Raw genomic sequence first — 126,028 nt, 5'->3', positions numbered from 1 at the left:
GAAACCCTGACAGAAAACACGGTCATGGAGAGCACGTGTTCTGTATGCGACGTGACAGGAACACGATTTTGCCTGTCAGTGTTTTTTAAAACCTAACAGAAAAGATATTGTGGATACTCTAAATCACTTAGACCATGGTAAATTCCGCTGTAGATGGTATTGATAAATTATTAATCAGGCAAATTTAAGATTAACATCTGTTAAAAATATTTGTAAAATCCTTGTACAAATATCAATTCTAAAAATAATTGATCATTGTTATAAACACATTAATCTGACAATTATTTTCATCAATATTACAACTTTTAGTACACACGAGCGTTCACTGAACTGTACCTTTTGACCGGATTGGAGACGTACCCTTTGATTGTGTGCGATGTCAACAATTTGCATTTAGCTCATCGATCGGTTATATTCCCTGTAACGTTGACATTTATTTATTCCCCGTACCTTGACGTCTAGTTATATCCTAGGGAGAGGGCTAAAATAGGTTATGCCTGCTGCCCGATCCCATTCACTTTGTGAATAAAATATAGTTTAAATTCAAATTAGTTATATCCTTGTGACCTTGACGTTTAGCTATATTCCTCGTGACCTTGAAGTTTAGTTACATTCCCCGTAACCTTGAGGTTTAGTTATATTCCCCGTGACCTTGACATTTACATTCCCCATGCCCTTAACGTTTAGTTATATTCCCTGTGACCTTGAAGTTTAGTCATATTCCCCGTGACCTTGACATTTAGGTACATTCCTCGTGACTTTGACGTTTAGTTATATTCCCCGTGGCCTTGACATTTAGTTACATTTCCCGTGACCTTGGCTTTTAATTTTATTCCCCATAACCTTGATGATCAGTTATATTCCACGATTAGTTAAATTCCCCGTGACCTTGATGATTAGTGATATTCCACGTGACCTTGATGTTTAGTTATATTCCTCGTGACCTTTTCGTTAGCTCTACTCCCCATGACCTTCACATTAATATTCCCTGTGATCTTGACATTTAGTTACATTTCCTAAGATCTTGACTTTTAGATATATTCCCCATGACTTTGGCATTAAGTTAAATTCCCGTGACCTTGGTGATCAGTTACATTCCCTGTGACCTTGGCGTTTAATTATATTCCCTATGAACTTGTCATTTAGTTATATTCCCCATGACAATGATAATCAGTTCCATGACCTTGATGATCCGTTATATTCCCCTTGACCATTAGTTATATTCCACATCACCTTGATGTTTACTTATATTTCCTGTGACCTTGAGATTTAGTTATATTCCCCATGACCTTGATGTTTAGTTCTATTCCTAGTGACCTTGATGTTTAGTTATATTTCCAGGGATGTAGCTATGACTATTTGAATGTGTAGGCGAAGGTTTTACCGAAGGGCCGGAAGGGGGGGGGGGGGATTCCTGAGAAATTTTTGAAATATCATATCAACTCATTTGTGCTATTCTGGGCATCACAGTACTGTAATTGCAATAGACATAAGATATCGTGCATCTTTACAAAGATATTTAAAACGTTCAGTCGAATGTATATATCAATCAGTTAATATAAACACGAGCGAAGTTTGGAGCAGTCGAAGGCAAGGCTCTAAAGGTAACATATCATATGTTTTAGCATCCCCTCAAACTCATTGGACCCTTTTCCAGTTTCTTATGAAAACCAACACAAAAATCTTTCATTTTTAGATGTTACCGAGTGTTTCATAATATATAAAAGTGAGCAGATATTTCTATTTCTAATTTGTCGTATTTTACTAAACATGATTATCACTTGCCAATGACCATTATGCTGCACATGTGTCGTGAAACGAAATAATGATTTTATTCAATTTTTAAAAAAAACTAGAAATATGTATGAACATATCATTTTGTGCAAAAATGTATGAAAAAAGGTGTAAAGAAAATTATGTGTAGGCACGTGCCTACTTGAGCATAACAAAGCTACGCCCCTGATTTTCCGTTACCTTGAGGTTTAGTTATATTCCTCATGACCTTGACTTTTAGTTATATTCCCCATGACCTTGACATTTAGTTATATTCTCCGTCACTTTGACAATCAGTTATATTCCCCATGACCTTGATGATCAGTTGTTTACAGTGACCTTGATGTTTAGTTATATTTCCCGTGACCTTGACATTTAGTTCTGTGACCTTTAATTATATTCGCCATGACCTTGATGTTTAGTTATGTTCCCTGTGACTTTGAAATTTAGTTATATTCCCCTTGACCTCGACATCTATAGTTAGATTCCCCTTGACATTGACCTATGGAAGTGTGTTTTATGTGTAGTTTGCCACCCATTTCCTAATTCTCCAACTCATAGATACTACAGACAGACCTCACCACCATTCAGTGAATGTGGCCAATTCCTGTAATCTGAATTGTTCAAAGTTCACTTTGACTTCTAATTCTGAGATATTGTTTGTATATTTGGCACGTACAGTTCTCAAACTTCTCCATGTAAAAGACAATATCAAGTTCTATATCATTTATTATTTACATACTACCGTTTCATCAAATTTTGATCATATAAAATTTCGTGGATTAGTGATATTTTCCAAAAATGATTTTGTTGATATGGAATTTCATGGAAAGTCACTCTAATTCTTCCTTCACAAGCAAAATTTTACTTTATTGATTACCTCGAAAATTGGTGCCCGATGAAATAAGATGAAACCACAGTATATTTAAAAGTAAATATGACACACCATGATAGTGATAATACAGATGAGCTATTGACTTAAAACAATCAATATGTAGAGGAGAATGACTGTTTAATGGCATCTACAGTTGAACTTCAGTATCTCGAACACCGATATCTCAAATACCATGATATGTCGAAGTGATTTACAATTCTAAACCACTTATTCTTTCAGCATTTACCCTTGATATCTTGAATCGTTGGGTATCTCGAAGTATTTTCTTGGATCCATCAAGTTTGAGGTAATGAGGTTTGACTGTATCTATAAACAAGTAAAACTATAGTGGGATATAACTTTCCTCTTCATATCCCACTCTGATTTCAGCAACCCCCCCCCCTTTTGTTTTTCTTAGTTGATCTGGAGTGATTAAATATACAATGCAGATGAACATTTTTGCATTATGGTCGACCTACTTTTACAAGAGTTATGCCCTTTTGTATAGAATTGGGTTTTCAGCATTACAGTTGACCTACTTTTACAAGAGTTATGACCCTTTGTATAGCATTGGGTTTCCAGCATTACAGTCGACCTACTTTTACAAGAGTTATGACCCTTTGTATAGAATTGGGTTTCCAGCACTGGGGGCCTTGCTTGGATTTCTCAAAAAAACTGAAGTTTGAGTTTTCTTTTATTTGAGCAGTCAAAATTTGAGCAAAATCTCAGACTTAAGTCCAAGTTTCAACTTAAGTTTCATCTGAGAAATCCAGGCTTGGTTGCTTTAACAATACTCTTAGACTGTTATAATAAATCAATAAATATAACAAATAATGTTCATTTATCTATTATAAAATTTACACACAAAACAAATCCAGAAACTCCATCCTTCTCTCCTTCCATGAAAACTTGGAAATATCTACCTACAATGTTGTATGTAAAAGTATTAGTATATTTATCATTGGCTTTGTTATAATATACAAATTAAATCAAATACTAGGTTCTTACAATATACAACACAAAAACACACACTGGATTTCACAATCTCCATGCTAAAATATTAACATTTCCAATTTTTTTGCATTTCATATTTTCACAAATTGTAATGATGGCCATATTCCTCATGAATGCATTGCAATTGTAAACAATGCATGTATGAATCTTGATAAATATAGTATGTCTATTTTAATGGCTGGGAATATTCTGATAGAAATGAAAGTAATGTGTAAATATAAAAAATACATTTAATGTTTGAAAATGCATGGGGGTATGAACAGCAACATTTCACACCAGCATACTTTTCATGAAACGCTAACTCGCTTCCTGAAGTATGCCAGCATTAAACATTCATGCCTTCAGGTATTTTCCAAAATAAAAATTTATTTCTTAAATAACAGTTCTTACAATATAGCATATTTGATCAAATGATCCACGAATTCTGAAATTGCGGGAAAAAACAAACCTGTACTTTGTGTTCTCGGACCAGTTTTGGATGACGACAAAATCTTTTCAATGTCTTCAGTAGTTGTTTTTCTGTGTTGTATAAATACTGCTCTGAAAAACGTAAGAATCACTTAAAATATGTAAAATTTTCATAATCTTGAATTGGGAGATTTTTCATACAAATAAATGATTTTTAACAAATTTAATGTATCATAATAACATGATAAAATAAAATAAATGTATCACAATATTAAATGAAATAAATCATGATATCAAATAAATGTATCATATTATCAAAGGTGTTACAAAGTGCATCATCTGTTTGATAAAGTTGTAGACATTGCATGAAGTGCAAATAAATCTCCTCTCTCTCTCTCTCTCTCTCTCTCCCCCCCCCCCAATGCTAAAAAGGACAACCAGCGGTGTGTGGAGTTTCATTTCATCCCAGTCATTGCCCCCTCCCCCCCCTGTTCTAATTATAGAATGATGCGACATGAGAATCTTGGTTACCTCAGCACAGTGAGGAGCAGTTCACATACAGGAGAGCTGCAGCCAGAATCACAGAGTATTGGGTTTAAAATTACTGTACTTACTTGGGTATATTTCAGGATAGACCAGGCGATTTGGACACAATGGGTAGCACTGCATTTGCACAGCTTCCAGCCTGGTCAGAACATCAAAGTATGGTTAAAATATAGGAATGAATCAAAGGCTTCCTCCATTAACATTTAGATACAGAAAGGTATGAAAATACATGTAATCTATATTCTTAAGAAATTAATATTGTATGTAGCAAAAATACTTTCACTTCTCTGTATCAAAATTTCATTTCTACTATATAATATCCAAACTCAATGAATATACAGTTAAAGCTTACATGGAGACTCCGAAGAATTCATGTAAGGCTGTAGATACTGCAACATCAGCACTTTCTAGGACGCGAAGAAACTTCGACTTACTAGGTAGATACCCCCAATTTACGATGTGATTCTCCAGGAATGGCCGTGATGTCTCAAAGACTTCTGCACAACAAAATACCTCACTGTAATACCTACACTCTGGTGTCTCTAAATCTAATATTCATTTACTCTAAGCTTTTAGTATCTTGATATATTTGTAGCTGCAGAACTGTAGCTCTCTAAACAAATATTGGGACAGATCAGATCTACGGAGAGCTACAGTTCTACAGCTGAATATATTGTATGCACTCTAAACATGCTTCATTCTTGCCAATCTCATCACTGTGAACTTTTTAATAGTTATGTGGAATTGCATTTGGCCTAAGGAATTGAGTATTACTCATCTGAAAATCATAGGTCAATTGTAACATTTGATGCAAGCCTGATTGTTATATGTTGTTTCATCACCACACAATATATAATGTAAAACATGTTTACAGTGAACACACACATAATGAATTCTAGCTTACAGGGACTTTCATTCTCTGTAGTTTTAAGAAATAGTCTGAACTTACTGGGTACTATGACTTATGTTTATAAGGAATCAAAATTAATCATTCCCAGCAGTTTGCTGTATGCGGTTTTTACTGTAGCTACTAGAAATTAAACCTGCCTCCTTAAATTCAACTTGGTCTCTCATCTGAAGTGAGTCTATTAGTAATAGTACTACCATACCTAGATTGTCAGTAAATTGTACTATCGTACCTAGATTGACAGTAAATTGTACTGTCATACCTAGATAGTCAGTAAATTGTACTATCATACCAAGATTGTCTGTAAATTGTACTATCATACCTAGATTGTCTGTAAATTGTAATGTCATACCTAGATTGTCTGTAAATTGTACTAACATACCTAGATTGACAGTAAATTGTACTAACATACCTAGATTGTCTATAAATTGTACTAACATACCTAGATTGTCTGTAAATTGTACTATCATACCTAGATTGACAGTAAATTGTACTATCATACCTAGATTGACAGTAAATTGTACTATCATACCTAGATTGTCTGTAAATTGTAATGTCATACCTAGATTGTCTGTAAATTTTAATGTCATACCTAGATTGACAGTAAATTGTACTGTCATACCTAGATTGTCTGTAAATTGTACTATCATACCTAGATTGTCTGTAAATTGCTCTCCTAGGACAGATAGCTTGAATTGACATCCCTCTTTGTGCAAACTTTTTATGGTGTCAAAAAATAACTCGGGTCCTTTGTCATGTTCCCTGAAGTAAAGAGTTTGTTATTTTCACCTGTTTTATCTCAAAAAAATTTGAATAATTCTATTTATTCTTGCTTCATCAATATTTTTTTATAAACAGAAATTTTCCAAAACAGCAAATAAACACTTGACTTTCTTTGGAATAACACATCCTAGAGATTTAAAGGCAAAAATGCCAAGGACACATTATGCTGTCTTAACTCCTCCAGTAGCCTGACTTGCTTGTTCACACTAAATATATACAGTATTAAATATCATACTTTCTATCTGCTACTAATTGATCAAATACTTGTTTTGTTAAGCATACAAGTTTGATAAATTGAAAGGTAAAATGTTTGGAAACAAAGTACAAAATTGGTGCCTGACTTTACCATCTGTGAGCCCATACAATATGCAGTGGTGACTCTAACTGGTCAGGCAATTTGTGTCTTGGAACACTTCCTTGTCCCTCAGGGATGCTACGCTTTTGGTGTGGCACAGCAAATGGGTTTACCAAGTCTTGAATCTGATTTTCATTTTGCTTTGCTGCTAATTTTTCATTTTCTAAGGAACGAATCTGACTGGCTGGTACTCTCTCAGAATCTGTGCTGTGATTGGCTGTTAATCTCTGTCTTTCTGAGTGACTGTTCTGATTGGATAGCATTGATTGCGAGTCTGTGCTGTGATTGGCTGTTAATTTCTGTGTTTCTGAGTGACTGTTCTGGTTGGATAGTGTTGATTGTGAGTCTGTGCTGTGATTGGCTGTTAATTTCTGTGTTTCTGAGTGACTGTTCTGATTGGATAGTGTTGATTGTGAGTCTGTGCTGTGATTGGCTGTTAATTTCTGTGTTTCTGAGTGACTGTTCTGATTGGATAGTGTTGATTGTGAGTCTGTGCTGTGATTGGCTGTTAATCTCTGTGTTTCTGAGTTACTCTTTGGATTGGATAGTGTTGGTTGTGAGTCTTGATTAACCGGCAACACACCTGTTTCTGAAACATGAATTTATCATATTCAGTGAAGCAATGATATCTCAATTAAATTACATTCACTGACAAATAATGTCGAAGAATAAATTTTTAACACTAAGTACTTTATCTTTCCCCCAATTTTTTTTCTTTGTGAAATGCTGTTTCCCTGTCATACATTTCATTCCTATGTTCCTCTTAGAAGACTTAGATTCATTACATAATATACTTAGATCCCTATCACCCCTGATATTTGTCTTTATATATAAAGTAAGGGGGATTTTATCCCCAAAGTGCTGAAGGTTGAATATCCCACACACATAAACAAGACATTGCAATCTACAACCACCCTGGACCTTCAGTAAAAAATTTCACTAAGTCTGAGATATTAATCAAATTGACTGCTCATATAAAAGAAAATGCAAATTTAATTTGATCCCCCCCCCCCCTCCGGAGACATCCAAGCCAGGGCATTAGATACGACACATGTACATAGTAACTTCATTCTCCTCAGTTTTACTATGACAGTAGTACATGTATATATAAGAGGCCCATGGGCCACATCATTCAACTGAGTCACCTTGGCTCATATTTAAAGATTTTTCCTACATATTCGCATGTAAAACTTTGATCCCTATTGTGGCCCCAACCTACTCCCGGGGGCCATGATTTTTACAAAATTGAATCTGCACTATGTCATGCAGCTTTCATGTAAATTTTTCTGGCCAGTGATTTTTCAGAAGAAGATTATTAATGATTTTCCCTACATATTTGTATGTAAAATTTTGACCCCCTACTGTGGCCCCATCTTACCCCCAGGGGTCATGGTTTTTACTAACTTCAATCTGCACTATGTCAGGAAGCTTTTGTGCAAATGTAAACTTCTTTAGCCCAATGGTTCTTAAGGAGAAAATTTTTAAAGATTTTCTTCTATCTATTAGTTATGTAAAACTTTGATCCCATATTGTGGCCCCATCCTAACCCCAGGGGTCATGAGTTTAACAAACTTAAATTTGCACTATGTCAGCAAGCTTTCATGGAAATCTCAGCTTTTCTGGCTCAGTGGTTTTTGAGAAGTAGATTTTTCAAGATTTTCCCTATATATTTGTATGTAAAACTTTAATCCCCTATTGTCGCCTCATCTTACCCCCAGGGGCCATGATTTGAGCAAACTTGAATCTGCACTATGTCAGGAAGCTTTCATGTAAATGTCCACTTTCCTGGCCCAGTAGTTTTTGAGAAGAAGATTTTTAAAGATTTTCCCTATATATTTGTATGTAAAACTTTAATCCCCTATTGTGGTCCCATCCTACCCCCGGGGGCCATAATTTGAACAAACTTGAATCTGCACTATGTCAGGAAGCTTTCATGTGAATTTCAGCTCTTCTGGCTCAGTGGTTCTTGAGAAGAAGATTTTTAAATGACCCAACCCTATTTTTGCATTTTTGTGATCATCTCCCCTTTGAAGGGGGCATGGTCCTTCATTAACTTGAAAGCCCTTCATCCAAGGATGATTTTGGCCAAGTTTGCTTATAATTGGCCCAGTGGTTCTGGTGAAGAAGTCGAAAATGTAAAAAAGTTTACAGATGGACAACAGGCAATCAGAAAAACTCACTTGAGCTTTTAGCTCAGGTGAGCTAAAAATACTATATAGTATAAAATTTATCTACAAAAACTGCTGAAGTCATACTCATTTACAAAACATCAATCTGACGAATAGACAGAAGGGTCATTTCATAGTGTATGAGGTCAGTTAACACATGGCATAAAAAGTCAGATGACTTGACAGACTTCTGCATGGGTCAGGTAAACAATAAACAATATGACAAGTACATGTATCTAAAATTGTGTCATTCTAAATTTATTTTTGCTTATTTTTAACTAATTACATTTCAAATCCCAACATTATAGATACCCTCACTTGCAATCGGGCCATTTGCACTGCAGTGGTGAACTTTAAATATTTAATGATCAACTTAGCTCTCATAGTGCCAACAAAAAAAATACATGAAAAGCCACAAAAATACATATTTTAAAAAGTTGTGCAATATACGCAAAAATACAAAAAATACATGTAAAGTCACATGCTGTTTTTGTCCTCTTCATCGACGCCTACAAAACTGGCTAACCAATGTGCCATTCTCCTCAATGCCCCCGAGATTAGAACATAACGAAGTGTGTGGGTTGTCCTCCTTGACAATTCGTGTAGATGTACCTGTATTACCTCTGCAATTTTTTAATCACTCCAAACAAAACATCAGGTTTTAAAAAAAATTACAAGTGCTCAATCATTTATTCGACTATGATGTCATCATGTTATAGAAGTTTTCCATGGATACTCTCTAATAAAAATTTTATGGTCACTTACTAAAAGTCTGCTGTAAAAGATGTTAAAGTACTAAAACCACATAAAAACTACATAAAACTACTTAGACGCATTTAGAATTACCATGATTTCAAAATGGCTTAAACAACAAGTCCTTTCTGCCTTTGATTTCATGGACTGCTCAGACAAGCCACATAGCATGAACTGGCTTCAGGACGAAGAGTTATAGAGATACGGAAGACACATTGTTGTCAGTTTTGTCAGTGTCATCTTCTCCTGACCACTTCCAAGAAAGAAATCAGCGTACCAAACTTGGAATTCCTTTTTCAATAAACCCTTACTTTCTTTGTTCACAAGTTTATGTGAATACTATAGAAGCATGTTGTAATTGATTATATATTAGAAATATTTGTTCAAATATACATGTTTCAATTTTTAGATCCATCCCATAAACTCATTGGTCATGTGGTCAGGTTTAAAGGCCTTGTATTTAATATTCATTGGTTCTTGTGACAGTTCTATTCAGGTGATTTTACCTGACATCTTGAGAGAATAAGTTGTCAAAGACCTAGCACAGATATCTTAGACCCGAGTACAGGCTGAACCGTTCTGGAACATCCAGTTGATATACAATTCACTGGGCTTTGTCCCATAGAGAGGGTTCATTGAGTGCATATATAGCACATTTTATACTAGTTAATAAATGGATGAACCCTTGTGCCAAATTTAACAGAGACAAGTATATTCCTATGCCTCTGCTGAGGATTGAACCTGGGACCTCAGGCACAACAATCCAGTACTCTACCAATTGAGCTAAAGGGTTAACCCACTCGTCAGAGTTAGTAGGAAGGCCATGTATCTAACACTACAGTATTGTTCCCCTCCAGAGAGAGGCTACGTGACTCTCCTGGAGTGCCAGCACCTGTGGGGCAAAGTTCTGGGGGCAATCACTCTCATCCATCAGAGAGTACCTGGGTCCCACAGTCAGCGCCAAATGTAACAGAGTAACATATATGTCTCAGCTGTCAAAGAACCTGGGACCTCTGGCACGACAGTCCAGCGCTCTATACCAATCAGAACCTGGGACCTCTGGCACGACAGTCCAGCGCTCTATACCAATCAGAACCCGGGACCTCTGGCACGACAGTCCAGCGCTCTATACCAATCAGAACCCGGGACCTCTGGCACGACAGTCCAGCGCTCTATACCAATCAGAACCCGGGACCTCTGGCACGACAGTCCAGCGCTCTATACCAATCAGAACCCGGGACCTCTGGCACGACAGTCCAGCGCTCTATACCAATCAGAACCCGGGACCTCTGGCACGACAGTCCAGCGCTCTATACCAATCAGAACCCGGGACCTCTGGCACGACAGTCCAGTGCTCTACCAATCAAGCAAAAGGGTTAAACCACTGACCAGAGCTAGTAGGAAGGCTATGTATTTTAACACTACTACATTACTAGTACCCGATCTAGAAATCAATCAGAAGCTATCAAGCATAGGCATGAATGACCATGAAGAAAAAAACCTGTGGATTGAACCACAAAATCTGTGCCAAATGTATCTCTGGTGCGCTGAAATTAATTTGCACAATGTCTTGGTACTTGCGTTTGCGCTAAAATACCTAAGTTCCATACACATATGAACAGTATGTAAAGGGCAAAAAATAGCCAAAAAATTCATGTATGGCATGAAAATAAAATTGGTTCCTGTCCACAACTACAATTAACTAGGACATCATTTTCTAATTGATAAGAACTTTATAGATATAGATGATAGAACACATAGTTTAGATTTTGTAGTCGCTTAGTTATCGTGACGAGTCCTAGTGGCGTGTTTTAATTTGATTTGACCAGTCCTCGTGGCGTGTTTTAATTTGATGTGACCAGTCCTCGTGGCGTGTTTTAATTTGATGTGACCAGTCCTCGTGGCGTGTTTTAATTTGATGTGACCAGTCCTCGTGGCGTGTTTTAATTTGATGTGACCAGTCCTCGTGGCGTGTTTTAATTTGATGTGACCAGTCCTCGTGGCGTGTTTTAATTTGATGTGACCAGTCCTCGTGGCGTGTTTTAATTTGATGTGACCAGTCCTCGTGACGTGTTTTAATTTGATGTGACCAGTCCTCGTGGCGTGTTTTAATTTGATGTGACCAGTCCTCGTGGTGTGTTTTAATTTGATGTGACCAGTCCTCGTGGTGTGTTTTAATTTGATATGACCAGTCCTCGTGGTGTGTTTTAATTTGATGAGATGATTCCTCGTGACGTGTTTTAATTTGATGTGACCAGTCCTCGTGGTGTGTTTTAATTTGATGTGACCAGTCCTCGTGGTGTGTTTTAATTTGATGTGACCAGTCCTCGTGGTGTGTTTTAATTTGATGTGACCAGTCCTCGTGGTGTGTTTTAATTTGATGTGACCAGTCCTCGTGGTGTGTTTTAATTTGATGTGACCAGTCTTTGTGGCGTGTTTTAATTTGATATGACCAGTCCTCGTGGTGTGTTTTAATTTGATGTGACCAGTCCTCGTGGCGTGTTTTAATTTGATGTGACCAGTCCTCGTGGCGTGTTTTAATATGATGTGACCAGTCCTCGTGACGTGTTTTAATTTGATGAGATGATTCCTAGTGGCGTGTTTTAATTTGATGAATCACAGGCATTTTACGAGGTTTAACCTTCATTGCATGATCGGAAAGTCCCTTTCTGTGTTGGATATTTCACAACAGATTGAGTCAAAAATATAATTTATTGATGTGTTTTGACCAAATTTTCTGATGAAATATCTTATAAATGCAAATTGCCATTCTCCTCTCATAAAATTTCTATATTTGTTCTTATGAAGAAAGGTTTTAAAATCTGGTTCAACATTATTTTTTGGTTGTATAGTTTAAAAGTACAATCAACAGAGGTAATAAATATCAGTAAAACTACAGGAAGAGGATTTTGGCTTCAAGAGATGTTTAAATTATGTAGTCAATAAGCTTAATAAATCATCCACGTGATTTATAAGGTTATAAATTTCCACAGTAAGCATGGCCTTGATTTTGAGTACACATCCAAAGAATAATAAAAAAAATAATAAGTATAGATTATTACTATACAATAGGTGCATTCAGAGTAAACCCAATGGTACCATCACTAATTTATCAATGGTAAAATTTGAGTTGTTGGTACCATTGGATCCTTGTGTACTCTGAACAAGTTTGGGTTACAAATTGTGAGATTCAACAATGGTACCATTCGTATACCACTAGCTGATCAGTTACAAGGAAATGTCAAACAAAGATATATTCATATATGTATAATTTTGCAGCAGGAAGATGCATTTAGAAATATGTTTTTCAGTACTGTTAATTCCTTTCTCCTGCAGAATATTTTTTCCATTTCACTAGCAAAGAGTTTTTGGTCCATAAATGGGGTGTGAAGTGGACCGAAAACCACTGGCTAGCAAAGATGTATTTTCTCTTGTAAAACATGAGTAGATCATCGGACGAAATGGTTAGAGTGAGTGATTACTATACCATCATATACACTTGATGTTTCTAAAACCCATTTTTGTCTGTCCAGGGACATGTTTGAAGCAACATGTCTGAAATTGTCTTCAATTGATATCTATGAAGATTTAAGTGGGAAAGCTGTGATACAAACTCTGTTGCTTTCAGTATGTACACGATGCCCGCCATTTTTGATTACCGGTATGTCATAAATAAAATTTCCAACGCTAACAGAGTTCTGGGTTGTCTGCAGAAATGTTAAACATCTGTAAATTTTATTGGCAAACATTGGTACCACTGTCGTACCAATGGACTGGTAAAAAAATCTGCTGATGGTAACTTTTGTCAACCAACATTAGACATTAGTACTCTGAACGCACCCAATGAAAAATTGTTTTGCAGTGTATACATGTACAATATGTTAATCACATACAATATCATTATATGTTCTCATAATACACAATGTGTTTTTATGGTACACAATGTGATTTCATGACACACAATGTGCTTTTATGGTATACAATGTATTTTATGGGACAGGTATACAATGTGTTTTATGGTATGCAAATATGTTTTCAAGGTTCTCAAGATATACAAAGTGTTTTTATGGTAATGCATTTAAAATGTTTTCATGGTATACAATATTTTTTCATGGTACACTATGCATTTATTTGATACACAATGTGTTTCTATGGTCTCCAAAGTTTTTATTTTTTCTCTGGGTTCAGTGAATATTGTTCTTCTAAGGTTGCTAAAGCATTGTATTGCCCTAAAAAATGGTCAATAATTGTATATTATCCTAGTAGATATAAATATATATTCTGGTCAACAACTGTATATTATCCTGGGATATAAATATGTATTCTGAGTATAGATCAGTAGGTTGTAATAGGGTCCAGTATGGGTTACATCAATCAAAATCACAGAAAGCAATGACGGAGGATAAAGTCCGAGGTCAATGTTACTTCTTTCTGGGGTCCCATTACATAATTACACTTTTCCAATGAGTGGAGGAAGAAGCTAAGCAGACTGAAAAGGTGTGACACACAAAAAGGCAACATTTCCAGCCAAACTCACCTGACATATGGTGCCAACAAATTCACCTGACATATAACTTACAACATGAAATGGACTCGGTAACTAGCTCTGGCAGGGTTTACAAGTCTCTATATTTTAGAACAATTAAACTATCACTTAGACCAGTTATCAAACATGTTTGAAAACAAATAAACATAGAGACTTGAGCAAGTTTATAATTCTACATCTATAACTCTTGACACATGAAGGATATGTAAAATCATGGTCAGAACAAAAAGGATTTGATGAAAACTTGCATCTTACGAAATCTCATCAAAATGTTTATCTCTAACCATTATTTCCCTGCATACCCTGACACATGTAAGTTATCAATTATCAAAAAATTCTTGTCACCTTGTTCATATGTAGCTCTGAACAAGTGCTAGATTTAAAAGCTGCATATTACACCGAGATAACTTATTTCATATTGTAAGTAGTCAAAGGGAGACTAATCTTATATTTCATAATGGATTAAACTGGGTCCCCAAGTCTAAGCATTTTGGCATTGCTTAACCTCCAGAACCTCAAAATGTTGTGACTGGGTAAAACATGGCCTCACCTTCTACAGGGAAGTAGATAACCTGACACTTTGGTCGGATCTGATTGGCCAGATTTTTTGGTCGATAGTCTGGAAGGATGTGCAGGAATTGGTCTATTGAAGACAGAAATGATTCCATGTTGTAATGTGAGTTGAAAATAACTCTGTCTGCGACTAAACTGAAAAAAAAATTCCAAACACCAATCAGAGATATAATCCCAATACATGATTGTATCTCACAGAAAAATTATACAGTAATGAACGTCTGCACAGTCCTGCAAAAGAAGTAAAAAACATTAGGGGGGAGAAAACCTTTAGTCTGTATATTTACTGAAGTAAAGAAAGGATGGAAACTTTCTACAACTTTCACAGTAATCTAGTTGTCTTTTATTTTGCTTTTATAATTTCATCACATGCAAAGTGTTTTTAATTTCACGGACAAGGTTTCATGGTATATTCAGGCTTTCAAGTGACATTTTGCAAAAAATAAGGGCCATTTTTTGGACAAAATTATGAAAATATAAGGGCCTTTTTTAGGATTTTTAAGGGCTTTTTTGACAAAAATAAGGGTTAAATTTACAAATCAATAGTCTAAGAAAAAATGTTTTACTCACCATTTGCAAGAGCAATAATACAAAAACTAATTACCCACTCAGAAGATCATACCAGTAGTCATCAACAGCCATATTCAGCATTCAGCACAAATCATGATATACTACAGTAATTCAGGTGGACTCCCATGGCTCACAATCAATGCTGAATATAGCTGATAACCATCAAGATGTCTTCTGAGATGTACATTTAATCAACATATTAATTTTCTGAAAGTTTACTAAGACTAAATTTAATAAATTCCAACACTTACTTTATGTCAAATTTATTTAAACTTTCAAAATTTGAAAATGTAGAAATTTCAACAAAAAATTAGGGCTTTTTTAGGATTCTAAAGCTCAAATAAGGAAAATAAGGGCTGTTGTAGAAAATAAGGGCCCGCTTGAAAGCCTGCATATTGAAACAAATAATCACATGTGTACTTGTGAACAACAAGACCAATTCTCGTAAATGGATTCTCATCTTTGAAAATCTTCTGTTTTGTTTAAGATTCTACAACTAAAAGTCACTACTGGGAGTCTTGACATGCTCAGTGTCCCATTACATACAGACTTAATCTGCATGAACGGAGTCATCAAAACATTCTAAACAAAATATCTCACCTGGACAGTATTTGGTTATATCCATGCTGAACATCTCTTTCTTTCTTATCTCTCACTGGGTAGATAAGTTGATTTTCATGAAAATAAATAATTTTCTTAAGTGGAGCCAAGTCCTGACGAAGAGCTATTAGCTCAGCTAAATTTAGAACACTGCTGCAGAAAAGAACCCTGTAAATTTCAACAATGAAGGTACCTTATTACTACATTATTCTTAAAAGTCTAGGCATGAAAATGTAAGGAAATCTGTAGATCTTCACCAAGATCTATCTATGATTAAGTAACCTAACTTAGATTTGGAAATTAAGAATCTCATCTCATCTTAAGATGAAATACATTTTTTGATAACATGTGAAAAATATGACAATGAAAGAAAATAAACATTTAAATTTATTGGCAAAAAATATCCAAAATTTTCTGTTTTAGATAATGAACAAAAACTATTTTGGCTACTCAACTCAGAAGATAAAGAAATTCTTGATCTTGAAGGCAGATTATTAATAACAGATCTGTGCTCAGTATTTGTGATTGGATTTGTAAGTAAGATTTTGCATTTGCCAGGAAGATTTTCTTTTACACTATTTTTACATTAAAAAATGAGGAACATGTAACTACATGTAACCTTATCAAAAACATATGAATATATCACTGAGATTGTATCTTTCTGCATTAAAAATTTTAAATGAATATGAATAACAAAATAAATAATTGTCAATAGAATATGCAAAAATTCCACATGAAGAAATTTCTTATCTCATAAATTAGTCTTTCCATTACTAATTTTTAATCATGTGGGCGATAATTTCACATACATGTACTTTCTTGTTATTTCCATCTAAAAGGAATCCTCACATCATTCAAGAAATTTGACATGTTCAAACTTCCATTCTATTTGTGAAGCGATTCCCAATCTTTGTGTACTTTTGTTTCAATCTACATATATATGACATTTGTGTTCAGTCATTTCAGCCAACATGAGAGCAAGAGAAACACATTATAAAGATTACAACGGACACACATGTACGTAGATGTACTTCCTTTCATAGATGATTGATTGTACATTCTTTAATGTCCCGCTCCAGAAATTTTCCCTCATATGGAGATGTCACCATTGCCGGTGAAGGGCTGCAAACTTTAGGCTTACGGCCTCTGAGCAGGGAAGGATCTTTATATGCCACACCTGCTGTGACACAGAGCCTCTGTCAGTTTTTGTGGTTTCATCTGAAGGACCGCCCCATTTAGTCACCTCTTATGACAAGCAAGGGGTACTGAGGATCTATTCTAACACAGATCCCCACAGGACTGCTTTTGTAGATGGACCGAAGGAATTTCCAAACACCTGCAAGCAAGTGGTCTTAGATCACCCTCTTTTGCGGGGTTTTGCTATTTTTAAACCACTTCACCTTGGTTACGATCACAGAAATGTTTTACACCTCGCTTTTTTCAGTGATTGCATGGTCACAAGGAAACGGATAGTAACACGAAACTGTAATTGCTATAATGCAAACAGACAGATTTCTGTATTTTCTGTGTATGAAAACGTGAGATGTATTTTGGACTTGAAATCCATACAAAATACGGCAAAATTATGAAAGTTGTAATGTCTGTAATAATAACATGATATGGTAATATGTATGACATATTGTAATAGAATTATGTGTGCTTGAATATACCTTGTCACTATAATTATTGATTAATAGAGGGCGAAGCCCTCTCACGGCCCAAAGGGCCGTGAGAGTGGAGCTCTCCCTATAGGTAACACGTATATACATGTTTAAAAGGAAAATATAGGAAAATAATGAAAAATTAAACCATACCTATGGAACTTGAAAAGTTTGGTACCAATGGCGTTGATTCGAATATTAGCGCGTGGACATGTATTCCTCCATTTTGAATCTCGTCTACCCTAGTTCACATCGTTCTGAGATGTTACACATAAAATCCGTAAAAGCATGTAAATCTTATTTTCTTAATCATATATAATCACTCCACGATTAACGCCATGTTTTTTGTTGTGGTTCAAACGCTTTGTTTGTAAATTTGCTAAATAACGACGCTGAATATGACGTCACAATATACTGTTTACATCAATTGCGTTATATTTCCCGCGTTCAATATATAGGTGGATCAAATGTCCAAAAATTAGGATGCTTTGATACAGCTCCGTCCGCGTGCTAACTTCGGGTTGTTTTTGTCCTGTTTTGGATATAGATACTAATGTCAAAACTTTTTTGCTTCGCCCTCAAACACGGTCACGCCGTAAAACATATTATGTATATTCTATTGATTGGCATCTCTTCTCTTCATTGTTGTAATTATCTCATGTTTGTCCATTTTGCACTATAAATTAGAAATAAATTTTTCTGTAACGCATGTAATGAGTCCCTTGTACTTTAACTAGATTTCCCAATAACAAGAAAAATCCCAATAGGTGGGTTGTTTACCAGTTTGGGTTGGAGGCAAACTATATCGGGGTAGGTACCTGTAGTTTTTGGAGACGGGAATGCTTTGGGCCAAGTGAAGGGCAGCGACTCGGGATCGCCAATGCCATTTTTTGGCTGACATGGTTACTAAGTGACAGTCTGGGACTGTCCTGTAAATCAAGTCTATAAGCTGTTTGTGTGAACCACCATAGAATGGTTCTATCAAGAGGTTCATTGGACTGCTGCTGCTCATACTTCTTCCTCCAAATCATGCAGGAAAAGTAATATATGAAATAAACACAAAACCGGTTGAGTAACTAATATTTTCCCGGAAATCTACAGTTATTGCCCCTCTAAGGTCGGCTTCCCATTGTTTCACATGTTGTGATTATGTGAGTCGACTGAAATTTGGAGAATTCTTCTGTTCTTGACATAATCACACGGTGCAAAATTTATTGTCACCGAAAATTCAAATATAAGTTCAGTTCACAATTCCAATATATACAATAAATACAGAAAATGCCCTTCTTACACAAATTTAGAAAAACCAAAGGTTTTGTAACAATTTGAAAGAAGTTCTAAAGATAAAAAAACAAAAAACTAAACCAAACAAAAAGCTCTCTATTCTAAAGACCACATGATTAAGAATCTGTAAAGTATAGTGACCTATATTTCTAATTTAGATCCAATAAAACATCAGATACATCGGTTACATTTAATCATTACACAAAGACATCTTCATTTATCCGATTGTGCGCGTTAGTCACAATACGCCGTCACGCCAACAAGGAACGCGCCAAATAAAAAATCACGGGCACCTGAAGTATAGATCTTACCTGATCAAGAAATAACTCACGGCGGGTGTGACTGGTCAGCTGGAGATGCTTACTCCTTCTCGGCACCTGATCCTACCTCTGGTATATCCAAGGGTCCCGGGTCGGTTTTATACTAACCCTTATCTTAAAGGACCTTAAGGAGTTATGAGATTGATCACTGTTCGTTAAAGCAATACTAGCAGTCATTTTGGTGTCGAAAATGTTTGTTTCCAAATTGTGATTTACTATTTCAATGACGAAAAAAAATAAGGTTCATAAACTTTTGTTATTATTTTTGTGTTAGCAAACCTATCCTAAGAAGCAAAATTACATTATTGTCTTCCCGTACCAATGCTACATATTCAATAGAACCGAAATCTTTATTTTGAGAACATCTTAATCTTAGCTTTAATTTCATCAATGACTGTGGTTAAAGTTACATACAAAACCATCATAATAGCACATTTTAAAAAGCAAAGTAATTTTTTTTTTCAGATTTAGAGCTAAAATTACCTTAACTTAATTCACCTTTCATAATGTACATACCCCCCCCCCCCCCTTAATTCATCTTCTCTAGCCAAGGGTGATGCTCCACGGTGTTTCTCACAATACCGTGGAACGTCATCCTTGGCTATACATGTACATCGAAGATGCCCCCCCCCTTTTTTTTTTTTTTTTTTTTTTTTTTTTTTTTACAGGGGTAGCACAAAACGGTAGCACAAAAGCCCGGGCCTACACATAATTTTCACACACAAAATTAAATCGTCTATGTCTAAAAAGCATAATTAAGTCGTCTATGCTTATCTCCACACTTTCTGGTTAGGGTCACCTTTGTATACTATTACCATTCACCATTACAGTCAAGGGATTGATTAGTTTTCCACAGCAGCGAAGAGAAGATTAGTAGCTTAAATTTTCAATGAATAACTTTGTTAATTAATAGGCTAAAGATTGCCCCCCCCCCCTCCCCGCTGTCCCCCAAAAAATCTTTATATTTGTTTAAAACTTGTGAGAAAGAGTTTAACAAATTGTCAGAAAGTAATATATCTGTCCTTGAAAGGGGCATGGACACGATTTGAGCTAAAAATTGTTAAATATTTTTCCATTTTTAATGTTAACAATGCTCTACTGAGGTATTTCTATTTGTCAACAAAAATTTGAATGTCATTTGTCGAGGTACATATAGGAGATACGGAGCTTTCTTTGCTATGTCCAATTATTGTTCGTGCACGCAGCAGGGTTAAGGTGTCCCGAGTAAAGTTAAAATAATCATCATAAAATGTACCTCGGTGCACTTCATACTATATGACGTCACAATATAAAAGTACGTCACGACGTACAGGTCTTTATATACCCATCAACGTATCGTTCGTTGATACTGTGTATTTCACAGCGTGTGATCCGGTTTTCCGGATCACCACACTGTGGTTTTCTGATTCCGTATCAGTATCCTCTGAAACTGATGCCGTCACAATGACGTCACAATGCATCAACGCAACGTTTTTTTCTTAAAATATTGGCCGCATCACAAACAAAATTGCACACAAAACATAATTTCACTGTATGTCTGTATTTTTGATAATTTGGATTACATTTAGTATCATATAAATGTGGATTTAAAATGCATAGGGGGTATATAATAAATTTATCATTACTACAGTAACTTGATCCGAAGAGTTGGATCACGTCTCGTTGACAGGCGCGGATCATCAGATCACACGAGACGCGAAGCGTCGAGTTTGATCTGATGATCCGCGCCTGTCAACGAGACGTGATCCAACTCTTCGGATCAAGTTACTGTAGTAATGATAAATTTATTATATATACCCCCTTCTGCATTTTAAATCCATATTTATAAGATGATAAATGTAATCCAAATGATCAAAAACACAGACATACCATGAAATTATGTTTTGTGTACGTAGTTTTGTTTTGTGACGCGGTCAATATTTTCCACAAATAACGTTGCGTTGATGCATTGTGACGTCATTGTGACGGCATCAGTTTCAGAGGATACTGATACGGAATCAGAAAACCACAGTGTGGTGATCCGGAAAACCGGATCACACGCTGTGAAATCCACAGTATCAACGAACGATACATTGATGGGTATATAATAAATAGTTGTATCGCGGGGAAAATGTCATAATATTTTCTCGCTATTTATTGCCGTTATCTAGTGTTCAAACTGTATGTGTTTTAATCTGTTTGTCAGTTGATCCCCCCCCCCCCCTAAATTTCTTCAATAATATATAAGTCTCATATATTTATATATAATATGTGAACGAAAGACTGTAAAGTAATCTTTACACCACTTTGTGACCTTGATATCACCCCCGATGTGTATTGTCATTTAGAATAAAGAAAACCAACGCATGTACATATCGACTCGTTACAGGTGAAAGATGACGATATTTTATTTCGACCTAGGCATATTCAGAAAGGTAACTAGTTGCAGATTTAGGATTTTGATACGGAAGGTACAATATTTTGCCTCGTTTAGATACGATTTGGATGTGAATGTGGAAAATGCCCAACATTTGAGTTGAGATTATGGAAATTGCTATATTTGAGAGGATATTGTACCGATCCGTATCACTCTTTAAATTTACCATATTAATGTCGACATATCAAGCCCAAGCTGCAAATGATTTGAGTGCATCTTTCACCAGGAACGAGGTGATAAACAACTAAAAGTCTAGCGGATAAAAATAGCTCTACGTCACTTGTGTGACGACGTAATAGGTAAGCAAAGGATTTCCCCACGTGATACGATGTTTGTTAATGTATTGACAAACGATTTTTACTAAAAATATGCGACGCTTGAAAGAATTTTACTTTTATTTGAATATGCTGTTATTACTTGTTATTTTACCCGGGACACCTTAACCCCGCTGTGCATATTCAAAATTTTCTGTATCCTAGCTTGTATTGCTTTTGTAACAGGAAGGGAGAAAATGCAACGGACCACACCGGGATTCGTACCCCGTGGCCGGGCCCCGTGAATCTCTAGTAAGGTGCTCTACCAACTGAGCTAACTCAGTAACTGGCCACTGGCGATCGAACCCGGCAGACATTTCCACCTGTTAGTTCCAGGGGCTGGTCTACGTACGGCACCAAATGTAACAAGAAGGAAGAAAATGCAACTGAGCTATATCTGGCCACCGGCAATCGAATCCGCTTCAAGACCGCTACACTTAAATATTCATTGACTAGGCTAAACTTTGAATCAGGGGATTAAAATGTTCCCTCAAGTCTTTTTTTATGGCATTTAAAAATGCTTAAATCCGTTATCAGTGGAATGGGACCTTGCCTCTTGCCACTTTCATTTATCCATCTTCGGAGATCGTCCCTAGCCAAGGGTGACCGCCGTAACGGTGTTTCTCTTTCCATCTTCGTGTCTACCCAATGAAAAAATTGAAATATAGAAGCAAAAATTCATCCAAAATTTGTAATTGATTTATATTGTCAAAGTTACCAGAAAATACGTCCAAATATTCATTGTGCATTCCTACCCCCCCCCCCCCTCCCATTCGGGATGCATTTCCTGCACGACATCTACACCCATACCATTACGAGTAACCTATATCTACTCCCGAAAACTTTGGTCCGAGAAAATGACCGCTTCTCAATTTCTTGTTTGTCGATTGTTAACATGTCTAAGCATAATGTGGTTTTCACGAATCAAGAAGGGGGGGTGGGGGGGGGGGGGGGTTGTGTCTTAATCACGTGACTTTTGACAAGTGAAGCCAACAATGCATTCTGGGTAAGACGCCGTCAACTTCCTTTTTTTACGCCGGGATATTATCGCCACATCGACTGCACGTCAAGCTGCTGGAAAGATGGGAATGCGAAGACAGAGAAGCACCAAGAACCCACCGGTTTTCAGCCATGAATTCTTTATTCAAAATCATGCAGACATTGTGTCATGCGTGGCAATGGTTTTCGTCATTGGACTGATGTTCCAGGTATCAATGTCTGTGACAGTGTCAGTGTGTCTGCGTTATACTTGTACCATATGTTGGCAATAGCCGAGTTCCGCTAAGGTGCATGTGGATAAAGTAGCATTAAAATGTCCAGATATGGAAAAATATCAACACTGCAGCAGACGTCCTATTTGTGATTATATGTAATTAAATGAGAAAGTAGATAATTTATCATAAATATATGACGTGGCACAGATTTTAAACGAGAATGTGTACATCTAGACTACCAGAATTCTCGAAGTCATCTCGGAACAATTTAGCTAATTAACATACTTCAGACTTAATGATAAGTCTCTTTAAAAGGCTTTCCACAAATCTTATAAATTGCAAATATAATGTATGTTTTCAGTTGTGAAAATGAATTGATTCCACTGACCCAAAATTAAATGCCATCTTGGTGTTGCATAATTGTTTGTCAGTTTGATAATATCCGACAGCCGGTTTGGTGGTGAAATATTTGTATACATAGGTCTCTGGCTTAACATTGCCTAAAAAGAATATGATTTTTAAAAATATATATATATGAATAATTAAACTGCCAACATTATTGTGTCTTCGTTTCCTCTCAATATAGTTGAAAAATGAAGATATTAAAATATCTTAAATGTGTCTTTGTTTGATTGCAATCAATACCAGATTTAAGCTGAACTTATTAAACAAGAATTGACCACTTGTAATGATGAGGATGTGGGCCCGAGTTTCTATTGATTTTTCACAGTTAATCAAATGTAAAAGTAAATTCATTTTGTACAGGAATGTGTATCTGATTTTAATGGCACTTGTGTGAATGCTACATCACTCAAAACACCTAGTTCTTATTGATATACAAGGTGGAGGCCTCTTGTAGGGAAATTCTAAATTTAGAGGATGCCCCACTTTGTTGACCACTTGTATAATGAGGACCTTGGCCTGAGCTTCTATTGATTTTTCATGGTTATATTTAAAAGGTCAAGTTACTAAAGAGGAATAAGGAGGACCGCTGTTGAACCTTTCTATTAGTTGGATTACATCGTAATTACAGAGCTAAATTTAGATGTTTAAATCGTGAAATAATTGACTTTTATTACTGTTATCAGTTTTTGCTCCAAGTTTATACATTGGTAATGTTATACAAGAATGAAATTTATTTTTCAGGCAACAGCTCCAGTGGCATCTCTCTTTGTAACGCTACAGCACAATGTCACTAAAGTCAACAATGGTAAGTAACTCTAATTCTTATCCATCTATCGCTGTGTGTATCGTAGATTGTGGCTAATGTGATCAAGGAAGAGGTAATTAACTACTGCAGTTGTACATGTATCACAGCAATAACTGGAAAGAAAAATGTTTGAAGTGAATTTATGTTGCTTGATACTTGCTCCAATTTCTTTCCAATAATATAACAATATGAATTTGAGATGCTGGTCTAATTTTCCTTGAATTCCCATGACTTGTTTTTATGATGCATTGGTTGATATATTTTTATTGTTGACCAGACACGGGGGATGAAGTGACAAACTACATGGTGGGGTTGACAGACCTCTTCTGTGTCTTCTTCTATCTCCTCATCTGCATCGTCGTCCATGCGGTCATCCAGGAGTACATTCTGGACGTAAGTTACTGGTCAAGAACAAAATCAACTAGATCCACATTGACATGTTAAGACACTGGTCAAGAACAAAATCACTTAGGTCCACATTGACATGTTAGTCACTGGTCAAGAACGAAATGGCTTAGATTCACATTGAACATTTTGAGACACTGATCAAGAACGAAATCTCCAAGATCCACCTATTACATGTTAAGGAACTGGTGATGAACGAAATTTCTTAGATCCAAGTTGACATGTTAAGTCACTGGTCAAGAACGAAATCGTTTTGATCTGCATTGAACACATTAAGACACTGGTCAAGAACGAAATCATTTTGATCCGCATTGAACACATTAAGACACTGGTCAAGAACAAAATCATTTTGATCCGCATTGAACACATTAAGACACTGGTCAAGAACAAAATCATTTTGATCCGCATTGAACACATTAAGACACTGGTCAAGAACAAAATCATTTTGATCCGCATTGAACACATTAAGACACTGGTCAAGAACAAAATCGCTTAGATACACGTTGACATGTGAAGTCACTGGTCAAGAACAAATCGCTTTAATAGATCCACATTGACATGTTAAGTCACTGGTCAAGAACAAATCGCTTTAATAGATCCACATTGACATGTTAAGACACTGGTCAAGAACAAAATCGCTTAGATACACATTGACATGTTAAGTCACTGGTCAAGAATAAAATCACTTAGATCCAAATTTAACATGTTAAAAGACGGGTACCTCCATTAATAGCTTATTATCATCTCACTGAGATGATCATTTGACAATGAATTTATACCATGAACGTATTCATTTAAAAATATTTTGATATCAACTTTAAAATATGCAGACTTCATACACTGTAATAATGCATTTTGTATTGTGAAATTATTTAGTAGAAATTTTGTATGTTTCACATACACAGAAATAGAGTTGATCAAATTAATGCTATTATCTTTTTCTTTTTTTTCCCCAGAAACTTAACAGGAAGATGCATTTATCTAAAGTTAAGCACAGCAAGTTTAACGAGTCTGGACAGTTATTAGCATTCTACGGTATTTCTGCAGTGTGGGGAGCAGACATTATTATCAAGGTAAGATTTCAGCATGTGGAGGAGAATGTCCAGAATTGGTGATATAAGTACTAGTCATTTTTTAGGTAATGTCCCTCAGTTTTATAGGACACTATTATCAGAAAAGACTTATTATGTACTGTGTTGGTTTCATAATAAAAAGATATTGTTAAAAGGACTGGTTCACGATTTTTGATAAAACTATATTTGATGGTAAACATTAAAAATATAACTCATTTAATATTGACAGCCAAAATTTTGACCTTCTGAATGCAAGAATTAAAGCAATATTTTAGCCTTAAATCTGTGTTATGTAAACAAAGACTCGAGTCTTTTTATGTATACAAACAAACATGTGAAATATTGATTTTGTAATATAAAGCATCTTTATTTTGCATAGTCACAAATTTTAACTTTTAGATGACACATTTACCCCAAAACTGCTACGAAATTTGAAAGATATAATAAACTTAGATCGATATCCATTTCTTTTGACAATTTCATAAACAATAACATACCGCAATCTTTGTTTACAAAACAAATAATAAACTCTCTAAAATGAGCTTCTTTGATAATGTATAACCTTAATTTTTATGTGAACTCTTTTAAACACATTAGACAGTAGATTTTTATCATTAAAAGTGAAAAAGAAAATTTTGGGGGAAATCGTGAATCAGTCCCTTTAAATGAAAAAAAGGCAGATGAAGTGAAAAATATTTTATATTTAAGAGGGTAAACAAACTCTTCTCACTCATCCAATTAATACTTGTTGATCTCTTACAGGAAAGTTTTGTGAATATCAACCAGCTTTGGGAAGACTATCCTCACAGTGAGCTCTCGTAAGTCTCGTAAACATTTGTATAGTCAGCTCTCGTAAATCTCTGATACGTTTGTATAGTCAGCTCTCATAAGTCTCTGATATGTTTGTATAGTCAGCTCTTGTTAGTCTCGGATGCGTTTGTTTAGTCAGCTCTTGTCAGTCTCGGATACGTATGTATAGTCAGCTTTTGTAACTCTCGGATACGATGTACAGTCAGCTCTCGTAAGTCTCGGACACATTTGTATAGTCAGCCCTCGTAAGTCTTTGATACGCTTGTATAGTCAGATTTCGTAAGTCTCAGATTCATTTGTTTAGTCTGCTCTCGTAAGTCTCTGATATGTTTGTATAGTCAGATCTCGTAAGTCTCAGACACATTTGTATAGTCAGCCCTCGTAAGTCTTTGATACGCTTGTATAGTCAGATTTCGTAAGTCTCAGATTCATTTGTTTAGTCTGCTCTCGTAAGTCTCTGATATGTTTGTATAGTCAGATCTCGTAAGTTTCGGATTCATTTGTTTAGTCTGCTCTCGTTAGTTTCTGAGATGTTTGTACAGTCAGCTCTCGTAAGTCTCAGATACGTTTGTACAGTCAGCTCTCGTAAGTCTCTTGATACGTTTGTACAGTCAGCTCTCGTAAGTCTCTTGATACGTTTGTACAGTCAGCTCTCGTAAATCTCGGATACATTTGTACAGTCAGCTCTCATAAGTTTCTGAGACGTTTGTACAATCAGCTCTCGTAAGTCTCGGATACGTTTGTACAGTCAGCTCTCGTAAGTCTCAGATACGTTTGTACAGTCAGCTCTCGTAAGTCTCGGATACATTTGTACAGTCAGCTCTCGTAAGTTTCTGAGATGTTTGTACAGTCAGCTCTCGTAAGTCTCGGATACATTTGTACAGTCAGCTCTTGTAAGTTTCTGAGACGTTTGTACAGTCAGCTCTCGTAAGTCCCGGATACGTTTCTATAGTCGGCTGTCATACATGTACGTTTGTACATGGATATTTTTCTGTTTTCAACACTGAATTTGAAATGTCTCAAATCGAACATAAGAACAAGAAACATTGTGCTGAAACAGATTTATACTTGTGATCATGTGATGAATTTAAAACTTTGAATGAATTAAAACTGAAAGATGTCAATGTTTTCTTGTCTTAACAGGTTTATTTTGAAGTTTTTCTTCATGCAAATTTTAATTTTTTCTTGTCGAACAGGTTTATTGTGAAGTTTTTCTTCATCATGCAAATTTCCTACTGGATTCACTGTTTTCCGGAACTTTATTTTCAAAAAGTCAAGAAGGTAAGTTTAGTTGGTTTGGTTTTTTGTTGGTTTTTTAAGTGCTTGTAAATGGAAATAGATATAACATTTTAATGAAAGCTGGAACAAAATATTGGCATTAACAGATTTATTGTCTAGATATAACATTGGGGATAATATACACTGCAATTGAAGAACTTCACTCAGAATGGTGAAATCTTTGGAATGATATGCAGGAAATGCTTAAATAGTCTAATTTCGGATAACATATTTCTTATTTATCATACAGATCTGTTTTTAAATTTCTTGTCAGGAGATAGTAATTTTTATTTTTACAGGATGAAATGTCATCGAGAATTCAGTATGCAGTTTTGTACCTTGTGTTCATTTCAGGAGCTTTCTTTTTAAAGTAAGTAGCAGTGTTAAACACTCTGCCAGCACCAGGTCTGTAAGTAGCAGTGTTAAACACTCTGCCAGCACCAGGTCTGTAAGTAGCAGTGTTAAACACTCTGCCAGCAGCAGGTCTGTAAGTAGCAGTGTTAAACACTCTGCCAGCACCAGGTCTGTAAGTAGCAGTGTTAAACATTCTGCCAGCACCGGGTCTGGCATGATACAGCAGGTTTAGTCTAGGAATGCAGGTCTTCATGCAGATGCCTCCATATAATGTGAATCATGATATTTGATTTTTGAAAAAATCCCATTCATTTTTACAACAACATTAAGTGTACTTTAGAAATAGAAAAACATGTGATATAGCAAAAGATAAAGGTTGATAAAGACACTGAGCCTAAGAAACATGTAAACATATTATGTGCTTGTTCCCCTTTGTTCACATGGTTCTTTTCATATGATTTCCCTCACTAGTAAATTGTTACTTGATTATTTTATAACTGTACTATACAAATGAGATGTTTCTCAAGGTTTCAATAGATTAAACTAAACTAATCTTGTTCAGTTTATTACACGACGCTACAGACTTGGTTTGTGCTTGTCATCATTGCACATTACAGCGAATTACAAAAGACCGGTTGAGTTTTCAATTGCCTGCTGGATTGATCAATAGACTTTACAATTTGGTCAGCCAAGAATCACATTTGGTCTGAATTTAGGTCACAAAGTTACTCAAGCGTAGATTGCTTTTACAGGTAAATCTGAGTTGATTTCAGTGTCTTTTGCAGCTATTTCCCTAGGAATTTTTTTCCAAAGTGAACATCAATTAAATCAAATTGAATATATTTCTCTCTCAGATACACATTTGAATACTTTAACATGTTTAATTAAAGGTGCACTCTCTCTCTCTCTCTCTCTCTCTCTCTCTCTCTCTCTCTCTCTCTCTCTCATTTGAAACATTATTTCAAGTGTTTTTAAATCAATAAATTTGGAACAAAATCAAATTTGATTATATTTTTCTTTCAAAAATACTTTTGATTACTTTAAGTAAAGAAAAGGGTGTATTCTCTCTCTCTATCTCTCTCTCTCTCTCTCAAATACAATTTTTTATTGATTAAATTGAACTTTAATAAACTCTTATCAATTTCACTTTTTAAAAAAATTCATTAGACATCTCACAAAGTGTCCACATGTACATGAACCATTTATCTGTTTGTCAATCTATATTTGAGGTCATTCCATTCATATCACACAAAGAAAACTTCCAGAAAACTCTTCTATTGTTACTGTTTCTGACCAATAGAATTATTGTTATTATACCTACCTACCTACCTATCCTCTTCGTGCCCGGTGGCACATAAGGCTGATACCAGATCCCTCCATTTGTTTCTATCCATAGCCATCTTTTCTACTTCCTTCCAGGTTTTTCCCATCTTCTTTATATCACTTTCTATAGTCCTTCTCCATGTCTCTCTAGGTCTTCCTCTGCTTCTCTTTCCTTCTGCTGGAGTCCATTTAAGTGCTGTAATGCATCCCTGACGTACTCCACTTGTTATGTTAAACCAGTTTGTCAGTGTGTTGTTATGTATGACACTGCATGAAAAGTTGTTGTAAAAACTTTTGATGATGTTAATGAATTTTTCTGGGCATCCATATGTTTTGAGTATCTTCCAAAGGCCAAAAGCCTTTTCAAAGTCAATGAAATTTTGTTATTATAGCTAACCATTTAAGTTCAGAGTTCTATTCTATTTATAGTTTTTAGGGTTGGTTAGTGCACATCTACCTTTGGGAATTTTACAACACCTATTCAGCTTATAACCATGAAAAAAATAAGATGGAGAGATATTTTAACAAAGAAATTATTAACTTATACAATTAGAGAAATTCTTTTTCCTGAAATAATCAGTAAAACTGAAGTGTTAAATTATCTTATTTATGGGGTTGTCACTCACACTGAGAAAAAAAAGTTGTCAATTCTTTGTCATACCTGAGTAACTTTGTGACCTAAATTCAGACCAAATGTGATACTTTGCTGACCAAATTGTAAAGTCTGTTGATCAATCCAGCAGGCAATTGAAAACTCAACCGGTCTTTTGTAATTCGCTGTAAATAACTGAAAGAAATACAATTGGCTTTTTGTAGATTTTTTTCACATGTAAATCTGATTTTAGTTGATAGATATTTGATTCACACATCCTTTGATAGTACTTATATTATCCCAGTCCTGGCCAGCAGGAATTTTGTCTATTTTATGAATTGATTATCTCAGTACTGTGCCTTATTGACACTATTCTTTTCTTTCAACACACAGTTTCAACAGAGTAGCCTTGTGCATGATTGTCCTTCACTACACAGTAGAATTCGTCTTCCATCTCGCTCGACTTTTGTACTTTGCTGAAAAGACCGACTTAGCTAACCACGGGTATGTATTCCATTGAAGAAAACAAGTGAAGACTTACATGAATATTAAAGCCATACTTTTGTTGCAATTTAGATTTTGGTTTTATTTTTCTCCATTGACCGTAACTGTGAAATTTAAACTGCAGAGAAAGAACATTTAGCCTTGACATGCGATTATATAGAATGGGGGGGGGGGGGGGGGGGGGGGGGTTGCATTCAAGTCCAGTGAAAATTGTTTGAACTTGGAAATAACCAGGGGTTTTATAAAATCAGTACTTTTCTAACAGTATTTCCAAGCATTATAGCAAACTTGTATGCCACTAATTGAAGTTGCCATTTGTTTACAGATTCCTGGTGTTCAATGCTCTCTTTGTTCTTGTCAGACTAGGAACTATAACTCTGTCTGTCTTAACTTTCTGGTAAGTACAAAATGTTATTCAAAATACTTCATATTGAACTTGAGTATTAAGCAGGAAATATGATGCTATATTATAATTAGATTATGTCTAATGTTTATTCTGTTTATTATACAGAGAAACAATTGTGATAGCTATTTTTGTGTGCTAACAAGGGTTGCAAGTTTTGTATCCATACTGGTTATTAAAGATGTTTGTTGCTATAGGTATGGTTTAGAACAGACCAATCAACCCAGCATTGATGTATCTACAGGAAATTACAACACACAGATGATCAGGTAATAGACAAAGTACTGAAGTCATGAAATTATACAACACACATGATAGGTAATATACAAAGTACTGAAGACATGAAAATATACAACACACAGCTGATCAGGTAATAGACAAAGTACTGAAGTCATGAAATTATACAACACACATGATAGGTAATATACAAAGTACTGAAGACATGAAAATATACAACACACAGATGATCAGGTAATAGACAAAGTACTGAAGACATGCAATTATACAACACACAGATGATCAGATATTAATATCGATATACAAAATACTTCATCCAATAACACATTGAATGAGCATTCCCAACATAGGTTGTATTTAGTGTCACTGTGGAAATTTAATGTCACAATTAGACAATCTGTTCCTTATTTAATTTATATAAAGTTTGATGACTTGATTCTTGATATGAATAACCTTAATTTTATTTGAAAATCATTTATAGAAAATACATGCAACCTGAAAATGACATTTCAGAAGGTTGGTAGTCAGTGATGGAATATTTATTTTTTGTAGGATAAATTGTCTGGCTGCTGTCTGTCTACTGCAGGCCTGGATGATGTGGAATTTTATCAACTTTCATCTCCGTCGGATGAGAGAACGTGGAGCAGCTTCCAGAAAGCTCAGGTCTCCAAAGAAAACCCGATCTAAAGGTAAGTTACTGAGTGTGCTCAAATTGTCCACACTGTACAGAGTGTGCTCAAATTGTCCACACTGCACAGTGTGCTCAAATTGTCCACACTGTACAGAGTGTGCTCAAATTGTCCATACTGTTCAAGTTTACAGGGTGTGCTCAAATTGTCCATAGGTTTATAACCGGGTTTGCTCACTGTGAAAGATTTTAAAATTAGAAATAGAAGTTTTGTTTTTGTTTTGGTCATGAAAGCGGTCTCATAATGTACAATGTTCAAGAGAGCAGAAGGTTTAATTTTAAGTACTTTCATGTATTTTCCAATCAACATTTAACAAGAAAAGAGGGGGGGGGGGGATCTAGTTTTGAATTTGAAGGTGGCTCACTACATCTTTAAGGTAGTACTCTACATTGTCATAATGGCTGACTTCCTATAAAAACATGGATGAAAAAATCGATATCAGCAATATTTGACTTTCTCTTTTCCATTTAAATGCCTAGCCGAGTAGCTCAGTAGGTTAGAATACCGACTGCTGAACTGTAGGTCGCAGGTTCGAGTCCAGCAGGGGTTTTAAATTTTTTTCAGGTTACCTTCTATTAAAACTGTATTTTTTGACAAAATTAAGTAAATTTGAAAATTTTCAACTTCAAAATATTGTTGTACATATCCTCCACTTTTCATGTACATCAAATTTCTCTGGTGTAGCATACCTCCTTAAAGAGTTTCTAAAATCAGCACGAAATAATTTGATAATGAAAGATACATGTATGATGATATATGATAAGTACATTAGTCAGAAAGGCATGAAATATGCAATTTTGAATAAAACACAATTTTCAAAACTTTGTTTCAATACATATTTAGGAGAAAAAAAGACTCTGGCAGATTTGAATTCAGGATCTGCAGGTCACTAACCCAATACCCACTGAGCTTGATGGACATAAAATTTGATGGATACAAATAATTTCGCAAAACATTTAAATCACCATCTTGTGACATAGCATCATTACGTATAAATCTTGGTGTAATGAGCTACCTTGATGAAGGAATTTTAACTATCTCTCCTCTTTCTCTCCTTCCTATTAAACTGTTGATGTTCTGTAGCTTCAGATGAGGATATTAGTTCCCTTCCAGAGGCCGACCAGAATACTGCCACGGAGAACGGAATCCGGGCCAGGAAGGGCAAGAAGAACTAACATCACAGTCTCCATACGGACAAGTACTAAGCAAACTACAGACTGCATCTTTGCATTATCAAAATGGATAATCATCATCGACATTATCAATATGGAATTTTAAGAAAAAGGATCTGAATTTATTATTTTGATTTCAAATTTGTTAGATTTTTGCACAGCAGAGAAAAGCAAGTTGTTTTGTAGTGTTAAGGATTTTATGTAATAAAGTTATCATTGCTTGCACAGCTCATGACTTACCTGTCAGACTTGGCTGTTTGGCTGGTTATTATTTACAATATATACAGCTTCCTTTGCCAAACATGATAATTGATTTTTATATTTTTTTTGTTAGAACTTTATGTATTAAATAGTGGTTGTTTTTATGGTTCAAGTTTGGGAAATATCTAATTCGTAATTGTATAATTTTCATATTATTACATGGTATTGAGAATGTTTCACAATTTTTGATATTTCATGTTATTCTGTACCACCAATGTTGATTTCATATAGTGTTACTTACTGCAAGATTAATTCATTATCTCGGCCCAAATGCACACGAATAAAATTTATTTTGGGTGCAATTTAACAAATAAAAGAGTTGATGGTGAAATAAGTTAAGTCTTTGTGCAGCTTGATCCAGCTGAGATTTAAATCATGTTCTGTAAACAGAACAAGACAATGTAGAATATTCAGGTATATTTTAGCTCACATACAGTTGTATTGTAAAGAACTGATGGTCAGTATTGAGGTGTTGCCACACTGCTATAGTCTACCCTCTGAGAGGGAGAGTGTCTGGAAGTTCTGGTTTTATTCTGACTGCTGTACGGGTAGACGTGGGTAATTCTTTTTTAATACATGTTAAATACATGTTCCATGATACTTGGTTTGGAGCAGTTACTGTAAATGCTCAAGAGGTCAGGGTTTGCATGTATAATTAAAGTTCTTAATATCCAGGTATTTGGACTGACATTTCTCTTTTGAAAGTGTTTTATGTAGCAAACACCTTACAGCAGGTTAAAATTTGTATGAACATGAAACTATTAGATATGTATTTCTTTTTGTGTACATTGGTTACAGAAGAGATGTTTTCTGTTCTTTACTAATTCATTGGACTGTTTCATGGGTTTTTCATGCTGGCCTATGATAAATGAGTTAGCAAAATATTTTCAAGTGTTGTTGGTAAGCTCAGAAAGTATGCGATCACATGAGGATCTGTGAACGTTTCAAAATCATTAAAGTTTACCATGGGCCTAATATGACATTAGGATTAACATCTCGATAGGCTTCTCATTAGGCTTAACATCTCAATAGAGTTTTACCACAGGCTTAACATCTCGATAGAGGTTTGCCATAGGCTTAACATCTCGATAGAATTTACCATAGGCCCAATAGAGTTCATCATAGGCTTAACATTTCAATAGTCTAAATGTGATGGGTAAACATCTCATTAGAGTTTACCATAGGTCTAACATCTCAATAGAGTTTACCATATGCCTATTGTCTCAATAGAGTTCATCATAGGCTAAGCATCTCAATAGAGTCTAAATGTGATATGTAAACATCTCATTAGAGTTTACCATAGGCTTAACATCTCAATAGAGATTACCATAGGCCTAACATCTTATTAGATTTACCATAGGCTTAACATCTCAATAGAGATTACCATAGGCCTAACATCTTATTAGATTTACCATAGGCTTAACATCTCAATAGAGATTACCATAGGCCTAACATCTTATTAGATTTACCATAGGCTCAATAGAGTTTACCATAGGCTTAACATCTTATTAGATTTACCATAGGCTCAACATCTTATTAGATTTACCATAGGCTCAACATCTTATTAGATTTACCATAGGCTCAACATCTCAATAGAGTTTACCATAGGCTTAACATCTCAATAGAGTTTATCACAGGCTGAATGTCTGAATAGTTTATTTTACATTGGCTTAACATCAATAGTTTGTCATGCTTACAGTGTAATGTCAACAAATATATGTGTAAATATAGTAAAGTCATTTTGATCTTCATGAATATTCCAATTGTGTATAACAGCATTCATTCTGTGTGTCACAGTTCATTTGTAAAGTACTGCATCAGTACAGTCAGAGTTTAGATACTTTATGTAAAACAAAAAAGTCGGGACTGACAGCAGTTACCCGTGTACACAGTGTTTTAGTAGAATTTTATGTATACTCTTTGTACATTTGTAAGTGTTGTGGATCTGTTCTGTGTAATCAAGGAGGAGGGTGTGTGAATGTGTGTCCATGGAGAAAGTGAAAGTACAAATGTTAATTACCTAGTCATGTCACGTCAGATTATATTGCAATTGTATTTATCATATTGTCAAGCCATTTTTTGTGTGTTTATTCATAATTTTATGACATTTTGGAAATCATTATTTGATAATTTGGGAAGAAATAATTACATAGATATGCAGAACCATTGAATAACATTGCCATGCATTAAATGATAACAATCTTTTCTTCCCTCGTATCGGGAGTTTTTGCTTAAAAAAGATAACAACTCACGTTTAACATGTCAACCATGTGCTTTAATATAAAAAAGTATTGCATTTTGTATATTTATGACAATTTATTAGAAATGTGAGTGTCACATAATTCTTCTTACAAGTGTACTAGAATGGTCTGGGTTAAGTGTGCTGTCAAAATTGTATTATCTAGAAAGAATACTGCAATATGAATAAATTTTCAAAAGTTAAATGTGCAGGATGAGTGTTTTTTCTACAGGCAAAGTATGATATCAAAAGCAGGGTTTTTAGGTCACAGTTGGTTAATAATTGCTCTAGATTGACCTGCCATTGGATAATATCATATTCATGCATGTGATGATTCCACGCAGAAGTACTCTGAAGTTGAAATAAAAAATATGCTGGAGTTCCTCATTGACATTATCTTCATAGTCTTTGGTGATCAAGTCTTTTCACAGTCTAGTGGAATCCCAATGGGCATGAATTGTGCTCCTTTGTTACTTATGCCTGAATTTTGCTCCTTTGTTACTTATGCCTGCGACCCCTCCTGGGGCATAGGCCGCTGACGAGAGATCTCCAGGTGTCTCTATCCTGGGCCTTCTGTTCAATCTGTCTCCACGTGTATCCCGTTTTCTTGGTGTCGGAATCGAGATCTTTGCGCCACGCGTTTCTCGGCCTGCCTCTGTTTCTCTTTCCTTTGGGATTCCAGGTCGGCGCTTGTCTTGTGATGTTTGACGCTGGCTTACAGAGTGTGACCAATCCACCTCGAACAAGTTTGTTAGATGAGTTTCAACAGTCTCGTTTAAAGTCAGTATTTCGTAAATTCTATGGTAATTGTGATATAGTTTGCCAATACAACCTATCACTGGGTCAAAGTTGTCTAACGTGTCTCATACCGATTGTTAGGCCGTTCTTGACACACTAATTTTTACTATGGATTACTCCGTTTACCTGATCAAGACGGGGCTCACGGTGGGTGTGACCGGTGAACAAGGGGAGTTTACTCATCCTAGGTACCTGATCTCACCTCTAGCAATCCATGTTTGCCCAACTCTTTATTTTGTATTCCTTATATAGGAGTTATGAGATTGATCACTGTTTCACGTATCTTCATGATTAACATTTAGTGTACAGACATGGAGAAACTTAAATCTAGAGAGGAAGAAAACATCTTGATATATCCCGACTTCTTGTCAAAATATGTATATACAAGGAAAATAAATATCCATAATTTATTGCCTTTTCTTTATACCTACACTGTCTAAAGAAAGTATGGGTATGTTGTTGTTACTCTGGTAAGTCCGCATTGACAAATCACCCGGTTCCCAGAAATCATACGCGATACGTTTTACACATTTTTCAAATCATCTTTTTGGGAAGATGATTGGTGGTGTTCTGTATAGATGTGCAATTTAAGGTTTCATTAGGGAAACGCAAACAAAAAATTAAATGGGGAAACAGTAATAAACAATATTCAAATAGGAAAACAGAAACAGTTTAATGGGGGCTATATACGTACTGCACATCCGTATGTTGTGTTTAAAAAATGTATACCCCCACGCAGACAGAACACTGCTCAGTGCAGACAAGTGAAAGTAAGTAAGTAAATTTTATTTAAAGTCGGCACTGTATACAATAGTAACAAATAACATGAGTTCTACAGAGCTCTTAACCGACTATCACAGACAAAATAAAATATCACAAGGTAAGCATACAAAAACAAAAACACCTATATTATTCTCTTTAGAGAAGTCGAGAGGCATATCCTTCATGAAGGCTATGCCTCTCGACTTCCCTAAAAAGATTCATTTTTATTTCATCGTCTTTTAACCTTTTTTGTTTGTATACTTTGTAACTTATTTACTGTAAACTGCTATATATTATTTATTTTATTATCATATTTTTCCTTATTTTACATTTAACAGTGATAGTGCTTCTTAACAATTCTTAAAACTTTTGTTTGATTTGTATTTAATTCTTAACTCCTGAAACTGCATGTCTAGCTATACAGTATGCGTGTAAATATGTAAAAACAAATGATATATTCCAATAAAGCTTGAACAATGATAGAACAAAGATATGACAATAAACTATACATCTTAAAAATTGTGTGTTTCTTTGTGAGGAGATGGGCTAGAACTGCCAGGGGTAGCTCGTACTAAGCAAGGTTCCACTAAGCAATCGCCCCTCGAAAACAAAACTCGTCACCACGTGACTCATAACTCCAAAACTACTGGACAATTTATTTCCGAATCTATATAAGACAATTATTTTCCGCTAATCTCCGTATCGCGGAAAATGTAAATTGTGTATGATTCCATGTCACGGATCGCTAATTAGAAGATTTGCTGAGAGTTCCCAGAATATTCTTGAGATATATATCACTCTGAAGTTCTAGTTTAATTGAAATTTTTAAAACCTCTTAGACAGTGAGTCTGATTTCTGAACCACACGTATATGAAATATGCACAGGCACTCGACGTTTTAAATATCTATAATAATAAAATTGTCTTCCTGTAAACATCACGAATATTATGTTTACAGGAAGACAATTTTATTATTATAGATATGATGATAGCAGGGCCGTAAATTAACCTTCAATTTGGAGGAGGCAGGAAATTAGGCGGGGGTCTGGGGGCCGCCCAGGCCCCCAGACGCTGAGCACATTTTGTGCACACTGAACACGTTTCGTGCAAAATCCTTGATTCTAGGGCCTTCTAAGATGTTACTTGACTAACTCATTCTAAAAGAAAGATTTGGAATGCTTTTTAAGGGAGGTATCATGTTCTTAGTTATTGGAAACACCATAAATTCTAATGAACTTTAAATTTTAATTTTTTTTTTGGCTCAAAAGTTGGAGGAGGCAGCTGCCTCCTCCGCCTCCATGTAATTTACGGCCCTGGATAGATTGGATCATAAATTTTTATATAACTTGGATATTGTCAAGCAAATCCCACAGTCAATGCAGTCTGCATGTCACTTATATCATTTTTATGATAACATTAATCAATCGAATGTGTCATTCTCGTGGGACTTCACTAATGTATATTGCTATACAGAGCGCCAAATCAACATAAACTCAAATAATTGAAGATATTTTAAATCATTTGAAGACATCAACAATTTATTTGATGCGTGCAACAATTCAATTCAATATATTTTCAAATAATTAATGTAACAGGGTTTCTCCCAACAAGAATGACTGACGAAACGCCTGTAGGGTTCAGGTCTCAATATATTTATTCGGACACAGTGATTGGAATTGACAATATATCTCTAAAGATAGCCCCTTCTATGGGAAGAAGCTTCCCTCAGAAAATTTACAGCTCGAACAATATATCAGGATTCAAGGATTGACTCAGAAATCAAGGATTTTGCAGTCTGCTGTCAGTATTAAACTCTTTCTAAAAATCGCGTCTATTCAAATGTCTACCTAGTTTCTGAATAATATTAATACTGCTCAAAACTGGCGGTAAAATTATAGAACCGAGAAAACCTACCAAATGCATCTTGACAATCACTGACCAATAAAAACCCTTCATATAAAATGACCACACCCAGATCCATGACCAAGGCCCCCAGGGTATATAAATTGTAAGTGTATATACCTTTGTGTAGTGATGTAAATAAAAGGGTGGATCTAAGATTTAAAAAAACCCATTTATTTGTCAGTAATGGATTGTCAAAACTTGGTACTATTACATTAATGATGTATTCAAATCTAAATTACTGCGCGCATTAATTGAATTATTTATAGCATCAATTGTTCTGATGAATTGATGTGCGCAACAACTGCGACTGTTCACGCAATCTGATTAAAACCAGATCATGAGATCCGCTCACTTAGATCGCTACACTAGGTAGCGATCTAAGTGAGCGGATCTCAGGATCTGGGTTTAATCAGATTGACTGTTCACGTGACCGATCATAAGACTATATGCCTAGAAGTATTCTGGAGTCCAGTTGAGCACATATAGATCTATAGCTGAATATACTAATTTAGTTTAATTATGTGCTGACTCAAATGCGGTTTCAATAATTATTAATAGAGGGGTGTAATGAATACCGAAGGTATAAATATTCCAGAGGGTGAGGGTCCGGAATCCTTCCCCCTTCCCCAAAGAATGAAGCAAAATCATGCGTTTTGACACGACTCTCACAAAATAATCCTCTTTTATTCTCATGATATCAGAATGAAAAAGTCCGGAAGAACATACCAATATTCACGTCCAAGGACAGTACAAAAAAATCTGTCTAACAGGCCATTGTTGGTTACGACGGCGTATTCGTGCCAACTTAACCTACCAGAAAAAATAAAAATAAATTGTCCCAAAGATGCTCAAGAAGTTAAAAATGTTCAATTGTTAACGCACGATGACGGACGACAACCAATTGCAATATGTCACCCGAGACCTAAAAATCGTAGAAACGACTTTCTAAATCGTACAAACGACTTTTAAAATCGTTTCTACGATTTTCTAAATCGAAGAAACGACTTTCTAAATCTTTAAATCGATTTATTTTTTCTGCTAGGTTAAATTGGCACGAATACGCCGTCGTAGTTTGTCATATCGTTGTGAATTCTGGAGAATTTCTGATTAAAGGACCAAAGCGTGTTCTGATGAAGATTGACTGTACTATATATATAGTGCTCTACCGATCCAGATAAAACGTTAACCCATTATTCAGAGCAGGAAGGCCATATGTCTAACATTACCACAGTACGATAATATAAAAGCATATTAAACTATATAATATGACAACTAAAAGGTACCCCCTCCCCCCCCCCCCCCCCCCCCATTTTATATTTGTGTAGCTCGAATTATTCAAAGCATTCCGTTTTTTACTATGTTTACCGTATTAGGTTTTAACATTTAGTAACTTTTAACTGGTTCCCAGAGCCACTGCAACCAACCAACCAGTTTAGAAGTTAAAAAAAAAGGAACGAAGACAACATAGAAACATGGCCTTGCGCCTTTATGGACTTCAGTCGTTTACTCGTAATTTTCGTTTAATTGGGTAAGGTTATAATATTGTTTGACATAAAACAGACGTTTTACTGGAATAAACCAAATTGTTAGACCTCCGAAAAGGTGTCGCAACCTTAATTCAAAACCTAATAGTTCAAGGTGATTGCAATGCCCCGACAAAAAGTCCTGCGAAAAACTGCCAGGGAACCATAGTCATAATGCAACAAAATGTTCACTGCTTATGGGAAATATTACGCCAAATGCTTAACTTCTGGAGAAAGTGGGACCATTGAAAGAGATGCGCATGAAAAGTAGCCCGCATTTCCTCGCAATTTTTTTGCACCTTATTTCTGTCCATGAAATTAATGGAAGCACCGAGAACACACCATAAATACCAAAAACACCCCCAAAGCGCTGAAAACACCAATATATCATTGAAAAACATCTACAAGGTGTTTGATAATACTTATATACACATTCCCAAAGTTTTCTTCATATTGAATTCAAAATTGAATGATTTATGGCTTATTTTTATTAGCACTGATCTAGACTCTTCACAATAATATTGCAAGTTCATCGGACGTATCATATTTAATCTTATTGGTCATATTGTAGTATATTTTACTCAACTTCGAGAAGTTCTGGTTGCAATGTGAGTAAATTTTATGAAGTGATACATGGCATAATTGCCCACTTGGCCAAGGATGCCATCGAGAAATTCCTTCTGAAAAACTAGACATAAAACTTAGGCATGAATCATTCAATTTTCTATCAATATGAATGGAACTTTGGTAAGATGTGTAAATGAGTATGATCTAACACCCTGTAGATGTATTTTAATGATACATTCATTTGGTGTTTTTGGTACTTACCTGGTGTTTTTTAAAGTTCTATGGAACCCATCATTTTCACGTTTGTGTGATTCTACGATTTTGTTTTATTTTTTTCCAGATGTCGTATGATGAGTGACGAGCTCGGGGGTGGAGCAGGTAAAGGAGGTGGAGGAGGGGGTTCAATCAGGTACTAAGCATTATAACAGGAGCATTTAAAGCTATTTGATCTGATGTTAATGTATTAATTTTGTACATAATTACTTTAAAGCATATTAATTAGTTTATTAAATTATTAACTTTCCCTTAAATACATGCTTGAAAATATTTGCATATAATAGAAGGAAGTGAGAAGATTATTTAAAAAGTAACTATAGTGGGGAAGCATAAATTTTATTATACAGTGTCTGTAAGGCATCTGTATGTAGCCCCACGCATGTCAGGGGAATCCCAACATAATGTACAAATAACTCAAACGCAACTCACTAACTTTATTGAAGACTGAAAGAGCCTAAAACAAATTACAAAAAGGTATTTCATATTTTTGTGTACTTAAAACTTATGGCAAGGTACTGTTGTAACAAAGTACACAGCTTTACACAGATAAGACCACTGATGATCTGAAAGCAAGAACTGAACATGTGACAGTCACTTGAAATGGCCGAGTGACGGTTGTTTGTAAACACAGATTTAAAATCAAATAATTCTGGTTAAAACGGGTGAAATAATGTACAAGATGTTGTACAGCCCCATAAATTATAAAATATGTACATGCGATGATTTAACAGGGTTTTTACAAGGTGGGGAAAAAATGTCAAAATTCATATCATACACTGTACGTCTTTAATCTGTACCAAATTTTAAACAAATAAAGTCAACAAAGAAAAAAGTTTTTAAACTTACAAGTACATTCGAAAGTGAATCCTGATTTATATGATAAAGAATTTTTTTCTGAATTTTGAATTGCTAAGATTTTTTTAGTTGAAATTATGAACTCCGTACTAGGCAGATTCATTCATGATAGTTCACTTAACTCCTCATTTTTTCTTAGGTACAGTACTTAAAACTCCCCAAAATGCCCTGTTTACAATATTTTGTTTATACCGTAGAACTAAAATAAGGAAAAAAATAAAGCATTTTTTTTGACAATTTGATACAGTACAAATATATAATTATTAAGTACTGATTATCAGTAATCTTTCTTGAATGCAGAGAAGCTGGAGGAACATTTGGTAAAATCGAGGCTGCCAGAGAAGAGGAATTTATCAGGAGACTGGTAAGACCTGCACTTATTTACGTAGACATTATTCTTAATTTCAGAAAGAGGTTGTGGAATAAATCGTGTACTCTTCAGTGAGAAAATTCTCCTAAGTGATATTTAACCCATTGGAAACAAAAAAGCAGTAGATCGCTCAATTTTGTTCGAATGGATTTTAAACTGTATGGATACAGGGTTTGACTTTTACTTTTTTGAGCACTAGACCAGTTGAGTTACTTCAAATGATTTTTACTAGACTTGACCTTATATCCACTAACCCTGACCAATTTTCCAGAAAAAACTGATAGTGCTGTTAGTTTACATAACTCAAATGACAAACGTTATCGTAAGTTTGAACTAAAATGTATTCGATTGTCTCATTGATGCTTTTATTTTAAAACACATTTCCTGTTTCTTTAAATTCTACCTGGCACGGAAATTCTTCAGTCCATTTAGAATAAAACAACCTCGACAGTTTATTTTTATTTTTATTTCTTAAGGCTGCTTTGTTTCTTCCTTACGTTTTCTTGTTTCTCTTGGGACATCTTTCTGTGAGGACGAGAACTTCAAGTTATATTTGAAAAGACATTCCCACACATATGTGAAGACAGAAAAATGGCTGTTTACGACATAATTTAATAAAATTTGATAAAAAATTTCTTACATTTAATTCAAATAAACTGTTTTTTAAATAAAATGAGTTCACTTTATATCTATTTATCCGAAACAAAACTTTACACACAATCACATTTTTATTTAGCAACGAATAAATGTCATAAAACATCACTTTTGACTGTGACTTATTTATTACAACTAACAACAATATATTATATCATCACACGGTTTAAAATTGTTCGCTAAGTTTTTACAGTTATTTTCATATCTTAGGGTTTAAGATAAAGTTTCTTGTTTATTTATTCAACATGATCAGTTGGACTTGTGAGTTGACATTTTACCCGACCAGACCTATCATTTAGTAGACTCGGTCGGTCAGACGCACCTTGGTGTCAAACTCTGAAGTACTTCTATTTAGCAAATAGTGCTTTTGGAGTTAATGTACGACTTGATGTATTCATGGATTAACACTACTATTTGACACAATTATAATAGACAGATAAAGCATTTCATGCACAAAGTGTAGATTGTTAAAGCTCTCTTGTATCATTCAATGTCAAAGATGCTCAAATATGAATTTCACTTATACAGTATAACCAGAAAAAGTATTTTTTCTAATCATTTTGGAGGAGTGAAAATGTTTTGCTCTATGATCATTAGATACAATTATTTTTCCTGTAATATCCTGATATATGTTTGGTTGTAAATTAGCAAAAGCAGCAGCTCCAAGAGTTGAAACGCCATGTTAATGTGGAGATTGATATCCTTGAAAAGGAAGTCCGAAGTCATCAGGTCAGAGGTCATCGTGCCATGTAACCGTGGTGACATGTTTATCACTGACTTAGCACACTGTTGTTATGTGCCTATCTGCATGAAGCATCCCTCATTGATTTTAAGCTTGATGTTGTAAACTTTTGAGTTTCATTTTAAATTCATCAAATTTACTTACAGCTACAGGTGAAACTCTTAAAAAGTGGGGCTCGCTCGGAAGGTATGGGGGTGGGTGGTGGGGGTCTACTTTGGATAGGCACAAACAACAAATTAGTACCTACTGCATTGAAGGTCCACCATTGTTTGCTTGGTGGGTCTGTATGTGTAATCTCTTGCCTTCCTGCTTTCTAAAGTACTACAGGCATATAACAGAAAGCAATTTATATTATTATAGGCCATTTGCAGAAGACAGTGACATCATAGTATACATTTGATATAAACATCTTGCATTTGACAAGCCATATCTGTAGCTGGTGCTTTTTCAGCTATACAAACCCAAGATTGCAGTTTGGTATTATGGTTGGCAGGCAGCTATAAGTTTGAGTATGAAAGCTGTATACTTCAGCAGTATCTATACTGCTTGCTGTTGCCATTTTTCATGTAGAAAGGCTGGTTCTGCACTTGCCAGATTTTGGATGTTCAGCAGACTTTGGGTGTAATCCCTTAATGTCTGTCTGAGTCTTGCAGTATTTATGGCTCCTTTCCTTTCTTCCCACTAGAATTCTCAACAGCTGAAGGCTTTGAAAGATCACCTCGATGTGGAAGTGGATCATCATGAAAAGATAATTAAGGAACACCAGGTTAGTCTGTTGCTGAGGAGGGGGCAAGGTGGTAGGTAGGGAGCAGGTGGAAGTAAGTTCCTAGTGAATCTTTTACCGAAGGGGAGGGGGTAGGGGTTAGCTCTAACGGTAAAATCTTATGTTACAGACATTCAAACAATTTCACTCAGTAGGCAAATTACATCAGGTAAGGAAGAGGTGAATTCCATCAAAGCAGTGATCACCATTATCAAGTTTACGTTGTAGCGGAGGGTGTTGCACCAGTATTTATAGTTCTAGAGGATAAGAACATCGGAAGATATTGGGTAACACTGTTTGTTTACACAGGGGAAGATATTGTGTAACACTGTGTACACAGGGGAAGATATTGGGTGATACTGTTTGTTTACATGGGGGAAGATATTGTGTAACACTGTGTACACAGGGAAAGATATTGGGTGATACTGTTTGTTTAAACAGGGGGAAGATATTGTGTAACACTGTTTACACAGGGGAAGATATTGGGTGACACTGTTTGTTTACACAGGGGAAGGGTGGCATTGTTTTGTTTACATGGGAAGATAATGGGTGGTACTGTTTGTTTACATGGAAAGATATTGGGTGTTGCTGTTTGTTTATATTCCAGTTAATAAACCCATCAAACTTTGACAATCCTTTGATCATAGTCATCTCTGTATGGTACAGAATTTGTTTTAAGATGAAATGGTAGGAAGATGCAGTGTACAAGCATATATGTATGGCTTCGCTCCTCAGATAGTGATTTATTTTGAAGTTGTGAGCAATTAGGAAAATTGGTGTAGATCAGAAATCCCTTTAGACTAACAGCACATCTTGATTTCCCCTTCATCCTTACAATTTTGCTTGTATATTTGTGTGTAACTGATTTCACGTTTGGATTCAGTATAGTGGTACATTGTCCTGTTTTGTGTAAGCCTCTGTCACTCTATAAAATGACTCATGTTATGTAATTCTTTGTGTTTCGGAAGTCTCCACTTTGATCCAGATTTAAGACGACTAGAACATACATCAGATTTGTGACTAGAAGAACATACATGTGATTCCTAACACTGTCTGCTTTGCTGTAGTATTGAACAATAATCTGTTTTAATCTTTATGTGTGCATGTTCTTAATGTTGTGGATGTAGATATGTCTGCATGTAATTAGCTTAGTCACCTAACACATTGTAAATATACAGATCATGAAAAATTATTGGAAGGGATATGTTTCGTAGGAAATGATTTTTTTTCTTCTTCGAATTATTCCTTTTGAAGCTTTTTAAAATACAATGTATACCAGGTGTGTTCCAGGTTCTACCATATGTAACCAGAGTAACTTTATATGTCACTAATGGTTAAAAATGGCGACAGTGTGTTCATTGGTATTAGTTAGCCACAAATGTTTTTTTGTTCCACTTTTCTGCAATTTTACACTGCTTTATAGCGAGAAAAACTCTGCTTTTCTCTGACCAAAAAAACCCCCTCTGCTTTTCCACAATTAATTTTTTTTTCGTAATTGATTTTAATGTACCTCTTCTGTTAGCCAGTTAAAACCTGTTGCCCTGTGATATAGATGTAAATGCCCTAATTAAATGTGCAAATGCACCTAAAAACAAGCAGAGATAAACCGTTCATCATGACAAATGACAGAGAAACGGCTACAAACCTTGAATGTTTATGTAATGAAATAAAAGAAATATTCATTGATGGTACATTCAGATGTTGTATAAAACATAGGTTTCTGTGTGTCTAGATAATGTCATTCTCTTTTTACATTTTCTACTACACTGTACTAACAGTTTTATTGTTAACTATCACATTTATACCATTTCTGTCATTATTAATTATATATTTACCATGGGAAGGTAAGAGACAAAAATTGTCTCCCTTTTAATTGGAATAATTGCTTTGACTAAAATAATGTTTATTTTTAATTCAGAGCTCCAAAAGAACAAATTATGATAAATTATAAACAAATGAGAAAAAGAAATGTCAAAAGGATAGATGTGAATATCATCAATAAAATAAAAAAAATGTATGTTCATACAAATCTAGAGGGAAAGGGTCTACAAGCTAAAATGTTTTAATATAAGTTAGAATGGTTGAGGCATCTATAAAACATGATCAATTGTAAAATATATTTATACAGTAAATCTAATGAAATCAATAAAACAGGTATAATTTCAGGAATAAGCATACAAATAACATAAAAATAAAAGTTAAAATTTTAAAGTTAGGATGATATTGGTTGAAATAAAACAAGATTCTCTTTCTTTTTTGAATTTGTCACATTTGATGAGAAAGTGTTCCTCATTTTTTCCTAATCATTTGCAGGTTCTTTCATATATTGGAATGTTATGATAATGATATATGAAGTGTTGCGCTGCAGATTCCATTCAATTGATATTTATAAAATGATTTAAACACGAGTTCAGGGCTCCCAACATCTGCGGTAATACCGATATCATTAGCATATATCTGTCATTGTTCATTAGTACAAATGAACAGACAAACAAACATGTTTTAAACAAATTTGGTAGAGGTAGTAATTACACTTAAGATAGACAAATATAAGGATGGAACTGGGGAGGGGGGATGTAGTGTCATTCATGACATGACCTTGTCAGATAGTCTGATGAATTATGGGTTGTTAGTGTTTGAATCCTACAGTCTTGTGCAAACACAATAAATGACAAATATTAGTAACTTAGCAACTCTTTTTTTTGTGTGTTTATAGGCTGCCATTCAGAGACACAAGAAGAAAATAGCTGAGCTGGAAGGAAAGTCAGACTCGGACTGATGGCCACAAAGAACTGATTGTTAAATATCTGTAAAAATAGAAACAGGAGAAGGAAAATAGTACAGTGATGTATAGTGCTAAATGATGTGTAAATGGTTTTGAGAAAACACTGGTGTTATCATTAAAATTGTGATAATTAGGTACAATGTTCGCTTATCATTTCTTGTTTCCATGGAGTATTCTGTCAGTATAGGAGTAAAAGTTAGACAAACTGGATGTGCTATGAAGCAACTTTTTGCAACACGACACATGTTGTGTAGGCCAAATAAGTTTGTTGCAAGGGATTTCAATCAATTCACTCTCAACTGTTATTATTAGGAAGTAAATTGTATTTACACAGATGCTTGAATCGACTCCAGTCTACAACATCACATTGTACAGTGACGTTACATTGAGTGCAGATATTGAATTTACACAACTTGATCTAGCACAAGGGCATACATAATGGAATTTTTTTGTTGATTCTTGCATTATTCAAGGTGGAATGATGTATGTAGATTTCAATGTCCATTCACAGTCCTGTTCAATCCTTATTTTGAATAAATGACACTGCATGGCCTGTGCATTTTGTTAAGCACATGAAATTTCCCGATTGATTATATTCACCCGATGGTGTTAGACATGAAATCTACGATTATTCACTTACCCGATGAACTGATGGTTTGCGCAGCAATTACAATATGTGCAGGTAGAAAATTATGTTTATGTCTCAATTTTGCAGTAAATTATTGATACACATCATGTACAAGCCCTTATGTTGAAACTGTTTTGTTGATGTCGTTGGTTTTCCTCCTTTGCATTAGCATTGAATGATGTCGAGACTTGTTACAACGAGAACCACATATCACATACAAGCTTTATGTAAGTGAATATGCTCAAACCATACTAAAGGATAGCTTTGCAGTCAATTGTTTTAATTATCTGGAAAATCTAGTCCCATGCTGTTAGGATATTGATTTGAATTTCAATGTTATTCTACTTAACAACTATAGACCAAGATTGACTTTCTATTTGATTGACCCACTTTATTCAGTTACTGTCCTTTGGTTAAAATTGATCATTCTCAGATGCGACAAGGCATTAGGTTAGGAATGTGATTTTTTTTAATACTTTCAGATTCGTACATTGATTTCAAATAGAAGAAATAATTAGATCAACACTTCATGAGATTGCATGGGTGAATTTATATGGAGCCAAATAAATTTAATTGTGCATTTTCATGATGTGTTGGTGGTGTGTTTATTTCTTCTAGTTTATAAGATTAGATTCAGACCCTATTGAATACCATTAGGTATCCTGTACTCGTGAGAATTTTTTTCAATTTTGACCTTGAGGTGTTGGCCTCCAGTTTCATGGTCAAATCATTTAATAACTTTTAAAGTGATGACTTATCAACGATGCTGATTGGTTGAAAAATTCGTTTGATTTCTCTGTCAAAATTTCGTTCGGAGTTCATCTGCACTAAGCACGCGGGACTACTTTTCTCTGCAATGCGTCTTCCCCGTTCTAATTCTAGCGCTATTTACAGAACGGGATTTCCACACAAGCATTTATAGAAAGACATGCATTCGTTTGATTTTTGTTTTTCATTGCTATCAAAAATAAGCACAACTAAAGATATGAATAAAATACAAATTAATTTAAAGAAAGAACATACATAATTAGCGATGATGTGACAGAATAGTCAACTTGATGACGTAGACCACTTACTGGTAGAAGTAGACAGATTACACGAGTTCCCGGTATGAATCGTCTGCTTTACGAGATCGATAACATGACGGAGCAAGTGGCGACTTCTGATCTGGTAAATATTAATGAAATTGAATTGCGTTATATGGGGCTCAGTCAACGAGTGCGTTTTAGATGAAGAGGTGTTGAACTTTTTACTCGATATTGAAATGAAGCCGAGTTGCATTCCACCGTTCCAACGACACAATCAGTGTCCAACGTCTCCTCCAACACAATGCAGCATATATTTATTCCTACGCGCCATTTCTAAAACGTTAATTCAAGCTTTTTGATGGGAGAAACTTTGTTTTTCTATCTTAAAAACATAATTAAATGATAAGAAATAAAACTTATAATTCTTTGTTTGATGCATGTATCAAATGAAACCTTGGACAGAAAACTTTTTCATCAATGCGCTACGCGCATTGATGAAGTTTTCCGTCCAAGGTTTTGTTTGATACATGCATGATCAAACAAAGAATTATAAGTTTCATTTCTTAAGTCTCGCAGATATTCTAAATTCATTATGGATGATCTTGCACTAACATTGCAATTTCTCACTACCTTGGGCAAAGTCTTACATTTCTAATACCACAACACTATTACATATGTTGGTGATTAAGTCTTCCAACAGTGTTGGAATTCCCATGGTCACAAATTGTGCTCCTTCATTAGCCAAACTGTTCCTCTACAGGAAAAATCTCCTATAATAAAAAAAACTTCTAAATCTGTGTGATATTACAGTTTCTGGTTCATCTAATTTATCTTCTATTTTTATACTCCTATATGTGTATTTCAGTTTTATAATTTATGATACAAGTAGTTGAGTCTTGAAACTAGATCAAATGTTGTGATTTATCAATTTCGTTGTTAAAGTATCAAGCAATAAAGGAATAGGCGAATCCTGTAATTATCCTCATAATCTCCTAACTCCTATAAAAAATAAAAAATAGAGAGTTGGGCAAACACACACCCCTGGACATACCAGAGGTGGGATCAGATGCCTTTGATTGGGAACACCCACTGCGAGCCCTATCTTAGTTAGGAGATTGATCTCTGTTCGTTATCTTCACTTTTCATCCTGTTGAGGTGGCTCATTACACACACAAAAAAAAACTCTTGCTGTGGCCATCAACTCAACATTTAGATCATATAAACAATGTTTTACTATTAACAATGTTTATTTTCATTCATAAGTTGATTTGATACCCAGTGACCTCGAAATAAAAAACACCACAGAGACTCCCATATCTATTTCATATTTGAATATTTTGTTGAACATGGATGTTGATGGCAAATTGAAAACTTTACTATGATAAACGGGATGACTTTGAAGAGCATCTCCATTGTCAAGTTCCCACATATATGTAGCAATATTTCATTGTCGCGTGCATATGGTGTATCTCAACTGATTTAATATGTAAGAGCATGTTTTGCATATGATCAATTTTCAAATCAAGGCAAGCTACTGACAAATAAGTTCAACTTGATATTACAGAGGTCTCAACAGTTTCATTTGAAGTCAGTGTTTCGCAAATTGTACGGTTGCTATAACAGTCTAATTTACCAGAACAAACTAGCTGTCATGGAGTCAAATGTTGTCTGACTTGTTTCATACCAATTGTTAGGCTGTTCTGTACATGCTTATTTTCACTATGGATTGCTCCATTTATCTGATCAAGATAGGGCTCACAGTGAGTGTTCCCAATCAACAGGCACCTGATCCCACCTCTGGTATGTCCAGGGGTATGTGTTTGCCCAACTCTCTATTTTGTATTTTTTATAGGAGTTAGGAGATTGATCTCTGTTCGTTATCTTCACCTTTTCGTCAATCATGTTCGTTATCTTCACTTTTCATCCTGTTGAGGTGGCTCATTACACAAAAATATTTAGATGTTAATGGGCGTTTTGCACAAGGGGAAGTTCATAAATAATATATATTTTAAATGCATTATAATTTACCGTACTTAACAGAAGTATGATTATCACTCCGGACACGCCAATGACCATTTCATGCTTCACTTGGTCCAATGGTTACACCGTATATATTATTTTTCCAAATAGAACACCAATTCGTAAAAAATTAATTTACTCGAAATTTTGTATAAAAATTTAAATATTTTCGCCAATAATTTGGTCTCCAACCCTCACTTTTTTAAAGTTCCATTTTAAATTTTAATTAGACAAGACCTTGAAAATTATGTGAAATTTTAGAAATTGACATTACCGTGACCTAATATGCCTTTTTTTAAAAATCTCAAATGATATGAATTTTTTCATATATCGAGTGCAAAAAGGTATTTATTTATTTCCATTACTTGTATTAAACTTTTTTTTTTATCTGTATTGTTAGAAGACATGATTATGTATCTATTTCATGTAATGATTGATTTCTGTTGCTTATATTGTGTTGATATCAACAGGCAAATCAAGTTTAAATGCAAAAAGTTCAAGTTTAGAAGAACAAGCATTCCATTGCGACCTCAGTTTTTCTTTTCAGTTTCCTAATTCTCCTTCAACGTAGAAATTAAGATACACTTCCCAAAAAATTGACATTACTTCAAATGTCAGGTGCGAACCTCTTTAAGATCCAAGCGCCTACGATCTTCAAAATGTTTTTTTTTGAAACGGCCCGGCAATGCTAATACGGTACTCGAATTACCCAGTGCCGGTTATTTACCAGTTGCCCATGCCGTGAAATGTTGTGAAAATGTTGTCTGTAAAGTTAAATAGGGTTTTCAGAGCGTCTCAGCGTGTGTGTACCAAGTATGTGAAAAGGAATTTATCAACATGTCATTTCTTTGTAAGTTTCCCCTCCAACTTTATCAATTTTGATATAAAAAAATATATTATGTTTACATATCAGAGGAAATTCGAATGTGTGAATTAAAACTCATTCTGAATTAACTCTGTTTTGGTTGTTCAACAATATCTATGGACTTTATGTCACACTTTACAGCACTACCACATCAGAACAAACCTCTTTATTTTGTGGAATGTTTGGAATATTAAAACAGCTAAGGAAATTAGGCCTAAAATTAATGTATGAAAAATTAAGATTGACATTACATAACTGCTACGTTTCTTATATTCTCTTTAGAGAAGTCGAGAGGCATAGTCTTCATGTTTTGATTCTGGAAAATGTGTAAACGCCGGAGTCAGTGACGGTTTATGCTTTGACCGACGTTTCGACTCAGATGTGCCTGGATTTACGCAATAGACAAGTTGTTTTCAAACTTTTAACAGCAATGCACAAAACAGTCACAAGGAAATCAAAAGTTACTTGCTTTTAATCCATTTTCAACATGTACCCTGTCCCGGGTTTACATTAACTGGTCTTGGGAGCTGTCACAGTGTTCGAAATTAACCATAGACCGATAGAACGAGTCTATGTCAAATGACACCAGTCTATGCCAATTGTAATTTGGATAGACCAAATTGTCTATGCCAATTTTCTGGGTTTAAAGCAGTAGAGTTATCTCAAAAGTCGACTTCTGATAAGTGTAATGAGGAAAGAAGGACATTGTTATGGAAATGGAAAGAAAATATGCTTTCTAAGTACATTAAAGTAAATAACGATGTTTTAAATTTGTGTGGGTTTTTTTTCAATGTTGCGGTCTATGCCAATTCGATGAGGTCTATGTCATCTTATTTTAGCATAGACCTGTGGTCTATACCGAGTTTTAAATCAATTTCGAACACTGCTGTCACAATAGGGGACCAGTTAAGAGAAAAGCAGACTGACGTAATCGGAGTTGTGATTTACAGGGACAGGGGCATGTTGAAAATGGATTAAAAGCAAGTAAGTTTTGATTTCCTTGTGACGGTTTTGTGCATTGCTGTTAAATGTTTGGAAACAACTTGAGTGTCTATTGCGTAAATCCAGGCACATCTGAGTCGAAACGTCGATCGAAGCATAAACCGTCACCGACTCCGGCATTTACATGTTTTCCAGAATCAAAACATGAATGCTTTGGAAGAGAAGTTGATGAAGGCTATGCCTCTCGACTTCTCTAAAGAGAATACATTTGTTATGATCTACAGATTGTCGACATGAATCGATTCACTAGACATATAGATATAATCTCAACGAGATTCATCGAGGCAGGATATTTGGACTGACTCCTCTTCCGAAGAGTCCAAATATCTAACCTGAGGAAGAGTCTCGCTGAGATTAGTCATATAGATTTAGCGGTTAAAACGGGTGTGAATATATTATATATATATAATAAAATGTAGAATTTCATACTGGATATAAACTGGCTCAGGCAATTTTTATCATCATAGGGGAAAAGTGTGACAGTCCTGGTAGTATAGAATCCTCTTCTGCACAAAGTCAGTATATAGCCCCCCACCCCACCCCAATACAAGGTTTGAAACTGTCCTGGGTTGGATTTTCAGTATATTTTCCCATCTCTCTTGCATTTGTGTCACCATAACAATCGGCTGAGGCACATGTCATGGAAGAATTTCTGGATAGTATCATCTAACTGAGTTACATGGTCTAGGATGTGTATTATAGGTCTCCAACACACTAGTACACAGACAGACAGACAGAACAGAGAAAGACAGACACTTCAAAAGTAGCGAAATACCAATAGAAACATCTTAATAGGATTGATGAAAGTATTTATAAATGGTTTGATGCATATTTCTCTCCTGGAAGACTCCAATAGTATTTATATCATAGTCATGATTAGTCAACATGATTTTAAATGTAAAGCCAAGTAATCATGTATTTATCTCATAGTCAACATATGTAAAATCAAATAATGTTTCTTTAAAGCTGTATGATCCGATGTTCATGTATTACTTTTGTACATAATTACTTTAAAGCAGATTAATTAGTTTTTAAGGTTATCAACCTCCCCTTATTTTGAGGCGAAAAGTAGCTGATATTATCATTTTGATGTTTTTTCATTATTTTGAGACGAAAATTTGCTTAATATTGCTTTTTTGTCTTTTCGCGTTGAAATAATAAAAAGATGATATAAAAGTGAAAAATTGCACAAATCAGCCACCATACCTAGCCCCTAGGCTAGCCGCTACGATCTTGAACACAGCCCAGAGGACACAACTCGCAGAGTAATCAATCTAAAAGCTAATCAATTGGATTGATCCTAAGTTCCGAATGTAGTGTAGATTCTATCGTGTACCCCTTGACGGAAGCCAAAGGAAGACCACCATGTAGGGGTTTCAATTTTCAGAGAGCTGAATATGTTGGAAAGTTCTGTTAAAAGAAAAAAACTTAAGCATTATCATGTTGAATATGTTGGAAAGTTCTAAAAGGAAGAAAAGAAACTCGAGCATTATCATGTTGGAAAATTAAGTCTGAAAGATTCTCGAGCATTGTCATGTAGTCAAATAGGGCTGAAATGATTCACAGAAATATCGATACTGTTCAATATAAACGCTCGATTCAATGTTCGATTCATTGCTCCGATTTTTCGGTTCGATACATGTATTACAAACAGGTTCAGTGAAAAACATCAGGCTCAGCCTGTAGTTATTATTTTTACTTGCATGAGGGACAATTCAAATAGCCTCGAATAACGTTCAGACTGTTGTTTGCCTTGAGGCTGACGAAAACAACAATGAACTTTATCAGTGTAAACTACAAAGCCAACAGGCATCTTACCGTTTGGCAACATTTTCCTTTTAAAATTGTGATTTTGAATCTTGGTAATTAAATTTTTCTTCAATATTATTATTGGTTTCTTCTGTAAATTGTATTGTATTGAAAGTATTGAATGGTGGCATAAGTATTGCAATACATATTGTATCGTGAAGGGGTGTATCATTTCACTCCTATTAAGTCAAGTAGATTTTAATAAATGTATTCACATGCTGACCCTGGGGTCAGAATGGAGCTTTGTAGTTCTATATGAAAAATGAACCTTCACAGGTTAGAGATATTGCATTTTCGCAGGTTACAGATATTGCACTTTCACAGGTTAGAGATGTTGCTTTTACACAGGTTAGAGATGTTGCACTTTACAGGTTAGAGATGTTGCTTTTTCACAGGTTAGAGATGTTGCACTTTACAGGTTAGAGATGTTGCTTTTTCACAGGTTAGAGATGCACTTTCACAGGTTAGAGATGTTGCTTTTTCACAGGTTAGAGATGTTGCACTTTCACAGGTGAGAGATGTTGCACCTTCACAGGTTACAGATATTGCACTTTCACAGGTTAGAGATGTTGCACTTTCACAGGTTAGAGATGTTGCACTTTATAGGTTAGAGATGTTGCTTTTTCACAGGTGAGAGATGTTGCTTTTTCACAGGTTAGAGATGTTGCTTTTTCACAGGTTAGAGATGCACTTTCACAGGTTAGAGATGTTGCACCTTCACAGGTTAGAGATGTTGCACCTTCACAGGTTACATATATTGCACTTTCACAGGTTAGACATGTTGCACTTTCACAGGTTAGACATGTTGCTTTTTCACAGGTTAGACATGTTGCTTTTTCACAGGTTAGACATGTTGCTTTTTCACAGGTTAGAGATGTTGCTTTTTCACAGGTGAGAGATATTGCACTTTACAGGTGAGAGATATTGCACTTTACAGGTGAGAGATGTTACACTTTCACAGGTTACAGATGTTACACTTTCACAGACGAGAGGTGTTGCCCCTTCACACGTTAGAAATGTTGCCCTGTGGGCCTCACGTGTTTTGTTTATCTTTGTATACATTACACTGTGCATATAATTATGGTGTGTTATATTATTTTCAGAAACATGAATTCATGTACCAGAAAGCTTTAAAAAGTAGTAGGAAATTCGTGTCCGGACCGAGACGCAGTGCACCAATTAATTGTCAGTGTGTTTCCAGCTTTCTTTTCACAACTCATGTAAGTGTAATGAGATACTGCAACCTGTAATGGGCAAAATCACAACCCATAATGGGCAAAATCACAACCCATGATGGGCAAAATTTCAACCCTTGGTGGACAAATTTAAATCACAACCCATAATGGGAAAATCACAACCCATCATGGGCAAAATCACAACCCATCATGGGCAAATTTCTACAATGAATTTAAAAAGGTACATATTTATGTTAAAAAAGGTACATCTGCAAAATAACACATTTGATATAAAGATTGCAGATCAGAGAATTGTTTGTCCACTTTCAGAGTCTACATACTCACCACGGGGATTGTCGCGATATTGTAGATTTAGTGGAGTGTGGAGGGAACCCGCTGCCCTCAGAATTAGGACTATGTACATACACTCCCAGCGGGGCGTATCTTTATCTGCTGGAAACCATACACGAATCTCTAGCCATTGACTGGCAGCTGTCTATTGTTTTAAGTAAGTAAAATTTTCTATCATTATGCCCCCCCCCTTCAAAGAAGAGGGGCATATTGGTTTGCACCTGTCGGTCGGTAGACCACATGTTGTCCGCTCAATATCTTGAGAACCATTCACTTGATGATAATGATATTTCATATGTGAGTTGGTTATGAATAGAAGAGGACCCCTATTGTTTTTCAGGTCAAAAGGTCAAAGGTCAAGGGTCAATCTACTCTGGACATAGGAATATAATGTCCGCTCAATATCTTGAGAACCCTTTGCTTGACAGACATCAAACTTGGTACACTGGTACATCTTCAGGAGAAGATGATCCCTATTGATTTTGAAGTCACATGTTTAAAGGTCAAGGGTCAACCTGGACATTGGAATATACTGGCTGCTCAATATCTTGATAACCCTTTTGCTTGACAGACATCAAACTTAGTACACTGGTACATTTTTAGAAGAAGATGACCCATATTGATTTTGAGATCAAAAGTCAATAGTTGAACTGGACATAGTAATATATTGTCTCCTATATTTTAAGAATTATTTGCTTGATTGACACCAAACTTGGTACACTGGTACAGCATAAGGAGTAGATGACCCCTTTTGATTTTTAGGTCACTCTTGACATAGGAAGATATTGTCTGCTCAATATTTTGAATTGATGATACTACTATCAATTAAATGATGTGTGTGTATAACCCTTTTCAATTTTGCACCATGGGGGGCATATGTGTTTTACAAACATCTATTGTTACTTTTTGATTTATAGCAGATGACACCAAAGTTATACATGTATTGAATTTTTCTGAAGTAATTTGGTCCATGGTCCACCCCACCCCCACCCCCCCCCAAAAAAATAAAGAACCAAAATAACAAAAAACCCACAAGTTTTGCAAAAATGTGGAGACCTCTTATCAGGTCAGTCACAAAAATTTAAACCTGTCTCAAAGCTTTGCAGATACTTTTTGATTATGATAACTAATTGATCTATGCTCCACTTGATATTGATACAGGAGACCACAATTGTGTCATTTTGATTGTTGTGTGTAAACTTGTTTATGCTTGTAAATATTAATAATTTTTCATTGATAATTTTATTTTTCAGGTTCTATGTTAATAAGGTTAATGCTGATTCTGTTAATGAAGAATTCTATCTGGGAGAAGAGAGGTGAATTTACATTGAGAATCCTTAACTACAGTCAGTTGGTCGTAAATGAGAAAAAGTTGGCAGGAAAAGATTACCAAGGTATTATCATATTTCATAGATTGAATTTTTAACAAATTGTGCATGAAGTTTGCATCCTATTCTTGACAAAAGATTTTTCTGCCATTAGGGGACTATGTATTGCCATGCAATACTCCCAGAATGCTTGTTTGATCTGCAGCAGTTGTTCTAATCAATTGTTCATTAAACAATATTTATTTTTATTTGTAGATATGCAGAAACTAAAGAACAGCTCATACAATAATGGTCCTGGCTTGGCATTTTACTTTTTTATAAGACAACAAATTAGTGAGGTAATTATAGGTTTGACATAGATCTACTAATGACATTTATTTTGGGACAAGTATTTAAAAGCTAGGAACACCAGGTAATTATAGGAAATGTCTTTCAATTTTTGAAAGTATATTAGATGGTATACCTTTTTTTCCATGGGTCTAAAATTTGGCGATTTATTGGTTCAAACTTTTAAGATATGCTAATAATTTTAGCATACAAGGAATTTTATCTCTCTTGCAAATACCCTGAAGTCACAATTGTGTGCAGCATATCTGGTGAGTGAAATTTTGGTGGAAAGCTATTCAACCCCTAAAATAAGCCAAATTTATCAACCCACAGAAAAAACCCACAAACAGTACCCCAAACCTCTTTCACACCGGCATATTGAATGAAACAAAATCTATATGAAATATATGTTAATTAATTGGTATGAAAAAGCTCAAGGTACATTTATATCATCTCGTACAAAAACTGAAAGACCTTTTTGTATGTTTACATTTTAATTGCATTTTCACAATAAACCAGTGATGTAAGTTTGAGGTCAAGTGTATGAATTCATGAGCAGTGATTAGCCAAGTTTTGAAATTGAAAGATTACAGGATATATTAGCCATCAGTTTCAGTTAGTAAGGATGTTAAGGAAAAAACAGAGTGAATGTAAATATTGTGCAATTGCTTTTTTCTAAACTAGAATAAAGAATCCATAGATCCAAATTTTCTTTAATATTTGTGCTAATTTAGGAATTTCTTATCCAATAGGTGTTTGCAAATATCATTTTAAATCTAGCAATTATGTATATGTATGAGGAACTCCTACAATTACACCTTTAATAATGTGATAAAAATCAAGAATTATTTTTATAATTAATGAAAACCGTTAGAATCCTATGTAACAATGAAAATTGTTAGAATCCTATGTAACAATGAAAATCATTAGAATCCTGTGTAACAATGAAAGTCGTTAGAATCCTATGTAACAATGAAAATCATTAGAATCCTATGTAACAATGAAAATCGTTAGAATCCTATGTAACAATGAAAATCATTAGAATCCTATGTAACAATGAAAATCGTTAGAATCCTATGTAACAAGGCCTTTTTTGTTTTAGATAATTTCTGCTGTAATTTTTTCAAAGAGTATAACCACACTACAAGACTTAATGGGTAAAAGTTACATCCTGCCAACCTACGGTCAGGAATACGTACCTTTGTGCATCGCAGTAAGTTCATGAAGTCGATATACATACTGTGGTTTCATTAATTTAGACATACAGATTTTTCACAAGGCACAAATTCATGCAAGGATATATGCGGATTGTTTTTATAAATACTGTACTTTGTTGATCACTTCATGTTGTGGGCTTGCTCAACCTAATAATGATGAAACCAGTTGATATTGTCATGATGTTGATATTTTTATCAACTGTGTGTATCACTGTCATATTATGTAAAAAAAAACAAACATGGGAGAGAGCCAGGTAGGACTGACATTAACAGATAAATGGATGAGACATTAGGACTGAAATTAACATTGAAATGGATGAGATATTGGGATTGAAATTAACAGTGAATGGATGAGATATTAGGACTGAAATTCAAAGTGAAATGGATGAGACATTAAGACTGAAATTAACATTGAAATGGATGAGATATTGGGATTGAAATTAACAGTGAATGGATGAGATATTAGGACTGAAATTAACATTGAAATGGATGAGATATTAGGACTGAAATTAACATTGAAATGGATGAGATATTAGGACTGAAATTAACATTGAATGGATGAGATATTAGGACTGAAATTAACATTGAAATGGATGAGATATTAGGACTGAAATTAACATTGAAATGGATGAGATATTAGGACTGAAATTAACAGTGAATGGATGAGATATTAGGACTGAAATTAACATTGAAATGGATGAGATATTAGGACTCTAATTAACAGTGAATGGATGAGATATTAGGACTGAAATTAACAGAGAAATGGATGAGATATTAGGACTGAAATTAACAGTGAATGGATGAGATATTAGGACTGAAATTAACAGTGAAATGGATCAGACAGATGTTGTATTAACCAGTATCAACTGTTACATGTACTGGGAATGTGTCATTGTACATGTATGATGTGTATCATTGTACATGTATGGGTATTGTATATAGTGTATATATGGTCATTGTTTGATTTTGTTTTATATTTAGATGTTCCTCCTCATTATATCTCCCAGTGTCACCCATAGACTTCAGTCAGGGACCATCTTCTCTAAAGAAGAAATTCCAGTTTTTGTGTTCATCGTCTTCTTATTTGTTGTTATTCCTATGGTAAGTAAAATAATAAATTCATTTGTCATTATTCCTATGGTAAGTAAAATAATAAATTCATGCGTCATTATTCCTATGGTAAGTTAAATAATAAATTCATTCATCATTATTCCTATGGTAAGTTAAATAATAAATTCATGCATCATTATTCCTATGGTAAGTAAAATAATAAATTCATGCGTCATTATTCCTATGGTAAGTTAAATAATAAATTCATTCATCATTATTCCTATGGTAAGTTAAATAATAAATTCATGCGTCATTATTCCTATGGTAAGTTAAATAATAAATTCATTCATCATTATTCCTATGGTAAGTAAAATAATAAATTCATTCGTCATTATTTCTATGGTAATATAAATAGTAAACTCATTTCCATTGATAAATTAGATAAATGAATTAATTCTCAATGCATTTTTCCTTTGGTATCAAAGTCACTGATGGTAAGAAATTACAAAACTGGTTACCAGATATCTCAAATGCTGTTTTAGCAGTGAAGCATCAATTGAAGAGTTTAATTTAGAAATGATCTTTTTGGGGGTCAAAAGGTCAAGGTCAGTAAGTAAAATGTAAGAAATGATTTGTGGACAATATCGTATGAATTTTCTCACAAGCCCATCAAAAATAGATGAACCCTATTGCTCTTAGGATTATAAGTCAAAGATAAAGGTCACCGGCTCACATTTCCCCAATATTTAGATTTATTCCAGGATCTTTAAATGTAGAGTCTTCACCAAATGTTTTATTTTGTTGAAGAGCACAAATCAATTAAATTCAAAGAATTAGCTCATTATTTTCTTACAAAGAGACACTTTGCATCGATCATTACATCAATCTAGAATTTTGATACTTGTTTGATAGTACATATACTAGTTTGCTAAGTACTTCTCTTTTTTCCAGGAATTAAAGTTATTCTTGTTACCAATGTATTCTGTGTCTGCTGTGTTCAAGTTAGTCAAAAGGTAAATATTCTTCAAAAAATTTCATTTCCTCCAATTTAGCTCACCTGAGCCAAAGGCTCAAGTAATCCTTTGTCCGGCACCTGTGTGTATATGTCTATGTATGAAATATACAAGTAGTTTTCACGTTTTTATGGAGCCAGTTCCAACCAAACTCGTCACATAGCAAAGGGATGTCAAATGAAGGATCTAGATATTGTCCTATGGTTTCATTGTAGGTACCGACATACTGGCTTCCAGTCCTAGGATACATTGTGGTATTCAGTCCCAAGTCTTTCAAACTGTACCTTGTGAAAAATGTGACATTTTCAAATCAGTTGTATCAAATGCTCGATCATCTCTTCATCCCAGAGCCTGTTGGAAAGTTGTAAAAGCTGGAGTCGGAAGCTCGGTGTGTTTGGGAAAGTGGAGAGCTGGTGGTGATCAACTTTTATTAAAAATTTTACAAATAAATTGTGTACATGATTATTTTTAATGTATATTGTGATGAATTTTTTAAGGCATTGTTACTAGTATACTGCAAGATGTCCAAGTTAATATGTGAAAAATATTAAATCTTTGTTCATAGATGCATTCTTTGATTAATATTATTAGTTACACAGCCCGATACGGGTTTTCTTTTCACACCATGTATTTTTCCGTATCAGGTCACTAACTAACTGAATGAATTTATCACGTCGATGACCTCTATAAATTGTTTATGTGGGAGTCTATATCATGCAACTTATTGCTTCAACAATTTTGTCACGGCTGCAACTCGAAAATAAATTACTCGTTCAGTACGGATTTTTCTCGCATGATAGTTTTTTTTTTCACGTCATGTGACCAAGATCTGACCGATTAGATTTAAAAAAATTTGTCTGAGGTGTGATAATATTATATATGATGTCAACATGTTTCTGAAGGAATTCAACCATTTGACATACAAAAAGTACTATTTATATTCATGCTTCTGAGCTTGAATAGGAATGATGGAAGCATATATAATATTACCTGTCCAACCACGACTGTAACCTTGGTCAGAATGATCTCAATAGTTGCAAGGGGACCCAATTTCTTTCATTTTGTATTGTATCCCGTGGGGATCCGGGTTAGAATAGGTCCTCGGTACTCCTTACATGTTGTAAAAGATGTAAAGAACCGTTCTTCAGTGCAAAAAAAACCAAACAAGAGTCCCACAAGAGTTACCTTGGTCCATATTTAAAGATTTTCCTTACATATTTGCATGCAAAACTTTAATTCCTATTGTGGCTCCAACCACTTCCAGGGGCCATGATTTTTACAAACTTGAATCTGCACTATGTCAGGAAGCTTTCATGTACATTGTAAATGTAAAATTCTTTGGCCCAATGGTTCTCTAGAAGATTTTCCATACATATTTGTATGTAAAACTTTGGTCCCCCATTGTGGGCCTATCCCATGTAGCCCCAAGGGCCATAATTTTAACAAATTTGAATCAGCACTATGCCAGGAAGCTTTCATGTAAATTTGTACTATCCCGGCCCAGTGGTTCTTGAAAAGATTTTTACGTACATGTACATATTTGCATGCAAAACTTTTATCTCCTATGGTGACCCCAAGAGTCATGGTTTTAACAAACTTGAATCTGAACTATGTCAGAAAGCTTTCATATAAATTTCAGCTCTTCTGGCCCAGCGGTTCTTGGGAAGATTTTAAATGACACTACCTTATTTTTAGCTCATCTGAGCTGAAAGCTCAAATGAGCTTTTCCGATTGCCTTTTGTCCATCCATCTGTAAACTTTTCACATCTTCGGCTTCTTCAGAACCTCTGGGCCAATTTAAATCCCAACTTGACCAAAAGCTTCCTTGGGTGAAGGTTAAAAAGTTTGTTCAAATGAAGGGCCAAGCCTTCAAAAGGGTGATTATCACAAAAAGAGGGTGGTCATTTGAAAATCTGTTCAAGACCACTGGGCCAGAAGAGATGAAATTTATGAAAGCTTCCTGACATAGTGCAGATTCTGTTAAAATCATGACCCCCGGGGGGTAGGATGGGGCCACAATTGGGGATCCAAGTTTTACATATAAATATATAGGGAAATTTTTTGAAAAATCTTCTCAAGAACCACTGGGCTAGGAAAGTACAAATTTACAAGAAAGCTTCCTGAAATAGTGCAGATTCAAGTTTGTAAAAATCATGGCCCACAGAGGTATAATGCAGCCACAATAGGGGATCAAAAGTTTTACATACATATAGGGAAAAGCTTCTCAAGAACCACTGGGCTAGGAAGGTACAAATTTAGATGAAAGTTTCCCCGACATAATGCAGATTCAAGTTTGTTAAAATCATGGCTCTCGGGGGGAAGGATGGGGCCACAATAGGGGATCAAAGTTTAACATACAAATATATAGGGAAAATCTTCTCAAAAACCACTGGGCCAGGAAAGTTTACATTTACATGAAAGCTTCCCAACATAGTACAATTCAAGTTTGTTAAAATAATGGCCCCTGGGGGTAGGATGGGTCCCTCAACAGGGGATCAAAGTTTTACATACAAATATATAAAGAAAATCTTCTCAAGAACCAGTTTATAGCAAAAAGTTTACATTTCATGAAAGCTTTCTGACAGTGCAGATTCAAGTTTGTTAAAATCATAGCCCCTGGTAATAGGTCAGGGCCACAATAGAGATTAAAGTTTTACATGTGAATATATAAGGAAAACTTTAAATATGGGCAAATGTGACTCAGGTGAGTGATTTGGCCCATGGGCATCTTTGTAGGGGGCATTTGAACAAACTTAACCCAAGGATGCTTTGTGCCAAGCTCAGTGGTTCGGTAAAATTTTAAAGTTGTCATTGTACACTCTCTATTTTGCGATTATCTCCTTTTGGAGAAGAGCATGGACCTTCATTTGAACAAACTTGAATCCCCTTCATCCAAGGATGCTTTGTGCCAAGTTCAGTTGAAATTGGCCCAGTGGTTCCAGAGGAGATGAAAATGTGGAAAGTTTACGACGAAGACGGACAACAGACAAATTTTCGATCCGAATAGCTCACTTGAGGTCTTAATACAAATATCGCTGTACCATGCACCATAAAATGACCCGTCTAAAGATGAGGCTGTAAAAAGGGAATGGGGTTTATATTCAAATAATTTATTACAATGTACATATATGCACATTTCTCAAAATACATTTTTTAAAACATGTAACAGAGCACATGAATCTTATACAGTACTAATGTATATGTCAATTATTTTCCTTTCAATCTCGCTGTAAAGAAATATGAAAAGCAAGTGGTTTCCCTACTGCGGTTTGGTTTCTTTTGCATGATGACGGAATGCAGTCCACATTCACTCTATTAAACGGACAGGATGTAAATCTAATTTCTTTGTATCGGTTCTATAAAGAAATTAAAAGCACAACATGTGTGCTACAATGTATATCACAATATTTTGAGTCTCCCAGGATGTACATGTATTACGACTTAAAATGAAACTGTCAAAGTTACAGGAAAAATATTTCCCACACATCATAACAGGAACATGAATTTACAGACTTGAACATCCTGCATCATAACGGGAACATGAATGGTGATTTTGTGATATACATGTCCAACATAAATGTCTCGACAGCCAAGAACATTCTACACTTTATCAATCTCTGAAATATCTGTGAAACGGCAGCTCAGATTAAGAACACAACATCATCAGCCAGCATCACTTGATTGGCCTCCATCATTTTGTTGATGGCTCCAAATATATCATCCTCTGTGTAGTCATCACCATAGTCTTTTTTCATTTGACCTTTCACCTTATCCAGCGACACAGATTGGGCATGCTCCACTTTGAAGAGATTGAACAGTGATGTTCTGAAGTTCTTCATCCTTCAAATAAAATATAGGTAAAATAACATGTTTATATCAACTCTGGTTTTCAGTCGAATTTTTAGGCATTCTTAACAACAAGCCCCCTCTCAGCCTCCATTTTCTTACTACATTTTAAAGTTTGTTTATTTGTTCAGGGTACATATGTAGTCATTACTTTAAACAAGTGACATAGGATGAATTCAGAGTTGCATATTATCTGCACAGTTAGACAAGCTCTCAGCTTGCAGGCTGTGTTAGCGCTGGCTGATCGCCACTTCGCCAATGGCAAAAGAAAACTGTATGTGGCGAGGTAATTTCATGCCTTTCTCGCCACTTTGGCGAACGAGATTTTTCTACTTTCATTTCTTTTTGTACTTTGAATTCCGATCTCAACTTTTTATTTTAATGTTTCTGTCATTCAGAAACTCTTGTATGATGCCGTTTAAATAAATGATGACAGAGTCGGTCAAATTTGAGGTGACGGGTTAGGACAGTGATCATTGGAATGTGCCCTCTCAACTATTGAGTAACAAAATGGCGCAATTCTTGAAAAAAAAAAACCCCGTGACCATGATCAATTGTTTAACTCTCGCTCGAGAATCTTTCACTCAAGTGAAAACATCACCATAATAATTAATAATCAGAGAACAGATGGAATGAACATTTATTTTGGAAAGAGAATTCAATTTGTATACGTGTAGCAAACCATGGGAATATGGTGTGCAGACAATCCTGGGTTCGAATTAATTTCCGGTTGGACGGGTCTCTACATTTCCTCCTTTACTGTTACATTATCATTGTTATAATTACTTTCGTAAATTGAAGGGGTATTAATGACATTACAATGCACCCACTTAATATGCTTCACACCAGCCGTGCACCAAGGTCAAGGGGTTAGGCAATATCGTTGAGAATCTAATAGTAAATGGTATTTTGTAAGAAAATTTGCTGGAGTACTCTGCATAAAGTTGTGATAGATTTTTTTCCTACAAACACCAACTAGGTTCCCATCTTGAAATCGTGTATCATAATTTTACCATGTGTTTTCACTATTTTTCCCCCTTTTTATTTTTGACAATCCTCCGATGGTGATGAAAACTGTATGCGTTTCAGTGTATTTTGCAAATAAAAATCTTGAATTTTTTTTTTTAAAATCTAGTATGACCAATGAAAATGAAATGTGGCTAATGAAAATTGGACCCAATAAGCCAGAGTGGCTAGAGATAATTCTACACTCCCACTAACAGAAGCAGGGTTTTATCAAGCTTTGAAATATTACTACCCATTTCATATTCAAGGTGATTTTTTTTTTTTACGGATGCAGACGCGAGATCCAAGGAGGAATGTCAGGAGCAATCCTTCTCATATTACAATGTATATTAAATGACAGATCACCAATATCTATATTATTAGATTTTGATAATAATAGAAAATTATAGTAAATTATGGAAAAAAAGACATATTTATATAGTTTTTGTAGAGAATTCTCCAAATTAGGAGTTTTCTATAATTGAAAGGAAATGTTTTACCTGTAAAAGGTGAAGTACTCTTTTTTTTGTCAAAAGAGGAAAGGTATCCTTTACAGGTAGTGAAAAGACCCTTGCTATATCCCTGGCTTGGCACCATCAAATTTTGTGCAGGATGTTTAAAAGTTACAAATACTTAAACTTACTTTTCTTCGTCGATATCCCCTGCACTTTGAGAAGCAGGGGCACCAGTGTCCATTGTTTGTTCAGAAGTCTTCCCTCTCTTCTTTCTGGATGACCTTGTGGGCTGAGATTCGTCTGTGAATAATTCACAATAAATTTTTGAAGGAATGATTTTATATAATATAGAGTAACTTACGGCAGTTAATGCATTATCAACTATGAAGTGGTTTATATAAGACTGTGAACTGTCCCAACTAACTTTATATTGTATAAAATTCCTAAAATTCAAAAAAATGGATCTGATGCAGAGTAAATTGATAAATCATAATGACTATATGAACTTTCTATGATGCAGAGCAATATTGCCAGAGCAACAAATTGGAAATGGAGGAGCAAAAGCTTTGTGATGTCATTCCTTAGTCACCAATTTAGTTTTTACGACTTGGAAAAACGTTCATAAAGTCAAATGAACCAATCAAATTGTGTTTTATAAGTGATGTTTCATTATTCTGAAAGCTAATCAGATGCGAATCATTACATATACATTTTTGCAAATCCAAAGAATACCCCCCCCCCCCCCCCCCCATGTTTTTTGTAAACATTTAAGTTTTAAATCCACTATATATGTTGAGCCATCCATTTTGCACTGCTGCACCCTTACCCTCGCTAGCAGTAGCCTCACTCTCATCAAAGTCGTATGGGTCATAGCCATCATCCCCCTCTTTTCGTGGAACATGCTTTTCAGCGGCTGTTCTCCTGGAAAGAAAGAAAGACTGAACATTCTACCTTTGACACTATTTTCAACTGTCCTCTACAAAAAGGCTGCAACAACCATGTGATTCCATCAACTACACTTTTAAATGTGCATTTAGCAGCATGTTTTCATGTTCCATGTATTTAAATCTTGCACAAAAAGAATTAACAAAATTATCATAGCTTGTTATTTAAAGCAAGATACCTTTTGATTGAGAAAATTTGTTGCAATTTTTGGTTCAGATTACATACAGTGAATATCCCAGATTTCTATTTCAGTCATTAGAAGTATCTTCTGTATTATGACAACAGTTCATCATTTAAGAAAGATATCTTACATTTCTCAAAATTAGGAAGTACATTGTAATTTGGAAATTTTGGCTTATTCTTCATGATGGTCCTTTTATTGGACCCAGTTTAGGGAGATTGACAGCCAGGACCCCTCATGTTTGATTGTACTATCAAGCTTTAATGGAGTGTTTGATATACATGTACCATATGCATGTACTAATAATTCAGTTAAAACGGCCTTAAAGCACAAGAGATCAATGATTCATGTATGAACTAACAAGTCCTGAATAAGGAGATGATTTTACTGTGTGTAATATGGTGTGAGTTCACTGTGTAAAATGAGTCACAACTTCACCATGATGGATTGTATATTGTTTAACGTCACTCTCGAGAATTCTTCACTTATATGGCGACATCAACATTGCCGGTGAAGGGCTGCAAAATTTAGGCCTATGCTTGGTGCTTATGGCCTTTGAGCAGGTAGGGATCTTTATCGTGCCAGACCTGCTGTGACATGGGCCTCAGTTTTAGCGGTCTCATCTGAAGGACAGCTCCATTTAGTTGCCTCGTATGACAAGCAGGAGTTACCGAGGACCTATTCTAACCCGGATCCACATTGGTGACATCACCTTGTATTGGCCTAGTGTCTGCCTTACCGTTTTTTCTTCTTGGGCACCTCTCCGTCCACTTCATCCCCAGCCTCGTCTTGACTGCTCTCCTCGTCGGTGTCCCCAGCAGAGTTACGGCGTCGCTTCTGCTTCTCTAACACCTGTAGAATTACAGTCACAAAGTTCTCATAATCCAATATTCAGAACACCTGTAGAATTACCGTATATACTGGCCTAGAAATCGATCTGCCTATAAGTCGATTGTATAGATTTTAGGTTATTTTGGAGGGAATTGCCATTGTCCCACATTTATAAGTTGTTCTAACTTTTTTCAAGAATTGATTGACAATTTCAAATCAACGCTCTAATGTTTTTACCTGTGTTTCAAATAATATTTTGAGAAATGTGCCAATATTTGATATTTTTTCCCAACAAATCAATTTCATATCAATACTCTTATGTATTTATCGGTGTTCCAATAATGTTTTGGGATATGACATCGATATTTCACTTTTTGTTCTCAGCAAATTAAACTGTTCCTATTTTATTTATTTCGTCCATGTTTTTATTGTATAAAAAATACTAGGCTATACATTACGCTATCCAGAAAAATACTAATCTTCTTAGGACACTCCTATAAGTCGAACATAGAGTTTTGGACCAAAATTTAACTCCAAAAAATCCGACTTATAGGTGAGTATATACGGTAGTCACAAAGTTCTCATAATCCAATATTCATAGCTACAATTCAATCCAATATTCATATCTTCAATTTAATCCAATATTCACATCTAAAATTTAATACGTCATTCCTTTCTAGAATTTAATACAATATTTGCATCACACAATCACAACATTCATGGACTTAATCTTGAAAGTCTAAATATCACATTAAAACAAAGGTTCCCACAATCAACAGGTCACAGGAATTGAAATGAAACATTGAAAAAAACAACCCAGCACTGAATATCTGTTTTCTGTTTGTACCTTTTTGAAGTAAGCAAACTGGATGAGTTCGATCGCAGCTTGTGCATCCTCCATGTCTACGGTCTTGGACAGCCTACATTTGGCGTGAGCAGTGGACAATCGAATCATGGTCTCCAGGGTACGAGCTGTTACTGGGGTCGTCTACAAATGTAAAACACATTTACTGTCATCTCTGAATGCAACACAAATATCTACAGATTTCAGACCCAGTGTGCAGAAGCGCGTCCCAAACTCACCCTGGCAATGTTGTCGTTCTGCATATTATCCTGGCTGCGGAGTTTCGCGTATTCCTCCGCAATGTATTCGGCAGCTTCCCGTGTCAGGTTTGGTTTCAGTGCCTTTGCTACATGAATGTATTTTCTCATAAACTGCATACTCACTATCCTAAAGCTGTAGAGAATAAACATCACATTCACTAAGGTTACTAAAGCAATACACAAACACGTTCCAACCACATGTGATAACCCTCTCGCCCAACTTTCTCACGAGTCTCTCAAAAACAACAAGAGGCCCATGGGCCACATCGCCCACCTGAGTCACCTTGGTCCATATCAGAAGATTTTCCATATCTATTTGCATGTAAAACCGTAGTCCCTATTATGGCCCCAAACCTACCCCTGGAGGCCATGGTTTTTGCAAACTTGAATCTACACTATGTCAGAAAGCTTTCATGTAAATGTGAACTTCTTTGGCCCAATGGTTCTTGAGAAGAAGATTTTAAAGATTTTCCCTATATATTTGTATGTAAAACTTTGATCCCCTATAGTGGCCCCATCCGATCCCCGGGGGCCATGATTTTTTTTAACAATTTAGAATCTGTACCATATCAGGAAGCTTTCATATAAATCTCAGCTTTTCTGGCTCAGTGGTTCTTGAGAAGATTTTTAAATATTTTTTCTATATATTTGTATGTAAAACTTTGACCCCCTATTGCGGCCCCATCCAACCCCAGGGGGCCATGATTGTAACAATTTAGAATCTTCACTATATCAGAAAGCTTACATATAAATCTCAGATTTTCTGGTTCAGTGGTTCTTGAGAAGAAGATTTTTTTTAAAGATTTTCCCTATATATTTGTATGTAAAACTTTGATCCCCTATTGTAGCCCCATCCTACCCCAGGGGGCCATGATTTTAACAAACCTGAATCTGCACTACTGTATATCAGAAAGCTTTCATATAAATCTCAGCTTTTCTGGCTCAGTGGTTCTGGGAAGAAGATTTTTAAAGATTTTTCCTATATATTTGTATGTAAAACTTTGACCCCCTATTGTGGCCCCATCCACCCCCGTGGGCCATGATCTTAACAATTTATAATCTGCACTATATCAGGAAGCTTTCATATAAATCTCAGCTTTCCTGGCTCAGCGGTTCTTGAGAAGAAGATTTTTCCTATAAATTTGTATGTAAAACTTGAGGCCCCATCCAATCCCCGGGGTCCATAATTTTAACAAACTTGAATCTGCACTATATCAAAACAAAAACAAAAAACAACCAAACAAACAAAAAAACTTTGACCCCCTATTGTAGCCCCATCCGACCCCCGGGGGCCATGATTTTAATAATTTAGAATCTGTACTATATCAGGAAGCTTTCATATAAATCTCAGCTTTTCTGGTTCAGTGGTTCTTGGGAAGAAGATTTTTAAAGATTTTTCCTATATATTTGTATTCAAACTGTAATGCCCGGGAAAAGCGGCAAATAGTTCAAAATATTTGAGCTCTAAAAACAAATTTTAGCGAGTAGCTTGCGAGTTCAGTGTGTGATGTCTCGGAGTTTTTCTATTATTCAAAATGGAATGTCTGCAATCTTTAAATTCAACCCATTCATTTGGGAAAAAATGCTGCCTACAAACTGCCGCCCACAAAGTTTGTGCCAAATTTTAGACGTTTCCCTCATCATTGATAAAGATTAATTCTTTTCCCATTCTTTAGTTTTATTGTAAAATTGATAAAACTTGTCAACAATTTTTTTCAGGAAGTAGTCATGGTTAAATGAGGTCAGGAAAGGGTCACTGCACAAAATCTAAATAAAATTTTGATCCAAAGACAGATTTGAAATGCACATCCCTGTGCAAAGAAAATTGTCACAAACCTTCAATATTCTTTTATATGTAGGCGACTATCCATTGAATCTTAGAGACTGAGATTGTTGGCGTGTCAGAGACAATTCAGCCAGTCTTATGGAAGTTGTTACTTTATTACCACCCTGGTAAAAATGTACATGTACTCACTTTTTCCCTTTGCTTGGTCCATGCAATGTCTTGTTGTGTTTTTCATAGACCTGTGTTTCAGATTCCTCGCGATCTTCATTTGGATCCGAGGTAGCCAAAATCTCTACATTACTTCCAAATGGTAAAACTGTATAAAAAAATTATTCAATAGCAGTTAACATTGTGCTAGGTTCTTGCTGTCTGTAACAAATGAAAGGCAAAGTCTTAAGACAATTCATTCCACATGTATTAACATGTCTTGTTGCTGCTACCATTAAGTTTTTTTTCACTATGCACAACTTTCAATTAAAATATATTGCAAGAAATAAATTGTTGTATTACTATAGTGCCCCTAAAAATGAGTTATACTATTTACTCTATCAATCCAAGTTTCCAAGACATAAAATATGTATTTCGAGTCATTTTTTATGCACTAGATCTATTGGCTTTTATGGCGTATGAGGAATATTTGTCATTTTTAAACTGAAAATTACCCCATGAAAATCAAGTGCTACACTTTCAAAGAAAGAGAAAAATCCGATAAATATTCCACATGCCAAAATTACCCAGAATACGGTATATGGGTTACATGTCTGACATGGTGTGTAGTTTTCTAATCTGTTGATATCCTAGCTTTGTAGTTTTCTAATCTGTTGATAACTTAGCTTTGTGGTTTTCTAATCTGTTCATAACCTAGCTTTGTGTTACATGTCTGATGTGGTTTGTAGTTTTCTAATCTGTTGATATCCTAGCTTTGTAGTTTTCTAATCTGTTGATATCCTAGCTTTATAATTTTCTAATCTGTTGATATCCTAGCTTTGTAGTTTTCTAATCTGTTGATAACTTAGCTTTGTAGTTTTCTAATCTGTTGATAACCTAGCTTCGGGTTACATGTCTGGCGTCGTGTTTAGCTTTCAGTTGATTACCTACCTTCTCCGTCCTGTTCTCCAGCGCTTCGGTACTGATGCATCCTCAACACGTGGTCAGAAATCATACGATCATGCTCTGGGTCCATCTGTAAAAATATAATTCTTATCTAGAGACTGTCACTGAGTCAGAATGAAACAAGTGCCTTTGCCAGCAGCTGAGAAGTGAAATTAGTTGAGAACTCTTTTTGAGATATATATCTTGTAAACAAATAAGCTGGTTATATGTTCGGCTTTCCTTACACTCTGTTCGGCGACATAAAGACTTACCTTATCTAGTACGATGAAGAGAAGGTCAAAACGTGACAGCAGAGAGTCCTGAAGTCCGATATTCTCCATGGGAGTTTTATACTGGTCATACTGAAATGTCAAGAAATCAAATTCTCAGCAAAGCCTTCCAATTCTAAAGGGTCTACAATCCATGTCAGTAACACATTTCATAGAAAAGACCCCAAAATCAGACGAGTTCAAGAATTATGCAAAAGTTTTTAACATAGAAAAGACCCCAAAATCAGGCAGGTTGTGAATTATGCAACATTTTTTTTTCATAAAAAAGACCCCAAAATCAGGTGGGTTCAGGAATAATGCAACGGTTTTTTGCTCAAACATCAAAGATACTGCGAGATCAAGGGCAAGAAAAAAATCACATGATTGACCTGATATTATGCAACGCATCACATGATTGACCCGATATTACGAAACACGTCACATGATTGACCCGATATTACACAACGTGTCACATGATTGACCCGATATTACACAACATGTCACATTATTGACCCGATATTACCCAACATGTCACAATATTGACCAGATATTACACAACGTGTCACATTATTGACCAGATATTACACAACATGTCACATTATTGACCCGATATTACACAACATGTCACAATATTGACCAGATATTACACAAAATGTCACATTATTGACCAGATATTACACAACGCGTCACATTATTGACCAGATATTACACAACATGTCACATTATTGACCCGATATTACACAACATGTCACAATATTGACCCTATGTTACACTGGGGGTCCTTCTTATATTTGTCAAGTTTGTGCATCTTAATGCAAAGCTTAAATCAAGAGTTGGTTTTTCTCCGTTGCATAAATAACGTCGAGACTTGTTAAACAGGTAAAACATGTAATATACAAGCATTATTTAAGTGAATATGCTCAAACTATACAAAAAGATAGTTTTGAAGTCAATTATATGCGTTTTAATTATCTGGAAACATCTAGTTGTGCGCTGACAGGATATTGATATAAATTTCATTGTATAAATAGCTTTCTACTGAAAAAATGTAGAGTGGGTAGAGTAGAGGTAGCAATGTCACTTCTCACCGCTGCACCCCGAGATCGATCCCCGGGATCAACTTTAATTGTATGTGAGAGGGTACACAAATTCATTTTGTTGTTGTTGCTGCACCCTGAGTATGATCCTCGTGATCGGCGTTAGTTTTAGATGAGAGGATATAAATTGATTTTTTGGCCACTGCACCCCAAGTTTGATCCCCATGATTGGCAGTAATTGTATGTGAGAGGGTATATAATTATTTTGGCCTAAGGCTTATTGACCACACTTACCCTTCCATACACAGGATTAGCAGCTGCCAGGACACTACACCTCGCATTGAGTTTGGCGTGGATGCCAGCCTTAGCGATTGTGACGCGTCCCTGCTCCATCACCTCGTGTATAGCTGTACGATCGATGTCGGACATTTTGTCAAATTCGTCGATACACACCACCCCTCTGTCTGCCAGTACCATGGCTCCAGCCTCGAGACGTCTCTCTCCTGATTATATATATAATAATGCCTTCAAGGTACAGTGTATATTTCATTGATTTGGTATTTATGGCAAATAAAATGTTTCTTTACACAATCTGTACCAATCGTCGACAATCATTCCTGAAAATACTGATATCCTACAATAGACAATCATAAAGTACAATTTGTACAATGTATACTAGTAGTGATTCCCACAGCAGCTTCAAAAGGGCAGGGAAAATTAGTACCTCAGACAGGGGCAGAAGGGAACCCTCGCTTGGTTCGGGGTATTAAACATCACATCCTCACAAGTCAAGGTTTTGTGATTTGGAATTGTATTTGTTCATGAAAATGCTCAATGCACTCTTCAAAAATTGTACAATTATAAAACAAAGTAACAATGAATGAAATAATTCTTTTTAATCTGTTGCCAGGGAAACAAAGCCCGGTGGGTAGTAATTTTATATGGTTTCTTAAATGTTTATGGACCAAATATTATGTTTAAAGTGAAATTTTTCTGACGTAGACCTTGTAAAGCTGCTCAATATACATTTTTTGTTGCCATGGCAACCAATTTAAATTTTATTAAAGATATAAAAAGTAATATTTTTGGTGTTTTGAAATAAAATTTTTCTACCAACTAGTATAATCTTATAGATAATACTCTTTCTAAGAATTCTACCAGCTTTTTACCCCATAAGTTTGCCTCGATTAGTTTTTATAACACTAATATTCCCGTTTGTACAAAGATCACGTAAATGTAAAACATCACAAAATTAAGCCCATCTGGTCAAAAAACAACACGGGCGATTTTTAAAAAAAGTCAATTTTCAAAAGATAAATTCCTACTGAATATACTGATATGCAACATGACTTTGTTTGCTACATGTCAAAATGTCGCAAACCTTACCTTAAGTTATTTGTTACTCATAAATGAAAATACTTTAACTCCTGTTTTTGTTAACTGTTGATCGAGTACATGCAATTCCCCATCACTTAAAATTTTCGTACGGAAGATCAACACTGAAAAACGTCATTTGAAAGTTTAATTGAAGCTGCACGATGTTTCAGGAATTTCTGTGCCTTGTTTTGAAATATTGCACAGAGTCAATTGACACCGGAATCATGGTTAATTGATATGGATTAAGTTATATTTTACCCATATATATTAAAATTTTATTTTGATACGGTAAAATAGTCTTGTCACACGATCTCTGGGAAATTGAGTTGTCTCTCTTGTTTATCTGATTTACATATCGCTAATTATAGATATTATACCTAACAACTTTTGACGTATCAGAAGAATTTTAATAATCTTCTAGATATTATTAAGAATGTTATTTCCATAGATGAATAATTCGTGTTCGTGTTTTAAAAATGAATTTCCAAGTATATTTGTGTGCAACATGGCCAGGGAATTACTACACAAATTGATAATAAAACTGACATCTCTCTTGTGATAAAAGCAGTGAAGGAATGGTGTGCCATGAAATGACATGGGTTTCAAATGGCTTTTCTCAAACTGCTCATAATAACCCCTTCATACTTCTTGGGGTACACAAGAGCGTGTGTCAATCCGCGCATCTAGCTAGCTAGGTTCACTTCAGTCGTGTACCGATTATAAGTGGTTCACGTAAAAGCAAAACGGTAAATGCATATATATAGTGATGAAAAGAAAACGGTCACCATTTTTTTTTTTTTTCAAATTGAAAAACTTGTAATTGGGGTACAAAAAGGGGAATTTTTGTGTTGTCTTCAATGGCTAAAGGGCGGTGATTTTATGTTTCAAATTTGGGAAAGGGCAGAGGGGCGGCAGCAAAAGGCGCCCCTCTGAAACTGTTTAAGGGAATCCCTAACTAGTATATAAGTCGTTCCGCATATTAACACCGATACCAGTATACAAATCAGGTAACATTTCCCCTCAGAATGTCTAAGGAATTTGACACCAAATCTTCACTGTCCAAGCCAAAAATCCAGTAAAATCTGGTCAAATAATTGAATGATCATAGCATTATCGTAGTTTAATCATCATAATAAATATCGTGGTTTCGGTGTGCCTGTGTGCGCCCCTCTAATTGTTTGATAATGACCATACTGCAACCTGTGTTTGTTAAAAACATGCCCCACCTTTTTAAAGGTACTACAAGTGAACTAACCCTCCTCCTAACTGCAAATTCACATGCTTTTCAACATGTAGAGAATATTAATTTGTCATAAATTGATTCAGAAAATAAAGAATACCAATATACATTATGAATTAATGACCTGTTCTTCATGAAATGATTGCATCAAACATGCTGCATGTTGACTTTCATAAACATATAAAATGATGAATTACATATATTTTCAATAATAACATCATGGCAGCAAGTACTTTGGTATTGTTATTTTAACAATCTCTATTACTGATTTTTGTTCCTGATTATTCTTAACTTTAATGCATTAAAATTGCAGCAGAAAAAAATTTCTGGCTGTATTATGCAGCTATAAGTTGGACATCAGAGTCAAGATTTTACACCCAAGAAACTAACTTATATGTATATGCTAGTATACACTGTATGTGAGTTTAATGTATAATATGCAAAGGTCACATTTTAAAAGTTATTAAATATCTAATACTTTCTGATGAACCATTATAAAATCATCATGGTTTCACAATTCTGCCTGTTATATATCAAGCAGCCTCCTCAGAAACTGACCTGTTTCCTGGTCAGTGGTAACAGCAGCCGTCAGCCCCACCCCCGAGGATCCTCGTCCAGTCGTCGTTACTGCTCGTGGTGCTGTGTGGAGAACGTATCGCAGCATCTGTGATTTTGCAACTGACGGATCACCGATAAGGAGTACATTTATGTCCCTACAGGAAAATATGAACAGGTTTAATTCTCCATGCAGAATAAAAAGATCATCTCACCAATACCCAAAATCAGGATTTGGAGTTACTTCATGTCTGCAAGTTAAAGACTAGTGAAAAACATGTAGGATTAGTAAACTTCCTATGGCACTAGTCAATATGGATTAGAGAAAATCCGAAAACCAATCTTTTAAGATTTTAGCAAATTTGTCAAAAGTCTATTTAGATGTTTGAGGTTTGAGTCAAATACTTGCACGGTTAAGCATTTGCATGACAATGACTTACTGACCTTCCAAACAATTGAAGGTTTACGCAAGTTTCTCAGAGGTTATTATATAAATTATGCATCTGAAGAAAACAAATTAAAGTATTCTTTCTCCTACTGTTGGTATCAGAAACTGAATTGTTAGCAACTGTAAATTCTTTGGTTTGATTAAATACCATTGAATAAAATTGAATTTATATCGTCATTTTATATAATATAGTGGACAGACTAGTGAAATGATTTGCAAATTACGAGCATTAATAATTAGTTCATACGCACTAGTGCTTGAAAAAAGTTAATCATACATTTTTGAAGGGATGTGGGTGTCTAATTTTAGGGACTCTGTGAGGGGATTGCCATCATTGAAATCACCATCTGTGTCTTTTGTTGGAAATTACATCAAATGCTCATCTCTTCCATCTTCTGCACAATCCAAACTCCACACATCAATTTACATCAAAGATGGACTTGTGGGTCAAGCCTTACTCTCCTACTAATCTGGTACATTTACATCAAAGATAGACTTGTGGGTCAAGCCTTTTACTCTCTTACTAAGCCGGTACATTAACATCAGAGATTAGCAGCAATAATGTAGCCCTCTCTGATTTGGGGGGGGGGGGGGAGGGGGGGGGAGGAGGAGGAGAGAGAGAGGGCTACAACTCCTTAGGATCTCCATAATGGTGCAAATGCAATTCACTCCCACAACATTTTCGATCATTCCAAACTTTTGCTGACTTTCTTTAAATAAATAATTGATATTCTGTTTCTTAATCAATATATAAATTTACAACCAGCAACTTGTGATTTTTGAGGCTCTATCCTATTGTTTTCAGCAATTTAAGTTTATTCCAATTTCTCGATTTATATCTGTGTGTCATGGTTGATGTATTAAGGTTTCAACTTGCGATTGTCAAGTTATTTGCATATGCCATATTAGGCAGTATTTACATCAATGGATGAGTACAGAAGAGGAAGCTATATTCCGTCAGTATTGAAAAGGTTCAACTTGTGGGTCATGCCTTACCCCCTTATCCTGGACCCGTTTGCCAAAACTTTCTCTGTTCCTCCTAGTAACATACAGAGCACTGCTTTTTTGATGTACTCATGGCCATGGATAGAGGGCGCCAGCGACCGTCCCAGAACATCAAACACATCCTACAAACAATACCGAGATACATGTCCCAGCACATCAAACACATCCTACAAACCATACTGAGATACATGTATTTTGTTCTGTCCATGATGAGGAAACTTGAATTCTATTACCTCCTCCTGGTTGCGAAATTTTCTACCAAAATTTCCAAAGTCTACATAAGTGATATCTTATATAAGTGAGGAAATCACTTAAACGTGTACATTTAGTGATATTTCTTATGTCAGAGTAAATTTCTAAAACTTGTACAATTAGTGATATTTTGTACGAGTGAGTAAATTTCTAAACCTTGTACAATTAGTGATATTTCGTATGAGTGAGTAAATTTCTAAACCTTGTACAATTAGTAATATTTTGTATGAGTGAGTAAATTTCCATAACTTTTGTGTTATACGGTATGATTGTGTCAAACATCTCCCACTTACTAGTATACAATGGCAAGACACTTACCACGCTCTTCTGTTTACCAAATTTCTTAATCTTTGCCACATCTTCTGCAGAAAATGAGGGCGTGACTTCCTTACTCAGAAGCTGAATGTTGCTCGCTATCATAATAGTCCTGTAAAATAGATTTGAACATTTATACTTTCTCAAGTAAACTTGTGATCATTCATATTAACTTTATTGACTTGTACATTATATGATACATGTATTTGTAAAGGAAAGATTAAACTAACCTATTTATTGTTTACCTTGGAAGTCTTAGAACTAGTGCATGAGCACTGTACTTGTAAAAGATTAGTAAAAGTGAAACATTACGGATTTCCAGTCATTACATACAATGTAGATCAAGAGTGTGTTCGAGATCGCTTTCCTGTTGTTCTCATGCTCCATTCTTAAGAGTCACGAACGACAAGAACATGTGCGCATGAACGTGTTCTTCCTCTTCAACCACACTACCTACAGACATGGTGCCAGTTCTTACACCTCTAACCTGTTCTTGACGTTTGGGATTGTCAGGAATTTGTACTTGTGCGAAGAACAGCGATCTCGAATGCACTCAAAAGATTTTGAATGAAGCATTGGACATCTTAAGTTGTTACCTATCAAGTCTGATAATCTTATTTCATTTGCATAAAATACAGATCTGTTACTACCCAACAGTGAATGTACCTGGCATACTTGAAGAAAAAGACCATTTTACCTGAATGAACTCAAGACACCAGTACAGACCTGAACATACACCCCCCCCCCCCTTCCACACACCTGTACAGAGCTGAACATATCTCCCTCACACACCTGTACAGACCTGAATATAACCCACCCCACCACACACTTTGGTAGATCAGTTCTGACTTACCTGAATGTTCCTGTAGTGAATCCATTCCTTTTACCTGGCATACATCTGTACATGCCTATTACCTGCACTCTGTCTCCTGGCTGTAAAAGAAAAAATTCAGGATAAAAAAGGTCATACATTTTACGTAAACTGTAAACAAGTTTAAAGAAAGATAGAACCTACAGTATATCCCTTCCAATTCATATCATAACCTGATGCATCAGGGCTTTCAAAAGTAGCCGGTGGATTTCCGCCGCCGATAGTAACATTAGGTGCCGGCTACTTTAGTGACAAAAATGTATGTCCAATGAAAAAAACTTTTATAAAACTTTAAACATCTTCCAAACTTTAGTAGACTCAGAAATCGCGGCCGTATCAACTAGGATGTAAAAACGTGTTTACTTGCGCTAAATTTAGTTCAGGTAAATACCGGCACCTGATTGGTCGTCTGTTGGTGTAGAAAATAATACGTCAATTGCAATAGTCGGAAAGGTGCGAATCCACTAGGTGCGAATATGTAATCGGGACGAAACCACCCGTCACCGGATTGACCCAATTCGTGACAACACAGACGAGAAGTTCCGAAAGATAAAACGTAAAAATCAATGATGTTGACGGAATGAAGAGAACAAATACCCTGTTCAGTTTCGGCTTTAAAAAGGCCAGAAGTGAAAGTGATACGAGTATAATATCAATCAACAATTTTAAAGCGAAAACAGAATTTAATTAGGAAAGATTTCAGACTTGCTATTCTTTTTAATTTGCAAATGCCCATGTACGTGGTATTAAATAAAAACGAAAGTAGAATTTTTCAGCACAAATTCGCTATGTTACCAACAAATCTGTAGCTGTTAACTTGAATTTGTGGAAAAATAAAATTATAGGTCATTTAAATGTTACTTATTAATTTGTAATAAAGATTGTTTGGGTTTTATTTAAAAAAATATTGGGGTGAGCAAAACATGCAGTTTAGTTCATTTCAACAATACTTTCTGCATGTAGAAACTTTCTTACAATACAATTCAGTCTTCTAAACTTTCAGTACAAATGTAGAAATAAAAGTGAAAGTTTCTGTTCAAGCAAAGACACTTAAAAATTTATTGATACAGCATTGCAAAAAATAATTACATGTAGTTATCTTGATGCACATTATTTTTCATTTTGCATCAAAATTAGTACTTTGCAATGTTGAATTTTTTAAGTCTTTGCATGAACAGAAAATTTCACATATGGCAAAAGTAAAAATTTCAGGCAAAAAAATGACAATTCCAAAGCTGCATTTAAGTGCCAGGAAACCGCCAGAATGCAGGATTTTGCGTCATTTACCCCATAGCTTCAGACCCCCGGCCGTAAGGGCACCGAGCATTGGATCGCCTTCTACTTTTTCATTTCAGCCTCCTACTTTTAAATTTGTTGAAAGCCCTGATGCATATTCCTCACCATTACATATCAAACAAAACATTTAAAAAAATCTTCTCTGAACTTCTTTGAAAGTAACAGAAAGCTTTGAAATAAATTCCATATCTTGTTACTATCAGGGACAACACACCTTCTTAAAAAGCTTGAATTCATGCAAACAAGTTTCTAGAATAATAAATTTGTGACAGAAAACGTATCCTCCAAGTGGGCAGACATATATGCATGATCTTGTATTAATTTTTTTAGCCCAAGCCTAAAACCTCACAAGCTTTCATAAAACAATACAAGTTTGGAATTAGATTATACAATGCAACAGTAGTGCCCACCTTGCAAACGTCTACCAGATCGTTATCGGCTACTATATCCACGGATCGTGGGAGCTGACCAGCTGGAGCTTTCTCTGGCATTTCCTGAATGCTGAACGTCTGGTGGTCCTTGTATGCAGACAAACCATACTCAGTCTCCAGTAAGTTACCTTCCTCATCCTATAAATTAATGTTCCAACACTTTAACAGTACTCGCACATAAACTGATGATAAATTTTACTGTATCATAGTCACAACATTCTCTTTCCTTTGAAATAATTTGTATGGAGTAATACTGAAAGAAAACCATGACTGACTTGGTGAAAAAATTAGAGTACCTGTTAATAGAGACTGACCGGGACAGATTGGAGTACCTGTTAATGGAGACTGACCAGGACAGATTGGATTACTTGTTAATGGACTGACCGGGACAGATTGGAGTACCTGTTAATGGAGACTGACCAGGACAGATTGGAGTACCTGTTAATGGAGACTGACCAGGACAGATTGGATTACTTGTTAATGGAGACTGACCGGGACAGATTGGAGTACCTGTTAACAGAGACTGACCGGGACAGATTGGAGTACCTGTTAACAGAGACTGACCGGGACAGATTGGAGTACCTGTTAACAGAGACTGACCGGGACAGATTGGAGTACCTGCTAATGGAGACTGACTGGGACAGATTGAATTACCTGTTAACAGAGACTGACCGGGACAGATTGGATTACTTGTTAATGGAGACTGACCGGGACAGATTGGAGTACCTGTTAATGGAGACTGACCGGAACAGATTGGAGTACCTGTTAACAGAGACTGACCGGGACAGATTGGAGTACCTGTTAACAAAGACTGACCGGGACAGATTGGAGTACTTGTTAATGGAGACTGACTGGGACAGATTGGAGTACTTGTTAACAGAGACTGACCGGGACAGATTGGAGTACCTGTTAACAGAGACTGGCCGGGACAGATTGGAGTACCTGTTAACAGAGACTGACCGGGACAGATTGGAGTACCTGTTAACAGAGACTGACCGGGACAGATTGGAGTACTTGTTAACAAAGACTGACCGGGACAGATTGGAGTACCTGTTAATGGAGACTGACTGGGACAGATTGAATTACCTGTTAATGGAGACTGACTGGGACAGATTGGAGTACCTGTTAGTGGACACTGACCGGGACAGATTGGAGTACTTGTTAACAAAGACTGACCGGGACAGATTGGAGTACTTGTTAACAGAGACTGACCAGGACAGATTGGAGTACTTGTTAAAAAAGACTGACCGGGACAGATTGGAGTACCTGTTAATGGAGACTGACCGGGACAGATTGGAGTACCTGTTAACAGAGACTGACCGGGACAGATTGGAGTACCTGTTAACAAAGACTGACCGGGACAGATTGGAGTACCTGTTAATGGAGACTGACTGGGACAGATTGGAGTACCTGTTAATGGAGACTGACCGGGACAGATTGGAGTACTTGTTAATATAGACTGACCTTGGTAGGGTATGCTGCAGAAGCTGGGAAGGCATCCAGAGATGTCATATCTGTGTAACGCCTCTCCATCGTCTTTTTTGTTGTAGGACAGAAATGCACACTCCTCACGACCTTTGGCCGGATTAAGGAACCTAACAAACATGACATCAGGTTATGTCGTATTGAACATTGCAACACTTACTGTAGTGATGAAAGATGGAGCAATGTTATACTTTACATCTTCTGTATTTATATAGATAATTAACAAGTACAATTCAGTGATTCTTTTTTGTTTTTCAAACTACCACCCCTCCTTTTGAATTGGGAAAAATTAGCGACATTTTCCTCAAATTGGGAAAAATCATTCATAGTAAATTAAAATGGTAAAGATGCATAAAATAATCAAATAACAATTTTGTTTGAGGTCCATTTCAGATCTGATTTAAAATCATAAAATAAATCATTATTTAACATTAAATATGTATTGAAAGTCACAACTTGTATATATATATATTATTTACTTTTTCTAAGAAATACTTATTGTCTAATTTCATAAAGAAAATAATAAATCATTAATTCACCAGCATTTGTACCCATAATCTTGTAAATACTAGTATTATATTAATAATCAAGTTTCCAGAATGTCTCTCCTATTTTGTATTTTTCAAATTTTAGTAAAACCCTATACTGTTGGCCACTTCCTGTTATTAGCCTGACCCTACAAAAAATGGCGGTCAAAATAAATTGTAAACAATATGGCATAATGTGCATCTGGAAGTAGGGCTGAAACAATTAATCGCGGTTCACTCGAACCGCGATTCACAGCATTCGGTTAATGTTTACATTTTTTTCCGGAAATTAAGAATTCAACACGGATTTGGTTTTTTACCTTACAATTTATTACAACAAAAATGGCGGACACTAACTCGGGAATCGTGATTAAAAACCCTCCGGCAATCTAAGGTCCCTTGTATGGAAGCATTTTGGTTTTAAAGAGAACGGAACTGCGGTAGTATGTAGAATTTGTTTCACAGAAATAAATTACCAATGCTCTTGGATATTTTATAGCATCTGATATAATAAAGACCATATTCCGTTGTTGAAAACGATGATTTTCAGGGGGGAAATGAAATAAAAACATGAAAGTTGTGTATTTTTTTTTTATTGTTTATTAGAGTTTTTGACAACTATTGAATTGAATCGAAAATAATTGAATTGTGGCCCAAGAATCGAAAATTGAACCTAACCGTGAGGTACCTGAATCGTTTCAGCCCTATCTGGAAGCTATATACTTCACTGCATATCTGCTTATATGGATGCCTCTATTGTTTTACATATTCTTTACAAAACCTTTTGCATGTGCAGTGGTTTGGAGAATAAAACTGAAGAAAAAAAACGTATTTACTCTTTCAGAAATATACGGTAACCTTTTTTTTAAATGGCCTAATTTCCCTAGATTTGAAATTGGGAAAAACATATATATATAATTGGGAAAAAATAGTCAATTTTAGTGAGGGGAAACAGCCGAATATCGGTGGCATTTTAGCCCCCCCAAAAATCACTGCAATTGCTTATCATAATTCATGTAAACTACCATACAACTATGTATAAATATACAATTTTTTCTTACACAGGAAAACTAAAAAAATTGCCTGAACATAAGAGAAATATTTTCATGTAAAAATCCACACAATCACTTACATTTGGTGACAATCCCTTCCACACAAACCATGTTGCCAAGGTAACTGGATGTTAGCGTTCTTGGAGTAACATGTTTGGCACCAAAGCTATGAATAGAACAGGAACACATTATTTCTCCTCAGACTTTCCATTGTAACACAGAAATATAAATTCTGCAGTGTTCCGAGGTATTACTAGCAGTTCATTCTGTCATAACTCAAAAGAAATACTTATCAAAGTGTTCCCTGTGTGTCTCCAATTGCCTTGAAGACAACACAAAATCTCCCAGCAAACAAACATTAGAAGACAACTACAAATTTCACAGCAAACAAATACTGCAACTTTTATTCACAACTACTTTTAGTCATGAGTACTGTATTTCTAAATCTTAAAGATATTACTTGATTGTAAATGAAAATAGTTGCATCCCGATTTTGAACAGCTTTCAAGCACAAAATGAAAACTCTGCATAAGCTTAAATCTATAACACTCAAGTTCCACTTGTCTTGAACCTACCTGCCCTCAAATCCGACAAAAAACTCTTCATGCTGCTTGCTGTATACTGGGTCTGCTGATGCTACAAACTCCTTCAAGGCTTTCTGGAGTGCCACCAACTCTTCAAATGAGTCGTTCAACAAGCTGAAACATAAACAAAACTCCTATGAACAAAACAGCTTTATTGGGCTTTTAATTATTGTGTCATACCACAGATGACATGGAGAGAAAAACAATTTTTCACTATATCATATGGGTCCTTAATATCACCTAGCCTCAAAACTTATGTATTCCCCAATCCAGTGTTTCTTTCTGTACTGGATCATAAGAACAATGTCAGATCACAAACCTTTGTGCTCGTTTGGGATTTTTCTTGCGAAGATCATTGATGTTTATGACTAGTCGATTTTTGTCCTCTGTAATCATATCCCGAACCTTCTGTTGGTAGATTCCTTGGTCTTCCTACAACAGGAAATAAAATATTAGCATCTATCACATATGCACGAATTATGACTGGATCATAATATCTATCAATGAATATCTTTTATTTTTTAGCGATTCGGTTGACATACACTGTAGCACTGCTTAGTATGACTATGACCTGATTTATGTGTGTTTGAATTATCTGATTTATGTGCAAGTTATAACAACAAAATGTGTTTGTGAAACACGGGTGCCCCTGGGTTGCAACAAAGTTGAACTGCAAGATATAGTTATGAATATTTCCATAAACTAGGTCAATCTCAAGGTCACAAATTTAGTATTGATGGAAAGGTCTTCTCATAAAAAATGCACATGTTTTAATATGAAAAAACAGCACCTCTTACGATTTGATAATTATGGCCATGTTAAATTTTTCTAAAAGTAGGTCCAATGTCAATGTAAAGGTCACCAGGTCAAAGACTTTGGTGTCATTGAAAAGGGTGGTTGGTTGTATTGTATTATATTTTGTTTAATGTCCCACTCGAGAAATTCTTACTGGGATGGAGATGTCGTCAAAGGGCTGAAAAATTTACTTTTATTCACTGGTCACTTGTGCTATCAACTTAATTTTTTCTGGTCAATTTAGAACTTTTATTGTCCTGTCGGACTAGCGGATATGAAAACGACTGGCCCAATTTTCACGATTAGTCAGGGATCGAAATTAACTTTTTTCCACTACTAGCAAATTTTAGCTAGTGGATTATTTTCCAACTAGCAAAATTGAGCTTTTACTAGCATTTTTCAATCGATTGCTGTTTTACAGGAATTTAAAAAAACAAGCATGTCTCTATAACAAAATATAGGGAAAATCTTTTAAAATCTTCTTTAAAGTGCAATAATAAAAATAAGATTGAGAATTCTTTCATTTAAAATTTAATGAATTATCAGAAAACATGTATCATTGGTGCATGGTGAGGGTCATAGGATACACTTACAAGTGTGGCGTACTCGCTGTCCAGAGATCTACCACCTATTTACAACATCATATGGTTTGAAATCTTGAAGACTATTTGCGCCAATTCAAACTATATGTTCAACAGTTCAAAAGTTTTGGAAATTTCATCTAAAACATTCTAGTTGGAAAAAAACCCCGCAAACTCCAAGTGTTTGACTACAGAAGGACACCGCATGAAGCGGTGACACTTACACTTTCATGTAAACACGGACGAGATCAACACACTTGCTACATGTATTTAAATAAGACGTCTCCAAGTCGCCTGAAGTGTGCTTGAAGAAGGCCATCTTCAACATCACTGAGATTACCTTGGCCTTAGTTATTTATTCGATCCACGTTTACATATTTCAATACTTGTATATTCATTCTGTAAAGCATTTCTATGCACAAGACAAATTTATTCTAAATATTGTTTTTTTTCACTCGCAAATAGTAGCAATCACTTGTGATTTTTCACTTGCAGTTTCAATTTTTAACTCACATTCAGCGAGTATTTCCCCTTCATTTCATTGCCTGTTAGGCCTAGTACCTTGTTCATTCAAACAAGCATCAACAGTGTGTTTAAAAAACGTCGCAATCTTATTATTCACGTAACTTAGAAAATAGTAGGCATCATCTTCACTTTTTTTGGTCAAGTGTAAAATCACCAAATTACAAAAGCATCACAAAAGTAGACAGCTCATTATACTTGGTTCTTGCAGCTGAAAATGACCATTCTTAGATATACAACTCGCAACTCCTCAGGACCTGCGGCTCGTATCTTTGTGTAAAGTGTAGAGGAATCGCCCAAGGATTGCCGATTGTTAACTCCGCTTAAGACAACTCGTTTTTCAAAACATTTTTGAATTATCTACATTTTGTTACTTCATTGTACCCAAAAATTTCTGAATAATGCCAGCAAAGTGATGTCACAACCTCCTTTAAGGCTGTCAATGGATGTGAAAGCCTGGGTATGATGAAATAAATGGCAGAATACAACAAATAAAACAGATAGCATGGGATTTAGATGAAAGATACAAGTAGAACTTCATTAGCCTGACGAGACATTCGCAGAAATTCCTTCCATAAAGTTGGTTTATATATAGTCCGTGAATCGGTCTCGAAGCATGTGTTGGTTTTCATGAGCTGTTGCACACCTTTACATAGTATGATATATACAAGTGGTCATCTCAAAAACTTACAGAATGACTAATCAGAACGACTAATGAGGGTGATCGGTGGGGAAATAACATATTTTGGATAAATTATAGGTTCTGTATATAAATAATTTCATTATAGAAGGGGGGGGGGGGGGGGGGGTATGTGCATAAGATTTATACAAGCTAGCCACATTTGGGTGCCTGTGGTGATATTTCCTTCCACTGCCAATCCTCTACAAATAAACACGAAAAGTATGAATATACTTACCCCATCATCAAGGAAGTCAACATACTCTCTCTGGATGTCGATCAAACGCTGGTCAATGTCTGTTGCCATTTTTCTTTACAAACTTTAACAGACTTCCCTCCTTACTTTGTTGACAATGTGGTTATTTCGCGCCGTTATAACCACGTGATTTTCTATCCGTAACCCCTCGGAATTTGTATAAGAAGCATGAGAATTTAAAGATGGCTGCGCCCATGTCATGTATTGTTGCTGTTTTATGACTGTTTAGTGTTTAAAGTTAATATCATGATATTTCAGAAAAAATGAATGAATTGAAGCCGATCAAAGTATATTTACAAAACGACAAGCCATTGGTCTGGAGTGCGAGAGGTAATCTTTTGAAAGATTGTTTACATTTGTGAAAAAAGACAACTGTAAACAAACTTTTAACAGGTTGGGAACACCTCCCCTACAGCAAGATATTCTCCCTAAAATGCGATTATCTTTCTCTAGCGAGAGTAAATATATTCGGTACAACCGAGAAAAACACCCGTGGAGTGCATCTCTTCGTGTTTCACCTGAAAAGAAGAAAAGGTGCTAAAATGCCTGATACTTACTGTATGCAAATATATTAATCAAAACAAAAACACTCACAATGTGTATTGGATTTCAGCCTCCTTCCCTCTTACGCAGCAACTTTGATGTGCAATTTCTTGTGTTGTCAATTTTATAGAGACAATGCGCGTCATGTTGAATATGTGTCATGCTTATTCAGCATTTCACTGAAATTGCCATTATTTTCAATAAAGACACCAAAACACCTGGGATCCATTTTACAAAACAACGTAAATCAAAGTCGCAAGTCTTAAATTGTACTACACAGTTATTAGTTTGAATTAATGAATTAAAATGTTTCTGAAACTTAATTTTCAGCATTATGTTTTCACTAGTTTACATTGGAGTGAAGGATTTTACAATAAATGAGAAAATTTCAGTATATAAAGTTGGTTGTAAGTCGTAAGTTCTTTTGTAAAACGTACCCCTGTTTATGGTAATGTTTACTTTCTCGCTAAAGAGGGATAATCGTGTTTTAGCGAGAAGATCTTGCTATAGGGAAAGTGTTCTTAACCTGTGTATAAAGTGACGAAAACAGGAAAAGAAGGTATATAATACAACAAATTGAATGTTGATGATGTGTTACTGACTTGATTTTACAAACTTAGTTGAGAAATTTTGTTTCAAGATTTGCATATGGTTTCAGATTCTGTAGAACTGCGAGAACAGTGGAGAATTGTGGGGTGTCTGATCGGATGCTTGCCTCGATTACCTCGACAAAACAATTATCTAGGTTTGCCACTACAGCTTTCAAAGGAAGAAGTCACCCTACTGTTGGAGAAAGGTGATTGCATACATGACACAATATGGAGTATACATGTAGGGGTCTATACCATACCACTCCCTAATAAAAAACACACAGGGTTTGGTGTATAGTATAGACCCCTGGCCTACTATTAATACATATAAACTGTTTGAGCGAGCGCATGATGTATGTACATATTTTGCAAGGTTCATGCTTTGATCAGGTTCAATTTAAACAATATCTATTTGCCAAATACTCAGTTCATGAATGAAATAAGACAGCAGAATTCTGAAACAGCCCATTTTAGTTTTTTCCCAGGGTTTATATCAAATTATTAAAACATATGATTATCATACATGAATGTGATTGAAATATCTTTATACTATATACATTTTATTTTTGTTGCCTTCACTGTGACTTGCTTAATCTTTGACGCACAAATTGTTCTAAACTGTATATTTCTCGATTACCTCTACTTTCCTTATTTCTACTCTCAATCTTTCCAAGTCACAAATTGTGTGATTAAAATGCCCAAGTTTTGTTGAAAACCTTTCAAATTTTTAAAACTAAGTGAACAGCACTGCCTTTGAAAATAAAACAGATTTCAATATAATGAAAATTATAAATAAATTGATAAATTCGACACTATTGCACATACATGCACCCCTATCTAATTTTAAAAAATGAAATTCATATAACAATCCTTGTAGCAATGGCGTGTTTCAGAAGAGAAAATTGGAACAATGTTTATAATATTGTACATAATTGTAGTTGTAACACAATCATTATGATATTTCAGCTTTTGCATATAATTATTGAATAAATTGCAACATTGTTGAGCCCCTCTCCACTGCTGTTTTAAGGATACATTAAGATTTATTCACAAAAATAGAATTAATTGATGATTTTTCAGTTGTTTATAGCAATTGGCAAGGTTGGTTATCATGAGGGGGGGGGGGGATCATTATGGTTTGCATTACCAGACAATCCGACATGCCAAGGAAATAGATTTAAGCTGTTCTTATTTTTAGACATGGAAAAACAAAGATTTAACGGAAATATTTTTGATGATCTGGCTGAATTCCATCAGTTTTTTTGGGTAACTTTTTAAATACCTGTGCTCCCTCACATAGTTTATGATAAGTTAGTCTCTTTTATTATTATTTTTTTCTTGTTAGAATAATCAATTCCTTTTGAGAATTTAGTATCTTAATCAGATTTGTGGTTTGCAGTCGATTATACCCAATTTGTATTCGATGCCATACATTATATATGCCTAATGTTTAAGTATATTGTCCTGGAAACATGACTTTTACAAATGGAAATAGATCTGCCACTGTTAGTCTTATCATGTCAGACGTACGTCAAAACGTAGACATGACGTCACACATCATCTTAGCCTGCCTTTCATAAACATTGCACCTTGTTAAACATTACGCCTAATGGTGCACTGAATTTTCATGCTAGGAGACCATGTACAAGATTAAGATGATAATCACCGTAAGTTCACAATTATAGTCCAAGGTGTGACTTTGTGAGATCTCAGCCATTTTTCACAAGGGACTTCTGGGATTGGTGTCAAATTTTTTTTCTTGTTAAAGGTTAAGATTTAGCTAGAGTTATTTTGCGCGCTTTAGTCATTAGAGCTCACAGTATGAGCCAGCGCCCTCTGTGCTGGCTCACTGCGCTTGCTATGATTATTTCAGACAAAATTACCGGTTCCTATGGTTGCATGCTCGACAAAATATGGAGTATACATGGCAGTGTATGAAACTTAGAGAAAATATCAGATGGACCAGCAGAACTGACTACTAAAAAACCAGCAATATCGCAGATTCACTAGAGCTAAAAATTAAAAGTTATCTCCCAATATTAATATTCTAATTTTATTTAATGTTTTTCACTTTCTGACAGTTCAACCAACTCTGAAGAAATCTGAGTCATAATCAATGTTATTTATATCACGATGGTGATCTGTTGGGCCTAAATTTGGCTGATCTTCATCATCCAGGCCTGGAGGTTATAAAACTTTTTTGAGCATGTTTTCGTACTCAAACTCTGTTTTAAATTGTACTCATACTCAAAAGTGAAGGTTATAAGACTTGTATAAAATCATTCTCATATTTAAATGGAATACATGTACATGCTCAAGATTTTTCAAACTATGCTTTGGAGCTTGCTCTGAGTTGTAATCAAAACAAACATAGCTGAGGATGAGTATGGTAAAAGTTTATTACCTCCAGGCCAGGTTTTTTTTAAAGTCCTGATTTCAAGGGCCTGGGCCTTTCCAATTGGGAAAAATAGTAATATTTGCTTGAAATCTGGAAAAAATTTCCACGGATACAAAGAAGTAGGGAGAAAACCAAACCAGTGCATTAAGGAATAATTGGACTACTTCCGGCTTCCAATTTGGTCAAAGCTTTACTTTGAGCATTTAGATAAGCAGAGGCCCAACAAAAATAGTTTACTTAACAATTTTGAAGCAATAAGACCTGTGAAAAGTTTTTGTGAACAATAAGTTTACCTTGCTTTGATTTGTTTTCATAGTTTGGTAATTTTAAAGCAAACATTAGGAAAAACACCTGCTTTTTAGCTCTGGGAATGGGCCTTGTTTTTGGCCCCTTGCAGACCCTAAAAAAAATCCCTGTCGTCCTCCACAATGTCCATTTGAAAGTGACGTAGTTGGTCAAATGGCTTGTGTGACCACAATCTAATTAAAATCAGAACTTCTCCAGTTTAACGGTTAGAGATTTAATTTTAATCAGATAGTGTATGACCATAGACCAAGGCTATAAATTTCACGGTTCGAAATTTCACATTTGCTACTCTAAAAATATTTACAATTAATAACGGATTTGATTTGACTGATTGTTAAAGACTCCTTAATGATTGAGATAAAGATAATCATAACTTTGAATCCAATTTATATGGAAATAGAAAATGAATAGGATTCTTGGTAAAATTAATGCGCCCAAGCGAGGTGATGTTAAGTAATATTTGTACGTCTGCTCTCGGTTTAGTACGTCTTAAGCGTGCAGCGGACGGGAATTTCATTCACTGTAAATGAAATATAGAGTCTGAGTAATGTTTAGCTCACCTGAGCCAATAACTACAGGTGCCATTTTAATTCTTTATATGCGTACAGGTGCCAATTTACTTCTTTTTATACATATAGGTGCCATTTTGCTTCTCAATAACAGCAGTGACTTAAAGCAGCCCAGTGTGCAGGAGAAAGAGGAGTTTAATGAATACAGACAGAAGAGCTACCAAGCACAGGTGACATTTTCTTTGTTTTGTTGAGAATGATGTGAAAAAACATAACAGTAGAGTTAAGGTGTCCCAAGAAATGTTAAAACAGAAATAAAAAAATGTACCTCTGAGTCAGTGCACTTCACATTATATGATGTCACAATGTATAGGTCTATAGTTGTATCGTGGGGAAAATGTCATAATATTTTCTCACTATTTACAGTGTACTACCTTTATCCAGTGTTCAAGCTGTATAATATGTGTAAATATGTTAACCACATGATATTTTTTTAGTATATTATAATATATTTATATAAGTATCTTGTTTTTATATGTAGCGTGTACTAATGTAATCTTAATATTACATTGTGACCTTGAAATCGCCCTCGATGTGCATAGTACTATCATTCAGAATATAGAAAGCCAATCATGTGTACCAGTACATGTCAACTTGGCTCAGGTGAAAGATGACGATATTTTAATTTGATCAAGGCATATTCCAAAAGGTAACTGGTTGCAGATTTAGGATTTTGATATGGAAGGTAGGATTTTTTGTCTCGTTTAGATTAGATAAGATTTGGCAGTGAATGTGTGAAATGCCCAACATTTGCATTGAAATGATTGAAATTGCTAGATATGAGAGGATATTGTCTGGCTACCTAACATGGCTACTGTACGTCAACGAACGAAATCATCAAAAGCTGTGAGTTTTTGGGTCGTATGGGGCTTTAATAAATATTTGAAGGTGTGTTTGGACACAAGTATAGTAGGAAAATATGTTAGGATTTTTTTGATATTAAATTTATGAGACAAGAACACAAGAATACCACTTTTTCTCTTTCTTCCTTTGAAGTTAGTTTCCATCTGGCCGTCATGTTTTGAAATGCCAACTACTCCTGTATAAGGGAATTTGGGCGGACTTATATACATGGACCAATGAGAGTTTTTGTTGCATTTCGCAATATGTATTACAAACAGATTCAATTTTGTCGTCACACAGCGCAATACTATATCGGCCAAAGTGTTCTAATTTAAAGGTGAATTGCAATAAAAGAGTTCTCGAAATGTGTAAAAGGAAAAAACAAGAATCTTCTTTTGTTTTTTATTGTCATAAAAGGAAAAATATTTGAATAAAAATACATTGATTTGTTCGTTTTTGAATTAGATAATGTTTATGTGTAAATCATGTCATGGTATGGAGTAATTAAGAATTTTCCCAGTATTTTATAATTTGATGTGTAGACAGAAAATGCAGTTCTTTTGATTAATTAAAATTTAACTCAATGTATACATATACTTAACTCTCTAAAAATGTTTCTGTTTTACCTGTGACTATGATATTTGTTAACAGGTAGAAATAACTGGTAGAAATGTTTTTGTTTTACCTGTGACCATTATATTTGTTTGTTAACAGGTAGAAATGTTTCTGTTTTACCTGTAACCATTATAATTATGATATTTGTTAACAAGTAGAAATATTTCTGTTTTACCTGTAACCATTATATTTATCAACAGGTAGAAATGTTTCGAGAGGAAAGAAAGAAGGAAATTCATCAGAACATGGCAAACATCATCGAGGGTAAGAGAGACAAGGCTCAGAAGGATTTGGAGGAGAGGAAAAGCCGCGGTGAAGTTTCGGAAGAAGCTGAGGTGGAGGAGGACTTCAGCATAGACGTAGACAAAGTTCCTATCCCCCCAATTCCGAAGAAGTTCAGTCTGGTTCAGTTATTTACAGGTGCACATCGATAGAAAATCTTATTTTTACACAAAACTTTAAATATCCTTCCTGGTCATGAATGCTTTAATCCCATCATTTTGATACTGGGTTGTACTTTTTAGATATTTACATGGTTTACTGATGTTTTGTCAGTAATGAATTCCATTCTATTTTCAAGTAAGATTTCAGGCCTTACAACTTCATAAAACTTATACTCGGACAGTGAAAACTGTCTAATTCAAAACCTGTACAGCCCGATTCACTGGGCATTCTGACTCATATTTTATTCTTTTCACATTGTTTATTCCAACACACTGTGTATTCTGACACAACATTTGTCTCACAGTGCTTGTCAGACTAGACACTGTGTATTCTGACACAACATTTGTCTCTCAGTGCTTGTCAGACTAGACACTGTGTATTCTGACACAACATTTGTCTCTCAGTGCTTGTCAGACTAGACAGGTTTCACTGTATCACAAGAAATAATCGTTCTCGATTGTTTGTATTATGTGTGAAATAAAAATACTGGGGTAATTTCTGCATAATCGTCTTTGCTTCCATTATCTGTATACTCACATGATACAAATAATCATTCAGACATTTAAAGTAGCCATCATTGAGAAGCTGATATCAGCAGACATCGAAATTCACTCCGTCATCAAGTCCTATCTTTTCAGAGTCTCCATACAAACCAGAGGACGAAGTGCCCGTCGTCTGGGGGTACCCCACATCTGAAAAAGAACGTCTGAAGTTTGGAGTTTATCGAGACCTTTGGAACCAAGGCTATTTCCTGTCCAATGGCAGCAAATTTGGGGGAGACTTTCTTGTTTATCCAGGTATGTAATATGTGTTTGGTGTAGTGTATCTAAAGCCCTTAGCATTTTTCAAGTATTGTAGAATCACATCTTTCTGTTGAGTCTTCTTGATTTAAGAAAAATGAGAATGTTTGATTTCATGAATTAGTTAGAATTCCATATAGTGTTTCAGTTTCTAATGTTAGTGGAGAGGGGAATTTGAATTCATTAGTATTATCCATAATATTGTAACTGAAAATGTATTGTTCATTTGACAATGCTTAGATTCTGATTTTTCATGAAGTTCTGACTTACCTGTGTAGTAGTGTTAGATACATGGCCTTTCTACTAGCTCTGATCCCGTGGGGATCCGGGTTAGAATACGTCCTCAGTACCCCCTTGCTTGTTGTAAGAGGCGACTTAATGGGGCGGTCCTTCGGATGAGACCGCAAAAACCAAGGTCCTGTGTCGCAGCAGGTGTGGCACGATAAAGATCCCTTCCTGTTCAATGGCCATAAGCGCCGAGCATAGGCCTAAACTTTGCAGCCCTTCACCAGCAGTGGTGACGTCTCCATATGAGTGAAATATTCTTGAGAGGGATGTAAAACAATATTCAATCAATCTACTAGCTCTGGTCAGTGGGTTAACCCTTTCGCTTGATTGGTATAGAGCGTTGGGCTGTTGTGCCAGAGGTCCTGGGTTCTGATCGGTATAGAGCCCTGGCAGGGCCGTAAATTAACCTTCAATTTGGAGGAGGCAGGAAATTAGGCGGGGGCCGCCCAGGCCCCCAGACGCTGAGCACATTTTGTGCACACTGAACACGTTTCATGCAAAATCCTTGATTCTAGGGCCTTCTAAGATGTTACTTGACTAACTCATTCTAAAAGAAAGATTTGGAATGCTTTTTAAGGGAGGTATCATGTTCTTAGTTATTGGAAACAACATAAATTCTAATGAACTTTAAATTTTAATTTTTTTTGGCTCAAAAGTTGGAGGAGGCAGCTGCATCCTCCGCCTCCATGTAATTTACGGCCCTGTCTGGGCTGTCGTGTCAGAGGTCCCGAGTTCTGATTGGTATAGAGCGCTGGACTGTTGTGCCAGAGGTCCCGGGTTCTGATTGGTATAGAGTGCTGGACTGTCGTGCCAGAGGTCCCGGGTTCTGATTGGTATAGAGCGCTGGACTGTCATGCCAGAGGTCCCGGGTTCTGATTGGTATAGAGCGCTGGACTGTCGTGCCAGAGGTCCCGGGTTTTGATTGGTACAGAGTGCTGGACTGTCGTGCCAGAGGTCCTGGGTTCTGATTGGTACAGAGCGCTGGACTTTCGTGCCAGAGGTCCCGGGTTCTGATTGGTATAGAGCGCTGGACTGTCGTGTCAGAGGTCCCGGGTTCTGATCGGTATAGAGCACTGAACTGTTGTGTCAGAGATCCCAGGTTTGATTGGTATAGAGCGCTGGACTGTCGTGCAAGAGGTCCCAGGTTCTTTGACAGCTGAGACATATATGTTACTCTGTTACATTTGGCGCTGACTTTGGGACCCAGGTACTCTCAGATGGATGAGAGTGATTGCCCTCTGAACTATGCTCCACAGGCACTTCTGGAGAATAGTGCTCCTCTCTCTCTGAAGGGGGACAATGTAATAGTGTTAGATGCATGACCTGTCTACTAGCTCTGACTAGTGGGTTAACCCTTTAGCTGGATCAGTAGAGCACTGGACTGTTGTGCCTGAGGTCCCGGGTTCTGATCCTCAGCGGAGACATATCCTTGACTCCGCTACACCTGTAAATCAGGGAAGAAATAGCCTGCATCTGACGCTACACCTGTAAATCAGGGAAGAAATAGCCTGCATCTGACGCTTGGAAATCAGCAGGCGTTAAGAATGATACATCGATTAAATATTATGTTCTATATACTTCCAGGTGATCCTTCAAGATATCATTCTCACTATATTGCCATCTGCATTCCTCATGAGAAAAAGATGTCTGCTCTTGACATAGTGAGTATGGGGCGTCTGGGATCGAACGTGAGGAAGACTGTTTTACTGTGTTCTGAAGGCCCAGATAACAAGATATCCTACATCTCACTGCAGTGGACTGGTATCAGCTGATATCAACAAGATGATATCATGTGTCTGGGTACAGTGGCTGATATCTGTGACATCATGATTAAGATAAAGATATCCTATGTCTCGCTGCAGTGGACTGGTATCAGTTGATATCGAAATAAGATATCCCACATCAGTACGATAGACTGGCACTAGCAGAAATCTGTGACATGAACTGATATAGCAAGATATCCCATGTCTCGCTACAGGACAGCTGATATCGGTGGAGTGACTGCTATGTTGATTTTTCAGTCGTTTCAAGTGTGCTGGAGTGAGGTGATTGCATATACATGTATATCAAAATGTTTTACTTGCAGATGAACAAAGGCTTGAGAAAGTTTCTTATACAGTATGTACTCAAATTTGTTGTGTTTGTCATTATACTAAACTGATAACTTTTCATATTTTCCTGAAGTTTGTCTGGTTGTCAGTTCAAGCATATTACTGTATCATATGAAACAAAAATCACTCAAAGAAAATGATGGTTGAACAATCTAAAAATTATTTGTTTTTAATGTTGTCAAAAAATTTTCAAACACAAAAATATTAATGTATTTTAAATAAAATGAATTTTTAAATATTTTTATCCTCCCCGAAAACAAATTTTTTTGGGGGGGTTGTTGTTACTGGAATCACGTGTTCTGTCTGTGTGTAGACATAATTTGCCCAGAGGCCAATGAACCGATTTGATTAAAACTCTTTGTATATCTTATATGAATAATGAAGTTGTGCACCTGCTATTTTGATTGAGATGTTTTAATATTCATGAAGTTATGGATAGTTTTTCCATTTTGAGAGAGTGTTGTCATTGTCCGTAGTAAATCTTAAAAACCAATGAACAGATTTGATTCAAGCTTTGTGTATTATAATATGTACGTAATGAAGTTGAAAACCTGTCATTTTTATTGAAATTCAAAGAAATTAGGAATACATGTAGTTAGGAATATTTTCATTTTACAGTTGTTTTTTCAACTTTATGGAAGTAGTCATTTTCTTGTAGATTTTGTAATGATCTGTTCTCTCACATCTAGACTTCTGCATAAGTTAAGGAGAGGGTATTTGTCTGTCTGCCTATCTGTGGATATGATGAAATGTGTCATTCTCTCGCTCATGTACTTGTATGTTGAATAGTTATCCATGAAATAATATTCAGAAGTTATAAGCATATCTTAAATAGTAACACTCTACTGCAGAGTATATTGTCTTGTATTTACATTAGTTCTTCATCATTTCAAATATGGGTAATCTTCAATAATGTTGTTGTCGGTTCCTTTTTATTTCCGTGCAGTATCACGGGTAGTGTCCACACTAGTGGGCCCCCTTCCAGGTATCTGGCTGGCTGCACGCATGGCAGATCTCACCTCAGATCTCCATTCTTTCCGGTCTTGAGGGTCGGCAGTTGAGAGCTTCCATTCTCTACGATCTTTCTCCGTCAACTCTCTCCAAGATAGCATTGGCCGACCAACTCTGCGTCTCCCAGGAACTTGTATATTTAAAGCATGATGAGCACAAATTCACCATTTCCAATATCCAGTGTGCCCTGCGGGGCTATTAGTGCTGTTAAGACAGTTCTAGTTAGATTTATAGATGATATAGGCTTTAATAAATGTTGAGATTTAGTGCAATATTTTAGTGTATAGGAGATCATGAAGATTTTTGAAATAATGCATTTTTCCCTTGATTGAATGACTATGAATACAATGTCAGAGATTCTTGATCAGTATTTATGCTAGCAGAATTGCAAAATTGAGGTCTTTCCTGTGCTATCTGTCAGGAGGAAAAACAACAATACCCTCCATCTTTTTTTATCAAAATTAATTAGAATGCAACTTTTAATTAATTATTGTTATTTTTACAATAAATATTTGACAGAAGCAATGAGATTTTGTCTTTGTCATATCTTTCTTATAATTTCACACAAGATTGATATTTGACATGTAGATACAATATCACATAAAAATGTGGCATTTACTGTCATGACCTTCATGTGACACTGTAGTGATCTCAAGGTTACTAAGGATAGTTTATCTTGCTAAATAACTTGGTCATAGAGAGACATTGAAGACTGAACTTGATACAATGGTTGTTTATAGTGAAAAGTCATGTCATGCCCATTATTTAAGGTCAAGGTCACTAGGTTTGTAGTTAAAAGTCATGTCATGCCCATTATTTAAGGTCAAGGTCACTAGAAAATTGGAATTGTTAAACTTTGAAGAGGTATTAGATGTTCATATTTAATACTGAAGTTTCTTTGGCTAGATGGTATACTATTACATGGAATCAAGGTTACTCATTTAACAAAGTTCAAGGATGAAGACAAATTATAAATTTTTGTTCAGAACAACCTTGGATTCTGATATTTAGCATGACAGATGTATCACTATTTGTACTACAGCATAATATTTACCATTGTGACCTGGTATAGTGGTCTCAATGTCAAATGACTAGGAAAATATTTTTTGGAAACGATATTGGAAGCCGATTCTAGAATTGTACAATTTATTGCTGATGCCCCGGCATCTTGTAATAGCCATTATTATACCCCCCCCCCCCCTGCAACAATGGTTTCCGGGCGCTAAAGCATTATCCTTTCCATCTACAGTCACCACAACATACATATGGACTACCCATGGGACGAAGATGTTCCCTTTCTAATTTAGGGTCAAAAGGTCAAGTGCACTGGACATCAAAATAGCAATATGGTTTCCGGGCTCGAAAGCGTTATCCCTTCCACCTACAGTCGCCATATCATACATATGGACTACCCTTGGGATGAAGATGTTCCCTATCGAATTTGGGGTCAAAAGTTAAGCGCACTGGACATCAAAGTAGCAATATGGTATCATCTTTTATCCATTTCTCCCTAGAGAAGAGACTACCCAAGGTTTGGTCATGCCTTTTCTTTTTTACACTCAGGAAAAGGTCATTTATACCTATTAACAACACCTTTTGGGAGATTGGGGTAAGCAGGGGGTATTCTTAGTGAGCATTGCTCACAGTACCTCATGTTTAGTACCACTACTAACAGAGATAGACATTGGAGGCTGAAATTTTTATTTATACCCTGGCATCTTGTGATAGCCATTATTTAGTAGCCGAGATCATCATAAATAATAGCAAGGTAAATTTGCAAAGCACTTGTGTCCCAATATGGCTAAACTCCAAGGTTAATTTTGGTACAAAAGTAAGGTGTTGTCACAAGGAATACACATGTGAAATATGAAAGCCCTATCACTAACCATTCAAAAGTTCTGGTCAAGAACAGTTTTTCAAAAGTAGGTCAAACTCTTGAGGTCACAAGGCCAAAAATTTTGTTTCGTAAGTAATTGTCAAAAGGAATATATATGTCAAATATGAAAGCCCCATTGCCAATCATTCAAAAGATATGGCCAAGGTTTACGTTTTTCAGAATTGTAGTCCCCCCCCCCCATCCCCCCCAAGGTAAAATATTTTGGAACCAACAGAATGGGCTTGTCATAAGGAATACACAGGTAAAATATGAAAGCCCTATAATCAACCATTCAGAAGTTCTGGCTAAGCAAACAGACAGACCAAAACCTATATGCCCAAATCTTTGATTACTGGGGCATAAAATATATACTTTATTAAAAAATGTACCATATGAAATAGTATACAAAGTGTCCACTGCTTTATAAAGGGAGACATGTATTATTACTCCATTAAAACTGTTCTTCCTACAACTACCCTATTTACTGACCCATAAATATTAAACTTGGGGAAACCAAAATTATATTAGGTTGATGCTCTAATATAACATAGTCTTGTAAGTTCAATTTTATTGTGACGTGCCAATTTTTTCAAAGATTACATTATAAGGTCTCAGACATAATTGCAAAGGTGATGCTTTTGTATTTTTTCCAACAAGCATTTAATATTATTTGACTTACTACACTGCTACAGGATAAACGAGGCCCATATAAATGCTCAAAAGAGGCCCATAATGCTCAAAAGAGTCACATTGGCCCTGCTGTTCATCAGTAGATTTTAAAAGATTTTTTATATCCTTTTTATTCCTACAGAAAATGTTGACCCCATATTATGACCGTACTTTCACGAACACGGTATTTTCCCAAATCATCCAAATAATGTTCCGCAGTCTTAATGATCTCTTAAAACCTCTGGTATATTTTTGTGAAGTGACATACAATTCTTCATCACATGTAAAGCTCTTCTGTTTAATCCTTTATCCAGTGGATATCACCCATTCCATAAATTCTAATTATTACACCATGTTTTCCTACGCCGTTTGTGATGTCACAAACATCAATTTTACATAGTTTGTTTACAAAATGTCAGGCAGCAAAATTCCCAACAATATTGAGCAATGTAAATGAATAACAGGTAAGGGGGGATAACATGTTGAGAATATCCCATGGTATGCTAAGGCTCGAGGATAGAAAACACACAATCTTAAATTTTACAAGTATTTTAAAAACATCATAGACATTACGTTTGCACCGAATCCCCATTATATTTGTTATGATATATGTATTTGCAAAATGGATTGAAATCGATTTCAAAAACTACAATTTCAATCCAATGTTTTCCATCGTTTGCGCTGAATTGTACCGGCCCTTTTCATTTGTGACATCAAGTGTTTTTGACTGTAACAGACAACTGTCACACTGTATACATGTATTTCCAATCTAGCTGGTTAATGCTGCACGATCTTATTGTGGTGCTGTGACTCCTAAAAAGATTGAATGGTTTTAAAATTTCCTGTATAACTTAGCTCCAAGGCCCTTGATTTGATTAAATATAAATCTGAAATACATTGAAATGGTTGCATATAAATCATCACTGTTAATTCGTGGCTTGTGGTTCTTGAGATTTTTTAAAGAATGTTTTTAGCTCAGCTGACGCTGTCTTGCATCTGTTGACCATTGTCTAAAGAACGTACCACAGTAAATTTCAACCAAACTACCCTCGGGTAAAGATTTAAAATTGATTAAATGAAGGGTCTCACTTCTGTCAAAGGGGAGATAAATAAGAAATACTGAAAAATGGTGGAATCTACTTCTCAAGAGATTCATAATTCTTCAAATCATGACCCCTGGGCTAGGGTTGGACCACAGTGGGGATCAAAGTTTTACATGGGATATATCTTTAAAATCTTCAAGAACATCAGGGCCATGATTATTCATATCAATATTCAAGCTTCCTCAAATAGGTTTGTTCAAATATTGGCCCTGGGGGATTTGGGCCCACAATAGGGGAACAAAGTTCTATATGGGGGACTGAAAATCTTATCCCTATGGTGGAATATCTCCATTCCTCTCATACTATTCTGTAAATCTAAGATAAAGTCTGGCAAACATTGTAGCCTATGGGTTTCTTGTTAGAAAAACCTTTCACCTCAGACAGAAACAGCAATACTGCATAAAGTGGATTTTTTTTTTTAGCAAGACACAAATTTAGCGATTTCCCCTATGAAAATGGGTTTATACAAATTTGACGTCGTTTTCTGTGAATTGTAATGTCGAAAGACAAGGGCCCTTTTCTCATGACACCAGTTATATATATTTAGCGAGAGCTAATTTCAGTGACTTTATAATTCCATTGAAGAAAGATAAGTACTACCTCCAATATGGAGTAAATTCAATAACGATCTCATCACCCTGACTAATAATGCCAAACTCAAATTATCATTAAAAACTCTGCTTATATGGTATTGTTAACTCTACAAACCCAAAGGATAGGAAGGGTAATGAAAGATTTGAATGATTTATAATTCAAACACAAATCTGTAAAGATATATATTATTTATTCAAAATATAATCTGAACATTTGATCAACCGCACAATAGATTTGTATAAAGCGTTTTGATTTACATAAGATAGTATTTAACCAACCATTTTGTGATATAAATAGTGTCAGAACAATGTCCTCTGGAGAATTTCATTTAGTGTAATTACATTATTTCTATCTTTGGTAAATCAAGTCTTTCTTATCTTTATGTAAACAGTACATGCATATTACCAGTATTATTTGGATTTTATATCCATGGACTGAGTGTTGTGCCGATACTGATGTGTAAATAACTTGAGTAAATTTCTCATGGACTACAAATAAAAATGAACTAGTTTAAAAGATATAATATAAAAATCGGTAATTTTATGTTAACTATAACAAACAGTAAAATGCAAAAATACAAATAAAAAAATATCTTTAAAAAATAAGAAATGTAAAACAAGCATGCAACAATAAAACAGCCTGTTCCTGAACACACGTCAAAAGGAAATATGAAGGTGTTGAACACACTTGGTGTCTTTGAACACATAAGGTGGTGCCTTTGAACACATAAGGTGGTGCCTTTGAACACACTTGGTGGTGTCTCTTTGTGACAGTCTGGTGGATTCCTGGAATTAGATTTTCCGTAGTTTGATGAGGAGCTCCGTGTTTCCATGCAGTGCCTGGGGACAACCTTGTGACTGCCTCTAGTGAACAGATGACCAGATCTCTGGCTGCCACGGTGAATTGCGAGCTGACCTGGGAGTACGGTTCATGCCTGTTAAGTCTGTGTACCATGGTGTATTCCCAGTGCTATAACCGCCTCAGAAACTTCTTCCCGTGCTTTCCGCCAATCTTGGACTCTTTGCTTCGTTTGCTGACGGTCAGCGATTCACAAGGCAAACTTCTGTGGAATGGATGGAAGCACTTTACACAGTAGTCAAAGCTACACTTGTCTGATTGGCACATGCCCCTCTCCTGCACAGGGTACACTACGGCAGCTTGTTGGCACATTGGACATTTGGTCAATTTCTCCTCATTCTTTAGAGACTCTGCAGTCTGAAATAAAATAATCATTTCATGACTACTTTTAACTTAAATTGTTGTACAATGTACATATAAAATGTGTAGAAACTGAAGAATATAGTATGTAGAAAATAAAGTACACTTTTAAATCAGAGACTTGATTTTCTTTATAACAATACTCTGCAAATAGAAATAACTCTAGTTTGTTATTGATGGACTTTTTTGATCAGAAGCTTACCTGTACAAAGAGGTCCCTCTGAGTGCCTATAGAGCAGGGCAGTGGAACCCTATCTTGTACTGCCTGAACAGTTCCCAGGGTGGTCTGCTCCCCTACAGTTAGACCACGCTGAACAGCATCCAGGTCTGGCGCCACCTTGAGACTCGCATTCTCCTAAAAAAACACCAGCTACAGTTAGCAACACACTATACATATAATTCAAAGATGAACATGCATGTACAATTCTTACAGTTTGAATGTACATATGTATAATATATATAAAACTAAAAACACATTTGTTGGTACAAAATTTCAATCGTTTAGATTCTGAATTACATCTGCTTAGTATTTAAATTTTTATGTACCTTGTCTTTGCGTTTCAGTGACCGCGCTCTGCGTTGCTGTTTTTGTATAGACCATTTACGACACACAGAACTCCATGTCTTACTGACTCGACACATTCTGAAATAGTGATAGAATAGGGGAGACTGTAGTTAAATATACTACTGACTGACAGCTGTTGCTTATTAAAACATTTACAAAGTGAATGAAGGCACTCTGCCTTATGGAAGTCATTTTTATACCCAGCCTGACATGATGATGTGATTGGACCATTAGATGTAACATCTACAGCAGTTTGACAGCAGCTTTATATTGATTTGGCATTGACAAGGTCATCATTGTTAGGTAAAACACAACATCTAGCACCACTGTGGGACCACTACAGGGCATGACTTTACTGTTAGACCATCAGAGTCCACTGGGCTTGGGTGTATGTTTCACACCCTGGGGGTGTATATTTACAGTTAAGTGTTAGGGACCGGATTAGCAGAACAACAAATCATGTACTATAATAATGACCATGTCCAGTGTCAGTAGCTTGGTCAGTACTTGTGAGGTCACAAAATGACCAGTATCAGTCCAAGCATCAAAATCTTGCTAGGGGATAATCCACTCAAGCCTGATCAAGTATGACAGAGACCCAAGCTTGTAATCGAAACACAATGTCATCACCACAATAACAGCTTTTGTACAGGTATTAAGTCATCTTCTAAAGCCAGCAAATATTTGAGAGAAATAAATATAGTTTGTGATACCTGCAGATTAGCAGTAAAGCCAGAAAAAGAACAATGATCTTTGTGACAGGTAGCTGATGTGAATGAACTGTGAATTCTTCTGTAAACATGTAAATACAGAGACATTGACAGATGAATTCTAGTTATCAACATCAAGTGAAAGCAGAAAATGTTAATCCCCTATCATATCAGGATATTTAAGCAAGCATCACTCTAATGATAAGAACCCCAATAAATTGTCTGAATGAATCATAAGTATTCATTGTGTTTCAAAAAACACGTTATAATTCAACTGTACCAGTCTTTGTCATATAAGCCACCATCCCTATCTCTATCCTAGTTATCTGGTCTTGTAAACTTTTAAGAATTATATTGTGCCTTGAAATATTTGTTGGTAAAATAATTAATATACCAAAAAAATTGGATTATTGTTAGTAATATCTGTGTGTAGATCAGGTTTGATATGGTACACTGCTGCCCACTGTCAACATGTTGATTGGGTAGGATACTATCAATGGAATTTAGGAAAACAAAAGTAATCGACTATTTTTGCAAAGTTTATACATTTTTAAAATATCTTATCTACACCTTTTACTTTAAATAAATTAAAAAAATAAATAAATAAATATGAAGAAAATTGATCTAGCCCCTAGGTTAGTAATCCATGTATAAATATTTTTCAGCAATGATGCAATATTGGGATTTACTTTATTCATTTAAATTTTCCACTTAAACCATAAAACAGGTGTTCAATTTTCTAAATTTTTATTTTGGCATAATAAATGTTAAATTCTATGTAGTATGATCTGTGGCCATCATCTGCCTATAATATGGATCCCATAACACAATTGTCAAACTGAATGACATTAAAATCTAATGCTCTTAAAAGATTTTTTAATTTTGTTACCAGCTGACAGCAGAGCTATAGTTCTGTACCCAGGTCCCTAAAGTAAAGATCGAATACGGTAGTTACTGTAAAGATTTTCTTTATTTCAATCTTACAAGTTCTCTGCTGAGCCTGTCTATATTGCAACTTTGCAATTTTAATCAGATTAGCAACTTAGTTGTTTGTTTTTTATTGTTAGGTTTAATTTGTGGTGAACTGGTGATGATTTAAAATAAATGAACTTTTACCAGAAATTACAACCCCTAAACAGAATTAAGAAAATTTTAACTTTTAGTATATATGTATTTTGCCAACTGGTCAAAAGGTGCAGTAAACTTTGCTTTTCCTCGCAAACATACCATATCATATCATTTTACTAACAATTACTATCGGAATCTGTTTTGGGTGTCTGCTCATAGATGCATTTAGGACAAAATTTTTGGCACTTTAAAGGAGACATTAAAAAAAGATGTGAGTAAATATGACTTGAGCACACTAACCTGCGTATATCAGAAGACTGGAGATAGCTGACAATTCTCTCTATGATAATCATCATTCCACGGTCACTCAATTCACTGACCAGGTCAACCTGATCCAGCCCCATCTTCCGTCCAATCATCCGGTCCGGCTCCGTGGGCATGCACTGATGTAACGCAGCCTTAAATCTCTCTGTGAGGTTTGAGTAAATGGTCTGCTTTGTCGGGGAGGGTGCAGTGCAAGCCCAAGAATCTTCAGTACACATGTCCTCATCTTCCAGACTGTAGTGAGGGATAGGGCTCTTATTTGGAGAAAACTTCTCATACACATGTTCCTCCTCAGGGATTTCATAGTCTAAAAGATGTACACCCAGGGAAAACCTGGGCACATACTTGTCTGTCTGTAGTGACCCAGATGACTGGGCAACTGCAGTGGGACTTGGACTTAGGTCCGAATTGTGCAATCGGAATTGTGTAAAGCTATCGTTTGAAGTCACTTGGCAAATATCACTAGTATTGCTGCTGCATATAGAGTCTGCATAGCCACTGTCATTAGGGGACCACACACAGTTAGAAAGGGACCGAGGTGGGAGGGAGTCGTCGAGTTTACTGTGGACAAGCGGGGTACTGGTACTAAAAGCCCCTCCTTTCTCAGGAAAGCTGCCAAACTCGTGGCAATTCTCCAGTTTGAACTCCTCCATAATCTGAAAATTATTTTCAAAATGAAAGTTGAACATTGTAAAAAGTTATCTATAAAACACAGTATTGCATGCACACTATTCAATCATGTGGTAAAAGATTTCCATGTACATTTTAATAGCCTTTTTTAAAGACATTTAGTGACTTTCGTCAAAATCTTCTAGACATTATGAAGTCTTGTTTAAAAGTCTATTATCATATATTTGTTCATATACATTTTATATTAATTTAAAAAAATCTTTTATGACTGTAGGGCAAATTTCCTGGATTGTTTATTAATAACTTTTTTGTAAAGGAGATAATTGTTCCAAGTTACACTATCTATATCACCTGTATGTTACCTATAGGGCCAGGAACTGACTGATAGACAAGAATTACTACAGTACCCATGGAATTAAAGGATTTAAGAAGTGTTTTCTTAAAATATTAAAATGATCAGCTTGGAGTCAAAACTGCTACACCAACTGACACATTTCCTATCAGCTGGGGCTGACCACAATGGTTTCACACAGAGCTGATGTTTGTACAAACCATTTGTCAGCTACTTAATTTCAACTGTCAATTCATTTACCTTCCCCTCCTCCTGATATAACTTTAAAATTTAGCTTATTTGTATATATGTAATGTGTTAATCTTAGAGAGTGCCTTTAATTAACCTAATTAATTGCATAAGGCCAAAGCTGTTGAATCAGATGTTGAATTTCTTTGCAATAAGTTGGAGGGGGACCATTCTAGTTAATGCATGAACATTATGGACCATCTAGAGGTCTCCAGTAAATTCAGGGCTGATCCTTTGTTGAGGAAGTAGAGGAAGAAGGTCCCTCCTGAAGATTTCACAGATGTTTGGACGTATTTCAAAATCATTCATTCAAATGATTCTTGCATGTCATTGATATTGGAGCACTGAACATGGTTTTACTTTCTTTGAGTAGAAAAATTGTTTAGTTTTTACTCTACTTTTAGAAAATATGATTTGTTTCATTGTATTCCAATTATTAACAAAACGCCCCCAATTTAATCCTGTCGGCACATAAAAGGCGTCACTGGACGTTAAAGGGTTAAAAAACAATTTATGAAGAGTACATTGAATTACAGTCCATCCTTCACTTGACATAAGCTGCTGACACTCTCTGATATCCAGCTTTGTTATGTTTGACAATTTTGTAGACTAGATGTATGTTAAAATCTTTAATCAATCAGTCGTAAAATTCTTGGCTTACAGCTCTGAAAAGATTGAATTGAGCGTTTATATTGAAAAGTATCGATATTTCGGTGAATCGTCTCAGCCCTAATATACAAGCCTTTTCTATTGTTTATTCGGAAATGAAAATATATTGCATGTTTTTTTTAATGACACTTTAAAAGTAACTTCAAAAGTTAACTCCTTCCCATATACCATATAATTAAGGCCAATTCAACTAAATTGATAGATTATCATCCCTGCCCGCCCCTAAAAAATCGGTCCATCCCGAATTTATTATTTTGCAAAACTTGCGATTTCCGGAAAATTTTCATGTTCGACTCCGGTATTAACACTTCTTGTTTACATTTCCGGTATAGCAACGTGAAAAGTCACATGAAGAATATGGTTTCTTGCGTTCTTATGGGCATAAATCTTGAAGAAGTTTGGTATCTTTCTGTGTTTGAAATTAAGCTTAACCTGGAATTCGTCTGTGAAATAAGCATAGATTGATATCCATCTGGCATTTAAATGAAGCACTTCTGTTGACAAAAACTCATTTGTCATTAATATTTTTCTCAGAATCCTCCCATTGCCCCCACTTTTTGGTGATCCTGGATGATGATCTACTAATTAAGTTGAATTGGCCTAATGTTGGACAACGAAGGAAATTTATGGGAGTTTTGACCCCTTCACCAAACCACTTGAATTTTGACACCCCCCCCCCCTTGCAACAATCATTTGATCCCTAAATACATCAAAACAGCCTTCTGATTTCTAAGGGATGTAGGCCACACACTTAACCATTCTGATAGATCTAACAATTCAAATTATATTACTGTTTAGAATAATTTCCCATTGAGTGGCTCTATTGATGTCATCAATAAAGGGAGAATAATGATGATACTTGTGAGATAATTCTATGGATAGGCAACATTTTACGGACTGTAGGGTTAGTTACCTTGCAAATTTTGTTTGAATTACTTTCCTACATATCTTATATATATAGTATTTGCAGTGACAGTATCATAAAGCAGAAATCTCTGTACTGACATTAGATGATGTTAAATGCCATGGTTTTATGAAAGTGTGGTGGAAGCTGACCATACGGTACCATGCACCTACAGTTCTGAATCTTCGCAGATTGTGAATTCCAAATGTTTTATTTTAGACCCTGAAATTAACACCATCAGCAGCAGCTGTCATAATTTTAAAAATCAAACTATTTCAGAAAGTTAAAGACTCAAGTTAATGTTATGAAATTAACTCTTTTAATGTAAAGTTTGTCAAATTATCACATATCTCCACCTGTCCACAATAGGTGAACATATTCTAAGGCCAATTCAACTTAATTGATAGATTATCATCCCCGTCCACCCCTCAAAAATTGGCCCGTCCCGATTTTTTTTTATTTTGCGAAACTTGCGATTTCCGGAATATTTTCAAGTCCGACTCCGGTATTTACACGTCTTGTTTACATTTCCGGTATAGCAACGTCAAGAAAATCTATATGGTTTTCTTAAATTCTCGCGTTCTTACAGGCGTAAATCTTGAAGAAGTTAGGTTTATTTCTGTTTGAAATTAAAGCTTAACCTGGAATTCGTCTGTAAAAATAGCATAGATTGATATCCACCTGGTATTAAATGATGCGCATTTGTTGAAAAAAAAAATCATTTGTCTTTAATATTTTTCTGAGAGAAAAATAAATTAAATAAAATCCTCCCACCCACCCAATACTTTTTGCTGACCCTGGATGATAATCTACTAATTAAGTTGAATTGGCCTAAAATGTTAAAATTTACATCAGAAGCTAAGTAATGTGAACAAAGATAAAAGTTAGTAAATCAGTGAATTTGCATAAAACATTCTCTAGACCATACAAAAAAAAGAAGAAAGAAGTAATTTTTGTCAATATCTATCTATAAGACATTTCAAATATTAAAAATAAACTTGTTACAGTATCTGATGTCATGGTAATAATGTTTTGTATTTTCTATAAACAAAATCTTTTAAATGACTTCAGGGCTTATTTTCTGGACCATTTATTAATAATTTTAAAGGAGATAATTGTTTAAAATTATTACACTATCTATAAAATATGTATTACCTTGGGCCAGGATCTGATAGTAAGAAACAATAATTACTGCAATCCCAGGGGATGGAAATGGACTTCTAATGAAGTGTTTTCTTAAGATCAAAGGGATTAGCTAGGAGTTAAATCTGTCAACCCTCCTGCCACTTTCTTATCAGCTGTTACTGACCACACTGGTTTTACAGAGAGACTAGAACTGAGGGCTTTACAAACCGTGTTTTCAGCTTCTTAATTTTAACTAAAATACTTTTATAAAATTTCCTTCTTTTTATTAGCTTTGAAGTTCCATGATCAATCTTTAAACATTTACATATTAAATGTGCCAGAATATATTTTTATTTATAGTATAAGATTTAACCATCAAAATCTAATTTCTCAGCATAAAACTTTTAAATTAGTGAATTAACACAAATATTTGAAATCATGAACAGATTTACATAAATTAGAATTTGCTGATTGGAAAACAGCAGCATCCAATAGTATTAGTGGTCAACATTCTAGTAAAAATGCATGAGAATTATATTAAAGTCTCCAGCAAATCCAGGGTAGGTCTCCCTCATTGGGAATCTGAAGATTTCACAGACCTCTAGAAGCATTGTAAAATCATCCATTCTTAATACCACATCTTCCCAAATACTCTCTAGGAGATTGATAATACAATTAATGGCCAAAGATTGCAAAGAGTTAACAAAATACTCTTAATCAAACAGTGATAAAATTCTAGAAATTGTACTCTCTTAAGTCTATTAGGAGAGGAGGGAGCACCCCTCCATCTCTCTGTATCTGGTATAATGAAGGGTTGATTTTAAAAGAAGATAGAACTCAAACTAAAAGCAGTGCTGTGTAGAGGATTCACTAATATTGGTAGAACAGTATTACTAGTACTTAATTAGTACAGATGTTGCACAGTTGTAGCTGACCTGCCAAGACATCATGAGATGGATGTTGATCAGAATATAATTACTGCCTCTGATTTCAAAGCTGTCAACTAGGGAGTCAAAACTGTTTATTTAACAGCAGAATTCTGTTTAATTCAAATGGAAATAAGTAAACCTCCAAGGAGTTTAAGAAAATTCTTTGCAATGCAAAACTTCATTTTGTGCATGTTTTGAACAGCCATTGTTTCTGTATTATATGTTACATAAACAAAAGAAACAGTACAACAAAAGGTTAGATGACATAAATTTTAATACCACTACTACTAGTAGCAATATATTTTGTGTTTTCTAAAACCATCTTTTATATGACTGCAGGTCATTTTTCAGGATTGTTTGTTGATAAAATTTTTGAAAGGAGTTAATTGTTCAAATTATTACACTATAACAAATTTTATTACCTTGGGCTAGAAACACAAGAATTACTGTATTACCCAAGGAATTAAATGGACTTCTAATGAAGTATTTTTTTCCTTAAGATCAAAGAGTCACCCTGACACATTTCTTATCAGCAGGAAATAACCACAATAGTTTAACACATTTAAAGCTCATGATTTTACAAACCATTTTACAACCTCTTTAATTAATTAATTTAGTAAGATCAAAACTATTGATATTCATTTTCTTTAATAGCAAGATTGGTGAATTAATAACACTAAATAATTTTTAAATCTAAGAAAAGTTTTTCATTAAATTAGAATTGAACAAAGAATAATTTCATCACTCAGAAATTGCTGATTGTACAAAAGCATCCAATCAAAAGCAGTCAAGTCAGATGGGACACATTTATTACACAGAGGGATTATGGATAGTCTTCTGAATTGATCCAGAGCAGATCCCTCATTGAAGCGTCCCCTCCCGAAACGGTATACCTGAAGATTTCAGAGATTTCTGAAACATTGCATGATCATCCATTCCTATACACCACTTATTTAATGTTTACCTACTGTTGTACCTCGGAATGTAGTTTTATTAACTAAATGGGAAAATCTATTCATAATTAATCAAACTACAATTAATTACTTAATATTACAGAGTTCTAAAAAAAAAAAAAAAAGGTCAACAAACACATTAGTAGAATTCTAGTCTTTTAGCAGTAGAGCATCCCCTCCTCCCTCTGAATCCAAAATTGAAAATGGAAAGCAGGTAAGGCTGTTGTCAATTACTAGGGTGTGCGTAATTCAAATACTTGTCAAGTGTTCATTAATTTACTTGGGGGGAAAAAAGAAAGAATTACTGCAGTACATTGCACACACTGTTCACAAGTATATGAAACCCAACATTTGTGATATATGTACCTGGTCATCTTTTCATTTTCGCACTAAAGACATGATAGATAAAGTATAAATTGCAAAATCAAATTAAATTTGATTGACAAATCCTATTGCAACATTTTTATTTTTATGGATATATATATTATAAGCTTATAAAATGCAGCCAGTTCAGTAGTTGCTTCCCATAATTCTGAATATAATTTTATCTGTTGTTGTTGCAGTGGTAACAGACATCAAAATGCAAAATTGAAATTTCACGCCACAAAATTGTTGGTCTAAAAATATTGCATTTTGAGGCTAGAAATTTCGTCTTGATCATGTTGACGATTTCATAGATTATTCTCATTAATATCATGATTATGATCAATGACAAAGTAGTTAACACATTTTGCTTTAAGAAACTTGGGAAAGGAAAACTTTTAACAATTTAGCATAATTAAGTGGGGGGGGGGGGGGGGGGGGGGGGATTGGACTAAAGACATAAATTGACTACCCCACAAGTTTTCATAAAAATTGGGGTTTTTTTCCTAATGAAATATTAGTAAAAAATTAAGACTCACTTATGGCCATATACTCTGTAAATTGGGCAGAAATACTCCAGGTAAACGATTAATTATAGACCACATTGTGAGAGGATGACATAATGTACTGACAGTAACAGTCATAAATGAAGAAAGGCGCGCATCTTATGTACATTTGAAATCATTATAAAAAATATTGTTTCTCTCAATATTCAGTTAAGAAAGAACAAAATCACTATCTTAGTGATCAATTAAGCAAATGAAAATGTAAATTTTGGAAAATATATCATAAATTGTGGATTAGGGGCCTATGTAATTATAATGATAGTAACCATCCGGTTTTTGGCAGGCGGGAACCCTTCTAAAATGAACAGATGAATGGCAAACTAATCTTACCAATTTCTTTCATCAGCTGCTCATTTCAACTCCTGTAACTTTTGTGGTATGTGTTTTTTCAAGTTCCTGATAAGGCCTATATTCCACACTTTATCCGATGAGAAAAAATCCTTTACCAGCTGGTTGTGTACAGTTACTTCTTTTGCAATCTTTCAAATGATTCGCCAAATTCTCATTGACCAATCAAAACATTGACGGAACTCCTCTTGACTTGTCATTGAAGACTGATAAAAAAAGCAGAACGTCAAATCTTGCGGGAATGTTTACAACGCACATAAACGTCACTTCCTGTACAAATTCACATGGCGTTTTCAAGTCGAAACTAGCGAGGAGATTACTCAGCCTTAAAACTTTAATACCCAAAATCTCCTAACAAGATATCTATTTAAGAAAGGGTAAATATGTCAACTTGTATCTCTGTATATTGTGAAAAATTAACATGTTGTATCGCAGGTGTATTGCTTAGAGCAAGCATTGTCAAGTTCTTCATGATCATCATGCATCTAGTTCATCATCATGCCTTCATCCCATGGCCTATTCCTTCGATTTACTATTTCAAGACGGAACTTCCTCTAGAGGAAATGTTACAATCTCTGTCTTTTCAGACAAATTTTGAAACAATTTACTAAGCATTATAATGGAATCTAGATCTAGTGACAAAACAAACGTCTTCACATATTTTAATATTTTTTAAATTTGATATTAACTAGTACAGTAATGAGAATTGTTTGATTGTTTTGCGTCCCATCGAGAATTTTTCACTCATATTGAGACATCACCAGCTGTAGATGACGTACTACAAATCCTGACCTATGATTTCAGTGTTCGAAATTGGTTTAAAACTTGGTTTATGTCAAAACAAGATGACATAGACCTCATTGAATTGGCATAAACAGCAGCATTGAAAAAAAAATAACGCAAATTTAAAGCATCGTTATTTAATTCTAATGTACTTAAAAAACATATTTGCTTCCCATTTCCATAACAATTTCCTCCTCTCCTCAGAACGTTGATCAGATGTCGACTTTTGGGATAACTTTAAAGCAATACAAGCTGTAACTGACGGAAAATGAATTTTAAAAAAGAACAAATAGTCAACATATATGTGATTGAATATATATAACTTAATAGAATCAAAGTGAATCTGGAGCAATAAACCTGTCAAATCAGCAGAAAATATAGATTCATGAATCATTGTCATCCTGTCAGTAATTCCTGCTCGTAACCTCCGATGTGCATTGACCTTGGAGGTCACCAGTTCAGAAAAAGTGAAAGAGAGGCACTGAGCATGTGTTAGATTTGTAAACAGTTTAACATGCCAATTTTATAGAAAATTCACAATCAAAATTTCATTTGAGTGGTACATTTGTGTAATTATTACCTTTTTACACTTGCATAGTATTTCTAATCATTCATGAAACAACGTAATATTTTAAATCAAACGACACGTGTCGTTACTCGCTTCAGTTTCCGTCTTTGTATATGGCCTCGGTCTCAGCAACCCGATTATGTTCGGCAATCATCGTTCCCATGTCTGTGTATACGACACAATGGCGGTTTATTCGAAACGCTCATTGTACGTGTGCTCTCAAACAATATTCCCATGTTTATTTTGCAGAATTTTTCTTTAGATCTTGGGGATTATATTAGTTAAACCAGTAGGTGTTATTTGGTGAATAATTGGATAGTTGAAAAAATACCGTCAGTTACAGCTTGTATTGCTTTAAACCTAGAAAATTGGCATAGACAATTTGGTCTATCTCAATTACAATTGGCACAGACTCGGTCTATGGTTAATTTTGAACACTGTGCTTTACAGCTTATAAGTGTTCAGGGTCGTAACAGTGAGAGTTTTTTTAATGTCCCAACGCGACGCATGACATGACATGGGACCTCTGTTGTCTGACATATCTGAAAGACCCATGATTATCACTTCTAAATGGGAAGTGTTTGGCGAAAGAGCTATCACTACATAATTATAATTTAACGTCTTGGGTTTGATACGGCCATGACACAAGTGGGACTCAAACTCATGACCTCCCTGTTACAAAGTGAATGCTCTACGATCTACCACTAAGCTAAACCCACTGGTTGCGTTGAATTATTTATCACCTGTTTACTCCATTATCCAGTGGATATCACCCAATACATAAGTGACCATTGAGACGTGCAAAGCCCATTAACATCTTGCAGCACGACTTAAGACATTTTATCCGCCTCTTCATTTAACAGGAAATATAATGTGGTGGGTGTAAACAGTTGCATTGTGATGTCATATTAGCTGCAATGTTTTTTTTCTCTTTCAAATCGAGCAAAAACAATCCCTAGGGGATCCGGGTTAGAATAGGTCCTCGGTAGGTATATATACCCCTTGCTTGTCGTAAGAGGCGACTAAATGGGGCGGTCCTTCAGATGAGATCGCAAAAACCGAGGTCCCATGTCACAGCAGGTGTGGTAAGATAAAGATCCCTCCCTGCTCAAAGGCTGTAAGCGCCGAGCATAGGCCTAAATTTTGCAGCCCTTCACTGCAATGATGATGTCTCCATATGAGTGAAAGATTCTCGAGAGGGACGTTAAACAATATACAATCAATCAAGCAAGCAAAAACAAAATGTAATTTAAAAACGTTTATGGTACATTTTAAACAATCAAATTATTTTAATTACGGGTTGTTAATGAAATATACTGCAGTGACGATGACATTTTTACAGAAGCAGAACGGGTAATGCTCATCTTTTTCTCAGCTGATAAATCATGTAACAAAACAATTCTTATCTAGGGTTGAAAACAACAATAATTATGTAAGACCACCATGAAAATTTGAAGGTGTAATTTAATTCTAGAGAAGTTTATTTTCTCCATCAAACTTTTAAAAATATGAGTTCTATTTCCTGTGGTATCTGTCATCTTCACAAGTGTAACAGTTATTGATTCGTTAGTGTGAGTGCTTATGGCCTTTGAGCAAGGAGGGTTCTTTATCATGCCACACCTGCTGTGACACAGGCCCTTGGTTTTTGCGGTCTCATCTGAAGGACCACCCCATTTAGTCACCTCTTATGACAAACAAGGGGTACTGAGGACCTATTCTAACCCGGATCCCCATGGGAAACTTAAATGCTCTACAATGTATAAAGAGGAATGTATATCAGATAATAAAAAGTGCTTGTCATATAACCACTAGAAAAGTCCTGAAAATGTATGTGTTGGAATTTATACAGAATTCCTAGATGAGAGGTAGGAAACAATCAATACGCCAGTTTCGAGATATGAACTCTTCTGTGTAGGAGGTGCATTTAGTGGAACTTTGAATGACAAAGTGGGACAGAGTGGACCTACAGTCAGCGAGAAAGACGATGAAATGTATTAAAAACGGCTTCTCTTTTAATATGTAAATGTGGGAAATACAAAATACTATCGAAAGAAATGTTTTACTAAAGTGGAAACATAAAAACAATGTCATATTTGCAAGTAATGTCTTTGATATGGTACTTATGACCAACGAAATAACGTGATATGATAAGAATTCTATGTATTTAATTACTCCCTAAATACTTATACCTTACTTAGTTTGTGTATCAGTCGAATTCGGGTGATCTAGCAGTGTATGAGAAACTTACTGAGTACATTCACTTACGCAGTGATGAATATTTATTAGTCCCACTCCCGCGTGTAAACAAATTGTTTCGCGCCTCACTATACACGAGAGTTCTCCAAAGGGAAATAACTCGGGTGTATCTCGAAACCGGCGTATTGGTAAATAGTATAGAGGATTTATATTCTTTATATTTATGATGGAGAACACATAAGTTGAAATGAATGTTACTGTAAGTTCATTGACTTTAGCTAATAGTTGAGAGTACACTTTTGATCAGTGTATGTATGAAGATAATTGATTTTACTTCAATCTGTAGAGACTGAGTCATGGAACAGACAAAGGAACCCAGCAATGCAGATCCTAGAAAACAACAGACCATGATTTACATCTGTGGAGGTAACACCTTAAATTACAGCATGGACTACCTTTAATTGATACCAAACGTATCGGACCACCTGACCTGAGGCTGACTAACAATATCCATTTAGTCTGATGAGGTCCTTTCTGTATATAATATAAATCTCACGTGTCCATACTTTCTTATACATTCGACCAGTTGTTGCTGTATATTAATTAATCACATTTCGTGATTATCATGATGAGTCATTGATGTAACTGCGAGCGAGGGTATACTGTTATAATATCAGTGTTCTACTACTTGTACAATAAGGCACTGTTATAGAGAACCCCCGGTGTGTAATGTTATAATATCAATGTTCTACTACTTGTACAATAAGACACTGTTATAGAGAACCCCCGGTGTACTGTTATAATATCAGTGTTCTACTACTTGTACAATAAGACACCGTTATAGAGAACCCCCGGTGAAGAACAGTGCATTATAACCAAACTTCATTATACAGTAAAACATGGTTATAGCAAACTTCCAGTTCATTGTAACCAAATTTTGTTATATCCAATAAAATTTATGTTATTTTCCTCTCATAGGGGATAAACTTCGCAATAATGAATTTGTTATAAGCATGTTAACTATAAGCGTGTTTTACTGTAAGCTATCTTGTGAGTGTCGGCAGACCTTTTCCTAGATCATGTGACTGAGGCATTGTCGATACACAAACGGTAATAGAATGTAAATCATCTTTTGTTTTCTCAAGATTTATTTGAATTAATTTTTTTAAGAATGCCACCAAGAAAATGAGATCAAGGCTAGAGATCCGATCCGATGCAGGGAGTGTGGCTACAGAATCATGTACAAAAAGAGAACGAAAAGAAGTATCCTTTTACATGAATCTTGCTCATTGACAAGTAAACTAGGGTGATTACAGATGTTGCCTTACCTATTTTTACCAATGTCTTAAAAAAGAAGTCAGAGTTGAAGTTCCGAGGGGAGGGAGAAGTCAAATCTGAAGTATTGATTTCTGAGAATGGAACAGGTGAAAAACATCATCTGTTCCTACTAAAAACTCTGCAAGTTTTTATATTTTGGTCATATTTTTTGGAGTGCCCACAGTATAATGGTTATCATATTAACTTTTGCAACAGACAGGAAGATACACATACTGAATAAAAGATAAAGCAGCATATATTTTTATCAAAAAATGAAATAATTAGAAAAGACAATGTTCAACAGCTTGTAAATTTTTAAGAATTTAAAGAAAATCAAAATTCTACAACCTTAGTACATGTATATATGCCAACATTCTGCTTAAAAACTTTTTTAATATCATGAAAACTATAGTTGGGAGTTAGTTAGACAAACTGTGTATCCTATTTAGGACAGCCTGAGAAGGGTAGAACAACATGCTCCCTGAAGCCTCCAATTTTAGTTGCATAAAAATCTATATTAAAGGGAATTTAACAACCTTGTAGCCAGGGTCACCCGAATTAAACCGTGATGCCTGTCCATCAGTCCGAGACCGACAAAATATCGGGAGAATTGATGAATTTAAAACATACTGTCCTGTGGACAAGCGAGTTATAAACAAACTGTAAACACTGCATGGGGCCACGAAAGGGAGAAATATTTTTACATACAAATATATAGCATTTTCACAAGAACTGGGTACAATCCACAAGTTTGCCCAAACCATCACCATACTAGGGGTGTCAATTTTCATAATAACTTTTTAATAATCTTTCTTTAAAGAACCACAAGGGTACTATTTGTCAGTAGATTAAGGTCCACTTAAACCATAACCCCAGAGATTTAATGCGTTATGTTGGAAAATGCAGTCAATCAGGTGAGACAAGAACCCATAGGCCTCTCATTGACTTTTTTTCTAATACTGCAGAAGATGACCATGGAATGTAATGTTTTCCTTATCAATTATCAGTGATTGTTTTTGATGCCAGGTGAAAAAGTTGAGAACTGTGTGCCGGGAATTTCATTGTTTTTGTTGACCAACCAGCTTTGTAACAGACTACAACATGTGACAGACACTCAACGTTACATTATATGTGATGCCTCATCATGAAAACAAATGTTACAATGTTTAATCTGCCATTGAGAAATCTTGTGCAATAAGTCATTGCATTTCTTTGTAATAAAAATTTTGAAACTGTTTAACGGTGTGTGTTTTATATTCTGAGTGCGGAGTGTTCTATACGTGGGAATTTAAAAAAATGAATAACAGAACATTTGATGCTGCATAATTTTCCCCCCATACTTTTTTTATTGTCCCTATATATAAAGATCCTAGGCTTGATTTTTAATGCATACTTCTGCATTATTGATGTCAAAGAGTTTTTCCTTATTTTCAGCAAATCCACATTTCTTGAGCCATGGGAAATTTATGCCATTAACATTTGTCTGTACTTTTCTCAATGTGTCTACAGATTGATGACAAGTTACGGATAGATTTTCAAGGTCTTTCAAATATCATGAAGAAGTTTTAGCTGAGTTATGGCCCTTGGACATCAAAATTTCCAAGTTACGGAACTATTTTTATCTGTAAGCTTTTAAATTATTGTGCATGATACAATCTATAATGATATACAAATGTTTGTGTTTCGTAGTGGTGGACATGCTGAGATTGTAGAATTTAGTTTTCCACTTTTTCACTCTAGATGAAGATTCAAAGGGGAAATATTTATGCAACTTTATTTAATGGAATCATAGATCAAACTTTTGTTGCTGGGGGGTGTTGGGGGGGGGGGGGGGGGGGGGGGTGTTAGCATTTAGCAGCCATTACCAATACTCTCTTCTGATTGAACAATAAAGAATGAAGTACATGATTATCAAAACCTTTTCTTTAAAATCCTAGATATTTTAATAGATTTAAACAACTCAGATATGAATTAAATTTTAGGTGTACAATGAAATTAAAATCACAAAGTATGTCACTGTCATAATATTTTAATCATAACATAAATATAATAGGCTAATACTTATTACAATATAACTGCTTTAAAAATGATGGATACACATATCATCACTGCTACATGTATTTATATTTTAACTTGTGTTAATTGTCCATACTTCAAAACTGTGATATTAACTCATGGGCACCATTATATTAGATATTAAAAAAAAATCCAGTGACAAAATCGTCTATTTTCTACATACATGTGTATTTCTAAAAATATATGAAAACTACAGGTTTTCTAATGTCATAATGAAGTGTTGTCTCTTTTTAGTGATTTAATAATTAAAATCTTTGAATTTACAGTATTCAGTGCTCCGACAAGAAATTGTCTATGGATTGTAATGAACAAAGATATATGAATATACTGATTTCTCTACTATGAACAGCTACACAACAAAAAGTATTCATATCATGCAAAGGATAATTTCCATATTGTGTAACTCAATACATTGTACAGTCATACATGTACACAAAATATTTCATCTTTGCTAGCCAAGGGTTTTCAGTTCATTCCGCTCCCCATAAACCCTTACCAATATGCCGTCTAAATTGCCATTCACATGTGCTGCTATTTACACTGTCATGCAAAAGATTTATAGGGAGCGGAGTGGACAGAAAACCCTTTGTTAATGAAGATGAAATTCATATTTTAAATTTCAGGAAGCTGAAAGCTGTTGGTGAATGTCAGATGCAAATTATTACACATGTTACCCATCTTTTAAAGATGAGAAATTGGCATAACAGAACAGCACTACATATTTCACTAAAACTCAATGAACGATAGTCCATATCTATCAACATTTCACGGTCTTATAGCTGCACATTTTATGAAATCTTCGGGACTAAGTCGCAGTTGGAGGCATAAAGATTTGAGCTTGTACTCTGTGGGAAGAGAAACTCCCCCATGAATCTTTATTAATATCAGGTGTATATATATCAGCCTCACCAGCCTCCATGAAGCATATCTTTACCAATCTGTCGACTTCACCAGCCCTTTATTTATTAATGCATCGACTTCACCAGCCCTTTATTTATTACTACATCGACTTCACCAGCCCTTTATTTATTACTATATCGACTTCACCAGCCCCTTTTCAGCTTGTTCTCTCTGTCTTGTTGAGCACACTGTAGACCTGTCTGTGCTGGCTCAAAGTTAGGATCCAGTGACAAGGCAGTTTTCATGTCGGAGATTGCCTCATCAAATTTACCTGGAAGAAAAAATTAAAAAGAAAATTCATGTCTTCCTTACAGATAGCTATCCCCTCAAAGCTGCTTTCAATCTTTAGACGTACACTATTCCTATGTTTTATGTCCACTATTTGTACGTGGGTTTTACGTCTGCAGGAGGGTATACAAAAATCCAGTGAAATAAACCCCAAACACACACTGTCATATTAAATCAAAAGTTTGAAAATACTCTTAAATTGGTATGTCTTTCTTTTAGAATATTTCATTCACAATCTGTATACACATATGTTAGATCTTGGCTGAAGTAACTCAACCTTCCACAATTTTTATATGCTACTCTTTCTTCCCTATAAATATCAGAATGTTAAAAATCACAGAACTTCAACAGCTAGTTGGATCTTGCTAAACAAGTAACATCAATTAAAAATGTTCTCTTCTTTTAGCTGCATATTTTTGCAGCCTACTGGTATTGAATGTGTTTGTTATTTTTCCTAGGTTTACTACTGGTTTAGGGTACATTTTTCAGGAGTGGTGGGCACAAAACGTAGAAAAACTACACATCACAGCACTATCTTGCACGAGAGACCAAATATGTCAGTTTGTAGAACACTGGCCTAGAGATTCAGGGTTTCCAGATTTGAATTCTGGATTAGGGTAGCAGAACATTTTCTTCTTCCCATTACACACCTGGGAGAGGAGGGGGCCCCACCCCCACTTTTCTGACATACATATATGTATATGTGCCTTCCATGTAAAATAATACAATGGGCATCTTACTTGGCATGATACCAGATAAAAACAAATAAAAAACCACAAGTTGTGGCATGCAAGAATGTATTTTTGGGGTGTTTTTTTATTGTTAATTTTTAAATTCTGACTGCCTCCTTCACTTTGAAAAATGACCTTACATGCTTGTTCTGCAAAATGATCATTTGTAAATGCATGAAATAGAAATCATTTTAGTATGTAGAATTTCATGTTTCGTACAACATCTCATCAGTACAGAGCTAACCACAATAAAAATTCTTATAATGCTTACTTAATCTATATAACACAGTTCCTCTATTGTAGTACGTTATGCAAGACTTTGGATTTACATTTAGACTACAGGAGTAGTCTGCAATGGCTCCATCAAAATCAACATCCCTGTACTTGAGAAATCCCCTGTTGTTGTAAGCTAAGGCCAGCTTTTCACTCCTACAATACAACCAACTTGATGTAACAATAGCAATTTCAAAACAAATTTATAATAAACAAGCATTCTGTAAGTATTGCATAGAAGTACATGTTCCCTACTGACGTCAAGTCGTCTGTGTAATTAATCATAATTACATAATGTAATTAACAGTTTATGCACAAGAATAACCAGATCCCATAAAATGAAAGCCATATACAGTCAAACCTAATCATTACAAACTCAATGGGACCGAGAAAAAACTCCCAAGATATTCGAGATATCAAAAGTAAATTAGTTAAAGGATATGTCGTTGGAACTTCCGAATCACTTTGACATGTCCATGGTATTCGAGATATGGAGTGTTCAAAATACCAAAGTTCAACTGTATGACAGATTAAAATACCATGTTTTCTATGTCCATAACTCAATCTGATTAAAACCAGATCTTCAATCCGCTCCTCTATTCTCCATGTCGCGACATGGAGAATAGAGGAGCGGATTGAAGATCTGGTTTTAATCAGATTGTCCATAACTCAGCAAAAAATCAATGGACTGGAAGAAAATTCTAACTTGATCTGTAACTTGACATGGTAAAACAATGTACCAAATATCATATGAATCTGCAAGCATTATGAAGAAAAGAGCATGAAACTTTTGTCCAACTCGCAGACAGACAGTGTGCAAACCTAAAATACTCTTCAGCTCCGCTGGTAGGGGACAAATACATAGGCGCAAGTGTTTTATAAACTTCGCAAGCTGTACTATATAATGTTATTATACAGTATAGCTTGCGAAGTTTATGAAACAAGTGCCTGTGGACTGATTGTTTATTTCAAGTAGCAGTCATCCTTTAAATTAATAAAGAAAGACCAATAAAGTGGTTTATTTGATAAATTTTAAAAGTTTTATTTCAATCCTAATTTGGAATATGATGGCACTAATTTTGTAATTTTTTCACACTTTATAAGAAAGCAGCTAGTCTTAAAATTGTCAACTTTTCATTTACATTTTACAATAGAATTCATGATTTATTTTATGTGTAGCGGTCAGCCTGTTCAATCACCGGTGGCCAGATAGCTCAGTTGGTAGAGCACCTGACTAGAGATTTAGGGGGCCCAGGTTCGAATCCCGGTCTGATCTGTTGCATTTTCTCCCTTCCTGTTACATTTGGTGCCGTAGACCAGTCCCTGGAATTGACAGGTAAAAAAATGCCTGCCAGGGGATAAATATCCCGGGTTGATGTCTTCAGATGTGAAGACATTTAAGTAGGGAGGAATGTAGGTAAATACAAAAATTACAATGAACCTAGTTTTAAAACTCTCCACCATCACGTTAGACACTGGGCAAACTTATCATGTTCATTAAATAAATCACTATTTCAAGACTGAGGAAATTCGAGCGCTTATATAAACGATGAAGAAGCGGTGTTGACTCACAGTTGAAGTTTGTTTGGAGAAGATTTAACTTGATTGATGAAGGTTGTATATAACTTTGATGCTCTGCGATTATCGGAGTTCGATTCACAAGATTCTGCGTCCTGAAAAACTCTCTCAGCTTCCTCCATATGATCTACATCAACTGTCCTGTCACAGAATAGCATGAGTTATCTTTCCATTTTGTTTGACAGAGACAAAAGTTATCTTTCTTGAATAGAAGAATCAACCCGGTGGTATCCAGATTAATTAATTAATGCTATAAGGAGTTAAAATGTGAATTTTTACATCAGAATTTGGCATATATATATTGGGAATAAATTCAAAAACTTTGTTGACCACGCTTCTCTCTCAGAGTCGGGTAATACCCTGCATTCTATATTCAAAAGTATGACATTGTTCAAATACTACTGTTCTGGATGAATTCCCACTTTTGATAGATGCCTCGCTATGCCATGTTTGTAGTAAACAGCTTCGTCTTTTGTTTGTGAAAATATTAACTGATATCACTGGACAAGAACAATTTTAACTCTTCGCTATAAAAATAAATATTTCTTTTTTAAAAATGCTGCCACACAAATATATAACAGATTAGAAATGTATAAATAACAACTTGAAAGATGGCATCGTATCGAATCAGTGGCGAGACATAACCACCACATGCAGGTGATAACAATAACACAACATTAACACATAACTCCAGTGCTGATTTCTTTACATTGGCTTCCTATATATTGGAAGGCCGCGCAGCCAATACAAAATTATCCTCTACGCATATAAGGTGATTCAGAAGATGGCACCAAAATACTTGGAGGAGGTGATCACTGTTTACCAACCAAATCGTTCCCTAAGATCTGAAAATTCACTGACATTAGTTAGACCTAGATGTCGAATCTCCACATATGGAAAAAGGCGCTTGGATGTGGCAGCAGCTACACTTTGGAACTCTCTGCCTGATACCCTCCGCCGTTGTCAGAATTTGAACACTTTTAAAAGACATTTAAAAACACATCTTTTTAGACTTGCATATTATTATTATTATAGGTGGTTAAATCTTTATGGTTTCTTTACCATCATTTTAACATGACTTTTTCAAGTGTATAATTGTATATTTATTTCAACTATTGTATTTTATATCATTTGATTGTACGGCGTGGGACATTTTTCATGCATATCATGTTTTAAATTTTAGTAATTTTACTTCACATTATTGGTGTTTTTCTAGCATTGTTTTGATATTATCTGTCTTAATGCTATTGTAATTTCCTTTTACTACTTTTATAACATGCTGTATCATTTTTATTGTGTGCAGCGCTTTAGAGTGGTTATTTATAGTCATATAGGGCGCTATAT

General features: G+C 35.3%; 8 protein-coding genes across 15 annotated transcripts; 4 read left to right on the top strand and 4 right to left on the bottom strand.

Annotated features, from left to right (window-relative positions):
• Positions 1-2,486: 2,486 nt before the first annotated feature.
• Positions 2,487-18,583, bottom strand: LOC125647528 (glycosyltransferase-like domain-containing protein 1). Of its 5 annotated transcripts, none has more exons than XM_056139873.1 (10): positions 18,350-18,583; positions 15,871-16,038; positions 14,678-14,835; positions 6,652-7,249; positions 6,175-6,284; positions 4,968-5,112; positions 4,684-4,754; positions 4,110-4,201; positions 3,513-3,570; positions 2,487-2,974 (listed from the first exon to the last, which is right to left on the bottom strand). In XM_056139873.1, the coding sequence occupies exons 1-10, from the start codon at positions 18,541-18,543 to the stop codon at positions 2,859-2,861; spliced, it is 1,710 nt and encodes a 569-aa protein (XP_055995848.1). In that variant the 5' UTR covers positions 18,544-18,583; the 3' UTR covers positions 2,487-2,858. The 5 variants fall into 5 exon arrangements, with proteins under 5 accessions (XP_055995848.1, XP_055995850.1, XP_055995849.1 ...); XM_056139875.1 differs by having other exon boundaries at positions 15,871-17,206; positions 18,350-18,486; XM_056139874.1 differs by having other exon boundaries at positions 15,871-17,362; positions 18,350-18,485.
• A 4,279-nt stretch (positions 18,584-22,862) lies between these two features.
• LOC125645777 (translocating chain-associated membrane protein 1-like 1) lies at positions 22,863-33,357 on the top strand. The gene is made up of 12 exons (XM_048871596.2): positions 22,863-23,073; positions 24,226-24,289; positions 24,567-24,682; positions 25,651-25,767; positions 26,530-26,585; positions 27,774-27,858; positions 28,155-28,225; positions 30,518-30,628; positions 30,954-31,025; positions 31,229-31,300; positions 31,821-31,957; positions 33,041-33,357. The coding sequence occupies exons 1-12, from the start codon at positions 22,948-22,950 to the stop codon at positions 33,130-33,132; spliced, it is 1,119 nt and encodes a 372-aa protein (XP_048727553.1). The 5' UTR covers positions 22,863-22,947; the 3' UTR covers positions 33,133-33,357.
• Positions 33,358-40,447: 7,090 nt separating this feature from the next.
• LOC125647526 (ATPase inhibitor A, mitochondrial-like) lies at positions 40,448-47,762 on the top strand. Of its 2 annotated transcripts, none has more exons than XM_048874228.2 (5): positions 40,448-40,621; positions 41,524-41,592; positions 42,615-42,678; positions 44,766-44,846; positions 47,560-47,762. In XM_048874228.2, the coding sequence occupies exons 1-5, from the start codon at positions 40,566-40,568 to the stop codon at positions 47,620-47,622; spliced, it is 333 nt and encodes a 110-aa protein (XP_048730185.1). In that variant the 5' UTR covers positions 40,448-40,565; the 3' UTR covers positions 47,623-47,762. The 2 variants fall into 2 exon arrangements, with proteins under 2 accessions (XP_048730185.1, XP_048730186.1); XM_048874229.2 differs by lacking the exon at positions 44,766-44,846 and adding an exon at positions 43,987-44,067.
• A 4,252-nt stretch (positions 47,763-52,014) lies between these two features.
• Positions 52,015-62,010, top strand: LOC125647798 (uncharacterized). Of its 3 annotated transcripts, XM_048874613.2 has the most exons (9): positions 52,015-52,153; positions 56,083-56,199; positions 56,485-56,662; positions 57,759-57,899; positions 58,089-58,171; positions 59,263-59,373; positions 60,359-60,478; positions 61,379-61,440; positions 61,656-62,010. In XM_048874613.2, the coding sequence occupies exons 1-9, from the start codon at positions 52,061-52,063 to the stop codon at positions 61,681-61,683; spliced, it is 933 nt and encodes a 310-aa protein (XP_048730570.2). In that variant the 5' UTR covers positions 52,015-52,060; the 3' UTR covers positions 61,684-62,010. The 3 variants fall into 3 exon arrangements, with proteins under 3 accessions (XP_048730570.2, XP_048730569.2, XP_048730568.2); XM_048874612.2 differs by lacking the exon at positions 61,379-61,440 and having other exon boundaries at positions 52,022-52,153; positions 59,290-59,373; XM_048874611.2 differs by lacking the exon at positions 61,379-61,440 and having other exon boundaries at positions 52,022-52,153.
• Positions 62,011-64,529: 2,519 nt separating this feature from the next.
• On the bottom strand, positions 64,530-88,397 carry LOC125683414 (zygotic DNA replication licensing factor mcm3-like). Its single transcript, XM_048924549.2, has 20 exons — positions 88,245-88,397; positions 85,749-85,861; positions 85,421-85,543; positions 84,926-85,011; positions 83,246-83,376; positions 81,761-81,919; positions 80,037-80,116; positions 79,187-79,295; positions 78,608-78,738; positions 77,167-77,321; positions 74,286-74,494; positions 72,958-73,047; positions 72,692-72,776; positions 71,783-71,909; positions 69,787-69,940; positions 69,551-69,691; positions 68,612-68,724; positions 67,573-67,667; positions 66,935-67,046; positions 64,530-65,280 (listed from the first exon to the last, which is right to left on the bottom strand). The coding sequence occupies exons 1-20, from the start codon at positions 88,311-88,313 to the stop codon at positions 65,082-65,084; spliced, it is 2,481 nt and encodes an 826-aa protein (XP_048780506.1). The 5' UTR covers positions 88,314-88,397; the 3' UTR covers positions 64,530-65,081.
• Positions 88,398-88,418: 21 nt separating this feature from the next.
• Positions 88,419-99,310, top strand: LOC125683416 (tRNA-splicing endonuclease subunit Sen34-like). The gene is made up of 6 exons (XM_048924551.2): positions 88,419-88,592; positions 89,464-89,601; positions 92,738-92,838; positions 94,327-94,546; positions 95,209-95,367; positions 97,243-99,310. The coding sequence occupies exons 1-6, from the start codon at positions 88,526-88,528 to the stop codon at positions 97,428-97,430; spliced, it is 873 nt and encodes a 290-aa protein (XP_048780508.1). The 5' UTR covers positions 88,419-88,525; the 3' UTR covers positions 97,431-99,310.
• Positions 99,311-103,195: 3,885 nt separating this feature from the next.
• LOC125683415 (F-box only protein 43-like) lies at positions 103,196-114,225 on the bottom strand. The gene is made up of 5 exons (XM_048924550.2): positions 113,957-114,225; positions 106,884-107,563; positions 104,787-104,883; positions 104,443-104,595; positions 103,196-104,237 (listed from the first exon to the last, which is right to left on the bottom strand). Exons 2-5 carry the CDS (start codon positions 107,558-107,560, stop codon positions 103,992-103,994), a joined length of 1,173 nt encoding a protein of 390 aa, XP_048780507.2. The 5' UTR covers positions 107,561-107,563; positions 113,957-114,225; the 3' UTR covers positions 103,196-103,991.
• Positions 114,226-120,849: 6,624 nt separating this feature from the next.
• Positions 120,850-124,927, bottom strand: LOC125683417 (tetratricopeptide repeat protein 32-like). Its single transcript, XM_048924552.2, has 3 exons — positions 124,679-124,927; positions 123,105-123,262; positions 120,850-122,085 (listed from the first exon to the last, which is right to left on the bottom strand). Exons 1-3 carry the CDS (start codon positions 124,840-124,842, stop codon positions 121,958-121,960), a joined length of 450 nt encoding a protein of 149 aa, XP_048780509.1. The 5' UTR covers positions 124,843-124,927; the 3' UTR covers positions 120,850-121,957.
• Between the last annotated feature and the right edge of the window lie 1,101 nt (positions 124,928-126,028).

Source organism: Ostrea edulis, chromosome 6 (assembly GCF_947568905.1).
Source record: "Ostrea edulis chromosome 6, xbOstEdul1.1, whole genome shotgun sequence".
Taxonomy (NCBI): Eukaryota; Metazoa; Mollusca; class Bivalvia; order Ostreida; family Ostreidae; genus Ostrea; species Ostrea edulis.
This window is presented reverse-complemented; position numbering and strand designations above follow the sequence as displayed.

Excerpts from the sequence above, each read along its gene's own strand:
- LOC125647528 (XM_056139873.1), bottom strand. The coding sequence starts at position 18,543 with ATGAGCAGCAGCAGTCCAATGAACCTCTTGATAGAACCATTCTATGGT. Across the intron at positions 14,836-15,870 it reads TATAACCAAATACTGTCCAG|TTTAGTCGCAGACAGAGTTA; the intron begins GTGAGATATTTT and ends TTTTTTTTTCAG. Across the intron at positions 6,285-6,651 it reads ATTGTATGGGCTCACAGATG|GGAACATGACAAAGGACCCG; the intron begins GTAAAGTCAGGC and ends TCTTTACTTCAG.
- LOC125645777 (XM_048871596.2), top strand. The coding sequence starts at position 22,948 with ATGGGAATGCGAAGACAGAGAAGCACCAAGAACCCACCGGTTTTCAGC. Across the intron at positions 27,859-28,154 it reads ATTTTCAAAAAGTCAAGAAG|GATGAAATGTCATCGAGAAT; the intron begins GTAAGTTTAGTT and ends TTATTTTTACAG. Across the intron at positions 31,958-33,040 it reads AAAGAAAACCCGATCTAAAG|CTTCAGATGAGGATATTAGT; the intron begins GTAAGTTACTGA and ends GATGTTCTGTAG.
- LOC125647526 (XM_048874228.2), top strand. The coding sequence starts at position 40,566 with ATGGCCTTGCGCCTTTATGGACTTCAGTCGTTTACTCGTAATTTTCGT. Across the intron at positions 40,622-41,523 it reads CGTAATTTTCGTTTAATTGG|ATGTCGTATGATGAGTGACG; the intron begins GTAAGGTTATAA and ends ATTTTTTTCCAG. Across the intron at positions 41,593-42,614 it reads GGAGGAGGGGGTTCAATCAG|AGAAGCTGGAGGAACATTTG; the intron begins GTACTAAGCATT and ends TCTTGAATGCAG.
- LOC125647798 (XM_048874611.2), top strand. The coding sequence starts at position 52,061 with ATGTTGTCTGTAAAGTTAAATAGGGTTTTCAGAGCGTCTCAGCGTGTG. Across the intron at positions 52,154-56,082 it reads TATCAACATGTCATTTCTTT|AAACATGAATTCATGTACCA; the intron begins GTAAGTTTCCCC and ends TATTATTTTCAG. Across the intron at positions 56,663-57,758 it reads GCAGCTGTCTATTGTTTTAA|GTTCTATGTTAATAAGGTTA; the intron begins GTAAGTAAAATT and ends TTTATTTTTCAG.
- LOC125683414 (XM_048924549.2), bottom strand. The coding sequence starts at position 88,313 with ATGGCAACAGACATTGACCAGCGTTTGATCGACATCCAGAGAGAGTAT. Across the intron at positions 83,377-84,925 it reads GGAAGGGATTGTCACCAAAT|GTTCCTTAATCCGGCCAAAG; the intron begins GTAAGTGATTGT and ends CATGTTTGTTAG. Across the intron at positions 68,725-69,550 it reads AGTTTGCTTACTTCAAAAAG|GTGTTAGAGAAGCAGAAGCG; the intron begins GTACAAACAGAA and ends GTAATTCTACAG.
- LOC125683416 (XM_048924551.2), top strand. The coding sequence starts at position 88,526 with ATGAATGAATTGAAGCCGATCAAAGTATATTTACAAAACGACAAGCCA. Across the intron at positions 89,602-92,737 it reads CACCCTACTGTTGGAGAAAG|GTGCCATTTTGCTTCTCAAT; the intron begins GTGATTGCATAC and ends TTATACATATAG. Across the intron at positions 94,547-95,208 it reads TCTGGTTCAGTTATTTACAG|AGTCTCCATACAAACCAGAG; the intron begins GTGCACATCGAT and ends CTATCTTTTCAG.
- LOC125683415 (XM_048924550.2), bottom strand. The coding sequence starts at position 107,560 with ATGGAGGAGTTCAAACTGGAGAATTGCCACGAGTTTGGCAGCTTTCCT. Across the intron at positions 104,596-104,786 it reads CACTGAAACGCAAAGACAAG|GAGAATGCGAGTCTCAAGGT; the intron begins GTACATAAAAAT and ends GTGTTTTTTTAG. Across the intron at positions 104,238-104,442 it reads AGAGGGACCTCTTTGTACAG|ACTGCAGAGTCTCTAAAGAA; the intron begins GTAAGCTTCTGA and ends ATTTTATTTCAG.
- LOC125683417 (XM_048924552.2), bottom strand. The coding sequence starts at position 124,842 with ATGCTATTCTGTGACAGGACAGTTGATGTAGATCATATGGAGGAAGCT. Across the intron at positions 123,263-124,678 it reads TCTCCAAACAAACTTCAACT|GAGTGAAAAGCTGGCCTTAG; the intron begins GTGAGTCAACAC and ends GTTGTATTGTAG. Across the intron at positions 122,086-123,104 it reads AACTGTGTTATATAGATTAA|GTAAATTTGATGAGGCAATC; the intron begins GTAAGCATTATA and ends TTTTTCTTCCAG.